The sequence below is a fragment of the Carettochelys insculpta genome, chromosome 10 (genome assembly GCF_033958435.1).
Source record: "Carettochelys insculpta isolate YL-2023 chromosome 10, ASM3395843v1, whole genome shotgun sequence".
NCBI classification, from domain to species: domain Eukaryota; kingdom Metazoa; phylum Chordata; order Testudines; family Carettochelyidae; genus Carettochelys; species Carettochelys insculpta.
The window spans coordinates 28,049,413-28,193,591 of NC_134146.1; positions in this window are offsets into that span (position 1 = coordinate 28,049,413).

Genomic DNA, 144,179 nt, shown 5'->3' on the forward strand with positions numbered 1-144,179 from the left:
TGGAGCCCCGGGTAAGTGACAGCCCCCAACATGCCTCAAGCTCTGGGGAAGCAACAGCTGCCCATGCACCTCCTGCTTCCCTGAGGCTCAGGGAAGTGGGGAGTGCTGTGACAAGTCATTGTTTAAAGACAACAGGACAGCTTCCCCCGCCTTGACCCAAAGGTCTGTGTCGCACCAGAGAGGGGCCGAGTGCCTCCCAGTCCCAAGGACCCAGTTGCAGACCGCCCCAAGCCCAATGAGCTGAGAGCATGCTTACCCCTAGGAGTACGATTAGAGCTATGACCTTCCCTGAACCCACCTGGCAGGAGGGAGCCGGCAGAGACGACTGAGACCCAAGAATGAGTTACAAACTATTTATTAAACATGTAACAGAGTTAATAAGGAAATATAACAAATATAACAAAGTAGTAACAAAAAGTACCTTTATATGATATGAAACAGTATATGTATGTTTAACTTACAGCTATGTTTGTTGCATGGTGCTTTGTCAAAAAGCTCCTCTTGAATAAATGTAGTTTTTATTTTACCGCAAGCCAAAGTTGTTGGTTAGTTAAATATGCTGGGAGAGGAAATTGAGGCAATAAAAGGAAAGAAGGGAACACCCGGTGCCCAGACCTTCCTGTCAGTGATACCGGATGGGGAGACGAGCACGACCGCCTGCGATCCTTGCGCAGGTCGGCTGCAGCGAGGAGACCTCGTATTAAAGGGCACCTCGATAATGGGGGATAAGCGAGGGGCCAATAGGGAGTCCCTCTTAATAAAGAGATAAGGGAATGAGGGATGAAGAGACTATAGGACTAGGGAGGCATTAGCCTTCACCCTGCTAAACGATGTATATTTATATGGGGCTTATAATAAGCTAATCTCAGGCCTGTTACTATAAATCATTAAACAATAGGAAACACTAACAATACTAAATACTAAAATACTACCACTATAATTAAATGTGCCTATTGCCTGGGCAAAGGCCCGGCCTTGAAGGGTCAGGCCCTCCGGTCTTGCGAGGCCTTGTCAGGCCTCTCCACAGTGTAAGGGGTGCGGCCCCCTACTCCCCCACTGGGGGCCCCAAAACTCAGACAATGGCGCTTGTGTCTGTCTGGTTTGGTAGATAGGGTTTGTTACGTATCTTGAAGTCGGAGTGTTGGTCAAGTCCGGTGGATAAAGTCGTGTTTGATTGCGTTGTCCAGTCAGGTAAGTAAGTGCAGAGGCAGCGGAGGTGTCGATGCCGCAAGATGGCAGAGGCGGCGGGAGCGTTGATGCTGCTAGGCAGGCACTGCGGCAGCAGGTGGGCGCCACCGGTGATTCCTCAGGAGTTCTTCGCAAAGGTCTTCACCCTATGGGCCAGCCTAAGGGTCCAGCGGACGCAGCCGGAGCTGCCACGCTCCCCTATGCGGTGCCACTGTTATGACAGCAAGCTCCCAGGGCCAAAGAACGCTGTGCGGGCCCTGCTTATATAGAGAAACTTCATGTATTATTCATGAGGCAAATTTAAATATTCATGATTCTATTAGCATGTTTGTACAGTTCTCAATTAGGTCCGACTGGGCGTAGAAGCTTCCAGAAGGCTGGACTTTCGCCCAATCAGGAGCCAATATGTAAATACATGATCATGAATAATTCAGGTTACCGGGGAAACCAACTGACCCAAACTGACCGTTGGTGCTGCAACTGAATGGCAGCCTATGACAATTTAGATTTCTCATGTGCCTGCACTGATTTTATGTGGCCAAAGTCTTGTATCCCCTGCCCCACGGGGACGATTATGCCCAAGGGGTGGTAAAAATCCCTGATTGGGGGCGGGGGGCAGCACAAATACAGGACAATGAGTCCCTTTTAAAAATAAGTCACTGCCCTTTTGGTGTCCCAAATACAGGCCTATCTCGCCCAATATGGGACAGATGGTCACCTTAGCATAGGAGAGTGAGCAACGGAGAAAGTGGGGTTGGAGTGCACGGGGGTAGGGGGCACAGGGAAGGGGTCATTAGTTTTATGCTATTTCAAAGCTTTCAGTCCTATTTGTAGGAAACTAGTTACACAGGAGCAGCAGGTGCAGTTGCTCAGTTTGTGTTTCAGGTAAGTCATTTGGCAGCTATGAAAAAAAATGTTTTTGAAAACCTGAATTGGAAACTTCAAGTAAAAGAACTTCCAAACATTATTTTGAAAAATTGGTCTGCTATGTGCACACTGATTCAGCTCAGGTGTATGTGATCTACATTTTTGTAAGTAATTAAAGAATTATCACTGAAGAGGGGGTATTTTTCCACTACCCACATATGAAGTGGGTAGCAGCCAATACAGATAGAGCACATTCCTAATTTTAATCTCGTGATCCCCCCACAATGCCACTTCAAGAGCTTCATTATAGCCTGTTATGCTCAGAGAGGAGAACACATTTATAAAGGCATATTTCAAATTATCCATATCACTGAACCAGCTGAAAAATATGTACATGAGACAAAGTTTTCTCATGGCAGCCTGTATATATCAAAATCAGCTGAATGCACTTCAGACCTTGGTTGCACATGCCTGAATTGTTTTGTAAATAATATTTAGGGAAAAAAAGTCTCAATGAATGGAAACGAAGTTCAGTGATTACAGTGGTGGGGGAGTAAGTTCTGTGCAGTTTTCTGATAATTAATAATAAACCAGGTTGTTATAAATAATAACCAGAAGATATTTCGAAAATCTATTTGACTGTAACCACGTTAAGGCTACATCTACCCTAACCCCCTCCTTTCAAAAAGGGCATGGTAATGAGCGAGGTTGGAAGATGCTAATGAGGTGCTATCATGAAGATGCAGCATCTCATTAGCATAATGACAGCCATTGAAAGGACCCCTTCCTCCCCCAGACTTCGATGCCCCTTCTTCCTGAAACCAAATGGGAAGAAGGGGCTTTTGAAGTCTGGGGGGTCTTTCTGAAAGGCCCCCATCTACATGGGTGGCATACGATTTGAAAGCAGCACTTTCAAATTGCCGCAGCCCATTATGCTAATGAGTCCCTGCATATTCATGGTAGCGCCTGATTAGCATCTTCCGACCTTGCTCATTCCTGTGTCCCTTTCGAAACGAAGGGGCTAGTGTAGATGCGGCTTAAATGTAATGGGCAGCGGCTGGCAACCTGCGGCTCCAGAGCTGTTCTTTAAGGAGCCACTTGCAACTTCAACCGCTGCTGCTACTGACTCCATGTGCGGCTCTGGAGGCGGCTGCCACTTAACGCCCACCATTAACACAGGTTTTAGGTTTTCTTTGTTTAAGTGGTGGCAGCCTTCAGAGCCACAAGTGGTGTCAGCAGTGGCAAGGAGCCCTGGAAGAGGAAGCCGGCAGGGCAGGGAGCTGCCCGCGTGCTTCATGCAGGAGAAGAAGAGCTGGAGGGAGGGTAAGCCAAGTCTGCCCTGCTGGAGTTGCACTAGGGAAGAGGAGGAGGCACCCAGGCATCTACCAGCTGGCAGAGGGAGGACGAGAGTGCTCTGCCACCTAGTCACACAGGAGCTGCTATCCAATGCAAAGAGCTGCTCGAACCTCCCGCCATGCTCAAACCAGCAGAAACGGGGCTGGACTGCATGGCTTGCTGCGGTTGTGTCGAGCCCAGGGGGCGCACCCAGCCCAGTGACTCTGTCTCACCTCGGGGCACTGCAGGGTGTCTGCCCCCACCCTGGGCTTTCAGCTTCTCCTAGCTGACATCAGTCACTTCCTTTCAAACAGCCCTTAAAATAAACACTCAGGCAGCGGGGGGAGCAGTGGGAGAGTAGGTCGTCTCAGGCAGGTAAATCCTGGGGAGGGAGGTTGGGGCAGTTTGGGGGTAATGGGGGTTAAGCCTGGGAATAGGAGGAGGGGGATTTGGGGGCTGAAGCGGTAAAGCCTGGGGATAGGGATAACTTAATTTTCTCAGTAGCACAAATCATTATGTGTGTACTGCTCTTAAAATAGGAGTGACAAAAAGTATGGCTTGGTGTTATTTATTGAGGAATCATATTCATGTGCATTGCCACACTTGAAATATTGATTTTTGTAACTGAATTTGAAAAAAAGGCTCTTCTCGCTATTTTGGTTGCAGACCCCTGGTGATAGGGATTAAATCAACAGGAATCTATAGAAATGGGTATTAAACTATTTTAAAAACTGACAAAATTTGAAGTGTTTCTATTAATTCTAGCTATTTTTAAAACAGCCAGTAATATTCGATAGTCAGGGTATAACTTTCTGTGTGAACAAAGAAAAGAACAGAAAGAAACCTTAGAGAGTTATCGCTTTCTGCCCAGATTGCATTGCCTTCATTTATTATCAGCTGCCCGTAGCTGTGGTGTCCTGTGTGCAGAAGTGAGAAGAACAAACTTTAGGAGCATAGCTTTAGGAAGTTACAGTCCTGACTCATTAAACTCGTATATCCCTTGCACTCTCTTGTGGCCAGCCTCTCTCCTTGCCCCGCCAGCAAGGGTTCAAACAGAAGAAAGGCTCCTTGTGTCTCATCACCTTAATTGCCTATCCTTGGCCAGATACAGTTGGCCCTATGTGTGCAAAGCTGGAATACCACAGTATGTCTAAGGCAGCCACGGAACTAAGGCTGCGTATTGGTAGACTCTTACCAGTGCATTATGTCTAATGAATAATTCCCTGGGCCTTGCTAGGGTTCCCGTGCTGCTACGAAACAATTTTCATTTTCACGTTATTCTCATTAAAAATAGACTGAGAATAATCAAGTGTGAGAAAGTCTGTTCCCTTAAGTAGCACCATTCTTGAGCTCTATTTGTACAGGAGATGGTCTGCACATAAGAATTTTTGTTTGTTTGGGGTGGGGGGATTTTACAAGGAATTTGGGCCTCCTGATCATCTGGCTGCCCTTCTACTCCAAGGAGGACTAAGTGGCAGAAACAGCATCAAAATATTAACAATAGAATGTAACATGCAAAAGATGGCTGGCTACCAAGTGCAAGGAATACACCTTTCTTGAGGACAAATGGAAGAGAAAATAAATACAAAGACAAGCACAAACAGGATTTGCACTATGCCTTAAGAAGCAGACTGGTTTCAAAGAACAGGAAAATCATGTTCAAGAAGACTTCCAAGCCACTTGCACGTTGTGAAGCCACTGCTGTCTCAATCTGTGAACAGTGGATCAGAGCAGGCAGCGCAGTGAGCCCTGCAATACAACTAACAGCATTTCCAGGCACTCACGTCTCATTTGGTAAGCATATTTGCTAAATCACCATAAAAGCTTATGTGCAAATGGTCACCAGTATCCACTGCTGAAATATTATTTCTCATTAAAACTCTTATTGTTATTTCAGTTGCAAATATACAGAAATCCCAAGTGCCAGACATGCATTTGATTACTAAGCAGAGTCTGCATTTTCCCCTAGTTCTCTCTCAACCTGCTGAAGGGTAGGATGTCTCCCTGCTGTACTGTGGCAGCCACTCAAATGTGCATATTAAAGAATTATCTTATCTTTAGTTGTGTAATGCTCCTCTTTTGTCATGGTCTAACTCTGAATACATGTTCAGTGTTAGACATGGCAAAAAGGGAGCATTACTTCAATACTGGTCACCTTTTTGGACTGAAATAAAATTAGTGTGTTCCTACTGAGAAGTATATGACATTTCCATTAGCTGAGTGCAAAATATGCCCCCATTATACAGAGCATTAATGAAAGGAGAGTATTTAAAATATACAACTGTATAGAGTATTTATAAATATCACTTTGCCTACACACTATGAATCAGATAATCTACAATGGGAGATATAAATAGGCTTTGCCATTTTCTGCAGATCTACAAAGCTTTTGTGTACCCCAGCTCCACTTTTTTCTGCTTGATTTTTACACAATGCATGATGCTTGGGGAAAGAGTAAAATTATACACTTCCAAGATTCAGAGACCAAAAACTAAGGAAGTGTGAGGAAAAAGTAGAACTGCCCCAAAGTGGACTTTTCTATGGAAAAATGTGAGATTTGGAAATTTGGATTTGTCCTAAACCAGGACAAAAGGTCAATTTCAGATTTTTTCACGTGATGAAATAGAACTTTTTATACCTCATTAAAACGTTTTGGCAAGGTCAAATGTTTCTTGTTTTGGCACTGAGATTATTGACATGAAACATTCAATAACAGAAATATCTCATCAAATATTTCATCAAAATCAATACAGTACTGCAGAACTTTCCAAATCAGCATTTTCCACAGAAAACTGTTGTCCCAGAAATTTTTTTTTAGCACCTGTAAGAAAATGTTTGTCTTTTTAGAATTCTAATAAGTTAGATGTGGTGTTCAAACCGTGCCCTCCCCACCCTTCCGCAACCCAAAAAGTGGTTACAGGGACAGTACTGATCCAAGGTGGTTTCACCCTTCCAGACCTGCTGAGAATGCTCCATCAGGAGAAATGTTTGAAAAGGGAGTAACTCGTCTCAGAAGAGGGAAGGAGGACAGACCTAGCCAGAAGGTTCCTGATAAGGATATCAGAGAAGCCTCTCTGGGGTAATAAGACTCTGTGCTGGGCCCATTTGAGGCCAGTGGTTTGGTTTCTGTTTTTTACTTTACACGAGATTGCAGGCTGCTGGAGAAAAAGCAAGCTGTAGGAAGTGACCCAGGGAAGGTAACTTGGAAGGTACCTTCTGGGGCCCAGAAACTGTTGAGCCCCCTAGGATCATGGGTCAGAGCTCAGTAGATTGGACAGGCCCTGGCTCCATACCAACTGCACCTGTGATTTAAAAGAGGGACTGGGTTGCAATATCTACCCGCAGGGAGTCAGCGCTAAGGATGCTAACCTCATCTGGCTCACGGAGGACTGTTACAAGATGCCTTCAGTGGAGGATTTTCCAGAAGCCACATTCCCTTCTGAGGCAGCTAGAATGACCTGTGTGTACCTGCTGTAGACTTCTCTATAGGTAAATCAGCATCAAACAATGAAGGTGAGGTAATGGAACTGTTGAGGTTAGTGCTACAGCAACATTCAGAGTAAGGTGGTAGGGAAACATTGACTGGTGAGGAGTGACTATTATGCAGTACACTGTGCAAGCGTGAGACTTAGATCACACAGATGCGGGAATCTGCTTGTGCATTATATGGGGGCTGAATTAGATTTTGGGTGGCATTTCTGTGGTGGTTTATTCCCAGTTGCCCATGGTAAACAAGCATCCTGTGGTTGCCCTGTAGGATTGCTCTGTCTGGTCTGGTAGCTGCTGTTTGCCCTTGGGCTCCCGTAGATTTTGTCATGTCCTTTTTGGCTTGGCTCTGCAGTTCTTTCCATTTTTTCCTTGTCCTCTGGCTTCCTGCCACTGACTAGGCCCTGAGTGCATTGACTTCATTTATTATTGGCTGCCCATGTGCTATATTTGAGCTGCAGGTGCATTGCATGACTGTGGCTGCAGCAGAAAGTCATAATGGGCAGCTACCTCCAGGAATGGGGCAACTATCCTACCCCTCTTCTGTGAAAACTCAGTTTTCACCTGGTGTCTTAATCCCATTGTACACACTGATACCTGCTCCACCTTCTGGCTATAACTAGAATCCTGTTCCAACGGTGGCAATTTCAGAACTGCCTTGCTCAGGATGTTCAGTCTGCTGCTGAAAAATTCTCTCCTGTATAAGATACCGGTACATACGCAGAGATTGTTGACACATGGGTAGGAGGGTGTTTATGGATGTGGTGGCTCATGCTAAGTGAAAACAGGGATATTTTCATATCTGGATTTGAAAACTTGACACCACATGACTGTTTCAATCCCCCTGTAAAGCCCTGTCTCCACTGAGTAATTATTAATAAATTTATTGGCTTCATTCAGCCCAGTAAATGGAGCTACTTTGTGTTAGGGAGTGAGCCGAAGAGCTACCAGTTAGTTTTTCATAAAAGTATTACTGTTCAGTTTGATCTTTGACTCTAAGAAGAGTAGATCTCTGGTACATCCAGATAGACAGGATACAGTCTATGTATTGGGTAAATTCGTCCTTTCCCACTCAGCCAGAAATCTTCCATGGGGCACCATGCATTTGAACAATAGGTGTGTCGAAGTGACTGGTAAGTTATTGAATGCGGTGCATGCTTGATTTTGGGTGGCCAGGTTGGGCTGGTGACAGTACAGGTTACTGTTTTAAGTACCTGAAAAATTAGTTGTGTCCTCAGTTACTGGCCTCTTAACAACCAGCTCCCATCCAATGAAGAGTTCACAGAATACAGCCTAGTGTGTATTGGGTGAGTCAGTCCCAGGAATAGTGTGAAGTTGGTACCAATATGCTGCTGTCAGAGCATGTTTCCTCCTGACGCTTACACTTTTACAAGAAACATGGTTTTGGTTGAAACTCGGTGGCATTGTCCCATATCAGGAGTATGTTCTGTGTCTTCATCATTTCTCCTGTAGTAGTCTTTGGCAAGTAAAGTCAAATAAAGGAGGGTGTTGACAACAATCTTTATGAACAACTTACACAACTTCTGGGTTCTTTGTGCATTCTTCCTATATAGGACCAAATACAGCTTTCTCCTTAGTTCAGGTTGTCCAGGGAAGTAGAGGAAACCAGTGGCATTGCTCAAGGAGAACAGTAATGGCTAGCTGCCATATCTTTTATATAACAGTTACCCTCTGAAAAACCTGATGACTGAGTACAGAGATGAAGCCAGAGCACCAAGATGGTCCAAAAACATACCTAGTTTTCTTCAAACATTGATACACTCCCACTCTCAGCTTTGAAAATGCCTCCAATTTAGAAAGCAATCATCAGAGTGGACATGAGCTTCCTGCCAGCCATCCAAAATGATTTCTTGATTCCCTTAGGGCTTAAAAAATTCCAGTGGTCAGTATTTCTATGTGTAAATGTGTGGCTAGACAAATGATTACAAGACTCCATGTACCTCACTGCTTAAAAATTTTAAATGTCCAGTACTAAAGAAATCCATCATTGCCCCCATACATCATTCCATCAAACTATCCAGATAACAGGGACACCAAGCGTTCATGGGTCTTGATTGAGATCTTCAGACTTTATAGTCTATGGAACAACCATTTGCTGCTGATTATTTCTGGTCACAGAGCCTGAGTCAGATTTCAGCTGCTCATTGGAGGGGAAAGTCCCCATGACACAGCAGCAGTTCCCTGAAGTATACAGCCTTCAGACAGATCTCTTTTGAAACCACAGCCTTCTGCATACTTCTTTTAAATCTGGGGTGTTAGCAGTACTGATGCCAGGGGAGGACCTTTTGTTAGGTTCTTTTCAGCAGTGGATTGGCATGAACTATTGGAATACAGGTGGGCTTTGTTTGTTTCACAGAATGTGTTTCATTAGTTGCACGGTGCTCAGGCAGACTCCTGCCATGTCTTTTGCATTCACTTTTGACAAATGCGTGCCATTCAGCAGGCATGGGGTGAAGGGCCATGATGTGGTTATCTTGGTTGTTCATCTTGTTAAAGTGGCAGTTTTCTTCCTCATTTTCACTAAAAATGTCCCTTACAGATAAGGGCATGGGCAACAAAGCTAGTACTGGAGGTGTGGGGAAGGGTTTTATGTTTGATTCCAAATGACTAGCTTACTAAATAAATATAGGGTGAATGAATATAGCACTGTAGTTAAAATATGTTTCTCCATAGAGGCAGTACAATATATGCGGTGGCAAGGAAGCTCGCTTGCACTGTCATCGGCTACTTCTAATCCCATGATCTAGCCCAGAGGTAAAGTGCTTCCATCCTTTTGCCCATCTCCTGAGTTAGCTACTGTCTCCCAAAACTATGTACAGTAAACTCTGTGTTAACTGGCATTCTATCATCCGGAATTCTCAAATAACTGGCATTTTAACCCTAAGTACATTTTAGTTACTTTTTCCATAAGTACAGTATAGTGAAAGTAAATACAAATAAATACAGCTAATGCAGTATAAGTGTACAGCGTACAATACTCCTGTTGTTGGTAAGTAAAGTACTCTGCATTTTTGTTTCTAATCTTGGTTTTTTGTTTTTGTTTTTTTTTAGTGTTATGCATTGGTAGGTACACAGTTCTATTATCCAGAATATTTGAATAACCAGCAACCTCCCTGTCCTGGGGCTCCTATATATGAAAGAGTTTTCTGTAGTTTTAATTTATGGCATTAATCACTTTTTATCCTGAGTGATACAGGTGCACAAAGAGTGTGGTGAAGGTCATATGATACCTGGATAAAGAGCCATAAGTGATTCGAGAAATATGAAATAATGGTTATTGTATTTCTTTTGACTGTAAAAGGACTTGAGAATTCCCAAAATTAAAAAAACCCACACACAATAGCAAATATCATAAACAATTGAAAGGCCAACACGCTTCTGTATATCTTAGAACTCCCAGGCTTCCAACAATGGTTTGTTAAGCATTTGGTCATAGGTGGCTGCAAGAGAGAGGGTGTAGGGAGGGCCACCCAGAGGAAGAGAGCACAAGGAGGCACCCCATTATTGAGCAATACATTTTTGGCAGGGGTTTAAGGGGGCAGTGTATCTCTGGAGTGCTACCATGCATTTTTGTATAAACTCAGTGCCCTCTGGAGGATTGACCAAAATGGCAAGACTGCCCAACGTTATGAATGCGTGTGCATTTTGCAGGAAGTGTCACCTGCTCCTTAGACAAGTTAATCTTCCAGAGAGAATAGTTTTCAAGAATGTGGGGAGGGGCAGGAATGTTGGGAAGGGGGCTTATAGAGCATCTGCTGAGGAGAAGGATTAATTACCAGTTTTCATGCTTAATGCTTTGAAGACGCAGGAACAAGAATAGCATTGTTTGCAATGCCACACTCTGAGACAGCTCCATTACATTATGGTGAAGCATCCCCCCATGCGTTTCCATTTTTAATACCAAAGTATAGTCCTATGTGCCTAGCTAATATTGATAATGTTGCTTGTTTGTTTTTGCTTTGAATTAATTAATTTTGAAAAATGACACTGTTACTGAATGAGGCTAGAATACTTGAATGCTATTATAAGGAGAAGCTACGCGTCTATTCAGATTTAAATTACCAGTATGTTTATAGTGATGGGTTTTTAGAAGAGTTTTTTTAACTAATAATAATATTTGCCCAGCAAGCCTGTTGTGGGAACCTAATGCACTGATGTATATACTGTTACCCCCTGAGAAAAATAAAAAAAAATTAAACAGCTGTAAGCAACCCCACAGCTCAGTCCGCCATTGTCCTTTCCTAGGCCTGTGCAGTTACATTCCCAACTGGGAATTACGTCAGAGGGAAAGATTTTTTTTTTTCCCTGAGGCAACAGACTTTTATTTCCTCCCTTAGGACACAGTAACAGTGAAAGTCTCTCTGAAATTACCCCACTTAGGCTTGTAAGCAAACTGATTTAGGCCTCTATTTTGATTATTTCTAAATGTATGGAACTTTTCTGACACAGAATAATTATGAGGACACATAATTGACTAAATATCTTCCTTATCTAATTGTGTGGGAGAGATATATATAATGAACAGCAAAAGTGTATTTTCTCAGCTCTCTGAATACTGAATTTCTGAGATTATGTTGATGCTACAGACATGTTTAATTACATGTACTGTTTAAACATCAGTGTTAAGATGAGCTGAGAATATCATTGCCTGAGAAGTTTGTCTTTCAAAACCTCTGTTTTTGTTTGTTCTACATCAAAGTCTGAAGAAGCATGGTTTTATTTTTCCTTAGAGGCTTTCCCCATCTCCCATGATGGATGCAATGATGAGGGAGTATTAGAATGATTGGTGAAGCATAGCTGAACTGCCTGGGTCTAATTGCAGTGCAAGAACAAGTTACTGTAAAAATTGGACCATTTTATTTTAATGAATGCAAATGTTTAATCCCATCTAATGTAACCTAGTAAATGCAAAATGGATTAAATATCTTTCCCCTGAAACTGCAATTAACTCCAACAATTAGACTAATAGCAATGGCAGCTCCAGTATAATCAATAGCATATCATCAAGCCTTGTGATTATTCTTATTGATCTCCCTATACTGTACTCCACATTCACCAGTATGTAATTCTAATCTAGTGTCACACAGAGTCACTACACTGTTTGTGGGAGTGATAAACTCATGAAACCAGGCACAATGCTTATTCTGAGAAACCACTAATTGTCAGTGTGAAGATGACTATCAGCAGCACTGACATAATGACAGTTGGCTTGTGGGCACATTCATCACCTGTGTCTTCCATGATTCTATCTAAAGAAGCAGTTATGGAGGCTTGCGATGTAACACAAATGCGTGTTCTTTATCTATAATTGGATGCATTGCATATGCTTGCTTTGCTGGTGGCAACCGTTTGTGAAGAGAATTATAAATGTTGGGTTTGGGTGTATTTTGCATGAGAAATGTTAGTTTGCTGGCAGAGACAGACAGCACACAAACATCTCCCTTGCTGGAATCATTCTAATGGAAGAAGGAACAGTTTGAATTATTTTATGTGCTAAAGTAATGGGCTAGATGTCATTTTAAAATTTGACTTTTAATTTTTTTAAATGTTGGTTCAATGTTTTCAATCAATGTAAAGTGGGTGAGTGGGGAAGGTGCAGTGAAATTCGCATCTGTGGCAGGGTCAGGCCAGAGGGCCCCTTCAGGGTGGGAGAAAGGCAGCCCAAAAAGGGGGAAAAGACCTGCTAAATAGAAGCAGAAGGCAGCAGAGCAATCAATAGCAGCTGGGAGAGAGCTGGCTCAGGCAGACCGAGACCAGCTGACCCCACTGCTGATTTAATGAAGGCCTTTAAAATACTTCCACAGATGGAAGGTAGGGAGAGGAGAGTGAAAAAGGAAGTTGGAGAGATGCAAAAGAGACAGAGCAAGAGACCTAAGTTGAGAGCAAGGTAATACCAGCTGTAGGTCATGGATGGCAAAGGAGAGAGTCCCAGGAGGAGCAGTTGGGCTCCATACCTTAGGGGTCTGTTACAAGCCCCAGTGGGAAAGGGACAAGAGACTGAACCAAGCCCGTGGCCTGGGTAAAACAGGCCCTTGCCACACATGAATATTCCTGTGAAGGGAGGACCTGGCAGTGCAGAGGTTAAACAAGGTCTTTTTGCCCAATTAGCCCTGCCCTGTTCCACCAGTAGACAATGCCAGGCTTGGAGGAAGAATAAAAAGAGGGAACCCTAGCTCAGTTCAGGGCTGACCAGTGGAGAGGCAGGAGCAGGTTCCACCATCCACAGGACCTAAGCCAGAGCTGTCTGCTGGGTCAGCTCCAGGAAGACGCAAGCCTCCAAACTATACCCCAGGCTTCAAGAGGGAGAACCTGAGGAAAACTCCACTGGGGAGAGGGCAATTAGACTCTGGGGGCCCCACACCAAACTGAAGGTGCAGACTTTGGTAAGCAGCTGAAAGTCCTGCTCCCAGGCTCTCACTTAACACTGGGACCTAACCACTAGGCCACATCACTGCCCTGGTAACCTGGTTACAATTACATTTTTAAAAATGTGGCCTCAGTATTGTTTCAACAATTGTGACTTCTCATCTATACTGAGCCACAGAAAGCTGCCCTTGTGCTATTCCCCCAACTGGATCACTACCAGTGATAGTGGTTTGAGGTGTTGAAATACAGCGTGTGCATGTATAAAATCTTTGCTTTACTATCTACAGAGGCAATGGCAATTTTTTGCTAGCCAATCAAACTAAATATCCACAGCAGCCCACCTTCAATCCCCTTCTTCTTTGCCAAGGCCAAATTGTTGCATGTTTAGCTAATGCCGTTTCTCTTGACTGACTGATTTAGGGCAATCCTGCTCCTTCCTCAGTGGCTCCCGATGACAATTCTGTTGTCTCACAAAACAAAGCAAGAACCAGTATTCATGCATTATACAGCAGAAAAGTAAATGTCTGTATATTGCATCTCTCTTCTTCTTCTTCTTCTTCTTCTTCGCCATTCATAGCGCACCATGACAAAAGGAGCTTGGAATATGTAATCTAATGCGTAAAAACACAGATTGTTTATGTAGGCCATATACCTCATTCTCCATTGTATGAAGAATATTTTACAGTAATGAGTGTTTCAGAACTTCAGGATTTTCCACCCAAAAGGCTACTGTATACACAAACACAAGAACAAACCAGAAAATATTAATGAAATGTAAAAGAACAAGTTTTATTAAGAGCATAATTTGGCTTCCCTTTTTCGTGACTAACACACAGGCCTAGAGAAATAAAATGAAATAGGCAACATACTTTTGTATGGATTCTGGAGTGACTCCGAAGTCCACCTTGTGCTCATGAGCAGACAAGACAGACCAAGTCATTGGTGAGTGGCATGGTAGCTATAGCAGTGTTATGACTCTTTTTTCCCTTGCAGCTAATGCAAGTTGAACCTCTCTAATTCAGAATTCACTCAGACAACAAACTCCATAATCTGGCATGATTTTAGTTAGCCAGACAACCACTTATCATGGGTGTGCCCAAATTTCCTGTGGTCCCGTAAAGTTTATTTACAGCTTCCAGTTCTGGCTCTCAGTGTTCTGTGCTGTTATTTAGCTGTAATTTACCCCTAAATGTCTTCTAAGAGTCCAGTAAGCAGTGGAAGTGTTGGTAATGTGCTCGACAATATTGACCTCCTGTTGTCTGGCAAATTCTGTCATCTGGCACCACTCAGGTCCTGAGGGTGCCAAATGGGAGTGGTTCAACCTGCAATCCATTATTTTTGTCCTCTTCAAAGGCATAAGTTCTGAGTGCTGTCTCTCTCCATGCTCTTCTATTTGACAGAGTCTTCTCCAGATCATCTGATTTTATTGTATCTGTATGTAAGCTGTTCTTGATGCTATCCTTGCAGAGCTTTCTGGGGAACCTTGATTTTGGTGTCCCTATCCCAATTCTCCATAGAAAATTTTTCAGTGCGGTCAACATTCAGGCATCCTAATGATACACCCAAACCAGTGGAGTTGCATTTTTAGCAGCATGGCCTCAATATTTGGGGTGTTTGATTTTTGGAAAACCTCCAGGTTGGTAATTTTGTCTTGTTGGTGGATCTTCAGAATGGTGCACAGAGACTGCATGTGGAAGTTCTGTAGCTTTTTGATGTGCCATTTGTGTAGGGTCCCGGTCTCACAGCTGTAGAGGAGATGTGAGCACAAAAGCATTGTAAACTTGTATTTTTGTTGAGGGGGATTATTGTGGGATTTCAGGTCTTTGTTATGTAGCTTTCCTAGTGACTAAGATTGCTTTCTATATCCTGTTAGTGATCCTTTTGTTAAGTGATCCATCACTCAAGATGTTGCTGCAAAAACAGATAAAACTGCCAACTTGATTTGGCTGGGTTACACTAATGGATTACTAGGGGATATGGCCTGGAGTAGTAAAGATTGGGACATCACCTCCTCTCCCCCCCCCACGTTAATTGTGATGCCAAACACTTTTGATGCTTCAGTGAAGCAATCTATAATGCGCTGCAGAGTCCCTCTGTGTGTGCCAGGAGGGTACCATCATCCACAAAGAGGGCTTCTCTTATTGGCAGTTCCGTTAGTTTTAGGTTTGCTGCAAGCCTTATAAGATTGAAGATTGAGCTGTAGAGTCTGTATCTGATGTGTGTTCCTCTGCTGAGCTCATTTGTAGCGTGGTTGAGAACTTGGATGGAAAAGAAGTTGAAAAACAAAAGGACTTTATTTGACTCCTTTTGAAATGGGAAAGTGAGATCTTCATTAAAGAGGGCCTTCCCTGCATCCCCTCATGACATTAATTAATGATCTTTACCTATTTTGGTGAGCAGCTAAGCTTTTTCTGTAACAGCAACAAAGGGTCCTGTGGCACCTTATAGACTAACAGAAAAGTTTTGAGAATGAGATTTCGTGAGCACAGACTCACTTCATCAGATGCTGGTCTCAGTTTTTTCTGAGGATCATCAAATATGCAACAGGCAAAAAGTAAAAGCATATCTTTTAGGAAAGGTAAATGTTACCATTTTACACTCTGTGAGTAAAATTAACTGCAGGGAAACTTTGGATATCCTGTACTGTGCCCACACATCATAGCCACTCAGAATTTCTGTCTACTAGGGATTTGAAACTCTTTTCCTCCCCCAAAAATCATAGGAAAGGGCTAGCTCTCAGGCTTGGTCTACGCTGGCAGGTACATTGATTTCAGATACACAATTCTATCTATAGTAATGCATACGTAGAATTGACTTATCTGCAATCAACTTACTTGGCCATCCTCACTCAGGAAGGTTGACAGGAGAGTACACGGGTCAGCTGCAAACCCCAATAGGTTGATTTTGTGCGTACATTTGAGGTATGTGAAATCAAACCCCAGAAAATCGACCCTGAGCAGTAAATCTTCCAGTTAATGTAGACATGGCCTCAGTAAGGTTAATTTAGAATTTTTCCATTAACATCTATGGATGTTGAGTCAGGACCTTGAACTTATGGCTGATCTGTTCACTTACATTCACAGGAGCCTATTGCTTTTATTTTTTTACTATTGGAATGACTGCCACAAAAACTTCCAAAGACAGCCAAGGATCTTGGCCTTTTGTGGCCTGAACTTCATCACAGATATCTCTCAGGTGTAAGAAGGTAGAAAGGGAAGGAGGGCATTTTGTCAGCAGGGGAAAAAAGGGTATGGAAGAATGGAAAATAAAGAAATCATGAAATTTAACACAATAATAAAGTTGTTTCCCAAAAGGCCGTACCAAAGGCCACTAGATAAATAGCAAGGACATAGGAACATGAATGCACCCTTTGAAGTTAGCAGCATTCACAAAGACACAAGTGTTTTTGGTGAATGGCTTATGACTGATAACATAAAATGGAGGCAGTTTATTCATTCCGTGCATATGGCACATATGTGATAATGTAGAGGAGAGGAGTAATACATAGTAGCTCATTGGTCTCTCAAGCAGTTAAGACCATTTGTGAACACGTAGTTTCCAGGTCTGAATGTGAAAATAGACTAAAAGAGATAGAATAAAGACTGCTATAATATAAATGTAGCTCTTAAGACCTCCCCTTGTTTCAGTCAGAAAGGAAGTAACCGAGCTATTTCAAGTCCTATGGCCTAGGACATACATGTGTGTATAGCATTTGTTCTGATGCAAAAGAGGACAGAAAAAATTCATATATTCTGAAGTGTGCCAGGTGTATCTCTTATGTCTTAGAGAGCACTCTTCCTGGAAAGCATCAATTCCCCTGTTACTTTTTCATGACCTAACCTCTTATTTGGGCCAATTAGACACACATGCGAGGAATATTAAACCGTGACATGTGGCTTGCAAATCCAGTCACAAAGTCATTGAAGAATTGTGAACACTAAATTCCACATATACAATGAAATGCATTTTGCTAATCTTCCATCAGCTAAAATATACTAATTTAAAATGTTTGAAGAGTTATGAATAATGGATGATTGAGGAGGATACCATGCATAATTTAATAAATAGGTTACAAAGAAAATAAAATGTCAAATTTGATTAACAAATTGTTTCTAAGATACTTTGATTAGCTTAGTCTATAATGGACAGACAAGCATGTCAGTGCCAAGCAGTTGGCTCGGTGCATATGCAGACTAAATGCATGCAGCATGGAGGAAGGGTGTACAGAAGTCATGCAGCCTGCATAGGACTTCACAAATAACAAGTGAACATGTAGCACCTTAGAAACTAAGTGGATCCAATCCTCTGAAGAAGTAAAATAAATAGAGATACACATCTCATAGAACTGGAAGGGACCTCAGGAAGTCATCAAGTCAGTCCCCTGCCCTCTTGGCAGGGCCAAGCACCATCCCTTTAAAAAAAAAAATCTATTTGCCCGAAATCCCTAAATGGCCCCCTCAACCCTGGATTTAGCACGCTGATGCTCAAACCACTGAGCTATCCCACCCCCTCTGTGTCCTTGTCTGAGCCTTACTCACAAGAGCTCATGACCTAATAAATGTATTAGTCTCCAAGGTGCTACATGAGTGCCTGTTACTTGTGAAGCAACAGACTCACAGCTACTCCTCTGAGACCATTTTGCAGAGGGCTTGTAATTGAATTTGTGTAGCTTACTCTGGTTGGTCATTGCCCACTGGCAGCTGCCAATATTTGCTACATAGAAGCTCAGTGAGTGCCCGTTGGTATTTGCTCAACACCCTGGCTAACTGGCTCCTTCCCTCTAGGTGCAGTGTTGTGTTCTTAGGATGCAGTCTGATGCTGCTTCAGCTGAAGCTGAGCGTGTTGTGAGAGTTGTCTTGTTCCAGGTCAAAAAGTGACTCAGAGTTGTTATTGGTTCTCTGGTCCATTTCTGGGGCTGTGCCTGAATGTAAAGTCACAGTCTAGCTCTGAATAATGAAAACACAAATTGTCCCTGACTTCTCTTACTTTGAAAGGGTTTCAAGACAATTTGAAGCAATCTACTGGCGACACTGAATAGCTTCCTGTCTGACATTTGTTCAAGGAATAGAAAAGAGTGAGGTGCGAGTAGAGTGGTGATTTCTTCCTTTATTCAGGAAAGCACTTAAGCACATGTCTAACTGAATTCTGAAAGGCCGTGGTTTTTACAGCATCATTTGAAACTAACCCTTTGGACTTGGCTCCCTGCTATTTAGGCCATTGAATGGAAAGCATTCATGTAAGTAATGGTAGTTAGAAAAGTGTGTGGAGTGAAAAATTATCTAAGAGAAAGCAGAATAAAAGTTTTTTTTTTCTGTCTGCTTTACAATTAGGTTCTCAAAATGCTGCTTTCTGTTGGTGCTGTATCTGCCTTGTGAAAGGATTCTGTGAGATAGTGAAGTGGTCAGTATACTGTAGCATCTTTCTTAGGAATAGTAAATATGAGCACAATCTAACAGTATCTTCACACCTCAGAATTGAAAAGAAGAAGTTGCTTAGTTCAATTATCTATGAAACTCTAAATAAATAAATCACTGTGGCTAAATGTCTGATAGTCTCAATATATTGGCATGTGATTTTGCGGGATTTAATTTGTGTATTTTCTCCTGACTCTCAAAATCTTTTTTGGCTCAAGATCTCCATCTTCAGCTGATAAGACATAATGGCCGTGTCTACGCTAGCCAAAAACTTCAAAATGGCCATGCAAATGGCTATTTTGAAGTTTACTAATGAAGCGCTGAAATACATATTCAGCGCCTCATTAGCATGCGGGTGGCCGCGGCACTTCGAAATTGATGTGGCTCGCTGCCACATGGCTCATCCAGACGGGGCTCCTTTTCGAAAGGACCCCGGCTACTTTGAAGTCCCCTTATTCCCATCTGCTCATAGGAATAAGGGGACTTTGAAGTAGGCGGGGTCCTTTCGAAAAGGAGCCCCGTCTGGATGAGCTGCGTCAATTTCGAAGTGCTGTGGCTGCCTGCATGCTAATGAGGCTCTGAATATGTATTTCAGCGCTTCATTAGTAAACTTCGAAATGGCCATTTCGAAGTTTTTGGCTAATGTAGACACGGCCAATGGGTATGCTTAAGATTCGTGATCAAATGCTCTGGCAACACCATGCCAACCTGTGTGGTACGTGAGTAACCTGTAGTCCAACAGTTCCCAAACTTTTCGAGACAGCAACCCATTTTGACAATGCAGTAAGACTTTGTGCCCCAAGGCAATTCAAAATTGGGATGGGGGAGGGTTCTCCCTGGGGGAAAAAAATATAAATCTTAATGCCTCCTCCCTAGGCTTAAACCCCTCAGCACCCTAAACTGCCCCTCCAACCCAGGCTTAACCTCCTTGCAGCCCCAAAACACCTGCCACCTACCTCACACAAGCACCTCTGCTGCCCCTCACTGCTCCTTTGCTGGGCCATCCTGACTCCACCTCCTCCACATGGCTCCCTCCAGCCCTCCTACTCTCTTCCCCCACCTGCAGCACAGGCAATTCCCTGCCCAGCCACACTGAAATGGGGCTCGGTTTAATGGCCAGGTCTGTCTTGCCAGCCATTAAATCAATTAAATTGAGCTCCATTTCAGCATGGCAAGGCAGGAACTGGGAGGTGGAGGAGTGAGTGGAGAAAGCAGCAGGAGCTGCAATGAATCCTTAAAGAGCCACATGCGTCTGAGTCACCCAGCTGGTAACCCTTAGAAAGATACATGGTGACCCATGTTTAAGTCCTGATCCATAGATTGGGAATCCCTGCTGTAGTCTTATCTACCCCAGGGAAAATTCCCCATCATTGTTAACACTGATTTAGCTCCACTGGTATCTGCTATACTGAGAGCTCTATTGCAGGCCTAAAAATAGTCTGATAATGTCAATCTCAGTAGTCTTCCCAAACCAATGAAGGTTAGGAACAGGAGGTCCAGCTAAGCTCAACACAGGCATTTGCAATATTGCGTGCTTGTTAGAACTGAAACAAAATTCTGAACTCTTGACATTCTTCCTTTCCCTCAACACTTCTTCTGTGGAGTACTAGCAAAAGTCTTAGCCAAGAAAATGAAATAGGTCATTGCATCCTGTTATAATATCTGAGCAGGCTCTATGTTGTTTCTAGGCTACCAAGTGCTGATATAGCCTTGTAGGTTCGTAAATTCCTTTTGGTTGCATGGCTAGTTTCATTTCTTCTAAACACATGTACCACTCTGTCTCTGCTGACAATCATGTGGTACAGAATACTGGGTTCACCTGAGAACAGACGAGCACACTGAGCCCCTACACTTGGTTACTCCTGGGAAGTTAAGATGATCCATCACATAATGACAGCTATAAGGTGTATATTCTGACAATCTGCAAGACCAGCCATATGAGGCCAGGGCCACACTGTTCTGCACTCTCTGAGCTTCTACTTTGTTCTGAGCTACCCAATCACCTGCTACACACATCTCCTTTGAATTAGTGTGTTTTGGTCTCTGGGCCTACAGAGATTGTGTGGGTGTTTGAAGGCCAAAAGAGAGGGGTTCAGCAAAAGTTCTTCAGGATGGGATCCCTACTAAATATGACCTGATGTTGATCGGTACCCCATATGGGTTCCAGTATAGGGTTATAGGAATAACTAGGAGTGTATGGTCAGATGAGTTTTATTTCTGTATTGAATCAGGTTCTCTCAGAATATCTGGGATGTCCTTCCGTGATGTGATCTGCTTCTTTGGTAGAGCATCCTTGTTTGGTGAAAGGTTTTTGATGTGTTAAGGGCTTTGGATGTGTCCTGGACTTTCTCCCTGAGGCATATTCTGTGGCATCTGAGAGTCTGGCTGCTGATAATAGATTTCTTTGTGTTTGGATAGTAAGCTGATCTATGATAAGGTGTGGTGATCCACGGATTTCTTTTATATAGATATCACAAGGTTCCTTCCGTTGTTGAAGCTGATCACAGAATCCACTTGCGTGTTAACAGATTTCTAATCTTTAGTGAAATCATAAATTAGCGAAGAATTTATCTCAAGATTCCTATGGGAAAACAGTGATGTACTGTGTAGAAAGGCTATTGATCAGTAATTTGGTATCCTAAGCAGAGGGTTTGATTCCTAAACTCTGGCTTGACTAATTCAGATATTCATCCAGATGCATTACTCTAGAAGTTATTCCATATTCCAGGTGAAATATAGGGGCAATAATTAGTACGTGGTACAGTTCAATTCCAAGCAACGGTAATGGAACATCAAGGCTACTTTTCCACAGCTCACCCTAGATAAGTCACCTTTTGTGGTTTTATCTGTTTGTTCTAAAAGAAGCCTCAACCTCAGAAAAGCTGGTTTGGTTGGCAGTGAAATGTCATTTGTCTTTTTGGAGATGATTTTGATTATCTTTTTCTGATTTGTCCTCCTTGCTTGCTGTTTTTGGTTCTCTGTGCCTTAAATATTGAGTCTGTTCTGGTCTGGCTATGGTCTGAAGAAGTGGGTCTGTCCCACGAAAGCTCACCTAATAAACTATTATGCTAGTCTTTAAAGTGCTACTTGACTGCTTTTTGTTTTGATAGTGTATAGACTAGCACAGCTTCCTCTCTGTTACTTTTTGGAGATGGTTATTCATGGCAGTAGAGCTGTTTGATACATGCACGAGGAAATCCCAAGTAAAGTAAAACTTGCCTTTATGGAGTTTTCTTGCAAATCTGAAACTCCAGGCTAGGTTTACCTAAAACTTTGCCCAGGTCCTCAGCCCTGTTTTCAAACTTGGAATATATCATTCCTGATACAACATCTGCATTGGTGGAGTTTCTCATTCCTACCTAAAAATAAGAAAAAGAGAATACGCTTGGTTTGCATTTTCTATTTGAAACTGAATCTTTGAAGCAAATTTAAAAGGGCAGTTAGACCACGTGAGACAAATTCTGAGTGAGAAATAATAATTAATAGTTGCACAGCTCCCTGAGCGAAGAAGCAGGACAATTTGCTTGGTGGAACTGCAAGTCCTTGTGAACCAAAACCTCTGAGATCCCTGCAATTCCACCATAGCAAGACATATGTGTTGAAAGAAGAAAAAATTCTCTGCAGACAATGTATGTGAATAGTAAAGTTTTTGCCTACTGGCTGTAAGGCATTGTTTAATACAAGTAAAATAAGATTATGGACTGTGTGGGTGAGGGCGGGGAAGGGTATCCTAGCCCCACTGAAATAAATGGCAAAACTCTCCTCTTCATTAGGTCAGAATTTATCTCAAGATTCCTATGAGAAATAATCTTATCCATGATTAAATCTTATTTCTCAAATACAAACTTCCATTGTAAAATAGTGGGCTAGACATGGAGTCTACCTCAACCAAAGTCTGTCATGTGAAGATATTTCAATGACCTTAGCCAGCTGCAATTTCATTTGTATTGGAAGGAAAGAGGTAGGTATTGTCTGGGCAAATGGGGATAGCTTGATTCATCACTTCCTCTCATTGTATCCAGATAATCAACTTAAGGTACTAATCCCTAGCAGAAACCCTGGAGGTGGTGGAAGTAACACCAATCGCCTTCTGCCAGCGGGTGCACGTCCTGGAATGCAGGGCATTTCATTATTTCAAGAAGTCATTTACTCTTTCCTATCCCAGTAATAGTGAATCTGACCCATTTTTGAGACAGCCTTTTGTTTCCTATTGATAGGTTTCTCTTTTTGACGAACAGCCTGCACTTCCTGCCTTCCACAGTATTCAGGAAGTGAATCTATTATCAGTCTTTACAGCTGTTCCTTCAACTTGCCCCTGTATGAAGCTGATCTGTTTCCTTTAAAGATGCAGTGCCCCTTTCCGCTGCCACTTATGGTGATTCAGAAGCTTCACAAGTGTGGCTGAGGTTTGCCTCAGCTGCATCTTTCTAAAATTAGGAATAAGCTTCTGCATGTGTCCTTCTGTCACTTCAGGAAAAGTAAGTCACTGTGGTTTCCTTGGTAAGAAATGTGTTTCTTTTGAAAAGAAAAATATATCCATTAAAAACACCCCACAAAAATCAAGTCAATAAGCCCAGAGGCAGCACCATTTTAATGTGGTTCTAGGATGCCAGGATGGAATTCAGCCCCACAAAGAGGATCTTCAGGATCCTATGAACCATGTACATACTACTTAAGTTTGTTTTGGAAGGGTGAAGGGGTGATGTATAATTTATCTTGCTAGATGAAACATTCCCTTATGAAAATGTTGGCATAACAGGCTAATAATACTTATCTGTCCTACAGTGTCTTTCATCATTTAATCTCAAAGCCCTTTACAAAATGGATAATTACGTAAAACAATTTTGTTGACTTTCTTGAAGACTCACCGATTTCTTGTACTACTGAAACACCATCTCATGCAAAATTAACCACACCCGGTGAATTACATTAATCATGGAGTGCGCCAAAGTTCCTGAATACTAATCTGGTGTACTATCATATAATCATAGAACTATAGAATACTAGAACTGGAAGGAACCTAGAGAGATCATCAAGTCCAGTCATCTGCCTTCATGGTAGGACAACCACCATCTAGATCATCCTGACAGGCATTTGTCTAACTTGTTCTTTAAAATCTCCAAAAATGGAGATTCCACAAACTTTCTAGGCAACTTATTCTAGTGCTTAATCACCCTGAAATTTAGCAAGTTTTTCTTAATGTCCAATCTAAATCTTCCTTGCTGCCCATAGCTTTTGTCCTATCATCAGAGGTTAAGGAGAATAATTTCTCTCACTCCTTGTAACGTTTCAGGTACTTGAAAGCTGTTATCAGATTCCCTCTCAGTCTTCACTTATCCAGACAAAACAAACCCACTTATTTCAATCTTTCCTCATGGGTCATGCTTTCTAGACCTTCTATCATTTTTGCTGCTCTGGGCCTCCTTCAATTTTCTCTGGGCAGTCTCCAATTTGTCCACATCTTTCCTGAAATGTGGCACCCACGAGTGGACACAGTACTCCAGTTGAGGCCTAATCAGCATAGGGTAGAGCAGAAGAATTACTTCTCGTGTCTTGCTTACAACACTCCTGTGAATACATCCCAGAATGATGTTTTTTATTTTGCAAGAGTGTTCTACTGTTGACTGGCATTCAGGTTCTGGTCCACTATGATCCCTAGTTCCCTTTCTTTAGTACTCCTTCCTTGGCAGTCATTTCCCATTTTACTTGCCTGAAACTGCTTGTTCCTTCCAAGTAGAGTACTTTTGCATTTGTCCTTGTTGGATTTCATCCCACTTACCTCAGACCATTTCTCCAGTTTGTCCAGATGACTCTGAATTATAATTCTATCCTCCAAAACACTGGTAAACCCTCACAGCTTATTATCTGCCAACTTTATAAGAATACTCTCTCATTATCTAAATCACTGATGAAGATATTGAACAGAAATTATCCCTGTGGAACCCCATTTGCTATGCCCTTCCAGCATAATTATGAACCATTGATAACTACTCTCCGGGAACAGTTATCCAACCACTTATGCACCCACATTTAAAATATACTTATCCAGGTAGAGTACCCTACTTCTTCTCTAGGAATGTTTGGTTAGAAATGCATGCCATTCTGAAAGAATGTTAATGTTTTGTCTATCTCAAAGCCAACTAATGTGTTAGATAGCCGTATTCATCCACTTTTTGCAGCATGTCCTTACTGTTGTGCCAAAACTCCTTGATATAATTTATTGTTCTGGCCTTAAATTAACATTTATATTGTCCAATTTAAAACAAGACAAATAGTTCTGAGGGGAATAGGAAGCAAACTCATCATAAAAAGTTGTTATGAGTGAGGCACATTGTGATTAATTTTTCAATGCTGTACATTGACGATTCTACTTTTATATCGTTGGTTTCTTCATGCTTTAATCCCAGGTCTCTGAATGGGGAGATTAGATTAAAACAATTTATTTAGCTATCTGTCAAATCTGTATGCATGAAGTATTTGGTATTGAGAACTAGAGCACTTGCTATTAATGCTTCATTGACTATGCACCAACATCAATAATATTAGCATATTGGCACAGAGGTCTGGGGGGAGGAACGCGGTGGCCACTACTGCTAGAATTACCCAGTTTGAAATATAAGAAGATTAATGTAGCCTTTTGTTCTCTAAACACTGGCCTATATCTATATAATATAAAATCTATAAAATACACACACACACGACCAGGGTGTATATCTATAGTTTCTTACCATGACATGCTAAATACAGTGATTTCTGCCTAAATATCAACATCAGAAGAGAGCAGAGATTTGCCAATCAGAAGAGCAGTCCCTGATTTTAGTTTTGCTGTTGCTGTTCTGTCTGAGGGTTAACGGCAGAGTGCAGTTTCCTGAAGAGCCAAGGGTGCCAGTCTTTCTGTATGGCCTGATTCTCCTCCCAGAATGGAATTGAGCACTGTACGAACAGCCAGTGAAGGCCTACATGCCACTAAACTTCTTTGTTGGCCCTCTGCTCAGGAACAAATTGAACCCACAGTGATTTCCGTATGGATTTTGAGTAAAATAAACAGTATGATCCTGACTTTCTTGTATTAAAGTGTAAGTGGAAAAGAATATTATCAAATAATAATAATTAGGATTAAAATCTCTGAGGATGTCTTAAAAATATCCATGTTGACTTGTTCCAGGGTTACAGGGCTGCTGGCACCGTTGCCCGTTCTACGGTCTTCGAGTGCACCCCTGAGGTGGCAGGCCTGGTGCCCTCCTGTGCCTGGATAGAATTGTGCAATTCTCCAACATTCAGGGCTTGTTTTCACTTCTGCAACGATCGATCCCCTCAGGATCGATCGTCCAGCGTTCGATTTCGTGCACCTGGGGTTGGCAATCGAACCATGAACTCCTCCCTATCACAAGGAGTAAGGGAGGTCAATGGGAGAAATGCTCCTGTTAGCCTTCCTTAATGAAGACAGTCAAGTCAGTTTCTGATATGCAATTGCTGTAGCTAGACTTATCTGAAATCAACTTATTTTCCTAGTATAGACCAAGCCAAAGATCTGTTTACAACAACTGTTATGGCAACCACTTTTGACCATGCAAGTCAGATTGGACCCTTGCATTTCTTTCCTCTGGGAGCAGGCAACTAAGGCTACATGCTGACAAACAGCTGCCTTAAAATAAGTGGGTTTATTTAGCAAATGGACCAAAGCATTAGAGAAAATTATTATAAAACAACAAACAGCCTTTCTGCAGATCTAGACTCATTGAATATTGAATAGTCATGCTTCATTCCACACTAAGGCTAAGTCTGTACTATATACAGTTGTAGAGTTGTATTGCTGCTGTTGCACCACTGTGAGCTCTCATAAACCTGCTCTGTGCTGGCGGGAAAGAATGCTCCTGTCAGCATAATTAAAGCACCCCAATAAGTGTAGGTAGCTATGTCAGCAGGAGAGCATTTCCCTCTCACCAACATAACACCATCCTTATGGGTACTTTTATGAATGAAAGAAGTGTCAGTGAGGTGGGTGTGTTTTTTCACACCCCTCACTGTCAAAAGTTGTACCAACAAAAGTACTAGAGTAGACATAGCCTAGGAGAATTAAAATTGAGTAGGAGACAGTGTGGTCTAGTAGATGGAGCACTGGACTGAGAGCTGGTTCTACCATAGGCCAGCCTCAGTTTCCCTATATGCAAAACAGAGTTAATACTGTCCACCTTTGTAAAGCAGTTTTTAAAATATATCTTTTACAGCCAGTATATATTCCTAAAGGGTTCTCCTGTTGCGATTCTTGGATGATGATGATGCTTATTATTAAAATAATAATGATATGATAATCATACTAATATTTTTGCAGTTTTAGGCATTAGACCAAATTAACCAAAATGATTGCATTAATTCCCCATACTACATATTAATATTTCAAAATGTACATTGTTTAACTGAAAGAGAAATGTGCTAACTTTTTGAGTTTTCCACTTCAGAACATTAATGTTTCTACACAGCTACACAACAAAAGCCAAACATCAAGGAAAGTTGTCATACCCACCATTCATCAGGGTTTCAGTTCACTTTTGAACAGACAAAATTTAAAATCACTATTGGAGAAGCTCAGAAACATTGCAGACATAGGACAAGATCTGGCAAACCTTCTTACATTTATAGATTGCATGAGGCTTGCTCTTGTTCAGCATCAAGGCCAGTGTAAATTATAAGCCTTTGATCAAGCCCACAGAATTGCCCAAATAAATTAGGTACTTGCAGAATAGGGTGAAAGACCCAGTGACATCAATTTGCCCCACAGTCAACAAAATTAGATTCTCCCAGGACCCCTTCCCACCAATAGTGTAGAAGATACTGTTCTTTCTGGACACAGATCAGTTAACCAACTGAGAATCCAAGGTTTCCTTAGTATAATTTTTTTTACTATTTCTTTACTTGTCACTTCTGTCTTTTAATTTGTTTTTGCTGCTGTTTTGAATTCTATTTTCCAAAGAGACTCCTGCAGCCCAAGAGAGCACAGCTGACTTCTCTGGGCTATCATTTGGGCACAGGGTGCTGCTCATGTGAATCTAGTTGCAGGATTGGGGCCTTTTATGTCACTATGCTGAATCAATGCATAGAAGGATCCACATGATAACATATCTCACTTATGAACATATTACTGACAAAAGTGCTGTTTCTTTATTGATGGGTGACAGATGATGTATCACTTGAAGATTACTTGTTTAATCAATGCCAGGTGCCACAGATGATAGGATACTGGGCTACCTGGTTTGACCCAGTATGGCTGTTACATTTAAAAATTAAAATTAAAATATTAAAGTGGAACCATGAATAAAATCACATCATTAGTTAAGATGATCACAGTTGACTAATCGCTAATTAGTAAATGTAGTTCCAGACCATAAAGTTCTCTGCTACAATATTCTGCACGTAAGGAGCTTTCAAATCCTACAGCTGTTACCACTGCTGGTACCGCCTCTGCCATTAATCCTATTTTCAGTCCTCTTTCTCATGATCATTCAAATGCTTTGGCGGTGGTTCACTTTGAAAGGAGGAAAGATGCAGCTTCCCAGACACTATGTCTAGACTCTGGGTAAATGTTGGGGAAAGTCTCACAACCTGCACGGCACAACTTGTGTCTCTTTTCCCTCTTTCCTGTCAGGAAGGGATTTTCCAAAATTTGGCATATCTACACGGAATGAGGTTTACAGGGATGGTGACAGAACATTCCCAATGTTGCAGACCTTTCCAAGAGACCTCTATACACCGGGAAAAAGTCTGCAGTATAGAGAGAGAGACCCGGACTTTATAGGAGTAGGATCTAGACCTGGATGAGCCTGAGATATTGGACTTCAAATTCATGATCAGATAGAAAAGATATTTTAAGTCATTTTAACGTTTTTTATTTTGCTCTCTTAGCCCTGTACAGTTGGTTTTATGGTAACTAAAGCACCCAGCTTTACAAAAGAAGGGACGTTTAAACATTTTATTGGGACTATTTTTAGAATTTTGTGGAACATTCCTAAAATACATTTTCTGTGACGCACAGAGAACACATGATTATGCAGTATGGCATAAAGATTTTATTCGGGCTTGTTCGAGGTTAACTGTGTAATGCCAGATGCATGCTACTAAAATCTTAATACCATACCACACTATTAGGTATTCTATATAATATATATGATACAGAATACATGGATATTGAAGACTTTATAACTCATGCTCTGTTGCATGAAATAGAAGAAAAAAGAAAGCAATGGGAAAATACTTTTAACATTGTCTTGTCATAATGTGTTCTTGTAGCAGACATGCCAAAAACAAAGTTGTATGAACAAAAAAGATGGGAATAAATCTAAAATTATTCCTTAATACTTCCCTGTTGTCTGCCTACTAGGAGTCTAAATTAAATATCCATTTCACAATTAAATTTTGAAAAAGCAGTCTCTGAATTTTTTATTTTTTATCCTCTAAGGCACTCAATAACCTGTATGCCTGAAATCAATTTTATAATAACTATAAAGTCATTGCAATATTTATAGTATCTATTATAGCCTATAATAAAATGCAGAGACATTTGTGAAGTTCCAATTAAAATGGAACTTTTGGGTATTGATGGTTCTTGTCCTTAGAGACTACAAAATGAAACATTTAGAGCTCCACTACTTTCATTGTAGAAGTTATTGGGGATAGATCAAGCCAATTGTTACTTTGCAGCCTTAACAATTTGTGTACCCCTGCCCTATATAAGCTTGATCCTGTGCTCAATTAAGTCAATGGCAAAACCCCCTTTGACTTCATTGTCTGATGTTGTAACATTGCACCCCTATATTTTTATGGAAATACATTTTTGAGCATAAGTATGCCAATTTGACTATGCTTTATGCGAAAGGTCATGTGTAACCTTCCATTGAAAAGTGCGTAATCCCTGACTGTGTATAATATGTTTATGTGCAAGTATCGTTTCTGTGTTTGAAGTTAGAAATATGAAATATAAAACTGTTTATATGTCTAGGTGTGCTTGCTAATGAAGGTCATTAGTTATACTAAGGAAACTTAATGACCTGGTACTCATGCCAATGATCTGTGAATAATCTTGTTTTCCTTGCAAGCATGGACTATGGTTGGACCTACAAAGACTGTGACTATGCCACCTGGTGCTGGAATCTATCTTTAATTTTATACTTTTGCACAGGGGTATGGGGAATTGAACAAAAATTTCCCACCCTAGAAAAATTCTAAAAAAGGAAAGGGGAAGTAGACCATGAATGTCCTTCGCTGGCTTTGGAGACTGCACTCCCCTCCCCCCCTGCTCTTCATAGAACATTTTGATCTTGCTGAGGTGTGACTTTCTTGGTAATCAAGACTGGCAAGCCTCAACCCTTAAAGGGTGAAACACCCTGTTAAACATATGCTTCCCTCAGTCTTACCAATTCCGGATAAAAATTGCAACTCAGGCTTTCACAGCATTGCCTTAAGTCATGAGATTAAAAAGAAGAACAATGAAGTGTGTGTGTTTTCCTTCTGGTGTTTGAGCTCTTAGGAGTTAAATTTTCAAATTTTTCTCTGCCATGCAAGCCAGGAATATACTTAGAGGCGGGGGAAAGCTATGATTCTCAGGTGATCAACTGTGGCTTCATCTAAACTAAAAATTTGCATTTATTATAAAAATCCATGCCCCTGAGAGATGTAACAAAGTGACCCAATCTCTGATGTACACAGTGCTAAGTTGATGGAAGAATTCTTTAGCTAACCCAGCTACTTCCTCTCTCAGAGGTAGATTAACTATCCATCACTGTAGCGAGTATCTACCTTGAAGCACTAAATTGGTGCAGCTGTGCTTCTGTAGCATTTAAATGTAGTCTCATTTAAACAAAGAAAGTTTTGCATGCAAAGCAGTGATAGGATTGGTCCTGTTGTTTTTGGTACATACTTCCTATACCAGGGTACTTTACAGCATTTTTGGGTGTATGAGGTCTTATGAAACCAGCAATGTTTACATGTGCAAAATTTATTGTTGTATAGGGATGTTAAGTACAGAGTTTAGTGTGAAAGAAGGAACACAGTCAGACCAGAAAGCTGGCTTGATGGATGGGCCCAATGGGTAGTGGCCAATGGCTCAATGTGTGGTTGGTGGTGTTTTCAAGTGGAGTGCCCCAGGGATCGGTTCTGGGGCCAGTGCGGTTCAATATCTTTATTAATGACCTGGATGAAGGGATGGATTGTGCCCTCAGCAAATGTGCAGATGATACTAAGCTAGGGGGTCAGGTAGATACATTGGAGGGTGGGGATAGGTCCAGAGTGACCTAGGCAAATTGGAGGATTGGGCCAAAAGAAATCTGATGAGGTTCAACAAGGAGAAGTGCAGAGTCCTGCGCTTGAGATGGAAGAATGCCAAGCATTGTTACAGGCTGGGGACTGACTGGCTAAGTAGCAGTGCAGCAGAAAAGGACCTAGGGATTACAGTGGATGAGATGCTGGGTATGAGTTGAGTGCCCTTGTAGCCAAGAAGGCTGATGGCATATTGGGGTGTATTAAGAGAAGCATTTCCAGCAGATCTAGAGAAGTTATTATTCCCCTCTACTCAGCACTGGTGAGGCCACATCTGGAGTATTGCATCCAGTTCTGGGTCTCCCAAGAAAGAAAGAGGATGGGAATGCATTGGAGCAGGTTCGGGGAGGGCAACAAAAATGGTTAGGGGGCTGGAGCATATGACCTGTTAGGAGAGGCTGAGAGATTTGAGCTTACTTACTTTGCAGAAGAGAAGACTGAGGGGCAATTTGGTAGCAGTCTTCAACTTCCTGAAAGAGGGCTCTAAAGAAGATGGAGAGAGACTGTTCTCAGTGGCAAGAGATGGCAGAACAAGGAGCAATGGTCTGAAGTTAGAGGGAGAGGTGTAGGTTGAATATTAGGAAAAAATATTTCACCAGAAGTGTACTAAAGAACTGTAATGCATTATCAAGAGTGGTGGTGGGAATCTGCATCCCTGGAGGTTTTTAAGTTCCATCTTGACATAGTCATGGCTGGAATGATTTAGTTGGGGGTGATCGTGCCTTAGGCAGGGGGCTGGACTAGATGATCTTCTGAGGTCCCTTCCAGGCTTAGAATTCTATGATTCTATGACCTTTAATTTAGGCAACAGATTACATGTCCCTTTGTAGGATAAGTTGGAAAAGAAGAAAGTGAAATGACGTTTTGAAATGCTAGTTCAAGCTACGAGGGCATGCAAACAAAAACCGATATTTGTATCCTGGCTAGCAAGTGAAAGCACACGTTTTTTGATGGAAGTAAGTTTCTCTTGTAAACAAGTGACATTTGAAAAACACATGGCTATAACATGTAAGGGGAGATGTTTTGTATATAACATGTAGATACCAAGTTGTTTGAAAAATGGATAAAAACATGGTCTTCTGCAGGTAGCTGCCTGCACTAAGATTGATAAAGTACCGCAGACTGGTGAAACATGAAGTAATTCTTCTAGTCATACTATAAAGAGAAGCCTTGAAATAAAAGGAAGGAAGGAATCCATAATGCAGTCTATTGCTGAAAGTCTTGTTGTTTAGTTGTATCTACATAAATCTTTATATGAGAGAGAGAGAAAATGGGGCTTAAAATAAGGCCCTCATTTTCCTGTAGATCTTCTTTTAAAGAATTAGTTTTCAGTGAGTTTTTAAAATAGTCTTGTGAATTGAATAAGTTATTGATCTTTATTGTATAGCTGGTGCTACAAAATGGCTTTCCTTCTGTTCCTGGGTTACAAAGACCATTCAGTTATGATATGGACAGAATAGTAAAAAAAAAAGCCCTGCAGAAATCTACAGTGAATTGTTTTACACCACAGACAATATGGGCCAATTTTGATCCTGAGGCTAAGCCTACACTCAGAGCTAGGAGTATGATTTCCAGCTCACGTGGACATATTTGTGCGAGCTCTCCCTGCGCTAGCATGCTCAGAGCAGTAGGGTGTTACAGACAGCAGTGAATGAGTAGGTGTGTTCTGGAGTCCTAGTGAGTTTGTGCTCAGGCTAGCTGACCTGTGCTATTGCTCGCTACCACCATGTTACCCCAGCTATGCTACCATTTTTAGTGTGCTCATTCAGTGACAGCTTGTATGAGTGTGAATATACAAACTGAGTATTCAAACCCCAGCCCTGAGCATAGACATAGCCTGAGAGACAGTGGAGCACTATGGGTGGCAGCAGCACAGTTGTTGGCAGCAGCCATAGAGTTCAGGTGGTAGACAGAGGAACCGTGTGGGCTTCACCTGTTGCCAGTCAAGTCAATGGATCAAAAATTAACATTTCAGTGCGGGATCGGTCCCTTTGCATAGGGTCCTATGCGGTGCTTGCTGAACATGTGCTACAAATGCAGGATGCACTCTCAGGACTAGTACTTTAGACTCCAACCATGAGCTGGGGGTTGGGGGTCAGGCTGCAGTCATGTAGCTGGAAGGGCCTTATCCTTGCATTCTCTAGAGCAGAGGACCTATGAAAAGCCTCTGTGTTGGGATTAACTTCACCCCAGGAACATGAGTTACATCACTGTGGCAGTGTCATGCACTGGAGTGCTGAATTAAGAGGGACTTCCAGCTCCCTCTCCCTTCCAAGCCAATAGAGGGCTGAGACAGTCAAGCTTTGACCCCATTGAAATGTCATCTGATATTCTTTTTCTACAGTTAGCATTTTTCTGACAGCCTTCTAACTCTTTAACATGCTGTTCACATACTGTATAGATAGCAATCTCTCTCTGAAGAGGCCTTTGAGTGTTTTTTCAGGCAAACATATGTGTACTGCTTCCTTTTCGTTCCCCAGCGAGCCTCTCCGTATCTTAACATTTTGCATCTCCATTGTAAACTGAGTGATTTATTCTTTCATTTTGTTTTGTCCATGTTTGTTCAGTGCCTCTGACTCCCTTACTAACAACATTATTATACTTTTGCACTTGTTGCATTCTATTAGCTGGTTCCTCAATTTTCTGACCGCCATAAAATTAATGTAGGCAAAATATTAGATTAACAAGAAAATTGCTGCTCATATGCTAAAATTAATATATAATAGTGTAATATTTATGGCGAACCAGGGGTAGATTTAATATAACATGGTTGCTAGGCAAAGGAAAGATATTAAGGTTATATGAGGTCAGAACTGGAAGTTTAATTAAATTCCTTTTTCAAATCCATCTACCACATTAAAAAATAATGAGCTTACACATAATACCTGTAAGGTGCCTTTATTTTAATGATGAATTAAAATTAAAGGTGTACAAAATATCTGTACAGATATTTGAAATGCTTGAAATGTTAGCATCTTTGTACTGGGAATTTCAAATTGGGCCTATTTTAAAATAAAATTGCACTAAATCAGAATAATTTTAATTAAATATAAGTTCATTTTTAAAAGAAACTACTGTTACTGGATATCTTGCAGGCAGATTCCTGTTGCCTGCAAATAGGAAACTTCAGGTGCATGAAAAGTGGCAACATTAAAATATTTCTCAAAAATAAATCCCCAAGTTCACATAAAACTAGTTATTGCAATTTTTTTTACAGTTTACTAGTACAGAAATGTTTACAGCCTCACTTTAACAACTGGCAGTTAAACTTGGAAATAGCCTTGCCAAGTGCACTTACATTTCAACCCTCAAACAACGGTCGACATGGACCACACCAGTTTTTCAAACTCTCTTCTGCCTCTGCTAGCTGCAGGATCACTAGAAGAGAGAACCTCAGAAAAATGTGTGCAAGTGTGGGAGTCTGGCAGTGCAATGGGTTTTTTTTCTAGAATGAAGTGGTATAAAAACTTGGATTGCCACTAGTTTAGGGGAAAAAGTGATATAGTATTTATGAGACTAATTCTTGCTTTGTTAAAGCATCTTTGTAACTAGGCATCAGGAAAATTCCTAGCACTTCTCAGGAAAAAAATTCATAGTGGATAAAGGCACTGCTTTAGAATGGTTCTGTACTCCTAAAAGTATGTCCACAAATTGAACTGGAGGTGTGAATTCCAGCTGGAGAAGACTAGTGTGGTAACTTGATCAGAGCTACAATGGGTATGTGTCCTCAGGCTGGAAATTATATCGCCATCGTGCCAATTGATACACCATGTAGAGTAGCTCTTAGCCCCCATTAAAGTCTACTAAGGTAAACTACCAGAAGCCTCTTATAGAGCATGTCTACACTGCATTATAGAGCCAGGGTCTACAGACACAGGTTCACATGATGGTGTTAAAAAACAGCTATGTAGAGGCTCAGGCTGTCTTTTAACACTGTATTGTGAGTCTGAGACTTGCTGCTATGGATTTTAAAATGTAATGTAGACACTTCTCTTCAATGCCAATGTGCAGCAGAAGTGTCCACACAGAGTTAGTTGTGCAGCATATATTTATGCTATAAATTCGCACCCTAACTTTCCATACACTAACTTTCTTCTGTAGACAAGGCCTGAGACTTTACCATTTCTACAAAATATAGTGTATCCTTTTTACTACTTTCTTGCCCCATTTTCAGGTTGCTGTCTCTGAGTGGCTTCTAAGCAGCTTGTTTGCTCCTCTGTCATCCACCCTGCCCTATTGCTTGCCTCCCTTTTTCCACCCTTGCTAATGTGAAGCTGACAATCAACACTAGCCAGAAGTACCTGCATAACCCCTTTGGGTTGCTGGGCCAGCATGGGCTATATAGTTGGAGAGTAGTTCTACTGAAGAATATGTCATAGGTATGAATGAGGATGGCTGAAAAGGTGCAATACTTTGAAGAACTGACTGGGATTTTGTCTCCTCTTCCATCAAAAGCACACAGCCCCTCCGCATCACAGTGGTGTGAAGCCTCAGGATCTTGCTGGACTCTTACTAATGAATAACCAAGCAGGATCAGTTTTAAAATGGCCTGCTTCTGCATCAACCTTGCTATCAAATTTTGTCCCTTCCTCCCAGACAGCTACAGTGATCCATCGTGTTTGTCTTCCCCAGAGTGGATTGCTGTAATTCACTGTCTCTGAAGCTGGATGCATAGATGATGCATAGGTGCCAGATGGTGCAGAATGCAGCTACCTAACTTCTCCATGGCTTAAGCTTCTATGAATACATCAAGCCCCAGTTCAAGTCCCTTCCCTTCACCCCTGTCATCTTCTGGCATGAGTTAAAGGCTTTGGTCCTAATTTTCACAGCTGTATCAAAGACCAATCTTTGACCTGTGAAGCACAGCAACAGCTGCATGCCCCTGAAACAATGTAGCCCACAGAGCCCAGGACAAAGTGTGTGAGAGCAGAGGGACAAAACATTTTCTGCTGAGGGGATTGAACAATCTGCTGGAGGAGATCATGGGAACCTAGCATTTATCTTTAGCTGCTATTGCAAGGTCCTCATTGAGGAAAGCCTCACCCCAACATCTTCTGTTGAAATCCAACCAGTTACACATGCGCCAATGTTTGCATACACGCAAAAGTCCTAACCCAAGCAGACTTTTTATCCCACCAAGGGAAAGTGAAGACAGTCTGTGAAATCCACTGGGAACTTTGCCATTGCCATCCCTGCCCCTTTTGTCTAACAGCCATTGATAGACCTATCCCCCCATGAACATATGTAGTTCTTTTTGAGCCCTATTATAATCTTGACTAGCACTCAGCTTCTGTGCTGCAGGGAATTCATATATCAGTGAGTTTGCAAATAATACAAGGGTGATGAAAAGGAAAAGTTGTGCAAACTTGTGCTCCACATGGCAAGATGCTTTGCCAAGAAGCCTGATAATGATGGGTGGTCCTTCTCTATACATATATAGATGGTCCCTGGGACACAGAGTACAGCACTTGGTCCTACAACATCTGAAAAATTAGAAGAAATTTGAGAGAATTCAAAGAGTGGCAAACAATAGCTAAAGGCGTGCAGAGATTTGTATAGGAGAAAACCTATTAAAAGATCTAAATAGAGATGCCCCAAAAAGTTTTATTTATGCAGCTGAAAATTAAGGTATTCTGATATTTACTAAGATCTCCATATTATTAACTTTTACTGAATATCAGTGTACAAACTTTACTTGGGCAACAGGGTAAGGAAGATAGTAATTCATCTCCCTTACTAGTCAATCAGGTCATTACAATTCCTTTCTGTTCTGAAAGCAGCAAAAGATCATAGTCTTAGAGAAGAGGTTGATGACAGTGTTGGGAAATCATAAAAATAACTTGGATCATCCTTGCTTATTATGTTGCAGAGTGAAAGGGAAGTTAAGAGGGAAAAACTAAAATGAATTCTTATGGAGAGGGATGTAGTCTTTTGCCCTTGCAGAGAGAGAACTTAGGAGCTTAGTCCCAGAGACGTAATTCTTTTTGAGACCACCTCAGACCTCAAGGGATCTAAGAGTGGCATAGGGCCATCTGTATGCCATGTAGCCCTTCTTCTGTGACATCCCTCTGCCTCCTTTATCCCTATCCAGTGCAATTCTTTAATTAGCAGCAGTAACTTTTACTACAATAGCAATCCATTTTCTTGGGCACTAATTTATGCCCCTCGAAAGTTGCTATGGAACACGCAAGAATAAATCATTTCACTTTGATCTTTTTTCCTTTCCTGAGTTTTAACTAATAAGAACTCCTCTAGTAGTGTATTTGTAACCCTAAACGTGAAACAGCAGAAGTGAGACTAGAGCTTATGCATATGGTTAAAGCAAAATAGGTTTTGACTTTTATATAGCACCTTTCATGCAGGCTAAAGCATGTTACCTTGTTGTTGCCTTTTGGGTGAAAAGATGATAATAAGATAGCAGTGCTACATGGGGTTTAATCACTTTGCCTCAGATTATGTCCTTTGACAGGACTTTAAAACCTCTTTGGAGCTAAAACAATGGGACTGCTTTAAAAAAAAAAATTGAGTTTCTCAGGGATCTTTACAGTTTGAAGCTGTTTGTCACTTAAAAGAAGGAAAAAAATAGGTTCAACTTAATTGGTTCTCAGCCTGTGGTCCCAATTAGCACACAGTTGCAGGCCATGTGACATTCAAGGATATATAGGTAGTACATAGATTGTGTGGATATGGCCCACATGACACAGAGAGCTGTATATAAGGTCCACAATGGTAAACAGGTTGAGAACCACTGCATCAGATGAATCAGAAATTTAGTCTTGAGTGCTTCACCTTTTTCTGGATCCATTTTCTAAAATGACTGTGCAGAAAAATGTGCAGAACACTAACAGAAATCCACCAAATGACCAAAAAATGTTTAGAGGGAAATGCAATGTTCGCCATTTGCAGCCATTTCCATCACTTCACCACAACAAACCCCAGGTCTATTAGTTACTTCCAGACTCCAATTTTACATATAACATTTTTACTTAAAAAACCATTTCACTTAGGGGCAGTTAAACATTTATTAAAATAGTCCAAGTGTATACAGTTATATTGGTGTAAAGTTATTCCCCTTCCCGTAGGGTACTAGTTGTACCTATTTAGTGATATAACTCCAGCCACACTGATGAGGTTGTATGGCTTCAATTATATCGGTGCCGTTAAAGCAGTACGGTTGTCTAATGTAGACAAGACCATAGGAACTATGTAAGTACAGTCAGATGCCTCAAATGCTGTCCATTTTACCTCTTCTCTGCAAAAGCACATGTGCAGGATCATAACTCCATACCACAGCTAGAAAAAGTATTAGCTTTTTGGCAACAGATTTTTAACTCAGCACTACAATGGAAACACATCTCCTTGAACTACAAAGACTTCCTTCTTTGCTTTTGGAAGTAGAAGGTTCTTATCCACTTTTGTGAACTAGCTTTGAAAAGGGGAAGCAACATACACTGGGCCAGTGTGTTACACTTGTTTGCTTGGGCCTTTTCAATCCAACTTTTTCTAGAGGCATACAATTTATTTTTCCTAGGGTACATCTATACTATAGAGCTATTCCAGAATAGTTTATTCTGGAGTTGTTTATTCCAAAATAAGATATTGCATAATAATGCATCAACACTACAGAGAAGCCCCAAAATAAGCAAACCTTATTCCAAAATAGCATGCCCACACACAATAGAGCCTATTTTGAATTGGATCTGAAATGCTATGCCTACATAGCAGCTTCATTTCAAAATGAACTATTCTGGAATAGCTTATTTTAAAGTAACTGCTGTTCCCTGTCTACTCAGCCCCTATTTTGAAATACCTGTTTTGGAATAGGTGCTATTCCTCATGGAATGAGGTTTACCAAATTCAAAATAACGCACCTGCTATTTTAAAATTATTTCAAAGTAGCAGATGCATTGCATGGACGCTCACAAAGTTATTTTGAAACAGTGGCTGTTATTTTGAATAACTTTGCTGTGTACATGACCCTTCAGCTAATGTCTACATGTCAGGTGCTATTTCAGGATACAGAAACAATGCACCCATTGTCTCAAAACAGTTTTTGAGATAACGGGTACACTGTTCCAGCATCCCTGTACACCTCATCACAAGAGGCCTACAGGGCCACATGCCAGAATAGCCTACTTGGAAATCTACTTGAAATAAGCTATGCAATTTGTATAGTGCAGATTATGTAGCTTATTTCAAGTTTAGGTTGTTGTGTAGACACAGCCTGAGAGTGCATTTTAAAAAAGTGAGAGAGAATACGCTGAAGCGGAGAGACGAGGCCTGATTCAGACCTTGCTCAACTCTTACCATGAAGCTACTGTAAACAGCTGTCATTTCTCAAAACTCCTAGAACAATAATTATGAATCACTTATTCCTATGGGTGTGGGGAGGAAGGGAAAAGAATCCCCAGATTTTCCCAATGGAAATACACTTTTACTGGTGCTGACTTGGTTGCAGAGAAGATGTCATCTCTGTCAAACAATTGCCACTGGTTCTGTTTCAGTTCATTAAGTAGGTGCAAATATTTCTTTTAATTTGCTTAATTAAAAATATTAAAATCACGAAGAAGAAAACCAGATTTCCATACTCCTCTTCTTTTCTATTTTTAACCTCGTCTACCATAAAATGTTTATTTTCCATAATATTTGGTAGGCAAAATGATATTACTTAACATGTACCACATTTGTGAGCTAGCTGTTTAGCTCTAGGTATTCTTTGGATATTCTTTTGACAGTAAAGAATATTTTGACATTTCCCCAGAACCTTTTAGGCTGAAGATACTGATAATTAATGACATATCCAAAGGATGAGCTTTTTCCCTGCAGTATAGGAATGGAATGATTTTGTGTGTTTCTCTCTGTTTCTTTTCATTTAGTACTTGGGCATATTAAACTGCACCACTTGAAACAATAATAATTAGTTCAAACAAGCCCAAGAAGATTTTTCTAGGGATATATTTTTTTCCAGAGAATAATAAGTGTTAAAAGTTGACACCAGTCAAATTAATTGCTTGGATGTTTTGCTGAATTACTGCTGTAATAAACTAATATAAAACTATAAATGGTATCACATTTCAATGTAAGCCTCCTGAAATTGCTTTTTATGCTATATTTTGAAAGGTGGCCTCTAAGTGCTGAGTATGAATAAGTTTGTTACTTCTAATGTTTTCTGTGGTGGCAATAAAACAGTGATTTCAGATTATGCTTTCAGTGCTGCTCATTTTGAAACCAAGGGAGTGGGAGTTGGTGCCTTGGGCATCTGTAAAAATCCCAGCTGCCTGTAATTGCTTGAGTTAATTTAATACAAGATATGTTCCTGTGTGGGCATAATATGATTCACACATGCACAGTGATTTTGATACTTAATACTAATCTATTTATTAAATCAGAGGTCAGCAAACTTTACAAGGTGGAGTACCAAACTTTGACCTTTTGACCTCTATGTATGGTCCAAGTGCTGGTGAAACTTTTTAAATTCACTAATAGTCCTACTTACAAAAGCTTCATTAATAAATTAAGATGTAGGTGGTGGCTGGCTTTGAGTAAGCTCCTGGCTGCATGGGGGAGGAGGGACAGGGCTGAGCGACCACCTTGCATGCCAATGAAAATCAGCTGGCATGCCATTCTTGGCACCCATGCCAGAGACTGCTGACCCCTGTGTTAAATGCAGGTATTTTTGACTTGGCTGAGTAAAGAAAGTTTAAAACTCAACTTGATGACAGTTCTTTGTTCGTAACACAACTGGGGAAATGGGTTGGGAGAGGGAGGAAGGCAGGCAAATGAAGGAATGAGGAAGCAGGGGCCCAGAGAGGGCAGGTGGTGGGGGGAGAGGAAGCAGGGACCCCAAATGGGGTAATTGTGGACATATGTTGAATCAGGAAGTGGGAGAAGTGAAGATGGACAGAACAGGGACAGGGGTTGTGATCCAGGAGGGAAACAGTGAAGCATACAGATGCCCAGTCTAGAAAGGACAGCAAACATGGTGGGCGTACAAAGTCCCTGCCAAGGTGAGGAAGCAAGGGTGTTCAGATCCTTCTGACCATGGAAGGCATGCTTTGCTTAAGAAAGAGAAGCTGAGGATGCTAGAAGCTCATTTGAGTTTTTTAGGCTGTCATATAAAACTATCATGTGACATGTTATAGAGAGAATGTTCCTTTTATGTCATTAGTACAAACCACCAACCCCTTTGGGTTCACACATCGACTTGCATGTCAGGCTTCTAGAGGAACTCAGAAACCTTCTGTGCTTTTATAGTGCAGGCTAAGGAGGATCAGGTAAGGAAATGAATTATCCAAATACTTTTAAGTCTGCCCTTCTTTACACTGAAAAACCCCTTTTACACCTGAAAGGATGATTATTTTGATAAGATAGTTATGTGATGTTCTCGTGTTGAAACTTGAAACCAGCTGAAATGTTCCCCATTTTTTTTCTTTTTTTCTGTAACAAATCTATAACTTGGGGCAGGCTGACTGAATGTTTGACAAGATACGTGGACATTTTGATGAACTTGCTCTGAATATTGAGACACGACATACTGTCTTGTAGTTTCCAGGTGAAGAAATAAAAAACTTGGAAGCTTTATTTGTTTCAACTCAAAGCCAAACAAAATTTAGCAATTTGGCTCAGTTTCTCTTCTCCAAGCAACTCTTGGAGCACAACTAAGGAAATTGAAATTGAAAACAGTTTCCTTGAAGCTTCTCTGAACGCAACCACCAACGTTGCACAGGTCTAAACCTAAGGCTGATGGGCATTTGCACCTAGTGCCTTTCCTGTGAGAAAGTCCTTTAAGTAAAGACCTTTAGGTAAGATGATTATCCCCTTTTTGCAGCTGAAGAAGCTGAAGCACAGAAAGACTCAAGGCCTGATCCAATGCCCCTCAAGACAGTAAAACTCAGTTCGCTGGACTTTGGAGCAGGCTCTATGGAGAAAATGGTTGTGATTTTTTGGAGGAAACACTTCTGAGGGAAGATGCCAATTTGTTAAAAATGAAATTGTTCTGGTGATAGGATCAGTTTAGATTAATCTACCAACTGGAAGAAAGTTTCAACATTATTCTGGTGGTCCTTTCTGGCATATTTGGAAAAAAAGTCCTTTTGTTTGTTTGTTTGTTTGAAATGACTTTGAAAATTTTAGTTATTTTTTGGTTAGAGTAAAAACTGAAGTCAGGTGTGTGAGGTTTTATTGGACCAACTTGCTGCTATCATTCCTTCTAGTTATGAGCTTTATTCCTCAGTACCTGCTCAGCTTCCCTAGTGCTGATATCTTGCCAAAAAAGTACTGCTTCCAAACTCTGGAGTCTGTGGACAAGATAAATGTTGTAGCACTCCTCCTCGGCCAGTGTTATAGAATAGATTTGTTATCTGTTGCTGGGATAAACTGTTGCTTCAGAAAGCACAGCTGGCATGTGTATGGGGCAGTCAAGCCAACAGACTCACTGGGCCCCTGGGAATGCGGGGCTGACTCTGCTCTTGGAAGGGGCAGGGCCTCATGTAGCCAGCCCTAGGTGCCACCTGGACTGTACCTCTCCCACCAGCACTGTATGGAGCTTGCCCTCCAGCACTCTGCAGCACACCATGAGGCACTCTGATGATGATTTAAATGGCCGCTGCAGTAGCGGCGGCAGTGGCCCCAGGCTCTTTCGAATGATTGAGCCCTGGAGCAGATGTCCCTTTTGCCCCGTGCCCCCTCATCCCTGTTGGCAGGCCTGGTGTGGGGTTAACAAGCCCCACAGTGTACCAGAGCAGAGAATAAAACAACACCAGGCTAGGGAGGCCCCACTCCCAGTGGGCGCATGACATGTTTCTAGTGGACAAACAGTTGTAAATAGACAAGAGCCCAGAAGAAAAGCAGTGTGAACTGCATGTGGCACAAGGAAACAAAGCCCATGTGGAGAGCCATACCTGGAGGGGCAGCAGCTTTGTGAAGGCTGCTCTAGAATCCAGGACTTGCTTTCTCCCTCTTGCCCTTCTTTGGGAGTTGAAAGCCCTAAGATAGTGACTGACTGACCAGCACTGCTGAGAGGCTGAGCAAAGCCTGCTAAATAATCAACCAAGCCCCAAACTGAGGAGCTGCACGCTGGTGGGATGTGACCTGGAGAAAACTGGGGTAGACCTGGACTGAATGTTTTAGTAAATCTCTAGGGCCCTGAGTTGGGACCTGGCATAGTGAATGGACTTGGTCACCCGAACTTGACATGCCCCATGCTTCTCCTCCTACCTTTGTAGTGACTGAGCTCTGAGGGGATAATTTGAGCAGGAGGGGGTGATTAGTGATCCAATATAGGAGCCTCAGCAGTACACTCAGGATATGTCCAGAAGATTGACCTGGTCAAGATTGATCTTCTGGGGTTTGATTTCACTTGCCTCGTAGGAACATATGAAATCGAACTATCGGGGTCAACAGTCAACCCCAGTACTCCTCAATATTGCAAAGAGTAAAGGGGGTCAGTGGGAGAGTTTCTCTCACTGCCTACCCTCTGTGAGGATAACCAGGTAAGTTGATTGTAGATAAGTCTATTCTAACTGCACAATGGCCATAGCTGGAATTGCATATCTACAATTGACTTTAAGGGCTAGCGTAGACCTGTCCTCAGACTGGCAGAAAATGTCAGTCTGACCACTAGGGCAGCTGGTCATCAGACCTTCTTGCGGCAGCATCTCAACAGGCAGTTTAGAAGAACTCCATACAAAAAATCTACAATTGACAAATGCACACAAGATTTATTTCCCTCAAATACCATTCACCACATAAAATGAAGGGAGTGTTTCCCCGTTCTCCTTTACCTTGTACTAAATAATTAAGTAAAGTGTTTATGCAAGAGCATCTAACACCCATGTACCTTATAGAACAGCCAAAACTTTACCATATGGGCAAGGAGAAAATTGGTCATTTCCAGTTTGCAAATTAAATCTACAACAGCCAAATATATTTTTGTGCTCCTTTTGTCAAGGCATATGAGTTTTGTTATTTGCCTCATGCTCCATTACATTGGAATTATCCAAGTCTTTAACATAATGGAGCTAACCTAAATAAATAGCTGTTAACAGAAAAATTCCGATTACATATGTGCTATAAATTTTAGCCAGTTTCTACCATCTCTGTGTTGGCTTAATGGGCCAATCTAATTGCCAGTAGTGTTTTGAGAAATGGTGGTAAAATTGGCAAAAGGAAAACTAAGAAAAAATTGACAATATGTTTGAAGCTTGGAAAGCAGATTAGTGACAATTGCACAAAGAGAAGGATTGAAGAGTACCGAGACAAATAGTTTACTAGCCTCAAGGTGTGGGGAGGGGAGAAAGGAAGGGATAGAGAGACTGACAAACCGCTTAGTGTTCCCATGTGAAAAACTCAAATTGGTGATGCCTTTGCAGAATGTCCCATTCTTTATCCTCTTTTCATGTGTTATCCTACCAAACAAGGGGCAAATGGGAAGCAAAAATCAAACATGGAGGACAGAACTGGGAAGGAACACCGTAAAATAGCTTGACTTTGAAAATGGGAATCTGCATTGCAAAATGGACTTTGTTCTTTTATTGTATTTAGTGAATTAGAGTCAATGATGTTCTTGTGGCTAGCGCTAAGGACTAGGGACCAGATTTTTGAAGGTATTTAGCTGTCTAATGAAACAGATAGGTATTTAGTGACATTTTCAGTAAGGTCTAGATTGCAGGAGACTGGAGGTGTCTCGACAGAAGTCTGACACATCAGTAGCATTCTGCCAACATCCCTGTTAGGCTCATGTCATCCATGTCTCGGCAGAGGGGGTTTTCCCAACATTTGGCCCCATGTGGATGGGCCAAAATGTCAGAAAAGCCTCTCCTGATAGAACCATTGGCAAAAGCTATGCAAATGAAGTGCATAATTTGCATATTTTCTGGCAGCAGATCCCAGCAATCTAGACACTGCATCAGTGCCTAACTGCCTCTTTAGGTGACCACAAATATTTTAAAAAACTGCCCTTTGATGGCAGTTGATGGGGGTAGGTCTGCCATGGGATTATATGACCTTTGACTTAGCATGAGCTTAACTTTCCAACCTCTTAATATGCCATCTGAAAAATGAAGGGGATTGCAATATTCACCCACCTTAGTTAAAAATATGCTCACCCCCTTGGACAAAAAGTATTTGAGTATATAAATAAAAATTATTGTTGGGTCTGGTTTCTGGAGTCTTCACTCATCCTGGCAGAACACTTACTCAGGAAAGTAAGGATTTCAGTGGGACTACTTTGTGTGAAAGCTAGGAAGTCTTTCCAGGGTCAGGGTTTACACAGCTAAATGCTCAGCAGGATACTAAGGACTCCAAAACATGGTCCTGTGTTGTTAATTACATATAAAAATCAGTTTAAAAAACACTGAGGTTGCAGAAGGGTGTTAGGAAATGTCCTAATAAAAGTTGTCTGTGGAGTCTTAGTTTGGACGCTTTACATAAATATAAGTGTGTGTGTGTGTGTGTGTGTATTATGATACTGCCATTCATTATATGATCAAATGTGACTTTTCCCATAGAAACATACTGAACACAGAAAACGTAGGGGAAAAAAAAGTACAGAAGTGTAGCATGGAAAGGGTCATGAGATTGAAGAAGTCTGTATGTAGTTTTTTTGCTACAACTCAAAGCACTAATAACATTTCTTCCCTCTGCACAAATCTTGCCAGCTTTTAAAGTTAGTCAAAAGTATAACTCTTCTCTAAAACAGAAAGTTCCCGACTGTGGAAGAAGGAAAACCAAAATACAGATTGGGTGATGGTTTACTTCTTCCATCGTGCTGAGTAGTACATTAACAAGAAGCTTTGACACCTATAAAGATGCATGTATTTTAAAAAAGGTAACATTAGGAAACAATTAACCTTGAACAAATAACCACCCTAAGAAAAACTCAAATAGGCACAGATCATGCCCTTGTTACAGAAAATTGTAGACCTAATATTATTTCCGTAAATCACACTAATTATTTTGCAGAAATAAGTCAATGTAGTTATTGTTGTATTTATGAACAATTTACCATATGCAGAAAGAGCATCTAATTCCCCCACAATCTGTGCACTTGATGGAATTTAATTTTATTTATCTTATGCTGTTTCTAAATCCCAATCCCTAATAGCAATGACTGTGGATGTTATTGTGCCTCTGGGTAATAGAATAAAGCATGGGAAGTCCGTGATGGCTGCGGAACTAAAAACTGTTTTTTCTCTCTGTTTATAACTGTTATCTACAGTGCAATCTAATGAAAAACTTGAGACCAACAATGACATCTACATTACAGCATGGTGCAACGTGGACAACTTTAGATGCTATTATGCAATTGCTGAGATAATTTTAAGAAATGAAAATATTTTTCTCCAAACAAGATATTGATTTCTCGTTTCTACTGGCTAGTGCCCCAAATATTACACAAGATAATTTTCTGGTTCTTTAAAGGATTACAAGTATGCTTTGACAAGATCTTTACTCATGAAATTACTAATGGTATGCTAATTACGTTAGAGGCTGACAGTGTACAACTGATAAAGCTATGCATGATAACCCATTTTCCTATTCAAAATGATAACCAGCCTTCAAAATAATATCATGATGTTTGTTTAGAAACACTGTTAATCTGATTGGTGTTGAGTCTGTTTAACAATGAGACTAGTTCAAAATTCCCGAGGGCAGATCTTAAGTTATTTACTGTTTTTGGAAAACAACTTTTGATTAATTTGCATTCTTCAACAATGATTTTGGCTTCAGTGACTGAATTTCCCCAGTATAGAGTGTATTTTGTCTTATTTGATTTTTTTCAGTGTGCTGGCATTCTGTTTGTTATCTGAGATGGCAGCACATCAAGATTTTCAACTCCTATTAACAACTCTAAAATGTAATGAAGCCTAATTCATGGAAATTCCATTTCTGTTTGATAGCTATAGAGCTTCTTTGGCATTGTGTGATTTGACATTGCTGATTCACTGTCAGGCTTCAGTTAAACAGATAAAAATACCTCTTTTTTTCTTGACCTTATCATCTTGTTTTGGCTCCGGTGCTCCTCTACAAGAAAAACATTGAGCTACCCTATGTCATACAATGTGATTGACTATGGCAGTACTATGTAATATAAATTGAATGTATGCTAAGAAGAATATTTGCATTACTGAGCAAAGCAGCAGGGGGGAAACATGTTTATGAGGAATCCATGAAAAGTGAAGAATTTGGCCCTCTTACTCCCTAGCTCTTTCACATGGCAACATGCTTTTCAGCCACTGATTCCTTTTTGAGGGCTGGGGAAAACTACCTAGGAATGGCTTCATCAGATTCTAGAATTTGCAAAGTAAAAGTCATTCCTCAAGATTGGTGGTCAAACAACTGCAGCTTTTCATTCTAGAGAGCTACTTATACTGGATTTTGTTGGTTGAATATCTTTGTCCACCAATATCTTGATTGAAAGGTGGCATAGGATGGTTTCTGTGAAAGCAGTTTTAATTGGAATTAACTCCCCATATCATTCCTGAGTTAATGTCTCGTAATGGGCATTAATGTGTGTCCGTTTGTTTGTTTTTTCCTAAATTCTCAGAAAGCTTACTTTAACTCCAAACACAGTATTCTGCTATCAAAACAGACTTTCCTGTCAACTAGAGATAGATAAGCTGGCTTTGTCTACGGTATTGCCTGCTACAGCCAAGCACATGTCATTTTTCATTCAGCTGACAATTTTTCCATGGGAAATTTTGCCCAGCTCTATTTATTAATCATCAAGGAAGCAAATTTCCACTCATTAGATGGGTTTCACATCCCACGTAATGTTCAGAATCTGAAACCTTGCCACGTGTGTACTGCCTTATGTCCTCCTTATAAAAGACATGAGGAAAATAACTCTGAATCACAGCAGGCCAGTTTTATTCTAGAACTTTCCATGTGATGCAGTTTCCCCACTCACTCATTGGCTAGGATGCTTTCTTCAATGTTCATTAGCCAAGAACATTGAGCATGTTCCAGCTATAGTTATGGCTCTCTCCAGTTCCTGAGCAGTCTGTTGACAAAAGTCATGGGAAATCTGAAAATTTGGCCTGTCATTAAGTGTTGCATATGTCACAGATATTTCTCTCTTACCTGATAAAGAACTTCAGAAACCTTAACAAGAAAGAACCAAGACTTCAGGTCTATGTCTACACTACAGCAGTCTGTAGACAGAAGTCACTGTCGGAGAAGATCTACCGGCAAAGCTTCTGTTGAGAGATTGTGTCTACACATAAAAGCAGATTGAAAGAGCAATCTGCTCTGTCAGCAGAGAGCAGCCAGACTGTCTGGCTCATCTCTTGACTGAATGGCTGATCAGAAGCTCTGTAAACTGGACTCCCCAGTGAACCGGAAGCCCTTTCCGTTGAGAAAATGGCCCTGGAGTGTCTACACTGCGCTTTTGTCAACAGAAGTGTTATTCCTCAATGCAGAGGGGGATAACACTGTTGGGGAAAGTGCTCTGTTTTGTTGAGACTGTGTTGGTGTGTAAATGCTCCCTGAGCTCTGTTGACAAAGCTCTGTCGTGTAGACATGGACCAAGAGGAAAGAATACAGCAGAAACGTCATAAGGGATGGGCAACTGTTCTGGGTAGAATGAGTGTTCCTGCCACTCTGAGCCTTCGCGTTTGTGTTTAACCAAACAAGCTGAAACAGTGTGATTTTTCTGAAATGTTTGGATAATAGTTCTTAAATTATAGATTGCAGTCAGACCAAGTAGCACTAAAACTCTCACATGCTGAAATTCTTCCATTAATATCCTTATCCACTGGGTTGGATCCATCCCCCTACAGAGCAGAGTATGGTTAGACAGTGCAAGGGAAGTCAGTGCATGTGACTTAAGTGAATGTTTAAAGTTAAACACCTGCTGCAATGCACTACAGAACCAGAGTCTGTTTAAAAAATTAATTCAGCACTTGGTAAAGGGGAATTAAAAAAGTCTAAGCCAATCAAAATACCCTTTAAGGATTTTCCAGAACAAAACCTGAAGTATTTGAAATTTAAATTATTTCCCATCTTCTTCAAGGATTTATATGCAGTTTTAAATAATATGCCCCTTAAATTATGTTTATCCTGAAAATGCAGTGAGGTTACTTACAACAGAGGCTACAGGGGTTAACATTACAACAAAGAAATAACATATTAAAAAATGGATTCAAACTTGAATAAGGTGAAACAACCAGTTCTGCTATTTTTGTAAAAAAGGAACAGATACTCAGTCAGCTCCCTGCCTCCCCGCTCCCGCATGACCCTCCCAAATGGGGATCCCACAGCTGGTTCTGCTGAGGTGCTGGTACTCAGTACTGACACCAAAAAGTCACTGGAAACAACATTTATCAAAGCACATAAAATTCCTTAATTTCTTTGGATGGGATTTATGGGCTGGCACTTATATTCAGTATTGTGTTTTAACTATATTGGCTTTTACTAAAAGACTGTAAGTAAATTCAGTAGCTGCAAAACAATTTGGCAATATTAACAAGCTGTGAAAAGGAGTAAAGTAGGTCTGGGTCCATTAGTCTCATTCTAAAGCTTTTTTTAAGATTAACCTTGATGACTTACACGTTGTATACAGTGGTGACTGTAATGCAAAGCAAAGACTGAAGATAACTTTGTGAAGGTTCTGCCATCACCCCTCAGTTTGTGTAATCCACCTATGAGCTCTGTGCTGGTTGCCAGTGAAAAGCTGCTGTTAGCTGTCAGTTGCCAGTGAGCACAAGGCAGGTTTATGGGGCTGCAGCCAGGAAAGGAAGTGCTGGGATGTGCCTGGCTTCAGCTGTGCAAACCTGCAGCAGCATGGAGGAGCTCCGCAGCCTGGATGCAGAGTGCTGATGGCTTGCAAAGCTGTATGTTGTGGGCTGGGCACAGAGGCTGTGAGCAGGGGAGAATGTGGGTGCTGGGGCCCCATAGAGCTGCATGGTAGCTGTCCTGGGAGAGGCTATGGGCAGGGCACCAACAGGGAGAGATACCAGACAACTGTGCAGACCTTCTCCCAATGGAAAGCCTGGCATCTGGGCTGCAGGTCCATCCTGTGATACTGCCTGCCCCACAGTGCTGGGACCTCCCTTTTCAGCAGAAATGCAGCTGCCCCAATCTTTCTTCTGTGATGCTCTCTCAGGAGACTGACAAGTTGGGTGTGTGGAGCTACAGCCAGAGAAAGCATGTCCTAGTGGTTCCTGCCCAAGCTGTTGCCATGCAAACCTGACAGCATCCAGCGTCTTTCTTCCCCAGAGAAGTGCTCAAAGAACTGAGCACTGTTGCCACTATCTGGATCCCATGAGTGCTAAAGTCAATGGGACTGGACTGGTAACTGGAAATAATTAGTGTTTTGGTTTCTGTTGGGCAGCATCCATAGTAATGTCTAATTTGCTCTTTTAAAATCAGGGTTAAAATTCCTGTATGTGTGGCTGTGGGAGGTGGGTGGAGGCAGGAGAGAAACCTCCAAGGCTGTATGCTGGAGAGGTAGAATGTGTGTACATATGCAAGTAGCCTATTTTACATTATTATTACACACACACACACACACACACACACACACACACACACACAGAGCCCCCGGATTAAGGAACGTTTTTTCTATGTGTAATGCTTATCAGTGTAATAAACGCAGGAGCCAGAACTTGTAGCCAGGTTCAGAATCTGTTTTATTGTTCGCACTTGCTCAAGTTACAATTCATAACTGCCAAAAACTGCCAGGCAGGAAACCACACTGTGACTCAAGATGTTCAGCAGTCATCTGTTCACATTTTTAATTTGTGAAGTTGATATGCAAATAGTTCCTTTGCCTCTGGTGCTGAGGTAATTGAATGGTGCACACTCCACTGACGCATTAATGATCAATTCTGTGGGGAGGATTTTTCAGTCTGAAATAAGCTTTTGATTTTATTTCTAATCCAGAATTTTGGTAGAAGATTTAAAAGCACAGTATGGCAAAGATGTAGCATTTTGCATCCATACATTTTATTGCATTGTTGTTACTGTAACTCAGAAGAGTCAAGAAATAGTACTTATAAAATTGTATGCTAATAAAATTCAGTCATTATATAGGTTTGTGCTGCATACAATTCCCTGAGGCTAAGTACATTTAGAGAATCTCCTGTTCTCCTTGTGTGAAGTGTTTCCAAAATCGGAGACTTTGCTTGAAAATCCATGAAAAGTATGTATCCTATTAGCTAAGCTTTTTTGTGACCAAATTAGTAATCACTTGATTTTGCTCTTTAAGCACACTGAAGGGCTTTAAAATATGGAGAAGATCCATGCCCTTCTGGCACGTTTAATCCCTAGAGAAATACAGTGATTGGCTGTGCATTCAGTCAGACTACTCAGGGAGGTCAGCCTCTTGCACGAAGGGAGAAAAGAGCCCTCTTTCCAGCAAGGGGTAGCAGAGCTGGCCTGAGGGCAGGTAGTACACATACTTGAACGTTCTGCCCACAGAAGCAGGCTGTTCCCCTCCTATGCCCCCTCAATGAATGCCATTGAGAAGCAGCGTTCCCTGTGATTTTTTCCATCCAGGGCAGAATACATTTTGTTGTGTGCAAAGCCTGTGCAGCTGTGTACCACCCATAGAAACGCATACTATGCGTGCTGGCCAAGCACTCAGCAGGGAACACAGTTGAGGAAGTGGGGAGGCCCTTGCAAAGGATAAGACTATGAAGACTTGACTCTTGCCTTGAATAGGAGTCAAGTATAGTAGCCAGTGTTCTCAGTAAGCTGAGTGCTTGGGTGCTCACTCAGGAGAGATTCAGGTGCCATCCAGCTGATAGGCAGGGCACTCACAGCCACCTACACCCAGCAGCATTTGTGTCGAGTGGGGGTGCACAACCACACATGCCTCAGCACCCATAAAAAATGTATTCTGCTCATGGATAGGAGAAATAGAGGGAACACTGGTCCTAACCACTAAAAATTTCTCTTCTGTTGTGGGTGGGCTTGTATAGACCCTGTCAGTCCCAGGCCACCTAGAATTTGCAGGCTAAGGCTTGGTCAACAATTTGTCATCTTATGTCATTATCACTATGTTGCTCTGGTCTGGAAAATCCACACCCCTGAGTGATACAGTTGTAGTGACCGATCTCCCCATGTGCCAATGAGCAGGCTTCTCTCATCAATGTGGCTACCACCTCTTGGGGAGAATGGAGTACTTGCACTCACTGGAAAAGCTCTCGCCACCCTTTTCCCTTACTGAGCTGGCATTTGGGCTGAACTGGGCACTTGAAATAATTTCCCTTGGCTGTTGGGCTACTAAGGAAGAGACCTGATTCTTGCTCTAGGGCAGCAGAGGGTTGTTCTGAGGGTGGTCCATTCAGGCCTTAATATCACGCTCATGTATGGCAGTTGGGCTGGGTGTAATTATTGGGAAAGTTGTCTAAGCAGCCAAATAAGGCCAAGGACTGCATTATATGGATGCACCCAAAGAGGATGCCATCTGTGGACTACCTTCACAGGTCCCACAGCCACAATGACAACTGGGGGTAGCATTGTAAATTTGTGCCTGGGAGGGAGCGTGATCTCAGGGGTAGCACACAGGGCTGGAAGTTAACAGACAGGAGCTTGTTAGCCGGTGGCCAGGTAATGTGCGGTGAGGTACTCCCGTGGGTCCTAAACAACCCAGTTTTTTACTGTTACAGCAGGCAGCTCCTAGCACACTCACCCACGGCCAGGCTGTAGTAACCAAACGGTTAAAGTTCTTTTGTTGTGCCGGCTGTGTTGCAGTGACAAAAGGGTTAACAAAATGGTTAGGCTCAGAGCTTAACTAGTTACAAGTTTATTTAAGCTACAGTTATAAGCGTGTGGTTACAAAAGGCTATTGTTTACTTCTTATATGCTAGCAAAGTACAGGTGTTAACAAGTTACGTTACAATCCAATACAAAGATATCTGTTACCATCTAACACAATGATATCTTGACACTAGTTACAGAGCTCTAATTCTTTAGCTGTGCACAAAAAAGTCGGAGACCTAGCATGGGTGTATCTTACCCTCTCTGCGTCTCTCGATACCAGCGTAGCCAAGCTGGATCGGTCACTCAATTCCGCGGAAAGACGAATACGAGGTTGGGCGTCCCCAGCTGTGGACCTCGGGAGGCAATCACCTGACCCGACCAGCAGGTAGTTGGTGGAATGCACTCAAAGTTAGAGTTCTGCTGGACCCATCTTTTATACCCCTTTTGGGTTACGTATTCTCTTTCTTATCTATGGTGCCAGATCATACTGGTCTGTCTTTGTGACGCCAGTTTGTTACAAGGGCATTTCTTACTTAGTTTGCACTTGTAAGACAAGAGATAAGCAATTTAGGAGTACAGGACATTCTTTTTGTGCGGGCGGGGCACTTCCCCTTCTGGGGTGATTGTGTGTGTGTGCATCATATCGATCAATGCCAGCTGGGGTGATTTCTTGAGGGTCCCCCCCCTCTCATGCTGACAGTCTGGCCTGTTAGCCTTCCATCTGTACTTTCTGCTTCTCAGGGTCACGATAAGCCAGCATATCTGGGCCTCAATGAGGGCATCAAAGACTGTGCTGTCAGCAGCCATTTCCGTGCCCTGTGTGCTCCTCGGTGAGGGGGGGGGGGCAGCGAGCAAGCTGGCTTGTAAGGGGGAGACTTTGTCTGGCTACAGAGTTCTATTTCCAGTTCTGCTACAGATTCCCATATGGCCGAGGGCAAGCTGCTTCTCCTTTCTGTGGCTGTATTTCACTCCCTATAATACTGGAATCAGAATAGGTATCCTGAGTAGTACTGTATAAACATGCACAAGAGTAAATGAGTCCCGAGACAAGCGTCTATCAAAGCAAGAAATACTGTTCTGTGTCAGTATGTTAAATAAGCATTGCATCAGAATGTGGGGACTAAACCAAAAGGAATGCACTGTGGTCACGATATCCTACGGGCTGGAGTCACAGAAGCTATCATTCCCAAATGCTGGGCTGAGGGCACAGCTAACGTGGGCAGACTTTTGTCAGTAAAGAGTAGCTTGGGCTGGTATAATTACACCGAGCACAGGAAGGTGCAAGCAGCCATATTTGCAGGTCTCTGGGCTACACTGATTTATTCTGGTCTCTGGGGGGTGGGGAAGCATAACTTTGGCACCTGTGAGGGGAAGCTAGTACAACTATGTGGGTATCTGTGTGAGAGAGAGAGAGAGTATAACTGGAGCCAGCTGGGATCTTAAAAAGAGAAGAAATTGAACTGTGGGACCTATGATGCAGAAGCAGAACAGGTGAGAGCTGAGCTAAGGCATGAGTGTATTTGTATGGTCAGAGAAGGATACTGAATAAAATTATTAGAAAAGTGAAGTCATGGTATGATGAAGGGAGTTGGAAAAGGGCAAAAGGAAGGAGAGGAGCTGGACCACTGTGTATGAGAAGACAGAAGAAAAAGGAGAAGGTTTAAGGCATTCATGGAAGGTAGAGTAACAAGGGTCTTGGAGACAAAGGAGAAAAGAATAAGGTATATGGGAGAAGGAGAAAGAAGTGCAGTGAATGAAAGAGCAAAGGGAGAGAATGAAACACAGAAGGAAGAGAGACATAAGTTATTTTAAAATATATATTCAACAGAAATTACAAACAAATATTCACATAAAAACACTTGCTTTTATAATGACTAATTTACGACAAATTGCAGGTATCTGAAAAACAACAACATAAATTCAAAGTCCAGCAGGGGCTGTTGTAGTCCTCTAGTCTGATGTGTGTAACACAGGCCATAGAACTTCCTGAAATTAATTCTTGCTTGAACCAGAGTGCATCTCTTAGAAGAAACATCATCTGGATTTTAAAAATTCCAGTGAAGGAAAATCAGTGACAACCCTTGACAACATGTCCCAGTGGTTCATTGTCATCACTGTTTTAAAAAAAAAAAAAAATTCCTTGTTTCTAGGGTGAACCTGTCCAGTCTGTGTAAACAATTATAGACTGTGATCAAATTACCCCTTAAACTTATGTTCAGTAAGCTTATGATGGAGGCAGCTGTCCCACACCGGTCTGTAAGGCATTAATGAAGCTCTAGGGAGGCTGCACCAAAAGAAGCCAAAATGAGAGGGACTGCAAGGAACAGCCACTCAGAGCCTGGCAGGCGCATATAGGAAGAGCTGCAGGGGAGATCAGGTTCAGTTGTTTCCTACAGCTCAAGGAGAAAGGACAGGTGGAGGGAGTGCTAACACTCAAGACAGAGCCATGGTACTAGCAGGCACCAGAGAGAGAGCTAACTGGTTACTAGTACTGGCATCCTCAGGCCTGGAAGTAAGAGTGTTGAGAGTGCTGAGGTCATGGGGAAGTGGCCTAAGAAAACATACTGAGAGGTTGAAAGGATGCAGCATCTGCAGTAGTGGGCAGGCCTGGGTGTCTCCCTCACCTCTACTTGCCATTGGGATATTGGCTGGAGAGTTGGATTGTGGTGCTTGCCCCTGGGAGGGGGAGAACAGAGCATTGAACAGCTGTGTCATGAACAGGATTCTGTAGTTCTTGGAGTGATGGCAGGCCAGGCACCATTAGGAGTGGGCATACTCTCTTACAATGCTCATCCCCAAGATGACCAGCAGGAAATTCCAGCATGGTGAGTGGAGTCCTGCCACAAAGCTAAATGACATTTGCTTCTTGAGTCACTCACTAAAGGGAATGTTCTCCAGATATTCTCTGAGGTCTTCTCTGAACCTTCTCCATTTTTAACACCATCCTTCCTGAATTGTGGACACCAATGCATCTGATGAAGCGGGTCTTTGCCTGTGAAAGCTTATGCTCCAAAAAATCTGTTAGACTATAAGGTGCAACAGGACTTCTTGTTGGTTTTGAGGCCTAACACAGATCTGTGAGGCTAGACCTGAAAACAGCCTAATCGGAGCCTGAGTACTTGGCAGCAGAACCATTATGACTAAAGAGGGGCATGGTGAATTCATTTTGATTAAAGTTAGGTTCATTTATTTGGGAATACATGTTGTGAGAGGAAGGAAGAAAGATCTTTGTGTTCCAAAAGTTTGTAAAGTACTGCCCTCAAATATTTATTCTCCTGTCCATAGTACAAGCAAATGTCTATATCCTCCTGACCACACACCCACTGTTAGTAGTGTACTACCAGCTGAACGTATCTTTGCTTTTACTAATGGTGATTGGCCCCTTCATTTTAAATTGAGGTAGTGAACATGATAAGGGTAGTAATAGCAACCATACTGCAGAATAACTGATTGTTCAGCTGATGTGTCTGCCATTAATTGGCTTGGAATCGCTGAGGGGGGAAAGCCACGATTCCCTAAGACTTACACGCTTTGCTATTTGGAAGAAAAAATGTCTGTAGATAGTAGGTGGTATGATTCACAGATGAACTGGAAGAAGGAGGAAATATTGCCATTACTTCAGCATCTTTCTAAAGACATGTTATTGCATAAGAGTCAGCAGCTGACTTGGGAAAAAAGACAGAAAAATGGGCAACATCTCCTAGATGAACTACACTTTTATTGAATTTCTGAGAACATGGATTAAAAATTCCTCTCATGAAGTACATAAACATTCAAGCAGTTTGGCATTGCTTATTGTTTCACTGAAAATGAAAAATAAGCTGCAAAAACAGTCCAATTTTTCTTCTTAGCCAAATGCTGTTCATCATATGATGTGTCCAGTGGAATCACTGTTGGTTGTAGAATTAAATAATTGGATTTTAAACTGTATATCAGTTTTTGTTCCGTAATGTAGATAGTAGCTGAAATGTGAAAAATAGAAACACAAGACACTGTCGCTTATATTTACTAGTTCAATAACATGTGGTGAGTGTATTTGAGGGCTGATTTAAACAGCAAGTACACTCAGCGAGTACAGTTAGCATTTTAATGCAAGCTTTGGGGATATTTGTTGGGGGAGGGTTACAAATTGATGACAGCAGATAAAGAGTTCACATAGATAGCTTTTTATAGTTTTAAATAGCAGGCCCCCGAGATTTCAACCACTAGTTTTCTCATAGAATTCTTGTGGAGAAGTAGGACACACATAGGTATTGTAAAGTTCTCCATTAGCTCAAGAGTTCATGTAGCTGTTATAAAACATGCAGGATTTATTCAGTTCATTTAGGCCAAGAACATATATTTTGTTATAAGTGGGGTGAAACTTTATTATTATGAATTGAGTTAAAACTCCATTGAGGTTCATAAGTGTGAAGTCAGTCTTCAATTAACGTAACTACATGCATACACCCTCACCTAAAAGAATTGTTGTGTGCAAACATCTGTATTGTTTTTGTAGACATGTATGTGGGAAGAGGAGTCGCACAGAAAATGGAAACAGCCCAAAACAGAGGGAGAGGCAGAGGCAAAAAGTGAGGAAAGCAAGCAGCAGCCTGTAACCCCACAGTGTGGTGCTAGAAAAAGCAGCTAGAGAGAGCGTTTGGCTCTTGTGCTGGCATCTCTAAATTAAGCTGTTTCTTTTGTTTTTGTGTTTTTTCTGCATTCAAAGGAGTAAGACTTTGTACATTCATGGTAAAAAAGCAAGATAACATCAGGAAAAATACTGGACTCCACCTATTTCTAGTTGAAAGGAATCATCATCACAGGCCCAAAATTTGCTTGGCCACTCTGGTCATAAATAGGCCACAGTATTAAATGATCCAGGACTGGATCTCATGAGGATCTGAGGAGCCTCCTAGAACAGTAGTCACCAGCCTGTCAATTGCAGTAGATTGATAGACGCAGAAGCCTCTGTCAGCAGATAGCAAACCTCAGGTAGGCTGTTTCTGCCTACCTGGCCCCGTGCTGCTCCTGGAAGCAGCCAACTGGCTGAGTGAAGGTATGTCTCTGCAGCACCTGGGATGGTGGGGAGGAAGCAGCTGTATATTGCATCCTCCCTAGGTGGGAACTGGCCAATGGGGATAGCAGACGAGGGCATGGGCAGCAGCGCAGCACATGGAGATACCCCCTTTCTCCCCACCCCAGGGGCCACAGGCAGAGACCTACCTACACTGACAGCCATTTCCAGGAGTGGCATGGGGCAGGCAGGCAAAGGCAGTTTACCTGAGCCCCGCTGACTGGGAGCTGCCTGTGGTAAGTGCCTCCTGGCCATTGCCCACACACCTACCCCTCTGTACCAGCCCTGAGCCTGCACCCAAACTTCTTCCCGGAGTTCACATCCCTCGTGCACCCAGACATTAGAGCTCTGGGAAGGAATTTAGGTTCAGGAAGGGGCTTCAGGGTGGGACAAACTGCCACCCAGAGTTTGAACTCCTCACTCCTGCATCCCAACCCTCTGCCCCAGCCAGATGTGAGTGAGGGAGAGCAAGTGGGGGTAGGGTGGAGTGGGTGGGGCTTTTGGGAAGAAGTGTGGCCTCAAGGAAGGCACAGGGTAGAGCCTGGGTTGCCTTTACATTCAGAATTGTTCTTGTGCATAATAGGTTTTGATACCACTGCCCTATACTGTCAGCTCCTATTGATCTATTCTTGTTGCTTTTAGAGGCCCCAGCTGAGTTCCCCTTTGTCTAGGTCCTGGGTAAACATGTGAAAAGAGAGAGTGCTGCCCAGAAGAGGATATTCTGCACTTTACAGGGGTTTGCCAAAACCTTGCTGGGCAAGGCCCTTATTGCCTACTTGGTTTTCAGCCCAGCTGGCCAAGATTTTCTAAGACAGTCAGTCTTAGTTCTCAAGTGCCCAAATGGAGACAACCGGTAAAGGGTCCGATTGTCCTAGAGTGGGTGAGCCACTGTACATCTGGTCTTTTTAAAGCTGCTCCAACTGGGCATCCAGAAATTCAGCCTCCCTCCCCAATCAGTTTGCGAGCTCTTTGCATTTGTCCCCTTTGTACCTATATTGTGACAATTTGCAGGCAACTGACCCACATCTGGCCAATTAGAAAAGCCTCTTATTTATAATATAAAGAATATGTGCACATGGTAGGGGAAATGATCTCATTTTCTAGCAGTGAGAGAGATGCCTTTTTTCCAGGATGACCTTTAGTTTCTAAGCTCATTATTTTGAAAAACTTCTTCTATTTACAGCCTTTTGGTTCCTATCCATAATACCGCAGAAACTGTTACTCCTGGATGACATTCAGTTATTGCTAGCAAAGCTGTGGCATGGTTCCTGTTCAGTGTGGATGGGATTTTTTTTTTAAATTCTGTGAACCAGTCTAGATAAACCCTAGTTGGTGCCTTTAGGCATTAACTTATGTAAATAACAACCATAACAATTTTTTACAGCTCCCCTAGTTGCTCACTGTATACCACATTTGCCAGACCTTGAATCGTTCTCGTAGTTCTCTTCTGAACCTTCCAATTTTTCTACCTCCTTCTTAAAGTGTAGACTCCAGAACTGGACAGGATATTTCTATGGAGTGCGGGGGAAGGGTCAGGGGAGGAGTGTCTCACCAGTGTTGTATGCTGAGGTAATATTGTCCCTATTCCTACTTGATATTCTCCTGATAATACATGTTTATGTCATTGCATTGCAACCTCATATTCAACTGGCTGTCACCAATGAGCTCTGAGTTCTTTCCAAGGTCATTGCTTTCTGGAATACAGACCTCCCATTCTGCAGCTGAATGATCTGACATTTTGCTTCACTAGTCTCGTTGATGGGAGTTGGAGATGGGAGGACAAAGAGGGCAGTTGCCCCAGAGTCCAGCATTATTTCAGCAGCAGCAGGCAGCCGGAGCTACAGGCCCCTTCAAAATGTCACAGCACCGCTGCTGTGATGCTTCACACAGCTCTAAAGCAGGGAGGGAGCCCAGCACCGCTGACTGTCCTAGGCCCTGTCCTAGCTACCCTTCCCCTCGCCCCTTCTGGGAGATATGGAGCTGGGCTCTTACTTTGCCCTGGGGCCCATGATGGCTATCAGCCCCTCTGAGCTTCACTAAACCATGTTTGATTTCAATGTAGGGTCTCAATAATCCACAGTTTTGTTTTCTTTCAAAACACATTTTTATCAGTGGTGACACTCCCATGAAATATTTCACTTTTGACAAATTTGCATTTTCCGAAAGAAAAAGTTCTCTCCAAAAATTTCCAAACGATGTTAGTTGCAGCATTTGATAATGGTTTTAGATGAATAAGTGTCTGCGAGAAAAGGGCTAGATGTTAAATTTTATTGTTTGCAATGGGGTGCAAAATAAATGACTAGTTCAAATCCTTTAAGTGTAAAACAGAGGTGTGACCTTGTCAGTGGTGCCGAAGAAAGGAGGATTAATGAGTCATTCTGATAACATGATTGCAATTTGCTGTTTGGGGATATTACAGATATTCAAGATGCATTTGAACCACCTGAAGTTAATGTTCAAACTTACCTTTCTGCTAGTCTAAAACAACTACAAAGAGTATTGATCATAGGGGCCTTATTAGGTGTATTTTGGCCCAAAAATAGATGTAGTGCAGCACTATGTTGAGGATGATGTATAATGAGCTTATTGCCATCCAAAGAATGCTTTCTTTGGATTTTAGTTCTAATTGTTGGATGATAGTTTGTCTTACTTTTTTTCGCATCTGCTCAGCAAAAGTTGTTTAGCTCTCTGGACAAATGAGCACAAAATTGATGGAAGCTGATATTAATGTTCATGGGGATGACAGTATATTTAACTAGTGAAAAAAACATGAGGCTCCTGAAAGATATTCCACGTTATGTGTCCAAACCAGGAGCAATGCATATTGGATAATTATTCTTTGCATGATTTAATAATAAGAAAACTGTTTGAGAGAGATTTGGATTGAAACAATCACATTCCTTTATAAATAAGAGAGATTAAAAAAAGAAAGGGCATATTATTGTATGAAAAGTAATGAGAAGACCCAAAGTCAAATTTATTCTTAGCTAATTGTATGCAAACAAATGAAATCATAGATTAGCATAGCATACATATTTTGATAATAGACTAAAGATCAAACAAATTTAAACTGTCAGACTGGAGTGTCTCCATCCAGATGCTGTCTTCATTCTTTGCTAAGGAAACTGAACCAAAAATATTACTCCTTTGTTTTTACAAGAGTTTGTATCTCTGTGATCCAATAGTTATTGTTCCACCCCTTTTCTCAAAACACTGTGCCAAATAATTCCAAATGCTTTGGGTCAAATATTGAGTGCAACAAATGAAAATTTCTAGTGCTTGAAAAAGGACGAAACAAGTCTTTTTAGTTCTTTAATTTTTAATGTCATTTTGAAATTATATGCTAGAAATATACGGTGAAGCTAGTCGCGCAATGGAAATGCTTTGGATGCTGAACAAGTTCTGTATGAGTGACTGCTTTCAGAACTGAGTAGCAACTAGAGTAGGGCACTAAGGTTATAATCTACACCTGGAGTTAGAGGTGTGATTTCCTAGCTCATAGACATTTTATTTGTAGACAGCTCATTCTAGCACATTAAAAATATTAGCATAGCTGGCATAGCACAGGCTGCAGCAGGGTGTGGCACAGTCTAGCCATGCTAAGTACTTACCCACAAAGTTCAGGCAGGTTTGTTCTCAGCATGGCTACTTCTTGCTACACTGCTTTCCTTAGCCTGCTGACAGCTAGCATATATATGTCTATAGAAGCCAGGAATCTCATCCCTAGCTCCAAATGTAGATGTAGCCTTAAAGTCAGGATTCTTGTGGGGTTTTTTTTCTCTTTTTCCCTGACTGTGCCATTGTCTTGCTGTATGTCTGCTCTCACAATCTCTGTTTACCCATCTGTAAAATGGATACAAAATTTACCTCAGAAAGGGATTATGAGACTCTATTTGTAAAGCAGTTGCTTGAATAAAAGGCCAAGCAGTAAATGCAACGTGGTGTTGTTTATTGGTTGAGATCCTCAAAGCAAGTTTAGTGGTTTCAGATCGTTCTGTTGGACAGTTGTTTAAGTTCTGTGGACTGCCTTGTAACATCTACATCTTTGTCTTTTCGTTCTGCATAAAACTCTTATGGCTATTTATATTAGTTAGTACCTACACGCACCAACTAGAGCAAGGCCCTGTTGAGCTAAGCAATGTGCAAACAAGGAGTAAGAAACATTCTTAAAGAGCTTACATGCTAAATAGACAAGACAGTCAAAGAGTAGAACTTCAAACAAACTCATGAAGAGGTAAAATGACTTGACCAAGGTGTGACAGTGAGTCAGTGGCAAACTGACACACATCTTACTTTTCGTGGCTCCAGGATGTCTCTGTGGGCTGGCCTGGCAGTACACATCGCGCCTGCATCTTCCGGAACTCACACCACCGTGCTCCTCTGCCTCGTGGCGGAAGTGGCCTGCCCCCTCCAGCCCTGGCTCATGCACCTGTACACCAGCCACCTCACCGCCAGCCAGGAGCGGTTCAACGCCCACCTGAACCATGCCCGCCATGTGGTGGAGAGGATCTTCAGCTGCCTGAAGGGCTGCTGGCAGTGCCTCCTTGCCCACCTGGATGTTCACCTCCAAAATATCCCCCAGGTTGTGAGGGTGTGCTGCACGCTCCACAACATTGTTGAGAGCAAGGGGGAGGCCTATGTCCAGGGGTGGGCAGTCGACGCTGGCATGGGCTTCCCAGTCACCAGGCCCACCACGAGGGAGTATGGGTCTGCAAGGCCCTGCGGGCCAATTTTGATCAAGGAGACCCCTGAGCACCTCCCTGGCCTTCCCCAGAGAGCCTCCTACACACCACCCCCACCGCCCGCACGCCATCCCCCCAACAAGCACATATCTCAGGTTCTTTGGAAAATAAAACTGTGGATTATTGAAAACTAGTAAACTGTCTTATGTGCAGAACAAAAACTGGAACCAATATACAAAAGAGGACAACTATATACAAATAGGGGGCCAGGGGATGGCTCGGCTGTTGGTCCATCAGTCTGGGGTGGGTGTAGAGGGGTGTGACCCCCCGTGGGTATGGGTTGTGGTCCCCCCTTGTCCATGGTCTCTAGCACACTGCCTCCACCGGCCGGTCTTCAGCCCCAGTGGGCTCCAGTCCTGGGGGCTGGCAGGCGGTGCAACAGGTGGGATAGCGGGGGGGCATTGGGTGGAGCAGTGGGGAGGGCAGCGGGGGGGTAGCAGGGGGCGGGAGCCGGGTAACAGCCTCCCGGAGTGACCCAGCTATGTCCCGGAAGATGCCCATGAATTCCTGCCACACCACCCAACACTGGCTGGACTCCTCCTGATCAAAGTGGAGCCTCTCCTCAGCCACCTCCACCTGCAGCTGGAGAACTGCCAGGAACTGGGGTCCACAGGGGCCATCCCCTGGGTCTGGTCATGGTGTGCCTGTCCTGCTGGCCTTGGAGGTGTCCCTGGGCGCTGGCGGTACTTGACCTCCGGCAAGCTTTCAGGGACCACAGAGGGTGCCTGGCTGCCTGGGTCCTTGGATGGTGCAGCTGCAGGGAGGGAGAGAAGGAGGGGAAAGCTGTTAGTACTGTGCCTTGGCCCATGGCCCATTCCCCCCATCCTCCCTTGGGTGCTGGGTCTCTGTCCCCATTGGTGGGTGTGGTGTCCCCTTTGGGTGTCCCCGTTGCATGGTCCCCCTGCCCCCGGGGTTAGGACACAGTGCTGTCTATGGGTGTGGGTGCTGACAGGTGCTCATGGCCATGCCACCACCCTGGACCGTGCTGTGGTTGGGTCTGCAGGGGGTGTGTGGGATTCCCATTCGTGTCTGGTGTCCCTGCCCCGTGGCCCAGGGGTGTGTGCCCTGTGGGGTACGTACCTGACCATCCACTGCCGCAGTCGGGGGAATCCTGGTGGGCGAATGCCTGGCTGGTGTTCCGGGAGGGGAGGTCTATGAGGAGCTGCTCTGCTGCCATCCCAAGGGGTGGCTCCTCGGGTGGGCCCCAAGGTGTGGGGCTGGCATCCGGGCCAGACTCTGGCTCTGAGGCCTGCTGGGACTCCTCAGCTGCGGTGTCCAATGTGGCCTGTGGGGAGGAGGTGTCCTGGGGGCCCAGGATGGCCCTGAGCTCCCTGTAATAGGGGCTAGCAGTGGGGACGGCACCAGACCAGCTGGCCAAGTCCTGGGCCCAGGCATAACCCTGCTGCAACTCCTTCACCTTGCTATGGACATGATCTGGAGTGCAGGCAGGGTGATCCTGAGTGGCCAGGCCCTCAGCCATTTGGGCGAACGCTTCCATGTTCTGCCACTAGCTCCCCATCATGTGGAGCATCTCCTCCTCACCCCAGAGCCCCAGCAGGTCTCGGAGCTCAGCTTCTGACCAGGAGGGACCCTGCCGCTTTTTGGCCCCCTGTTTGGCTGTGCCTGCGTTGATTTCAATGTCGAAATAGCACACGGCGTGCGTAAACGCGACTCATGCTATTTCGATGTTGCGCCGGCTACTTCGAAGTAGCCGTCTAGTGTAGACGCAACCTGAGTAAGACATTTAGGGGGTAAATTACAGGTAAATAACACAAAACTGGATCCTGTACTGGTGGCTGTAAACAAACTTTATGGTCCCACAGGAAACTTGACCACACCCAGAATAAGTGGTCATCTGGCTAACTAAAATCATGCTGGATTTATGGATGTTGCTGGGTGAGAAAAGGCCAGACTGGAGAGGTGCAACCTGTATTGGCCTCCAGAGTGTTCTGTTATGAAGGCTCTGGTGCGCACTTTGCAACTGGTGTGTTCTTCAGCCAGGTGAGCAAAAAAAAAGCCCCAGGAAATGTGGTTGTTCACTTCCATCGGAGCAAGGTGGGGAGCTCACCAGCACAGCTGAGCATGCATGCCCAGGTCTCAAACACCTCCAGCATGGAGTGGTCAGGACACCAAATCTGATTGCTGGGGTTGGCGGTAGAGAGTTTTTCCATGCAAAGCTCTGAACTAGAAAAAGAAAAATGGATATATCTGTAAAAATATGCACAAGGCATGGAGGAAAAGGCCTACACCAGGGATGCACAGCAATGTCCTGTGAAAAAAAGGTGCTTTGATGCGCTTACCACAGAAAAAGCTGGTTCTGAGCCCCAGAAATGGGATGCTGATGATATACACCCACAGCCACCTGCAACAGTGTTTTCATCTCATGAGGCATGGGAACCCTAACCCAGAATTTCAACCTTCTCCAGGGACTGTAGCATAACTACCACTGCTTGAGTCGCTGCAACTCCTGGCAGCCAGGATGTGCTCCTTTGACCACAGCCACCTAGTGGGGACATGCAAAATTGTATTTATTAAATCCAATGCTCAAATTCAAATGAAATAAAATCAACCTAACTCTGCAGCCTATGAATAAAGAAAAGACTGTTTCAGGAAACAGAGAGGGGGAGGCACTCTGTATCCTTTCACTGAGGAAGAAGACATTTGGGGGAGGGAACATTCTTATGAGAATTTGAATCCTGTTTCCTGTGAAGCCAGTCAGCTCTGCCACAGACTGAACTTGTGGGTGGCCTACTTCATTAGACAGGAGCGATAACTGTTAAACCATAGACCCAGGTTCACATATTTTGTATTGTAAGCATTTGTTTCCACTACTTTCTTGTTTCCAGTTAACTCTTCATTCTTAAATAAGCTTGAGTTTTACTGCACATGCTTGCAGCAGGAGTAGCACCAGGTTACTGTGATTTGCTGCTCCTTGAGAGGCAGAAGATCTGGGATGTGTTTGGGTAGCTAGTGTTATGCTGGAGATCACAAGGGGAAACATACAAAAGAGCTCAGAGACTGGGAGAGGGAAACAACAGGGACTGTTGTTAATTTGCAAGGTCAAGACACTGCTGCCATGGCTGAAAGGAGATTGTTTGATTGGCTAACAGGCTAATGGTATTGGGGAGTTCATACCCAGCCACCTCAGGTAAGATTGCCTCTTGCTAAAGGCAGAGACTCAGAAGGTGACTTTCAGGCCTGGGTACCCACAGAACAATCACAGTAGCCCATTCAGACTTCAGCCATTTGGTGCCAGATGTGTGGTTTGTGATTCAGACTTGCACCCTTTCAGATCATTTCCTCCTTTCAGGTGGGCTGTTAAACAGACATCAGATTGTAGTAACTTTGGTCATGTGTTGAACTGTAGGAGGAAGGCTCCAATTGTCACCACCAATCCCCTGACTCATCCGGTTCCTCTCCCACCTTCTCGGTAATGATACTACACTATTGACTCTAAAATGAACATTGCTACTGGTGGGGTATTCCATTACGGCAAGGGCATCTGTCCTTTGACGTAACAAGGTTTATATCATCCAGGAGGAATGATAGCACTGCCAAAGAAAATTAAAATAACTGATATGCAATATATGGGAGGTTCTGATTATGGCCCATGAGGTCGCTCCAGTTACGAGATCAGAAAATAGTTTGTTTCATTTTCCATTTTTCACTGTTGTTGCTAATGGGATAGACTTCCATTATCTTCTGTTCTTGAGACATACAATGTGGCTGTATTGTGTTTGTAAAAATAATGTACATATTTGTTATATTTTGCACTCATAGAAAAGCTTCCAAGCCTTGATGGATCTTTCTGTTTTCCCCATTGTATCTGGTGTGGTCACAGTATTTGATTACCTTGTTTACATTAATTTGGTTCAATGTTGTTTTTAACTTTAGATAGCTTCCCAGATGCATGTGGTGATGCTATGAAAAGCTGGTATAATAGCAAATTGTGTTCAATAAGTGCTGTGAATAAAGGTATCAGGAAAAGAGGTCCAAGCAGTTTTTGAGAAATTGATCACATTGGGACCATGTACTTTGTATGCAGGCTACTTACCAATAAGAGATTTCTATTTGTTTACATGGATTATTTTCCTCTGTCTACCATAAGGTACTTAGGTTTCCGGCAGGGGAAACAGTTTCAGTGAAAGGTTACTGACAATGTAATAGCTAAAACAGATCTCTGGTTTGATGGCTCAGAAGATGAAATTATTGTATGTAGTTGCTGTTGCACATGGATATATTGTCTTTGGTTGATAGTAAAGAAGGAAAAATATGTGGCTTGGACAGCCAGTATTTGTTTTTTTTCTATAGTAAAAGTGCTAGCATTGGCTTTAATACTTTTTAAATAATTAATAAAATCCAAATGGTATGATGCTTGGACCCCAAAACATTTAGGGGAAGATTTTTAAAGATATTCAGCTATTTCAGAAAAATGGCCTACCGCTCCCAATCCCTTATTCTTCCCGCCTAGAAATTGTGTGCCTCCTTTCTTGTGCTCTAGGATAATTTGTAAGTTAGGTGCCATTCTTATCAAAAGTGCAAAAACTGCCCTGCAGTAAATTTTTTTAAAGATATTTTTAAATGCTAAATGTTCCTTTTTGTCTTGTGCTACAGGTAGTAAAATACAGAATGGTTGACAGAGAGAAAGCTGTCAACATGGATAATGCTTTCATATTACATAATGCTTACCTATTGCTGTAAATATATAGGAGAATGCATTATGGTTTGGGGGATTTCTTTTGTTTTTCAAATCCATGTTATTTGTATCCTGATTATCACATAAGCTAAGCGCGCAACACTTCTATTGACTCAGAGGGCAGCTGTGTTAGTCTGTGACTTCACACACACACACACACAAGCAGTCCTGTAGCACCTTAAGATTAACGATTTTGTTTATTAGATAATGAGCTTTTATGGGTAAGACCCATTTCATCAGAGTTTGTGCTTCTATTGGATTCAGGTGACAAACTTCAGGTACCCACATTTGAAAATTTTCCCCCAAATGTAAAGTGGTGAGCGAGTAACCCTGCATAGCTCTGTATAACGGCAAAAGATCTATTGTGTTTCTACATTTCTCTGTCACATAATGCTATTGGTCAATGCTTTTCTCTGACCTAGAGTTCTCAGTTCTTTGATAAAAGATGGCTCTCCACATAATATTTCTTTTTATCTCACTGATTGTCATTGGCAATTTCATTTACAGAGCTCCAGTCATATAAAGAAGAAGAGAGGTTAACTTTCCAAAAAGAAAAATTCCCTTGATTTTTGAGTAGCACTCTGACTCGTGTCTAAAATGTCATCTTGTGAGCTACCCATTTGGTTTTAAAGATACCCAAGCTGGTGAGGCATACCTTAGGCTTGAAAGGTTAGTGCAGTAGACCAGCATGATTGCTTTGAGTTTTTTACACATCTTTTATTATGTTTAAGTGGTTTTTATACAGCTGGCAGCTCAGTACTGCAGGAAGTGGTCAGTCATTATGTTCGTAGATGGGGAGGAAAATGCAGTGTGAAAGTTTTCTCTGAAGTTCAGTGTGTTTTTTCCTATTATGAACCCTTGATTAACAAAATTGCTGGTATGACTTAGCACCTGCTGTCTCCAAAGTTCCTGCTTTGTTTGTTGTTCTTCTGACTGCATATATGACTAAATTTCCTGAAAGATCATGCTGCTGTTTGTGCCAGATAAGGTATCTGAAACCCATAAGGACTTGATTCAAGGCATGAAAGCATCATAGGAATGAAGTGCCTGTGACGGATTATTCAGTTTAACTTAATGTTGCTCTGCAACATGTCTGTTGTTCTTTGAATAAGATTTCTGCCATGTCCATATATTGCTTCTGAATCATTTGCACTTAAGTGACGTAAAGCTTTTTTTTTAAGACCCAGGTGACGTATTCTATTATATAGACCGACCGTGTACCTGAAAGACGTATGTCTGGTTGAAGTTTCAAGGGTACGGTAGCATATCTGATGTTTTGTTTAAAAATGGGGTGCTAATTAGTACTTTCTAGGGAATCTTCTGGGACAGACATTCAGGAGAATATTTCTGCATGTAAAGAGCCATCTTTCCTTCCTGTTGCTATTACTTTAGAAGCAGATTGAACATTATTCACAGAAAAATCAAGCAGTCTTAGGCTGAAGAATTGCTGTCTATACTTTTTGCTTCAAAATCATTCTGCATTCTCTTTCTCTCATTCGCTTTACAGAAACCTATTCACAAAATGGGCAAAACAGGCCATATCTTTAAACCAACAATACCTGAATGATTTTAAAATGTTAGCACATCACTAGTCAGTTTTATGTTCAGTCAAAGTGAAACTGTTATTTGGGGTCTTAAATCCCAAAGCTGTGGTAACTTAACCATTTTGCTCCAAGCTGTGTCAGGAATAAATCAATGGGAACACAACACTTCCAGCTGGTAACAGGTCAATACAAATAAGCATGCTCTTATCTAAAACTGCACTTTATTAGATTTAAACACATACACAAACATAAGCAATAGGTGTAGGACATCCCAAATAACCACCTAAATCTAAGATGGTATTGAATAATTAGCAGCAGGTCAATGATGGCCAGTCACTTCCCTGTTGGAGAGCAAGGTATCAGGAAAAAGCCTCTGAGGAAAACTTCAGAGAACTGCTCCGATGTACCCTTTATTATTTAGTCTTTTTTATAGCTAGTTTTTACATACCATAAAGCTCATACTAGCCCTTACTGGGTCATGATGTCTCCTAACTTCAAATAAACTACTTCTCAATGAAACATTCCCAACCCTCTTAGCCATAATAAGCTTCTTTATCAGAGGCACCCAAATTCAAGGTCTCCTTCCCCTTACTTCTTTTGGTGTTATAATTTGTTGACTCTTTTCTTCCCATTCTGATTAACAGGAACTGCAAGCCTGCTGCTAGTATTTGACCTTGCTTCCAGAAGCTCTGATGGTCTGATTTAGCTATGTAGTTGTCAATATTTTTTTAACTCATGGACAGCTGAATGCATGTAATATAACTGCAATTAACTTGGTCATGTTCTGGGGTAATGTTCTTCTCGATTCCAGGAAACAATCTCATCATTCTGACTCGCTCTCTCTGAATTGTTAAAACAGACTGAATGACCAAACTCTCAAAAAACTGCAGGTGTTGACAGCTTGTGCTGTATTCACTGGTGGCACCTTGTTCTCTGTACATTAAACTAAAGTTTATTATAAAGAGAACATATGTCTGTGGTTAAATACAAAGTTGACCAATTCTATCTTGTACGTAGAGCCCAGGTACACAGATTTTATGTAGCACTTTGGTTTTGTAAAGAAAAGGAATACTGACACAGGCCTCAAAACAGCATTGGAGGTACTCTGAGAGTGTGGGGTGGGGGGGGACAGACATGCCAGGCCCCAGGGTATCTAGAAAAATGTTTCTTAAACTATGTTCCATGGAACACTGGTGTTCTGTGAACAACTCGCAGGTGTGCTGCAAGTGTTTGGAAAAATAATTCAAATTATCTATTTTCTGTTATTAAAAGCAGAGGCCATGTTACTACTTCATTGCTATAACACCTGATTAAATTTACTTTTTGTTTTTGCTGCATATGTTGCTGTTTGATCTGGGGGCTTTCTTCGGTCTGACAACAATTTTTAAAGAAAATTTTCATAGCTGTTCTGCATAAAAAATATTATTGTTTGGTGTTCTGAGTGTAATGCCAGAGGCACTGAGACCACGTACTAAGGAGAGTGAAGAGACTGCTCTGCAGTCATAGCTGAGAGGCAGCTGGTCTTTAAGTAATGTAGGAGAGAACAGGGCTTTAGCTCCTGTGGTGGCAGGTTCTGTCCTTACTACCAACAACCTGGGTCTATTGGTGTTACGCAGAGTTTCAAAAAGTTTAGGAAACACTGATCTAGAGCCCCTGTATAGACTCCAGGATTCCTTGCCCTACTTTAGCAGAACTGCAGTGGTTTCTGAACCCATGGGGAAAAGAGGATTCCCTCTCCCCAGTGGGGTAGGGGAGTAGTGTGCATTAGAAGCCAGGGGCTGGACTAGATGATGTCTTAAGGTCCCTTCCAGCCCTGTGATTCTATGATTCTAGGTTGACGCCTGTGATGAAGAATCAGGAACCCTGTTTTGGTACTGGCTCACTGCGTGATATGAGCAGGATACTTTACCTTGTTTTGCTCAAGTTTCTCCATCTACAAAATGAAAAATGATACTTGCTCATCTTCTATAATGCATGTTGAGACATAGACCATAAGGTAATAAGAGCAGTGCCAACTACAATTGTTGCTTGAATGGGCTATTGTATTATCACCCTGCGTATTTGTCTGCTCCGAAACCAGCATCTTGCATGATTGAAAGCAGAATGGTCATGGCTCTCACTGAAGTAATTTTTTTAAAGAGAGAATGCAGGACTGAGTGTTGAGATTTCTGTTGAAGAGAAGAGGGGGAGGATTCTTGAGTAATCTTACTGCTACTATTATTATTGAGGTTGTACCTTTTCCAGAAGAGACAAGACTGTGGTTCTTGTCAGCAAACTCTGTGGAAGAACTCTGTGCATGAAAGACGTGGCAGCAGTAACATTACTACCAGCTTCTGGGATATCTTGTTCATCTGCAATGCCAGGGGAAATTACATTATCAACCAACAAACTAGCTGTTAAATTCAGCTGTAGAATTTATATGGACACCCCAGACCAATTGCTCAGGTGTGTCCTCCCTTCACTGTGGGACTGAGCAGGCTGGCTCCACAGCACTTCCAACCACAGAGGATTTTAGTGCATTCAGTGTAATCAATTCCTCCAACACGTTCTTCTGCAAGTGAATCATTTGAGTGGGTGCGCTGACCATGTTTTAGTTATGTGATAACCTAATTAGCTAAGTAACAGTGTATGCTGTATTTTCTGTTCATATAAGTGCTAGCCCTCTCAGAGAATTTGGTGCTTTTTTGTGCAGGAGAAGAAATTAAAATTGGTTGACCCAGAAGGTGAAAGAGAGAGACTACAATCCAGAAGTATTGTTCGGCCACCTTGCCCTCTGCTACATGCAGAGAAGCAGTTGTGTCTGACTGACATCTTTGCTGCGGCTATTTAAAATCTTTTAGGTGCTGACCTAATAAAGAAGTTGAAACAATTTTTTGGGTCAGAGTAGTTTTGACAGTTACATTCTTGTTCCTTTATAGAGCCTTGAGAGGGTTGCCTGCCAGTCTCCCTTTTGCATGTTGACAGAAATCCTCTTTGTTAGAGCGTGGTCTAGCTCCCTGCCTTTAATTTATTTTAATTTATTTATTCATTAATTTAGTGCTGAGGAGGAAACTTAAAGTGCATGTTTCCTTGGTGAAACATGGAAGACTTATTTGCTATATGAACAGTCCTAAAAATTAACTTTTGATTTGTTATCCAAAACAAAGCAAGATGAATACTAAGGAACAGAAGTAGAAGAGGAGACCAGAAAAGGATAGACCAAACTACTGAAACCTTTTGATAAGGCCTAACTTGCCACGGTTGGGTCTCTCCACAAGTGTTGTCACATTATAGGCACACTCATGTTCCATAGCACTCGTTGACAGAGGGTATGTCTACGCAGCAGCCTTATGTTGAAATTAGCCATTACAGAAGAGCCTACTTTGAAATAATGCTGCTACACACAAAATGCATTTTGAAATAGTACTTAGCTATTTCAAAAAACATCATCTACACACAGAGGGTCTTTTTCAAAATAGAGCCATTGGGCCCCACTATGGGTTATTTTGAAATGAGCACTATTCTCTGTCTTAACAGCACCTATTTTGAAATATGAACTATTCCTCGTAGAATAAGGTTTACCAATTTCAAAATAACCCAACTGCTATTTTGAAATAATTTCAAAATTGTGGTTGCGTTGTGTAGATGCTAGGATAGTTATTTCAAAATAATGGCTGTTATTTTGAAATAATTTTGCTGTGTAGACCTACCCATAGAGCCCTTGATTGATGGCTGTAGAGACACTGGAGCAGAGGGCAGCAAAACCATGCCAAATCAGAGACTGTCTCTCTCAAATTTTAAACTGGAGACAAATTTCAAGACAATGGAAGGGTATTTCATAGCAGTGGGCTATAAGCTCCACCTACGTGGCTAAAGAAAACACCGTTTGGAAGTATAAAACTAAGACCTCATAGAGAATAAATATTTTAGGACAGTTGGGGTCCCACAGGGACTCTGAGATGATAGTTGAGATTCAGCATATGACAGAGTTATTTCTTGAGCCTAAATTCATTTACTGTTCAAGATGGATGGGGAAGAAATCTTTAATAAGGGGATTTTCAGTATAGTCGAGAAAGCAATAACATGAATCAATGTCAGGAAGTTAAAACTCGACTAGATATAAAGAGAAAATTTTTAACAGTGGCTGTGTCTACACTAGCCAAAAACTTCAAAATGGCCATGCAAATGGCCATTTCGAAGTTTACTAATGAAGCGCTGAAATACATATTCAGCACCTCATTAGCATGCGGGCAGCCACGGCACTTTGAAATTGGCGCGGCTCGTCCAGACAGGGCTCCTTTTCGAAAGGACCCCGCCTATTTCGAAGTCCCCTTATTCCCATCTGCTCATAGGAATAAGGGGACTTCAAAGTAGGCGGGGGCCTTTCCAAAAGGAGCCCTGTCTGGACGAGCCGCGTGGCGGTGAGCCGTGTCAATTTCAAAGTGCCACGGCCACCCACGTGCTAATGAAGCGCTGAATATGTATTTCAGCACTTCATTAGTAAACTTCAAAATGGCCATTTGCATGGTCACTTCGAAGTTTTTGACTAGTGTAGACATGCCCAGTGAGAGCAGTCAGCCATTGGAACAAATTGCCAAAAGTGGTGCATTTGCCATCACAGAAAATTAGAAATCAAGATAGGATGTTTATCTAAAGATCTCTTGGAATTTTTTGGGGAAGTTCTATGTCCTGTGTTATACAGGGCGGTCAGATTAGATGATTACAATGGTCCTGTCTGGCCTTAGAATCTATGATTCATGTGCCCTTAGCATTCTAGAATCATAGAATACTAGAACTGGAAGGGACTTCAAGAGGTCATCAAGTCCAATTCCCTGCCCTTGCCACAGGACCAAGTACCATCTATAGCATCCCTGTTAGATGTTTATTTTAACTGCTCTTTTAAAATCTCCAGTTTCCCTAGGCAGTTTATTCCAGTACTTGACCACTCTGACAGTAGGGAATTTGTTACTAATGTCCAACCTAAACCTCCCTTGCTGCAATTTAAGCCCATTGCTTCTTGTCCCACCATCAAAGGCTAAGGAGAATAATTTTTCTCCATCTTTTCCTCTCCTTTCTCCCTTCTAGCCTTGTGAAGGCTAATACTGAAATCCTCAAATTTAGCCAGAGGATAATGACTGTTTATCCTTTTGTGAATGAAACTGCTGGCATTTTCCTTATGATTCTATTCTTTACCTAAATGAACCAGTTAAACTGATCACCTGGAAATATCAGAATTCACAAACATCTTCAGTATTTTTATAATTTCATTGATAGGTATATTAGTGGCTTTTGGAGGGTGATGACACGTGCACACACAGAAAAACACAAACTGTATTGAAAGAATGCTATGGTGGCAAAATAAAAAAAATTAGAAATACTAGACTTGAGATTGCCTAAGATTTTTTTTGCGAAGGTTTGCCATCTCAATGAAAATTTGCCCCAAACTGCCAATTTTCAAAAGACACATCCATGAAACCAGAGTGACCATCTATAAAATATCAAGTCTACAGCTCAAAACAAGGAGGAACTAGAACTCAAAAAACAATTTTAACATTTTTTTAAAAACACCAGCAAAACAATCTTTTTTTTTCTAATCTTGTTCGCAGGAACAACTGTACTATTTTTTAAAACTTTAAGAAAAATTAATCTTGAGGCAGACATGCAGCATGGAGAATTTGGCAAAGTTATCAGCAGTTGAAAATAGGGCCTTACAGGAAGGTGCTGGGCAAAGTTAACTAAAACTGGGTCCACTGATAATACATACCTTTTTGTCCAGGACTCTGTGAATTTATATGCCATACTGATGTTGCTTTCTCATCCCATTACTGTGAATTTATGTGCATGAGACCAGTTCCTTTCTTCTGTAACTTCATTGAATTTGCATTGAGGGTAAATCCAATGGAGTCCCATGAATGAGAAGTGCAGGCCATAAATATTATAATTTCATTATCTGTGTGATTTATGGCTTAGTTTCCCGTTCCCCTTTTCTGATTTTTTAATACCAAGACATTACGTGAGAAGTTGTGTTTTTAGAAAACTTGGTTAAAAATGTTTATAAATTAAAATTCTTTGCACTTAGTGAACATAAATCTTGTACAGCAACATAAAGTACCCTTCTGCCATCCAGTCTGTCAGTATGGGGGACTAGGGAGGGATCCAAAAATGTCTGAGCCCCCCAACCATAAATTGTATCTACATAATAAGGTAACATTTCCAGCCTGTGGGTACTTTGTAAGCAAATCTGGTATTTAAATTCTTCCCCAAGCACACAGCCTAATCAGTCATTCTGTGCAGTATGCTGAAGAGTTCTCCAAGGCAGAGAGGCAGGGAGAAAGAGTAAGAGCTGCTAGAGCAGCAACAGCAGAGCACCAGAACTGGTGTAGTCTCTGGGGCTTGCACCTCCCTCACAACATATGGAGAGAGCTGGCCCAGCATGTGTGTGGTAGATTTATCGCCTACCTCTGTTCATCCCCAAGTCTTTGATGTACAGGAATCCTCAGGACTCTGAGATTCTTGTCAAGGCTTACAAGTTGGCCAAATTTGGATGAATGTTTGCAGAAACGTGGCTTTGTGACATGGACGTCAGGCCTGTCTGCAGGAATGTCTGTTGGGGCGGGGGTGGTTTGTTTTTTTTTGTAAAGGCAGACCATAATTTTTTTTAAATATAAAGGAGTACAAAATAGTCATGCAATGAGTGTGCACAAGAGAGGTAAATGAAACATTTGAGTGGAAATAGCGATTGGTAAAATGATTTTGTCATAACATACTAAAAATGTATATGCTAGTAAAGGTCTGATAGAAATTACCTTCTGGGATCTTGTTGTAATACCACAAGTGAAAAACAATATTCCAACCTTCTGAGGGTGAGATCTGGGCCAAAGCTACCTACTCCCTGTGCGCCCATGTTCTCCACTCAGTGCCAACTCCTTGCAGCAGACATCTCCAGGCACAGCAAGTGCTGTTTGTGGGGTATCACCACTTCCCCCTTTTTCCCCCTCCCTTTCCTGTTGCTAGTGGTCAACGGCATCCTGGAAAATGTAGTCCCTTCCCTGCTCCAGGGCCAGCTCTCTAGGCAAGGAGCTTGCAAAGAAACTGCAGCTCCCTGGATGCCATTGGTTCCCCCATTATCTCACACAGGCTCCCCTTGCACACCACAGCAGGCAGAGAAACCAGACATAGGGAGCTGTTCACACTCTTCGTGCCCTCCCTCCCCCACATATGATCTGGGAAGCAAGGAGTTCTCTTGTAGAAGCTTTCTATATGCTACCTTCTCTTCTAATATGTAGAATGGCTTTTACTAGAGCTCAGCCAAATGTCTCATATGAAACTTTTTTTTTTTTTTGGTTGCAGATTTGATGATGTGGTCCTTCAGATGCTCCTTTTCACAGATGACCTGAGATTGGCCTGACCATCCACTCTGGAAAAACAAAGTGGATGAGAAACACATATTGTTTGGAGTACATCACGCAGCTGGATGGACAGTACGTGAAGCTGGTGGATCAATGTAAATATCTTGAACAAGTGTTGAAGATAGACAATGAGTTGAGCAGGAAGAGAAAGTTGAATTGACTTGCCTTTGGGAATCTGTGCAGTCTCTTTGGTGATTCCACACATTCTGCCACTGTGACAGCCAGTCTCTTTAACACCAGTATCCTTTTGATAATGCTATCTGGCTGGGATGCAATGCTTGCAGAAGAATCAGTGCTGCAAACCAACCAAAGAGCAATGAAAAGACTCATGGTAGATGTAAGTAGGTTACACCTTGTTACTATTATTTGTATGCAAAAAGCAGTGTCAGCAATATCATCCAAGCTACATCTCACCAGAAAAGGAGATGGGATGGTCATGTTGCAAGACTGAGAGACCACAGATGGAGAGAGAGTATATTCCATTGGTATCCATGAGATGGGAAAAGAACAAAAGGAAGGACTCCAACACATTGAGTGGATCTTTAAAGGAGGATGCGTGGAAGGGCATGGATGAGAGTTGTCCAAAACAGGATGGTGTGGAAAAACCGGGAATCTGCATCAATGGGAAGACTAGTCACATCAATGAAATCACAGATCTTTCCAAGGATTCCAAGTAAGCAGGTTTCAGTAAACTAACATATTTCATGAATTTGTGTAATTTGTTTCAATCCAAAAGCACCAATTCAGAAAAATATTAAATCTTAAAACAGTGAAATTTCTCAATCTGAAATGACTTTTCATTTCGCAGTTTACTTTAATGTATTTTAAAAAATTGAAGTTTTAGAATGTTCTAAAACTAAATGAAATGAGATAACTGTTAGTGAAATATAACAAAAGTCCAAAAAAAAAAAAACCCAAGACTTTAAGGTCAAACAAAACATTTTGTTCCATGTGAAATTAATCATTTTTTCTATTTCTTGATTCACCAAATAGTTCACATTATTTTAATTTCAGGCTAACCCTGAACTGAAATTAATTTTCTTTCTAGCTTTTCCAGTAAAGTCAATGGACAGAAAAATCAGTAACTCTAATTGTGATTGTACTCTGTTTCATTTTTATTGTCTCTCTATGATGTAGGAAACGTTATGACTACATTAAAAATTATGCTTCAGCTCAAGATGGATACGAAAATTATTCTAAGCATGGTTTAACCAAGGCTTTATGATCATTATACAGCAGTTAAGAGTGAGTCTGCATTTGAAAGTCTGTCTTTGAAAACAGGTTAAGGATTAAGAGATGGGTGTTGTAACTAGGCAATCTCTAAAATAAACAGGTCCTTGGTCCTTGTCTGAATTGTTGCTGCCACCAATGGAGCTGGGCCAGTGATGAAACACCCACCAGTGTTTTCCCTTGGATACACAAGGCCTTCTGTCACTCTCCTAATGGTCTTTTTTAAAGGGCAAGTTGGAATGAATTCCTAGAGTAAGTGCTCCAGTTTGTGAAAGGTTTTGAGTAACTTTTTTGGGGGGGGCAGGGGTTAAAGTGTTTTCTGGGTTAGACTAGAGGATGGGGTCACAACAGATGACCAAGAGGTCTCTTCTGGCTCAAGTGTCACGGAGTCTTTTCTTTAATATTTACTTACATCTGAAAAAAGATTATAAGGCTTAGAGAGAGCATCAACACGTAAAGCTTGAAATGACAGCATTTTTGTTTGAGAAGAGTACTATGGGTGTGTTTTTTCATTATAAAACTCATTTAATATCTATCTTATGGAACAGGGGGTGGGAAATCAGCTAATTTAATTGTTTTGTGTTAGATGACATACATTGATGATACAAAAAAGCTCCCAAAATATTGTTTTTCCTTCTAATTTAAAATATAAAGTTTTGAACGCTTTTTTTAATTTAAAAGTATTAATTGTTGTTAATTAGTCTTTTAGCTTCTAATGACACACAAGTTCAGTTCTTGAATTAGTTACTCAAGTGAAAATGAGTCTGTATTGGGCATTCATGGTCAACTATTCAGTTGGCAGAAGCTGAGATCAAGGTGCACTGCTATGTGGCAGCTGGGGGACCCCAGCTCCAGGCAGCCGCAGGGCAGCTGGGAAACCCCAGCCCCAAACCTTGCACCATCCCAGTGTAGTCAGGGAAACCCGGCCACAGCCTGATGCTGCTGTGGGGCAGCAGGAAACCCAGCACCAGCCCTGTGCTGCCACTGGACAGCAGGGGGAATCCTAGCTCTGGCCACCACTCTGCCATGGGGCTTCCAGGGGACTCTGCCCTTGGTCTTCTGCGAAGGGACTCTACCCCAGCTTCCTCTCTGCTCTCAACCAGGCTGCCAAGACTGCTGCCCCTCCTGCTGTTAGGCTCCCATGCTCTCCAGTCTACGAGCATCTCTGGTCCTGCTGGACCACAGATGTTGCTGGACCTGAGGTATTTCCCAATGCCAGTCTGAGCTAAACTTAGCTGTCATCATCTCATCTCTATCCCATAACCCCTTTTGAGGGTCATTGAGGCACCGCAGATGACTTCCTGATCAACTCACTCCACCTCATCCTGTCCTGTGCAGCTCTCTGTAACTCTCTCACATTCAGGTTTGTCCGCTTTGATGTTATCTTCCCATCTCTTCTTTCGGCTGCCTTTCCTTCTACCACCAGGTACTGTGCCTTGCAAGATGGTCTTTGAAAGGCCTGATGACGTGGCCGTACCATCTGAGCTTGCGCTTCTGCACCACAGTGAGCAGGTCATCATGTGGGCCTATGACATGCCTGATCCTGTGTCGTACTTCTTCGTTCGTGACATGCTCAATATAAGAGATGCCCAAAAGCCTCCTATAGCATCTCATCTCCATGCTTTGGATCTTTTTCTGCAATTCTGCTGTAAGGGTCCATGTTTCGCAAGCGTACAAGAACACTGAGATGACCAGTGAGCGCATCAATCTTACTTTCGATCTCAGACTGATGTTCTTGTCCCTCCAGATGGGTCTAAGTTTTGTAAGCACTGCTGCTGTTTGCACTATTCTGGAGACGATCTACTTAGCTGTAGATGTTGATATTAGCAGCTCGCTTTTGTGTATGGAAAAATAAAAGAATGTATAAATTGCAAATTAAAATAACCAAGATATTAACAAGGGACCCATAATCTAAAACGCTCTCAATTCCAGCTGTCAAGGGGGTTAGAATACCCTGATTTAGGTATGTATGTTCAGCAAAGAATGAAGTAGTCTCTGCCCCACTGATTGTGACTATCACTGTAAAATGTAGAATAGTAACAGAGAGATAAAATGTATATACTTCTACTTTGTAAGGAGTTATGTATATTTACCTGGCATCTATTCTTAGTTTTATTAAAATGGTAATTTTCAGTAGAGGTGAAAAACTGGTTTCCTGGCAGACCAGAGATATTTATCAATCTACATGTGCAATGCTAAAAGAGTATTGTCTCATTCTTAATCACCAGTCTGAACTAATTAAATGCAGATGGAACATTGTGAGATTTACCAGGAAGAGAAGAAGGTCAGGGAGACACAGCCTTATCTAGGGATGTGCTTCAAAAATTTAATGGACTACAACTGAGGGACAAGGAAAGTGTTACCATTCATTTAAGTAAACAGATAGCATGTTAACATTTATGAAAATAGGCTCACAATCAGCCATGGTTGGAAATGCTGCAAAAGACTTTGGGTTGGATAAGACTGCTCTGAACAGGTGGCTAGTCTATTAAGCTTAGGCTCTAGAAAATTTGTACTGATTTTGTTTTATGTGCAATTCTTCTGCTTCCACTCTGTTTCACTGTCTCTTATATCTTGGTATTTGATCATAGCTGTATGATTTTTCACTGTAAGTATCTCTTTGTATTACACAAGGAGCTGGTCCTGAATTGCATCAAACAAGCTGGTGTGTATGCAAGTCACATGGGGATAGCAAACTTCATGCTTCTATGAGTGTTCAGTGGATAAGTGTCTCAGCATGACGGGGGCTCAGGGACTGTGGTACACCTATTGTTCCCCTACAAGGCAAAATGAGGGCTGGCCTAGCTCAGACAAGAATGCTTGGGTGACTAACAGACTGGAGGTGTCCAGGTGCTGGCACACAAATAAGCACAACCAACTCTCTCTCTCACTGGTGGCAGAGGTTGTAACAAGGTGACTCTCAATCCTGGGTGCCCTGAGAACTGTCAGAAGGCCCGAGTGTGCCACTCTTATTTATGTCACGCTCCCCATTGGAATAAAAATCACAACAGCACAATATGGGTCAAACGTAGATTGGGAACATCAGCTGAAAATGAACAGTCATGCTGCTATATTGGGTGTGCATGAAACACGCATACAGTATAGTGTCCACATCTATCATAGAGGAAACATTATTTAAAAATTTTGCATATGTTTTTGTATTAAGAAAATGATAGAATAGAATGTTCAAATCCCAGCTGAAGACATCTGGAGCATGCCAAAAAATGATAGGTTTGTACTTTGTCCCTAAGAACAAGCCTGTCAAACTTCACATTCTAATTGAAAGAGAACACCCTCATGGGTAACCCCTACTATGTACGACTTTGGCCACACCAACAATACTTTACAGCTGCATGAATCCTCTGCTTTGGAACAAGTCTGCCCAGTCCTCAATTTCATACATAGGTTACAAAAAATAGATTTTTTTTTTAAATTAATGCTTGCTTTTACAGCTGTTAGTTCCCGTGGAGAAAACAAAAATGACAAATGTGATAGTTGCTAGTGTGACATTCTCCAGGGTAAAATCTGGACTGTTGAACAGCTGTGTCTTCCCCCACCACCCCCATTTCTCCAACCTGGGGTGCCGTTACATTGCTTGCTGTGAAATCAACCTTGCCCTGCTCTCACACAGCCTCCAGTGTGTAAATTATACCCAGCTGTACTGCAAGAGTGCAATGGCCCACCACTCTTGAATTATAGTGCAGAGCAACACCTGCAAATTCCCCATGCCAGACTTTTCCCTGATGCCAGAATATGCATTTTGGACCAGGCTGCCCAGGCTGCTTCTCAGCAAAATAAGCTCATTTGTGTGTATCATTTTCAATTTACAATGATGGACTTGACATCCTGTTCCCGAACACGTCAATGCAAGCACGCTGGCTCATATAAAACAATGAAATAAATTTATTAACTATAGAAGTTTAGATGTTAAGTGATTACAAGTAATGAGGCATTAAAATCAGAATTGGCTGGTTTGAAATAAAAGGTAAAACACAACTAATACCTAGCTCAATAAGCTATGTAAATTCAAAGTAAAAAGGTCCCTCTTACCACACATGCTGGCAGTCTTAATTGCTGAATCTTTGAGCCGAGAAGCCTCCCCAGCGACTTCTGTTATCCTTTTAAGTGTTGTTGATGTCACCAGTGGAGATGAGAGAGATGATTTGGAGCATTTGCTCCCCATTTTTTATACTTCTTCCTCCTCTTTGAAAATCATTTCTACCTGAGGTTCAGGAGAAGGCAAATCTGTGGGACTGGATTAACTTCCAGCTATTTCTTTGCCAAAATGTAGATTTCTCACTCACACCCTTTTTCTTGCCAAAGAATGGCGATTTTGCTCAAGAAGTTCATGGTCTATTTGATTTTTGTTGACTCCTTTCTGTGGCATCAGTTTGCCTTTTGTTTCTAAGGAAGAGGTTTGTGCCTGCTGCTCTAAACTCAGAGCATGTCTCAGCAATTCCACGTAGTAGAATTTTATAACTTTGCCTACAGTATTGCCACATATATTTTACGAGGCAAATAACAGTCAGCAAATTACATTTTCAAATGATCCTTCAGAAGGCACACTTTGTACAAAATGTATTAAGTCTTGCAAAAAGGATGAACATGGGGACACAGATGATCACAATTCTAACTTAGGTCAAATACAGAGCTCTTCCCACTTCATTTGATATGAGGATAAACTGGCCATGATGCCAGACAGATCATGGTGCTCTTGTGTGAGAAACAGAAAGAGACCTGAGCTGTAGAATTTACATCCAGAGCTGGATTTATAAGCCCAATCTCTATTTGGTCCATTATAGTGATTAAGCAATTTAAAAAATTCAGAATATAGACCCATCTAAACTTCGATTCTGGGTTAAGGTTAGGTAAGGGTTGTAAGAGTTCAGATTTTGGGTTTATGCCCATCTCTGCTTGTTCCTGTAAACTGATGTATGACCAAATGCCTGAGGTATTTTCAGTTGTTCTGAAATGGTCTCTATGCAAGACAAATGAAGTTCTAGTTGTTCATAGGGCCCACACAGTGCCCAGACGCCTCCACTAGATCACTCCATTCATTTTTTGGTACTGGAAGTACAGAGGATAGACATTTAATTTTTATTAATTATGACTGCAGTAAATCAAGAAGATGTAATTGTTTGAGTCCAAAAATGAGGAAAAATTGAAATGGCTTTATTCTGTTATGTTTGAAATTAAATTTATTTTGTTGTGACCCTAAGATGCAGTATAAACCGCAATTATCATTAACATACATTAAAACTAAAGCTTTCTAGCTGTGGTAATAGCTGTATTCATGAGCAGTAATAGGGATGTCAGAATAACCTCCTTGGGGACTGTTCTTACAAAAGCTATTTTATTTAAGCAACAACTTCTAGGCACGTTAAAAATATGAGGTAGCGACCGAGTGCTGCCTGCTGAATACATGCAGAGGGCATACACTAAGATGTTTCTTCAAGGCACTGCAGGGCCTGTTCCTGCTGAGTTTGGAGTGTGGCTAGAAAGAGCTTTTTAGTCAAAGCTGAATTTTTACTGAGAGCAAATGTGGTAGGTAGAGAGGGATTCAGCACATCTTTTAAAATGCTGCCACATATACACAGCAAACATCACAAAAAGGGAAGCTTTTGCCTATACTGTACATGAATTAATGCATTTAGTGACTGATCTTACGGGACTGCTTAATTTTTTATGGTTGTCGGTTCTTATATTTTGGGGAGAACAAGATATACTGGCATCAGGATTTCACCTGTTTTCAGATGCTCAATGAAATAAATGTTTGATTTTCTTTTTCTTGAGAATATTTGAAATCATCTGAGTGTGCCAATGGACTGTATCAAAGGCCTACACTACACTGGGATAATGTAGCCGTATGTCTTCACCACTAACTCCTTTAATGTCTGCCAGCATGACACTCAACTGCAACTCATGAACTGCAAGTGGCTCTTTTAATGTGTCTCCTGCGGTAATTTGCAGAAAAACACTGTGTGATTTAATTTATGACCAGCTTAAGTTATTAACCAGTCAGGATGTTTCTTCTATGTTTTATTAGCTGATAAAAATAATACTTGTTCAGTCATTTTGCTGTGAAAAGCTAAATATGTATTTTAGAGTGTATTTATCCATGAGTGTGCCCATCTGTGCATCTGCCCCCCGTCCCTGGCCCCCCGAGCGGCGAGTGCAAGGAACAGCTATACTACACTGGGGGTAGCTGCAGCAGGAAAACAGTGGTCAACTGGGGACAGGGCTTTCCACCTTGCTGACCACTGGATATGGTATGTGCCTCCCTGCCCCCTTAGCCACGGTGCCAGATGGGGGTTCCCCACCAGCCGTGGCTCCTCTGCCCCAGGCAGAAGCAACTTCCCTCAGATACATAGTACAGCCCTGTCCACCTTTAGAATGGATCCCCACCCCCATCTCTCATATAGCTCAGGATGGGTCCAGGAAGTGTGGTCTGTCCCCTCTCCCACCAGAAGTTGATGCCAAGAACTGTGGCCTGGTCCTACCCCCAAGAAATCTCCAAGGCCAAGAGGAAGGCTCAGATCCCTCCCAAGGAGATCTCAGGGCTGGGCAGCACAGCCCTGAGCCCTCCTATCTGACCAATGCAACCTTCACCACTGTGGTTGGCCCCAGTGAGCCTTCCAAAACCTCTCTGCCCCCCACTCTCAGTCCTGAGCTTCCACCCAAACAGCCCACTCCCCCTTCCATGTATCCCCACTCCCAGCCCTGATTGCCTGAGCCACCCACCCCATCCTTACTTCAGTATCCTCAAACCTTTGTCCCGAGCTCCCCCAACCCTCCCATCCCCTGCATTCACTCCTCTACCTCCCCACCCTGGGCACAGCCCCCCACACATGCAGTTACCTACCTTGAACCCTCCCCCACCACAGAACCCTGTGACCTCCACCCTTGCCCCCACTCCCTCCATTCTGGCCCTGAGCTCCCTCACACCAAAAACCCTACTGTGTTGTTTACACTGATACCCCTTGTCCTGACCCCCCACACACACTGAACCCCCTGTCCTGAGCCCTCACTGCACCACACTTCAGCTTCATCCTGAGCCACCCCCCTCCCCGAAGGACCCAAACAATGCTTGGTATATCTGGCAGTAACCCTACAGAATAAATGAAATAATGAATTCATGCTGCAGTGGTTCTTTCAGGTAATGTAGATTGCTAATTTAACTCTTGAACCCCTGAGGTCTTGAGAGTCACTGGACTATCAGGTGACTTCCGTGACTTGGATCAGTATTACTATTAAATGTGGAAGGGGGTGGCAGGAGGCTTAGTGTGTGTCTCCAAGCCTAGCCGAGAGTCAAAGTGGGTGAGGTAATATCTTTTCTTGGATGAATTTCTATTGGTGAGAGAGACAAGCTTTCATACTACACCAAGCTTTTGACTTCAGGTCTAAGAAAAGTACTCAGAGCATCACAGCTAAAGACTCAGTAGATGAGATTGTTTAACATAAACAGTTAGTATGTATTGTAAGAGACCAGTTACACTTTATGCTTACAAATGTGGACAAAGCTTACAAGGTGGGAACCTGTTTCAGCCATGAATTAGTAACTATGTACCCTTCCTTTTCAGGTCTCTCTATTAGAAATATCCCATTTTTAAGATCTTTCTACATTTGATTTTCAAAAACAAGATTTTTATTCTTTTCAAACACCCAGTGTATGCAGGGGCCTGGAGAAGATGTAGGTAAAGGCCAGATTATCTCACGCACACACCATCACACTAAATCAAATAGTATTTCAAAGAGTGAATAGTCCCAATTAAGTCAATTCTAGTAAATGTTAATCGTGTAGAATGGGGCAATAAAAATAGCAGCAGTCCCCAGGGTCAGTCCTTGACACTATATTCAGTTGTGCCTCCACAAGTGTCAGGTGACTGCAGTTCTCATTGACCATGAATCACCATTCACAGCAAATGGGAGCATCAGTAAGCAGTACAGACTAGGGCACCCACTCCTGCCACTCCCATTGGCCATGAATGGTGATCTGTAGCCAACGAGATCTGAGATTTGCCCAATACTTGCAGAGGTGCAGGTGTGTGTGGGGGGGTGTGTGTGTGTGTATCTATATTTATATATAGATATATCCCTACCTATCTAGATATATGGGGGCCTGTCAGGAACTAACCCTAACAGACCAGATCCAACCCATGTTCTAGTATTTGCCCACTTCTGATGTAGGGTGAGGGAGCTAGCGTCTTGCCTTTAACATAGACGTGTTCTTGTCTGAACACATTTTCTCGAGACCAATGCAATATTCATGCCCTCTAAGAGGTCCAGACTTCCCCAGGCCACTTCTAGCTTTCAAGGCCACTAGCCATAGTAAAAATAAAAAAATGACAACACACAAAAGCAAAATAAGCACCGAAAAAACGGAGTGAGACATAATTTGTTTTTTTTAATTTAACAAATGCTTTTCTAGCTGTTTTCTGTGCAAATACACTAAGGTGAGTGCATAAGAACAAATTGCAGTACTTATCATATGCCAAAAAAATAACAAGCATCTACATTTGGGGCCTCCTTTGATCTTGAAGCTAAGGCCAAATGACTCCCTCTGTGGCCCCCCGCTTCCCCGATTGGCCCTGGCAGTAGTCGGTGGTGGGTCTATATTTATGATGTAAAATTTCCATTTTTACATCTTGTTCTTTTTTTAAATGGAAATTTCACCTACTTTGATTAGCTCATTTAATAAATGACTTTATGCAAGGGTACAGGAAGGTCTTGCATGTAAAATAGTCAAAACTGCTAAAACTACTTTTGTACACCATAAAAGGCAATGCAATGCAACAAGAATCAGAGTTACTTTTATAATTTTCATAAGATATTTGGCAAGCAATGTTCTAAAGGAGCCATTTCAATGTAAATATCTTTCCCCAGAACTGATTTTTAGCATTAACTCCTTACAAATGAATGAGGTCAAAAGTTTAGTCTGGGTGGAGTTTAAAATGCTCAGCCACAGATTTCTCTGTTTTTCTTTGCAGAAAAACTTATTTAATCAGTTCTCCTGCATGCACACACCCCTTCTCTCGTCAGCTGAAAATAGTCTTCTGTATAGTTTGTCTATGAACCTCAGTATGAATACTGTTTACTGAAATGTCATGTTTAATTGTAAATTATAACACTGCATGCATGGAAAATGGAAACTATAAAGTAGTTCTTTTGACCTTTATCATGTCAGATGCCCAGATCAGTTTAAGTTGCAGTTGGAAATATTTGCATTTTCTGGGTCTGGACCATTAATAAAGGACTGAATTTGCATGCTTAGAGAGACACTATATCCTTTGATTCCCACTGACTGTGATGGGAGCTAAAGGTAGAGTACTTACTCGCATGTAGATACCAATTCTCAGGCTGGGAGCAAGTTGCTGGTGCCAATAAGAGAAGGATTAATCTGTAGCTGGTGTTTTAAAATACCATACAAATCTTGAGTCTCCCACTCTTGTACTTAATACAATTGGGTTCAACTGGCTCTGTTGAAGGCAGCAGGAAGGAGTTTTGCTATTGATTAATAGGGCTGATATCTTGCCCATGGAATTTGTTTAATCTCCATGCATTTAAAATACTCTGTGAAGCCAGCTTCCTGGGTTTTCATACATTTTTAAAGTCACACTGTTGGAGTGTGACAGAGCAGTTGTTCCCTTACAGGCACTAGTGTGTAATGGTCTGTCCATCCTGCGCTCTGGTCTGGCTCTTTAAGAACTGAAATGTCTGATTATAGAGGCAAGGCCCTGGAAGACATTAGGAGAGAGGAAGCAGTCGCAGCTGTGAGAAGTGTTTTGGAGAAAATCACATTACTCTTTAAGAGCCAATGACTTGAAGGCTGGCAAAGAGAAGGCAAGTCCCCCTCACAGCCAGCCAACCAGGGATGAACTTGGAGAAGGGGACCAACATAAGTGCTTTCTTCTTCCTAATAACAAGGTAGATACCAGGAGAAGAAGGTTGTTCAACCCTGTGAGCCTGAACGTTGAGTAGGAGCCGCTGAGACAAAAGCTGGATGAAGTAGTGAAATGGGCCAACTTGCAGCCTAGCTCTGGGAGGAGAGCTGCGGACTTGGGGAGAAGAGATCAAAGTTTCTTGAATTATTCACCTTCAGTAGTGTGACTGGGACTCCTGCCATGAGGGGAGAGACAGACACATAACACTGAGGGGCCTGGGAACAGAGCTTAGGGGACAGGTTTCAGGGGACCTATAAAAGTTAGATGCACCTTTTCCTTATTTGGAAGTTTTTGTTGTGCGTCCTTTTGTACAAGGCTTAGTAACAAGCCAGACCCAAGAAGGTGTCAAGGAGGCCTGGAGTGAAGTTTTAGACTACCTGAGAAAAGAAGCTGAGTCAAGGAATATCTGCAGTGCCATACTAACTCCAGAGGGATGCAACGCAGCAGGCATGCTCCATGACACCAAAAGAGTAGTGGTAAAGATGAACTGGTAGTTATTCACAACAAAAATATTTGATTTCTAGTAAAATCACTTATTTTAAAAGATTCAGAAATGTGATCTTAATGGTGTTTGTAGAATGGGAAAATCCAAAACTAGTTTTGCCAAATCTTTGAAGTTTGCTTTTTATATTATTATTTGAAATGGAAACATTCAAATTTATTTTCAAAAATGCTTTTCCCCATAAGCATTAGTGAAACAATTGGCAATATTAGTTCTTTGAGAGCTGGGGAGAGGGGAGGGTTTGCTTCATAATAGGATTTTTTTTAAACTAGATATCCTGGTTGCTGATGAAGAAAACACTTCAATAAATGTTTGATAATTTTACAACTTCTTTAATAATGCAGTAAGTCTCTCAAGCCTTTATTGCCCTCATAAATAAAATTGACAGCATCTCAATATTTGTGTAAAACTTCATTTTGGGCAAATCAAAACATTGTTTAAATGAAAAGCATTAGTGTGAATTTTGATCAGCTTTAAATATTAAGATTTCTAATATAAATCTCTCACTACTTAAGTGGTTGTGAAATGAGGCACTTCTCTTAAAATGAAATGTGTTGTAGTTGGCTGTGAATGATCTCAAAACTCTGAAAAGTCTCACCAGATTGGTGGGGGATGTTGCAGCGGAGAGGCTTTATTTCACAGGGATCATGATTGATTATTATTAGCATTGTAGTTTTATACTGATAGCTGCAGCAGTGTATTAGTTGCTTTAAAAAGATGCAGTGCAGAATGCAACACTCACAATTGCCTTGCTTTTAGACTATTGATAGCCCTGGCATGGCGCTGCAGCCAGAATGGACACTGTTACATGCTCTGGTAGCAGTAGGGTGACTTACGCCTTTTTGCAAACTGTTGAGTGGGAGGAGAAAATATATGGCAAACTCAGCTCACACGTTTCTCCAGAAGAGCCTTGGTGGAATAACCGAGGTCGTTTGTGCTGTGTGAGGTGTGGGGTGGGAGTTTGGATTTAAGCAGCTGTGTAGGATGTGCACAACTTCCTTCTGGGAGTTCCTTGTACAGTATAGCAAAGCACAGGTGTTAAGTGGCTAGAGGGTCAAAATATCTGCTAGAGTGGGTGGAGCCTTCGGTCCTGTGCCTGCCTCTCATCCCCACTAAGGCAGAAGCATATTGCAGCTAATGTAATAAAAGCAAAATACATCTGTCTTTTCTTCTGTGCAGCTGGAGGAGTCTTTTACTCAGCTTCACTCACTGGAGCTATCCTGTGCCCAGCACAAGAGCTGAGTTGGGAGTCATCCTTGATTTTGATCCTGGATATTTGGGAAATATAGCTGGAGACACGTGGGTGGATTTAAAAAACTGACCCTGTCAATCTTGCTTTGATAGCTCATTTCCTGCTTTGCAGAGGGAAATTCCAGAAAGGACATCTAGTGGAGTTAGGGGGGAGAGGCCTTTAAGGCACAAGAAAATATGTTTTGGAAAATTCTTAAGTCTTTTGTTTCCCCATCATTGTGTGTGTGTGAGTTTATAGTTTCTGGTGGTGTATAGAGGCAAATTCATGTCTTTTTTTCTATTTTTTGCTTCTTTTACCACTATCTTCAATTCATAACAATTCTTTGGGGAGAAAAATATAGTATCCCCACTACCTAGTCCACAGTGGAAAACATGAAGAATACTTTGTACAAAACAAATGCTAGACTGGGCAAAGGAGAGGGTGGCGATGGTATTTGTATTTCTGAAGAATGTGTATCTTTCCTTTCTCAGCAAAACCAAAAGCTTAGACCTCTGAAGGCTATTTCACCAGAGCAGTTAGCTTAATTCAGGGTATCACAGGTTTTGCCATTGAGGAGGAAAAACGGATCATAGTCATGTATTTCTTTAACATATTTTTTTATTTACAAAGAATATATGAGATACTATTTCCCAGAAGATAGGAGAAACCACACTGGAGATGGGCCCAAAAAACCTCTTTTACCAAAACCAGACCCAGAAGTCTCCTCTTTAGCTTCTCTCAATGTTGCATATAATGTTCATGTAGGCTTTCTTCTTTTTATGTGCTCACGCACATAGTATGTCCGCACTACATGGACTACAGCGGTGCAGCTGTTGGAAGGGGCTTTGCTACAGGTGTAGGAACACCACCTCCCAGAGCGATGGAATCATTTTTCGGTCTGAAGGTTGGGTGGTGCTGCTTGTCTGGTCTACACGGGGTTTTAGGCTGGCATAGTTCTCCCACTTCTGACTGATGTAGCTATGCAACCTGAATTTTCAGAATAGACTAAGCCAGTGTGAACAAACGTTTTTACGTCAGGCCCCGCTTTTGTTCCTGCAATTAGCAGGGCCTCCCCAACCTGTCTAATGTAATCTAAATCAATGGAAATTTCAGTTAAGTCCATATGAAAAGATAAAAGCTTTCAGCACATGTAAGAAAATAAGTAGGCAGCATGTAAAAACTTTGTTAATCAATATGTAAATATGAACACACACACATGAAAATATTAACATATGTCAACATTTTAATGAGCTCGATGAGCCTGAGGCCCAGCAGCTGATTCTGCCATTACGAAATTATGAAATTTTACATGCCCCTCCAAGGGGGCTCACACCCCACTTTACTCACCCCTGGACTAAGTTAGCTGTATCCCCCACTGTTGCTGGAAACTGTTTGATCAGAAACCCCTCTGCCTAAGTCACTCCACCTCTACTTCCTGAGCGGCCCTGCATCTGCTTTTATTTCTTTTTCCTTTTTTTCTATTTTAAAGAAGATGTATGTGCTTGTGGTTCAAGTTTGGGTTTGGAGACTGCTCTTATCTCAGTTGCTTCTTTCATTCACCCTCAATGAAAGACAGCAGTTTTGCCCAAACCTTAACAAGAAGGTTTAATTTACCACACAACATGAGCAATGATAAAATGGTAGTTATTGAGTGTCTCTGACTCCTCCTTACTAGGAGTGAGGGAAGAGAAATTACTATAGCAATATATAGAATTAGAAGCATACAGCGGTGTTTCAATATTTTTAGTATAACTTAAGCTATTCCATCCCTTTTTCATTCCTTCTTTAAGTCAGTTAGCGTACACTTTTAGGGAAAATGGATTATATATGAATCAGTGCATGAGAAAGTACTCTTGTTTAACTAGGCTAGGCCAATCTGCTGTGGTTGGCTGGTTAATTTTCATTACTTTTTAAATTTGCTAAGTTTTTATTAAGTGCTGATTTACTTAAAAGTAGTTTAGCAGAGTTAGTGCTGGTCGCATTAACTGATTGGTGGGAAGCTTCACTGCTTGTATTCCCATTGATTCCTGATATTTTTAATTTAAAGTCAACAAGAAGTCCTGTGGCACCTCATAGACAAGCAGATTTTTTGGAGCATAAGCTTTTGTGGGCAAAGACCCATGTTATCAGATGCATGTAGTGGACATTAATTTAAAGGGTTTCATTGTAACTTCTTGGCAAGTGCCAAGCCTGATTCAATTATTATTGAAACTTTACGCCTCTCAAATGATCAGAGAAGGGAACTTCTGTGGTGGGATTTCTCTGAAGTGGCTGTCCCCAGTCTCTGTTACATCCTCCTCATCCCTATTCCTGCACCCAAGAGGAACTCTCCTGTAGGATCTGAGGGAGGGGCTAGAGACAGGAGTGGGCAAGTTAGGGACATGGAAGTAGAGAACATGTGTACACCTGAAATTGGAAATGTTCTCCTGACATATTGCAGTAGAGAGAGAAGTACTAATACCATTGTACAAGGCACTGGCAAGTCTTATTTGAAATAGTGCAATTCTAGTCACCCATGTTCAAGAATGATGAATTTGAAATTAAATAGGCCACAGAACAGCTATGTCTAGGGCCCATTCAAGTCAGTGGAAGGTTTGTTGTTTTCCTACCTCAGTGATAAATTAGTTTCAGCAGGGCTAGGATTTCTCCCTGTGGGAGTCAATAAGCTTTCTGAGTTCACCTAAAGTACAAAGGACTCTTGGTTGTATCTGCTCTGTTTCAGCACTGTTGTCAAGAATTGTACAACACTTTGAGTATTCGGACATTTGTTGGGAGACCAATACATCAGCACGCAGACAATCCAGGAAGTTTTTGGAAAATGTTGGGGATAACTTCTTGGTACAAGTGCTGAAGGAACCAACCAGGGGCCATGCGCATCTTGACCGGCTGCTCACAAACAGGGAAGAACTAGTAGAAGAAATAGAAGTGGGAGGGAACCTGGGCTGCAGAAATCATGAGATCGTAGATTTCAGGATCCGGACAAAAGGAAGAAGGGTGAGCAGTAACATACAGACCCTTGATTTCAGAAGAGCAGACTTTGACTCCCTAAGAGACCGTATGAGCAGGATCGCTTGGGAAACGAAGATGAAGGGGAAAATAGTTGAAGAGAACTGGAAGTATTTTAAAGAAGTCTTACTGAAGGCTCAGGAACACACAATCCCGCTGCATAGTAAGAAATGCAAACATGGTAGGCAACCAGCTTGGCTTAACAGGGAAATCCTTAGTCAGCTTAAATTCAAAAAGGATGCATACAAGAAATGGAAATGTGGACAGTTGACTGAGGAGTATAAACATACAGCTGGAGAATGCTGGGCAGTAATCAGGAAAGCAAGAGCACAATCGAAACTGCAGCTGGCAAGGGATGTGAAGAGTAACAAGAAGGGTTTCTACAGGCATGTGAACAATAAGCAAGTTATCAGAGAAGGTGTGGGGCCATTCCTAGATGAGGGAGGTAACCTAGTGACAGATGATTCAGGAAAAGCTGAAGTACTCAATGCTTTTTTTTGCCTCAGTCTTTACGGACAAAGTCAACTTCCCCGTGATGGTCCTAGACGATGCAGTATGGGAAGGTGGAGGGCAGCCATCTGTGGGGAAGGAACAAGTTCTGAGCTATCTAGAAAAACTAGATATGCACAAGTCCATGGGTCTGGATTTAATGCACCCCAGGTTACTGAGGGAATTGGCAGAGGTCATTGTCGAACCTTTGGCCATTATCCTTGAAGACTCTTGGAGATCGGGGGAGATACCAGATGACTGGAAAAAGGCAAATGTAGGGCCCATCTTTAAAAAAGGAAAGAAGGACAATCCAGGGATATATAGACCCATCAGCGTTACCTCAATCCCTGGGAAAATAAAGGAGGGAATCCTCAAGGAATCCATTTTGGAGCACTTGGAAGAGGGGAAAGTGATCAAAAGTAGCCAACATGGATTCACCAGGGGCAAGTCCTGCCTCACCAATCTGATCAGCTTCTATGATAATGTAACAAGCTCTGTGGACATGGGGAAGTCAGTGGATATGATATACCTTCACTTCAGCAAGGCTTTTGATATGGTCTCCCACAACATTCTTGTCCATAAGTTAAGGAAATATGGATTGGATCCTTGCACTATAAGATGGGTAGGAAGCTGGCTTGATGGTCGGGCCCAACGGGTAGTGGTCAATGGCTCAATATCTGGATGGCGGTCTGTTTCAAGTGGAGTGCGGCAAGGCTTGGTTGTGGGGCCAGTGTTATTCAACATCTTTATTAATGACCTGGATGAGGGACTGGATTGCACCCTCAGCAAGTTTGCAGATGACACAAAACTAGGGGGAGAGGTAGATACGTTGGAGGGTAGAGAGAATCCAGAGGGACCTGGATAAATTGGAGGACTGGGACAAAAGAAATCTGATGTGGTTCAATAAGGGGAAGTGTAGAATCCTGCACCTGGGGCGGAAGAATCCCAGACATTGTTACAGGCTGGGGACCGACTGGCTCAGCAGTAGTACGATGGAAAGGGACCTAGGGGTTATGGTAGATGAAAGGCTGGATATGAGTAAACAGTGTGCCCTTGTAGCCAAGAAGGCTAACAGCATACTAGGGTGCATTAGGAGGAGCATTTTGAGCAGCTCTAGAGAAGTAGTTATTCTTCTTTATTCAGCACTGGTGAGGCCATATCTGGAATATTGTGTCCAGTTTTAGGCCTCACAGTATAAAAAGGATGTGGATTTGCTGGAGCAGGTTCAATGAAGGGCAACAAAGTGATTAAGGGTCTGGAGCACAAGACCCATGAGGATAGGCTGAGGGATTTGGGCTTGTTCAGTTTACATAAGAGAAGACTTAGGGGTGATTTAATAGCAGCTTTCAACTTCCGGAAGGGGAGCTCTAAAGAGGAGGGTGAGAAACTGTTCTCAGTGGTGTCAGATGGCAGAACAAGGAGTAATGGTCAGAAGTTGAAGAGGGAAAGGCGTAGGTTAGATATGAGGAAAAGCTACTTCACCAGGTAGGTGGTGAAGCATTGGAATGTGTTGCCTAGAGATGTGGTGGATTCTCCATCCCTTGAGGTTTTTAAGTCCCGGCTGGACAAGGTCCTGGCTGGGATGACTTAGTAGGGGTTGATCCCGCTTGAAGCAGGGGGCTAGACTAGATGACCTCCTGAGGTCCCTTCCAGCTCTGTGATTCTGTGTGATTCTGTGAGTATGTTTGTTTGTTTGTTTTTAATGTCAGACCACAACAAAAATCAAAGTCAAAGTGCCATTTCTAGGTGCACTTAAAATATCTGTACCAATCACAGCTGTAACTGTGGTTTTTAAGTACATTTATAATTATGTCCCCTTTTGGAGGGAGTTGGGAAGGCTGTTTGTTTGTTTCCAGTGGATTTTTTTATTATAACTGCAGCACTCTGCTCAGGGTACCTTGAGTCATGTGCTGCTGTGAGGGTAAAACATGAAGGGTGGAACAAAAGTGTGTGGATGGCTTTGGAAGTGGATAGTTGCAACAACTTTATGAACACTAAAAACCATCACTGATACTCTTCACAACATTTCACGCCACCCCAATATACCTTCCAGAAATGCATTCTGTCCTTTGTGGATTGTGAAGATTCATAACAAATGCTCCTGTAAAATCCAGACATGGCTTAGGCAATGCTAAGAACACTTTTTTACTCTTTTTTGTTAGATACGTCTAAAAAAACCTTGTGCTTTAGTTGCAAGTCTGATTCAATAATTATTGAAAGTTGACCCATCTCAAATGGCAGGAAAGGAAAGGAGAGAATTGCTTCAAGAAAATAGGCTCATAGGCATTCACTGTCCTGTTCACTATGGTCATTGTACAGGTCAATAAAACACTTCTCCAGTGGTTGACATATATGTGCTTGGGCAACCATTAAAAATAAATAATATAAAAATAGAGCTTCTGGTTCCACCACCAAAAGGAATAAACACAAATGAACAATGTGCCCACCAATAGCAATTGTACCAAAAATAACTTTCTATGAATCTGTCTCCAAGGTAACACATTTTCCTTCCGAGTCCTATTGAATTTAAAAAAAAAAATCTGCAGTGTTTTTCACTCTTTCGGTGCTAGGCTGCTTGCTTAGATCCATAGGCTTTGTTTTTAACTATCACAGAGCTGGACACTGTGATTTATAAATAATTAAAAGAGAAGTTGAGTTTGCTTTCTTCTTTGTGCATATGCAATCTTTTTTCTACAGAGTTCTAAAAACAAACAGATAATGGGCTGTACTGCGCGGTCAGGCTGCGTCTATACTACAAAGTTCTTTTGAAATACTTTTGGAAAGAAGGGGCTCTTTCAAAATACCTAGCAGAGCATCTACATACACAAAGAATTCATTCTAAATTAAACTGAAAGAATGTGGCGCTCCTTTGGAAAGTGCTCTTCCACTCCCATTTGAAAAACGTGTGTAGATGCTCCACAGGTCCTTTTTTTGTTTTGAAAGAGCAGTCCTCATGGCACTTGATTTTTCTATCCCTGGCCCATTCTTTCAAAAGAGTGGGGGTTGTGTGGACTCTCTTTCGAAAGTGGAGCTCACTCTTTTGAAATGTTTTTTTTGTGTGTGGATGCACCCTTTTGAAGGAAGTTATTTTGGAAGAAATCTTCCAGAAGGACTTCTTTTGAAAGATTGCTGTAGCGTGTGTTGAAAGCTCCAAAGGTAACTAGATGAGATTGTGTTAAAGTCATGGGAAGAACATTGTTACTTTCTGAATTAGTGTAAATTACAGCTGTTTAACATAATTCACATGCTACAGTTAGACATAAGTGCTATAACTGGCTGTTGAGGTTGATAAGGGTATATCTACACAGCAGTCTTATTCTGAGACAAGTTATTCTGCAATAGCTTATTTCAAAATAACACTGCTATGCACAAAAACATATTTCAAAATAGCACTTAGCTATTTTGAAACACATCATCTAAACATATTGGGTGCTGTATGGCTTATTTTGAAATAAGCTCTATTCCTATCTTAACAGCATCTATTTAAAATATGTATTTCAAACTAGGCACTATTCTTGAGCTGTCTATACATGCCCCCTTCTTTGAGAGGGGGCATGTTAGTGAGGCACTTCGGAAGATACTAATGAGGCACTGACATGAATATGCGGCACCTCATTAGCAGATTGGCAGCTACACACGATTCAAAAGTGCCACTTTTGGAATGCATGCTGCCCGTGTAGATGGGGGCCTTTCAAAAGGACCGCGGACTTCAAAAGCCTCTTCTTCCTAAAACCACTCCATTTTGCCACTGCCACCATATTTTTGGAGCTAAGTTAAGCATGATTCTGCTTGGAAGGAATTCCAAACCCACATAAAGCCTGAATAAACAGACTGAGGCTGTTGTACAGCCTCTTTCATGTTGGTATTCCAGCTCTTGATTTGGACTTGGGACAGTGTGAGTCCCGATACATCTCTTTCCAGAGGCATGTGATTACTGGATGAAGAGGACTGTGGACTTGGCCTGCCATAAACCTGCCTTCCTCTATGATTTATGTGATTAATTTGATAGGTATAAAAGTCAATATATTCTGCAGGTTGAAGCTTTCTAGTCTGGAACTCTTGGGTCCAGCAACATCTGTGATCTGGCACAATTTTAGTTAACTGGATGTCCACTTATGGTTATGGCCAAGTTTCCCACAGTCCCATAAAGTTTGTTTCTAGCCACCAGTCCTGGCTCTCAGTATTCTGTGCTGTTATTTAGCTCTAATTTACCATGCATGTCTTCTAAGATCCCAGTAGTCAGTGCAAGTGTTGGTAATGCTGCTAGACAATATTGATCTCCTGTGGTTCAGCAACTTCTCTGGTTCAGCACCAGTCAGGTTTATTGGACCACTATGCACACAGTAGGTGCAAAGCAAATACAAGCTCTTCTGTCTGAGTTCCTGGTTTCCTAATGCATTTAAAGCCTAATACTGGCTTTGTCAAGTAACAGAATAATGTGAATCCCTGAAGAATAAAATATGTGGAAGTCAAAGGGGAGCTGTATGCAAAAGGGACCTCATTTTGTACTGAAAAGGCTTTTTGTGTGTTCTTTCACAATAGAAAGGATTGAGTGTATTTACTGAGTGGCAGGTGAAAATCTGACAGTTGAAAGTTATCTTCTTCAGATGAACACTCTGCCTTGCTGATTTGGCATGTTTCCATTTTCTCAGTAACTCCCATACATTGTGCAATGATTTGGAGACTTTCATAACAAATAATGCTGGTGATCAAAATCATTAGTGATTTGGAGGGTAGAGCTATAATTCAAAATGATGTGAACAAACTAGAGAAATGGCCTGAGGTAAATAGTATGAAATTCAGTAATGAGAAATGCAAAGTACTCCACTTATGAAGGAATGATCAGTTGCACACGTACAAAATTGGAAATGACTGCCTAGCAAGGAGTACAGGACTGGGAAAGGGATCTGGGGTCATAGTGGATGACAAGCTTAATATGAGGTAACAGTGTAACAATGTTGCAAACCCCATCATTATGGAATGCATTGACAGGAGTGTAAGCAAGACGTGGGACTAATTCTTCCTATATTTCTGTACTGATTAGGTCTCAACTGCAGTACTGTGTCCCGTTCTCAGTGCCACATTTCAGGAAAGATGTGGACAAATTGGAGAAGCTCCAGAGAAGAGCAACAAAATGATTAAAGGAAATGGGACCTATGGTGGAAGACTGAAAGAACTGGGTTTGTTTAGTCAGGAAAGGAGAAGACTGAGAGAGGACATATCTTTCAAGTCCCTAAAAGGATGCTACAAAGAGGAGAGAGAAAAATTTTTCCCCTGAACTTGTGAGGATAGGAGAAGATGCAGTGAGCTTCATTTGAAGCAGGGAGGTTTAGGTTGGACATTAGCAAAAACTTCCTGTCATGACGGAGAAGCACTGGAATAAATTGCCTGGGGAGACTGGAGATTTTGATGAGTAGATTAAACAAACACTTGTCAGGGACGCTCTAGACCACAGGTGCTCAGAGTCACTCCTGGGAGCTGGATCTCACCTGCCAAGTGTTTTTCTCCAGCCCACCCAGCTGATTAGCAGAGCATGCATACTTACAGCCAGCAGCATGTGTTCAGGTGCCCCTCCCCCACCTTGTTCTGTCTGCAGCTGAGCTGCCTTTGGATTCTCCTGCCAGCTGTGCAGTGGGTGGGGTGGGGAATGGAAGGGAGAGGAAGGTAGTGCTGAAGTCAGGTTGTTTCCCTGCCCCTGTTCTCCATCTCTGCACAGCAGGGGTCTGGGAGAAGGAGAGGCATGGCAGAGATGCTCCAATCTGAAGAAGGGATGTAAGTTACTCACTCAGAAGTGAAGAGCAGAACAGTTTTCCTCTAAAGAGACAGGGGTCATGTCTCTCAGAAACTTACCCCCAGCCACCAGGGTGCACACTCTGTCACTGTCACACGTACCCTGTCTGTGCCACACATACATAGTCACTGTCACATATACACTACTGCACATAATCTGTGTCACAGTCTTACACACAGTGTTTCTCTCATACACCCTCTTTGTCTCCCTCAGTAGCCCCCAGCCCCACCCCTTCCAAGGGGGCTCAGAGCCAGCCCGCAAGCAGAACCAAAATTCATGTTGTAGCCATTCTATGAAAATTATTGCCTACCTCTTGTCTAGATGGTGCTTGGTCCTGCCAGGAGTTCAGGGGATTGGATTTACTGACTCCTTAAGAGCCCTTCCAGTTCTATGATTCTATGGCCGTATTGCAAGCAATACCAGTTATCAGCTGAAGTTACTGAAGGAATCCTGCACCCCCCCAAAGCCAATGTAGAAAGTGTAAAAAAGTCAAAATAGACTGCAGCTTTCACATGAAGGTTGTACTGCAAGTTTGGACTGATAGGCAAGAAAAAGCTAATTGAATTTAAAGTAGCCAATGGGGGAAATAGGAAAGTTGATAAGAGCCAAATTTAAAATGTAATAAAATATATCTGAAGTGAGAACACAAAAAGACTGAAAGCACTGATATCTGGAGGAAACCAAAAGTTAAAAATAAATCAGCAATGACCCGAGTAAATACAGCAATGGTATCAAAGCATGGATCATGCATGTCTGGTCACACATCGTGTACCCCACAGCATACATTTTTATTGCCTTGAGGCAAGAGTTTTTACTGTGTATAAGCATGTTCTCTTTATTCTTGATCAGTCTTTTGTTAATAGAGATTAGAGCATCAATATAATAGCATAGCTATCTTGGGAGATGAGATAGTAGGAATGTAGTGGGCCTGGAGCAACTAATCAGTCTGTCTGCACATGCATTTGAGTTTGCCAGTTTTCAGCCAGTACACTGTACATGTCAAACTCGAAGCTTACTGAGGGCCATACACATGAAAACTGATAGCTTTCAGGGCCACCAAAAAAAATGTACTTTTATTGGAAAGTCATCATTATTAATTATTCTAGATTATGTTTTAGGTATATTTTATTTTTTCAGGTTTTGTCTGAATATCACAGAATAGTTTAAATCAAGGATTTAGACCTTAACATGAATTTCATTGTTTTAAAATTGGATCGAGCCGGGCAGCCGCATGTTTCACATGCTTGAATAACTCCAAGATCTCTTTATTCAACAGTAACAGAGAGGGAGCCATGCTAGTCTATATACTATCAAAACAAAAGTAATAGTTAATTTAGACCCCATCATTTTGTACATATCTTTGGGATTACATTATCCAGCGTGCATTATTTTGGTATTACCTACAGTGAATTTCATTGTCCATGTTCTTGCCACATCACCTAGTTTTGTGATCAGTAGCCAAATATGTTAATGCTGTATTTCTTGTTAAAAGTTTGAGTTTTGCTGAACTTGATGTGGAAGGTGCACAATATGATCAGTCTCCTTAAAGCTGCATTAATGAATTATTACCTCAACAAATGACTGAATATGGATTTATGAACCTATCTTTAGGAACAGAATTAAAAAAAATATAACTGGAGGTTGATACCTTGTCACACTTTTAGGAGAGCAGGTAAGCAGAATGCTTAGTCCTCTCAGGTCAGGAGATCATCAAGATGATAAGCAGCAGGTTGATACTGGGAATTAATATGTGTGTATATAAAAAGATTAGCAGTAGGATAATGACAACAATGAATGAAAACTAAAAGGCAAAAAAAACAATAAAAATGTGGAAAGGTATAACAGGGCACCTGCCTGCACTGCCCCCTTGCAAGAGTTAGGAAGCCCCAGGGAGACCGTGCTGCAGACACAGCCAATGGGGGGGCATACTGAAGAACAGCCAATAAGAGCTCAGCAAACCCTGTATAAAAGAAGCTGAGGGGGAGAGGAGTTAATTTCCCTCAAGAGAGTCCAGGAAGAAACAGCTGGGTCCCTGTAGATGAGGGAACTGTCAGCACCAGAGATTGCATGGCACTGAGCAGCTAGCGAACTGCTCACCAGGGCTTTGAGGCAGAGCAGAGAAGGTAGTAGAGGCTAAGTTAGGGAAGTGGTCTAGTGAACCTGAAAGGGGTGAAAGGTTGGAGGAGGGCAGAAAGAGGTGGCATCTAGAGGGTCTGTGGACTGGGCCTTTCTCCCTGCTGCTTCTCCCCACACTTCCAAGGATGTGAACTGCCAACTGAAACTGCAGCTTGCCTCAGGAGCAAGGGCTAAGCTAAGGAGTACAGTGTGGTCACTGAGGTGAGGGAAGGGATAGTGAACTGTTATAGCATGTAGCACAGCCAGAGGACAGTACCCAGAAAAGAGAGGTCATGGTCCAAGGAACAATGTGGTCCCAGCAATGAAGTGACGATGGTGGCACGCTGCCAGAGGATGGAGTAGTGGGAAGCACCACAGGGATGAGTCCATTTTGTCACCAAAGAATAGCAGCTATGCTGGTGTTAACAGCTTGAATCTTTAAAAACAAATTAAGTTCACCAGAGTTTAGTAGGCATCCTTCAGTCTGCATAGACTATAGATTGCGCCCTTTATAGTTTCAATTGAGGACTTCATTTACAGCGTCTACTGTGACTATGAAGACCCACACGAGAGTGACAGTCCTTACTGCATCTCTTGCAGATGTGGTGGGTGTCTGCCAAGTCCTTAGTGTGATTTCTGTGCACTTGCTTCTCCTCTGCTAGCTGTCTGATCCTCATCTCGCCCTTCTGAAGGCCCTTGTGTAACCCCTGCCTCCATCTGTTGCGGTCGTCTGCTAGTTCTTCCCAGTTGTCCAGCTCGATGTCTACCTCTCTGAGCTCTCTCTTGCAGACATCTTTGTAGCGCAGCTGGGGGCGTCCGGGAGGTCTTTTGCCAGAGGCTAGCTCACCATACAGGATGTCTTTTGGAATCCTTCCATCATTCATCCTGTGGACGTGGCCAAGCCAGTGGAGCCGACGCTGCCTGAGGACGGTGTGCATGGTTGGGATTCCAGCTTGCTTGAGGATGGCAGTATTGGGCACTCTGTCCTTCCATGATATTCCAAGGATGCGCCTTAGGCAGTGCAAGTGGAAGACGTTCAGCCTCTTTTCCTGGTGGGCATACAGGGTCCAAGTCTCGCTGCCATAAAGGAGGGTGCTGAGGATGCAGGCTCTGTAGACTTGCATTTTGGTGTGAGTGTACAGCTTGTTGTTGTTCCACGCTTTCTTGCTGAGTCTGGACAGAATTGTGGCCGCTTTTCCGATCCTCCTGTTTAGCTCAGTGTCCAACGACAGGGTGTCAGTGATGGTGGACCCCAAGGTAAACGAACTCGTGGACGACCTCTAACGTATAGTTGTCAATGCTGATTGATGGGGATTCAGCAACATACAAGTAATTGATCAAATATGCATTTTCTAAGATAGATATCTGCAATGTGATTTGTTTCTCCTCATCAGAATATGTTTGAACATTTAATACTGTAATGAAGTAATGGAATTTCTAGGTTATTATTTTGAATAATGTATATTTGAATTTTAAATATATATTTTGAATTTTATAAAACCAGAAAATGATAGAGCTGCACATACACCAAATAGAATATTCAGAACAATTAAAACATCTTTGAGACCTCTGATTCAAAACAACACAGAAACATGGTATCTCTGAACAGCTTTGTAAAAGAGTATTTCTAGATAGGGAGTCCTAGACAAAGTGCAACACAACATTCATAGGGTATGTCTATACAACAGTGTTATTTTGAACTAACTATCCTAGTGTCTACACAGCGCAACCGCTATTTCAAAATAAGTATTAAAAGTGTTTGTTTTATTTCAAAATAGGTAAACCTCATTGCAGGAGGAATAGCACCTGTTTTGAAATAAGGGTTTTTAGATAGGGAATAGAGCCTATATCGAAATAGTGTGCACTGTGGCTGTATTTCAAAATAGTCCCTACTGTGCATAGATGTTGTGTTTTGAAACAGCTAAGTGCTATTTTGAAATGCATTTTGTGTGTAGCAGCATTATTTCAAAATAAGCTGCTCTGGAATTTCTCTTCCAGAATAATTTATTCTGAAATAATACTGCTGTGTAGACCGTAGGGCTACCGATAGATTCCACCCAGTTGGCCCTTTTGATACCATTATACAAACCATAACTGCATAGTCCTAGTGTTGCCTCCTATATTTTGAGAAATTTTGAATTTTGAGAAATTCAAGTAAATATGTAGGGATGTCTTCAATTATTCTGGACAGAATAGCTGTATTTGAAGATTCCTAAAAACCTACAAAAGATCATGAATTTCTAAACACTAATCATAGAATCATAGAATACTAGGACTGGAAGGGACCTCGAGAGGCCATCGAGTCCAACCCCCTGCCCCAGTGGAAACATACCATCTGCTAATGTCTACTAAGGTTGCATCTGCCATGACATAAGATTTCATAGAATGTGTATTGCTTGTGTTTTCTCCAAATACTTCATGTGACATAATTTCTGTATTTCATTTGTACATACAGGGGTTCTTTTCACACAAGCCTCCACAATCAGATAAGAATTAAGAAGAAAATCTGTTTAATATCTAAAAAAGACTAGAATTTTCCTCTGAAAATGGATTTTAATTACCCAATCAGTTCATGGAGGACAGGTCCATCAATGGGCATTAGCCCGGATGGGTATGAAGGGTGTCCCTAGTCTCTGTTTTCCAGAAGTTGGGAACAGCCAACAAGGGACAGATCACATGATTACTTGTTCAGTTCATTCCCTCACCTGGCATTGATTAACATCACAAGACAGGATACTGGGCTAGGTAGAACTTTGCTCTGATTCCATATGGACATTCTTAGTTTATTTTATAAAAGGATTTTTATTAAACCTTAAAGTAAAAACCCTTTAGGTCACCTTTAAAAGGATGGAGGTCACTGGTAAAAGGTAGAAATGTTATGAAAGAAGAAATCTTGAATTCTGTTCTCCACCGCACAACCATATAAAATGGCAACAAGTTTATAGAACTGTTACATACTAGCCCCACATTTAAAGTGACCTGGTCTGCCAACATGGGAGCCACTTGAATAATTTTTGTACAGATATTGCTAAAGAATGCCAGTAGATCTGATTATTGAAATAAAGTAATCTGTAATAGCAGAGCTAATACTAAATTAGGCCTCTAAAACTCGTACGTAAGCAGGAATCAAAGAGACTAGATATGATGAAGTAGGCCAGAGGTTTTCAGACTTCATGTTGTGTGTCGTCAGGGTAAGCTGCTGGCAGGTGACAAGAAGCTTTGTTTACCTGAGTGTTTGCAGGCCTGGACACTTGTAACTCTTAATGGCCGTAGTTTGCTTTTCCCAGTCAATGGGAGCTGCAAGAAGCAGCGTAAGCCAGGCTACCACTTCCCACAGCTTTCGTTGGCCAGGAACGGCAACCCCCACCCCCCCCACCCCGCCTGCCTTTGTCCTTATTGAATTTTATCCTATTTACCTCAAGCCATTTCCCCAGTTTGTCCAAACCATTTTGAATTATAACTCTATCCTCCAAAGCACTGATGTTCTTGACCAAAGCACCTGAATTACTGAGCGTCAACTGAAATGAAGGACTGCACCTTAGTAATATGGACTTTAGGTTCAGAAGTGCAAGTGAGAGTCTGCCTCCTTAGAAAACAGAAAAAGCAGTCCTGTAGCCCTTGAAAATTAACAATCATAGCATTAGCCACATGGGAAAGTCCTAAAACAATTAATAAAATTGAAACCAGTAGAGTTCTAATTGAAATTTGCTTTCCTATAATCTGTGTGTATAAGATAACATTAGAATAGGAAAATATATCCCTGCTATGTTGATTTGCCAATTCAATAGAAAAATTCTGTTAAATTCAATAGGACTTACCCATTTTGGATAAGGGGATATTTCTGAAAGTGTCACATTTGAAATAAAAGTGGTACTCACTTTCAAACAATTATTTTAATTAACATAGATTTTGTATGAAGTTAAGATTTTAAATCAAAGCCTAAAAATCCCCACTCCAATTCTCTTGCAGTGGGAAAGAAATCTTAAGGAGAAAAAGGGAGGGTGGCATGAATTTAGACTATAAAGCCATTCTGGATTTTCTACTCTGAGTTTTCCTCACACAAATATCTATGATTAATTTTTAATGTAGGTTAGTTACTTTTTATTTTTGTAATATTAAAAGGGAAAAGTGATATCCTCTGTTATCGACTATTGTAGAAATACTTTGGGCTGAAATAAGACACTGTTCAAGTGTTTAATAGTCTCCAGGTTAGGTAAATTCGGAATGAGAGATTTATTAAAGCACAGTTAGGCCGTGTCTACACTAGCCCCAAACTTCGAAATGGCCATCTAAATGGCATTTTGAAGTTTACTAATGAAGTGCTGAAATACATATTCAGTGCCTCATTAGCATGCGGGCAGCCGCGGCACTTCAAAATCCCTGTGAGCAGATGGGAATAAGGGGACTTCGAAGTAGGCGGGGTCCTTTCGAAAAGGAGCCCCGTCGGGATGAGCCGCGCTGACTGTGCTCCTTAATCAAAAGATGCAATGAAAACAGGAGAGTCTAAAGTTTGAAAAAAATTGGGATTTAATTATTTTGATATGCATGGGCTTTTTCTAGAACCTCTGTCTCTTGACTACTTATTATTTAGTAGTTAGATTGCACCAAGGTTGTGTTGTAAAATTAGATCCAAATGAGTGCTACACATTGTAGATAACCGTGGGTTTCAGTGACTGTCACACAGTGTGAATAATTGTTCCATCAGACTGAAATTAGAGAATGTTGGTGAGATGGGTCAGATGTCATTTGCTAGGGGTGACCTAGTATAACTGGAAAAAAAACTGTACTTCCTTAAAAGATTTATAGATTTGCGTAGGAAGAAGAGGTCTTGACACACGCAGCTTATTCTGACTTGCAGAAGGCATGGATGCTCATAGAGCTCCCCGGAATGGTGATAAATAATAAATGTTTTTGGAATACAATCAGCTGTGTTTTAGTGGAGTTCCTATATGTAAAGGAACTTAAACTGCGCCCCTTTTCCATTAGCTCTTCATTGCCAACAGAGAGTTAAGAACAGATTAATATCTCTTGAGAATTCTGTCATCAGTGCTGGTGAGAGAGGGTTCTGAAAAGAATAGAGTTTGCCCTTTTTTCTTTTGACAGAACTTGTGATTTTCTTTCCTAAAATGTTTTGGTGCCAATAAGGCTTTTGAGATTTCTGCTCGTCACTGTCCATTTGTTTGGCAGTGCTGTTTCAGGACTGAAACTCTCAGGCTTCTTCTCAGAAAACACAGTTTTACAAGAATTCATTTTCATTCCAGGCTGAAACTGAAGTTCAGAATTCTTCATCCCCCTTCCCTGTAGACAATTGTATTCCAGATGTAGTGAATAATGTCACCCCTCCACCAACAGCCTGGCACGCTGAAATGGGGTAGGACAAGATTTCAACCTTCATCCCGACTCTCCGGGTAACAGGCATACAGTTCAGATCAATGCTGCTGTTTTAATATGTTTTTGCATGTGAATAAATATTATTTCAATATACTTCCTAAGTTGTGCAACAGGGCTCTTTGTCATTTTGAATAACTGCTAATTGAAAAAAAATCCCCATCTGTCTATAGCAAAAACATCTGCTTAACATCTGCTAAATATAAAAACAGGCTTTGGGTGGAGGAAAATATGTGGATTATAGAAATTGCTTGTATACAGTAGCCAGAAATCATCTAGCAAATCTGCATAATATTTTCATATTTTTAAGAGTGCATTTTTAGCCATACCTAGTTAGCTAATATAAACTAAGTCCTGCTGTCTTGTTTACTCCAACAAAGACACACAGTATCTGTAAAGTCACAGAGAGGTAGTCCTGTGCTTCTGTATCTTCAGAAAACAAAATAGCAGTCCTGTAGCATTTGAAAGACTAACAAAGTAATTTATTAGGTGATGAGCTTTTGTGAGGCAGACCACTTCTTTAGTTCTGGAAGTAGTGTTGAAAGTGAACTGGCACAACAATCTCAAGAAGTGGGTCTGCCCTACGAAAGCTCACCACCTAATAAATTATTTTGTTGGTCTTTAAAGTGCTACGTAGTATCTGTAAAGGTGTAAATTCTTCATGTCCTTACTCAGGTCATGGCAAACCCTACATTAACTGAGTCGTGTTAGAAAGTGATGCACACTCACCTGTTCTCTCCTTTTCCAAGATGGGGTCTTCTGTGTTCCCCAGAATTTTACATCCTGCCCTAATAATTAATATATAGCTCTTCTATAGACTTGTTATTAGTAGATCCCAAAGTGTTTTATAAAGGAGGACAGTATTGTTATCACAGATGAGGAAAATTGGGTAGAAGGACTAATTGGGACTATTCTAAGATCACCCAGCACACCAATGGTAGAACCTGGACTTGCATTGTCAGCTAGGTCTCCAGAAGCCCACTCCATTAGGACAGCTGCCTCTCATAGGAATTTGAGGTTTTGTTTGTTTGTTTTGTTTTTTTGACAACTCATCCTTAGAAGCTTCCATTTTTTGTTGCCAGCCTTTTTTGGTCATGATAGTAATGGAGCAGAAGTGGGTTTTTTTCCCCTCCCCGCAAAGTTCAGGTTTTGTCTGCCTGAAAGCTTCCAGTGTAGCACAGGAACTAGTGAAAGACTGTCATCGCAAGAATCAAGGACTTAGTTATGAGAGGGGAGTCCAGTCTGTGATTCTGGGTGGAGAGGTTTAGCATTTATTTAATTCTATTGTTCAGTATGTGTTTTAGTGGTTCCCAAACTTTTCAGCATCACACCTCCCCTTTTGATTTTTGACAGACCCTCACACCACCACGCCTCTTCTTTGGCATCATCCAGCCCCCTTTTAACAAAAAATTCAATTTGTAATTTGAAATAAACCCAAAAGCTTGATATAAAAATGTTGTTTAAAAATAAAAATAAGCACAAATAATTTTTCTTGGCCCTTGCCAGCTGCCCACCCACCTGAGATCTGCGCTGCCAAAGCCACCTGCCCAAGCCCCACACCACCAGGGCCAGCCAGCTGCTCACCCACCATCCATCCACCTGCCTACTGGCTGCCCGAGCCCCGCACTGCCAGGACCAGCCACCCACCCCAGCTTCAGGCCAGCTGCCTGAGCCACCCACCTGAGCCCCATGCTGCCAGGGCCAGCTGCCCACCTGCCATCCCAAGCTGCCTGAGCCCCACGCTGCTGGGACCAGCAACCCACCCACCAGCCCGAGCCCCTCAAGCCCTGCTCTGCCGGTGCCAGCTGCCTGAGCCCCATGAGCTCTGCAAGCCTTGTGAGCCATCCACCCGAACCCCTTCCCTGCCCTCCCACGAAGCCGGGCACCCCCAGCCTCTCATCTAACCCCACCCTCATCCTCCTCCTCCCCCCACAACCCACACTCACTCACTCATTTGCAGAAGGCAGCCAGCTCCAAGTGGGTCTGTTGGCTGCCGACTTTTTGAAGCAGCTGTGCCAGGTCACCCGTGTAAAATGGCAGGGGCTGAGAGCCGGAAGCAAAGGTTGGATCTTTCTTCAGGTGAGGAGGGAATGATGTGGGGGGTGCTAGGTCACTTTGCACCCCCCCTGGAATTTCTTCATGCCCCCCAAGGGAGGCACACCACCCAGTTTGGGAAACCATGCTTTAGAGGTGTATCTTGATTAAAATTTCCAAATCTTGCCCTACCACTTGTGATCTGACAGTCCACAATAAACTGACATGTGCCAGAGCATTCCCTTCATCTGTCTCTCAGGTTGCATCTACATGACAGCCTAAACTCAAAATAAGCTACACAATTTACGCTATGCAAATTACATAGGTTATTTCAAAATAAAGTATTATTTTGAGGCACTCCTTACTCCTCTGGCAATGAGGTGTACAGAGATGTTGAAATAGCGTGCCTGTTATTTCAGAAAAATATTTTGAAATAGCAGGTGCATTTCAAAGAACTGAAGTAGATCTGCCTTGTAGACAACCTCACAGAACAGGGGAAGTCTGGCTTATCATTCCTGCTATTTGTAAAGAAAAAAAGTAAGCAGAAACAAATTGCTGTTATGTTTGATTTCTTTTTGGTTTCAAAAAGGAAGAGGCTTACACCCAAATTTAAATATTCTTTGCAGGTCACCTATAAAATCTACTCTTAGCATTTGTAAAGAGGAAACAAAGTGCAGGCTTTGTGACCTAACAGATCAAACCTAGCGATAAATGCTAAAATCTTGAAGAAGCTTTATGATGCTTACTTTGCTGCTTGATGTTACACAGAAATTACTGTATGCTGCTTTACCTTTGTCAGGGTTAGTAGAAAAGCAACAACGAACAACACATAAGTCACCTCAGCAAATAATCCTTTGTTTCAGTGTAGAAGATCTGTGAAGCGGTTTGCTTTCATTGAAATGAAAGCATTAAAATTCATTGCTAGAACTTTCCTTGGTTGCAATGCTAATATTAGATTGAAATGGATTCTTAATTAAGCAGCAGAGCCTCTTATAAGACAGCAGCACCAGGCAACATTTTTCAGTACAGGTGTTCCAAATACTGTATTTACAAATTAAGGAATTTTCAGTGGTATAACGGTTTTTGACAGTATACTTCTGTTTCCTGGTAAAAATCAAGATAAAAAGGATCTTGTCCATTAATGATATGAAATGTTCTATTTCCTTTTCCTCTAGTTCCCATATGTGAAAGACTGTAGGGACTAAATAAATCATTATACATTCCATGACATGCTAGTCCTCTGACAGCTTTTCAAAAAAGAATTAGGAAGCTTGCATATTAAATGCCAGCAATGCATGACGCTGATAAGGTCAGCCTCAAGGATAAAGATATGTTTGTGACTAAGTAGTTTGTAGCATACAACACTTATTCAAAAAAAATCCAATTTCAACAACAAAGATCTTTAATGTATTTAGAAACAAAGCATTTTCATTAAGGCAACATCATCAAAAGAGACTAGCTATCTCTCATCTTTTTTGTACCACGTTTGTAGCAGATGTATTGAATTTTTTTAAATGGCTCTTTAAATCGCAGTACAATATTTTTTCCCCCTCTGCAAAGTAAAGAGAACCTGGTTTGATTATTCTATTTTTTCCCTGTTTCAAATTATTTTTGCTTTTTAAAAGTAATGTATTGTACATCTGTATGTGAATGCCTGTATTAAACCATGCCAGAGAAGGAAATATGAGTGAAAGTTGCCAGAGAAACAAGACAAATGTTCTCTGATGCAACTGGAATACTAAATCGAAATCTTAGAGAGAAGATCTTTTAAAGTAACTTGTTCAGCTCTTACTATTGCTATCTACACATGCTCTAGCTGAAAGAGGTTCTGGTATCTTGGACCTGGGATGTTGGTCTCCTGGCCAACTCAGTTTTTCATTAAGAAACCTGTCAGGGCTGTTGAAACCATTTTTGCAGTACTTTAGAGATGATTCCAGAACCTGCTAGTTAGTACTAAAGGAGGGAGTTTTTATAAATATATGTTACACTGAAGTGCAAAAATGCAGATTTAAAATTACATGCTTATTTTAGATCTCAGTTAATGGAATGCATTCAGAGACATCTTATCAATAGCCGTGTGCTTGGTATGTTCCCTGATGTCCACCATACTGCTCATCTTCCTTCTGTGGGGACAAGAGGCTTCATGGTAAGAATATCTGGGAGCTTATGCTTATAATGAAGCTTAGTCTCAAAGTTTAAGAACACTCGTGCAGACCACAGAACACCAAACAATATTATTTATGTGGAACACCTATTAAAATTTTCTTTAAAATAAATTGTCAGAGGAAAAAACATATACAGCAAAATCAAAATGAAGTAATTTAATCTGGTATCATAGCAACGAAATAATCACATTGTATCTGGTTTTAATAACAGAAAATATCAGTGTATGGTATCTAAAAAGTGTCAGAAGCTTGTGGTACACCTACAAGTTGTTCACAGAACGACATCAGAACATAGTTTAAGAAACACTGATCTACACTAGGAATTTCCCTCTGTTTAACTTATGAGCCAGCAGCCACCGGCATAGTTATACTAATGTAACACCAGGGCTATGTCTACGCTAGCACCCCTTTCAAAAAGGGGATGCTAATGAGACACATTGGGATATGTGAATGAGATGCTGCAATGAATATGCAGAACCTTATTAGCATAATAGTGTCCTCAGCACTTCTAAAGTGCCACTTTCAATCGTGCGTGGCTCATCTACACAGGGTACTTTTCAAAAGGACCCTGCAGATGTCGAAATCCCCTTATTCCAATAACCAAATAGAAATAAGAGGATTTTGACATCTGCAGGGTCCTTTCGAAAAGGACCCCGTGTAGGCAAGCCACGCGCGATTGAAAGCCGCACTTTTGAAGTGCTGTGGCTGCCGTTATGCTAATGAGGAGCTGCATATTCATTGCACCACCTCATTAGCATATCCCAATATGTCTCATTAGCATCGCCCTTTCAAAAGGGGAGTGACAGTGTAGACATGGTCCAAATGTAGAAAAGCAAACCCACTGGTTTCACTTGGTTAGCATGATCTTGCTTGAACCAAGGGTACGCTGCATTAGTTTAAACTACAAATTTCAGTAGCTTTGCCAGTGTCTGCCAGGGATTTGCAGTGGTTCTACCATAAGCTGTAAACTCAGGCAAAAGCCCAGTGTTGATAAGGTATAAGAATTCCCTTTGGGCTAATGTAGTGGGACTTCACTTTCTTGAATCAGGATTAAATGTTGTGGTACTGAGCCATGTTGACCAGAAAAGTTGCTGCAAAATAAATCCATAAAACCCCCATTTTGAAAAATGAAGCCCAAGATGAAGACAAGATGTTCACTACACACCTATGTTATCCTCCAATGAAAATGACTTTAAGAAGGATTCACAACCAAAGAGCTCTTTAGCACAGCTGATCTTAATATAGAATTTTAAAATTTTCCATTCTGATTTAGAAAAATGAACAACAAAAATGGAAATTCCTTGCAAAACAAAATTTGAGACATTTTAAATTTAAATAACATTGAAACATTTTGTTCATATTTGGATTTTTATATTATTTGTAGTATAACAAAACAATTTAAAATGAGAATTTCTTACAACAAAACATTTTCTAATGTTGTTCCAATAAAATTGGACCTTGAAACATTTCATTGATTTTTCTAGGGAAAGTTTTTGATTTTGATGAAATGGCTTTTCTCAATGTAAAAATGTTCCATCAATTTTTTAAACAATCTCTAGTATCCAGTAATTAGTTTATTTTGCTATATAGAACTATTAGAATACTGAAAAATGCAGGCTAACGGTAGAAAAGTTATGCAAAATACAGTGATTCATGTTAAAATGAACCATCGTATTTAGGTGAGCCCGCAACCACACTAAGTCATTGGTGCAGAAAACTTTGAAAGAGCTATTGCGCATTCCTGAGCGAACCATATTAAAGATGGTTAATGTGACAAAACTGTACCCTAGGGCCAGTTTCTGAAAGATGCTGAGGAACTAAAAACTCCTGTAAGTGTCCGTCAATTGGTGTCAGGACTGGTTCTGAGGACAGTTGCAGATGAGCAGGGCAGGTGCTGTGGGCCACAACTTTCTGGCTTGCCTAAGTCCTGTGCTGTTAGAGGGTTTTTTTCCCTCCCACTCTAATGTGGTTGACTGGTGTGTTTGTTTTTATTTTGCTCAGCTCCTAGGAAGAGTTTTGAGAAATGTTTTTCTGGCCTTGAAAGTTCTAGAGGGGTGGTGTGGATGCTCAGCCTCTGTAGGGAGTTAACCTGGCAAGTAAAGAGCATGTCTGAGAGCATCAGTTGAGGGGAAAGTTGTCTGAGCTGTTGCCCCAGATTTCCCTTTCATTGGATTACTCCTGCAGTTGGATTCCTTTTATTTGGACTTGCTTATTAACAAATCTGGAACCTATATTATCAGCTCTCTCAGAAAATGAATTGTGGCCAGCTGGGCTTCTACAAATAATTTTCATATTCCTAGCTCCCCTCTTCTTCATGGACTCACTTCTGTATCTTTGAGTTTCTGCAGCCAACTAGGGTGCCACATCAGCTACTACGTTCTTACGGAGAGTCTCTCTGGCTTTCTACCTTTCCTTGTCTCAGCTTCTCTGCTATAGCTGTGGAGATTTAAGCACCAGCTTGTTTCCTCTGTAGCGGCCTCTTTTCTGCTACTGTACTTGCTGGTAACAGAGAGGGAGCCGTGCTAGTCTATATACTATCAAAACAAAAAAGCAGTCAAGTAGCACTTTAAATTTATTGGGTGAGGTTTCATGGGACAGACCCACTTCTTTAGACCACGAAAGCTCACCTAATAAATTATTTTGTTAGTCTTTAAAGTGCTACTTGTACTTCCTGGTGTTTGGTTTAAAAAAAGAGAGAGAGAGAGAGGAGACTCATCAGAACAAAAATCAGAACATTTTGGTTCCACAACAAACATGTTTCTGCCATTGCTTTTTTTGCCTGAGTTTAAATGTACATTCAGTGGGAAAGTTGATGGTCACCTTTTGCAACACACAAGGAACGAATGACCCTTTGATTTCTGTCTCTCTTTTGAGGGGTTGTAAAGGAGTGTGACTCACTGCCATGGCACCTCCTGCTAGTTGCTCAGGGAATTAGCTCTTCAGCCTCTGGAACACCCTCTTCTGGACAGTGTCTTGCCTGCTGTTACTTGCTTGTTCGTCACCAGCTATGTCAGCACCTGCATCCCTCCCAGACCACAGTGCCCTTCCTTCAGGCTACTGACCTGGTGCATTGTCCCACACTCTCTCTGAGGTCCTTCCTTCCCAGGGAACCTTGATCCCCAGTACCCACCTGGCCTCAGTGACCTGCTGCCCTTCATCATCTAGCCCTCTACCTCAGGGGCAAACTGCAGTCTGAAATGGCCACTCATTGGCAAGAGGTTGGACCTTCCTGCCTTCTGCTGCCCTGGCTGCCTCCCTGCAGCCCTACTACCCTCAGGCCTTGTCTCAGGCCCTGGGGCTTGCCCGGCTAGAGGTCCCCTGGCTCTGTTCTGTGTTAGGAGGTCCCTGTAACTTCACTATAAGTTAGTTGCTTCCTTCTCCACAACTAAAGCAACAGTCCTTTCTCCTTCTCCCCTCAAGGGGCCCTGTATTTATAAAGCCCCAGCCTTTGGCAGTAATTAGCTGAAGCCCTAATTGGCAGCTAATTTTCCAAGCTGCTGGGTCTCCCAGGCTCAGGCCTCTCCCAGGGCTGAGTTTAACCCTTTTGCTCCTGGACCAGGGTAGTGACCCTGCTACGGAGGTGCAGCTTCTTTTTCCCCCACATTTGTATGAGTAATCTCCTCCCCAGTTGATGAGCTATTGGTAGACCAGAGAGCCTGTAGGTTTTAGCAAAGAAGGCAGAGAAGAGCAATGTCAGGATGGTCCTCCAAAGTTGGGATGCCAAGTAAATCGTTTCATACCATAATTAGTGTCATCTTAGGATACAGCATCTTCCATCATCTTAATTTTTCTTTCACAGTTCACACATGGATTTTTAGCATTTCACTCTTCCAGGCACTTTGAGTGGTCACTATCCACTTGTAAACAAGGAAGGAAAATGTTAAGTAACTAAAAGGAAAAAGATCCTTTTGGCCACATTTGGCAACACTGCTCAGGTACAGACCATCACACCATCTTGGTACCACTTCACACTACTGGAAATCTTGACTCCAAAGGCTCCCAGGGTGACTACAACAGGCATTCACAAGCCCTTGCTCAAGGTGAACTGTGTGAGGAAGGTCACAGTGTGGCTGCCTCAAGTCTGCGCATTATTTGCTTTTAACAGCACCTGCAAGGGAAGACCAGGATTTCTTACGTCCACAAGAAAGGTTCTGCATTTTACTCAAGTAGTTTATGTGTAGTGGTAGCTGTATTGGTGCAAAAGCATCTCCCACTGACAACGCTATTCAGACTGGTGCTTCTGTTGGTGTAACTAATGTTGGCTGGGCGAATGTATTTTCACACTGTGGAGCTACATAAGTATTATCAACACAAGTGCCAGTGCAGACATAACCATACTGTCTGTATAAGATAGTGCTTTTTTTCTCTACCAATCAATATGCTACAAGTAATCTTGTAAGTGTTGCCCACATATGTGTACTTCACTTTTGTTTTAGCACAGAGTAATCATTTAAATTTCCTCAATTGGTGGAAAGAAAGCATTTGTCCTGTCAGCTCTTGTATACTGGCTGATTGCAAAACTGCTACCATTATTATTCTTGCCAGTTCCCATGACTGCTTGGCAATTTTTATCTATTTGCATTTTGCAATGATTTTCCAACAGTATGATTTGAGAGCATTAAAACTACCCATAAAATGGTGGAAGATAAGTAGAATCATAACCATCAAAATATGAATGCTGTCTACATTATCTTGAATTATTTTGCTACAGCCTCATTATTTCTGAATAGCCATAAATTCAGATATAATCAGAGCTATTTGTTAAATATGAAGAATAGCCCTCGCAGTATTTTGATAGGCTTGGCACCATCCCAGGGGACAAAAAGATTCTTGCACCTTTTCTCAAGCAAATACTGTTGAGGGAACGTTTTCAGAGCTAATACCATTCTGCTGTTCTGGAGAACATTTTTCTCATATTCATTACAAAAACAGCATGTATTTTATCTTTTTTGCAGCCTATAGTGTGCAAATGGGAGGATTTTCTATTGTCTTATGGACAAATAGAAATAACACAAATCTCCTATTGATTGGTATTAAAATTAGTAATGGGAGAATCTCAAACTCCAGGGATTTGGATGAACTCTGAAAAGCATTCTCTCTCTCTCTCTCTCTCTCTCTCTCTCGTAATTTTGGCTTTTAGTCCCAGGCACAGAACAGAAAAGGTAAAAGAAAAAGAGCACTCATTCTTTCTTCAGATTTTTAATAAGGCTCTATTCTTAATTAATCCAAGTACCTAGCAGAGGCCTATTTAAAATTCATAACTGGTGGAAAATTTAGTGGGGGCTGGAAAAAAATTAAAAATGTCATGAAAAGGCAGATTAAAAATTGTTGCACATTTTAATTGAAATTTTTAACATTTCAATCAGATTGAACAGAAATATTGTCAAAAATGGAGGCTGCAGGTAACTTCTGAATATGACTGCCTGTCACCAAAGGAAGCTGCAGGAAACATTCTTAATGGCATTATAAGTTCACTTTTCAAAACACGGAAGGAAAGAGAGTGTCACCCACTATTAGTGCACACTGATGAGCTGCCAGGAAGGGAACATTTCCCAACTGTGGAGTATTCACAAGGGAAAACCTCTTCAGCAATATGAAACAATTGGCAGGTGTATCAACCAGAGTGGGGCTGACAGTCTCATTTCATAGGAAATCGTAAATTCAAATACCCTCTCCCCCACTCCAATTATGAAAGATTTGAAGAATCCCAGCCCTATCTGCATGCCAGTTTAGCAAACCAAGTTTTAAACACTTGGTGTTCTCTGTCCATACAAAAAAATCCCATGTAAAAGGATTTCCCTGCACAATTTAAGTAATGGACTTTTATAGCAAGAGATGAGCTGAGGGTGCACAGAAGCACAGGGCATTGCAATAGCAATTTAGGATACCTGACAAAGTCTGCCCGAAGGCACAAAGCAGTTATCAGGCTGACACAGGCCCATCAGTTTCCATAGCCAAAGGTACAAAAGGCAGCGAGGTGACTAGCATTACATCTGACTACCACAGACATCCCAAACCCTGTGGATCAGGTACCCATTTTACACTTGGGTGAGCTGGAAGCAGCCTTTCAGTGTGAAACCAAACAAAACTGACACCCACATCTTTTGGGACTCAAATAGCCTAACCACTCTGCCATCACACCTCAGAATGTCGGCTTTCGCACATTCTAAAATGCTTTAACCAATAAATACAGCTTTTCTATCATGTTTGTATTACTCTATACTTAATATTTCCCAATAGAGCTGTGTAATATACCAGGTGTGTTTGTGGAGCCATGTGTCAGTTTGAAATAGATGAAGCACAGAGTTATGTCTAATTTGCATCTGTATGATTATTGCTCCTCTTCTTTCCTTCCCCACAATTGTGAAATATTAGCTTAATCATAGTTAGTTACTTCCAAATTACTGTGGTTTAAATAAGGTTGATTGCATAAATGCATCAAACTAAGCTTGTGAAACTATTTTGAATAATGGTCTATTTTGTTTTTTAAAAACAGTTTTTACATTATTTATGAGTCAGGGATATTTATGCCAAGAATCTTAATGTTTAAGGGTAGTATTTGTTTTTACTCCTGCAGAAGAAGACATCAAAACAACCATACCTGAAAAACTGACTGGTTCACTCCATCTTTGTCTATTTTTGTTTTTGCCATAGGGAGAAATATCTTTTAAAATTTTTCTTATAGCACTTCATCTTACCAGTTTGGTTGTAATTCTGCATTTTTTTCCTTTTAAACATCTACAGAATGTTACTAAACAGCATATGTATTGGCTCAGAATGGCAAATGGTACATGAGTTTAGCAGCACCAGTGGTCTATACAATATATGAGGCTACCAAATTTTGAAAAACTACATGGGAGTTCTCTGCCATGGAAAATACAACATCAAGAAAGGAAGGGCTGTTTTGTAATTGAGGCAGTGCTTGAGAATGAAGGGGTCTGACACTACTGAAGTGATGGGAAAACCCCTTGTATGGCCAGGGTTTCACCGCCATTTTCATTTCTGGTTTTGTCACATACTTCCTGTTTGACTGTAGGCAAGTACCTTCAAAGGGTGGGATTTTTCACAAGCACTGAGAGACCACAGCTCCATGTGAATAAGAGTGTTAGGTGCTTACTTTCTCTGGAAAATCAAAGTTATTTAACTTGTTAGGTGTCTAAGTCCTATTCTTTTGAATGGGAGTTAGGCACTAGTTATTTTTGAGGATCTAAGCCATCATCTTGCCATGCTTCAGCTGAGTTGTGCAGCTGTAAGATGAAGATATTCCCTTTTTCATGAAGGTTGTGTGGAGGTACTTTAAAGTTTGTGAGGTTCTTAGATCCTGGGTAGAGGGAGGCACATAAGCACCCAAATTATTATTCATCACTGAGCTGTGATGCTTTATTCATTAGGGGCTGGGAAAGATATGCAGTGATCTTGTGCCAAAGCTGAAAAAGTGGTAAAAGAATACTTACTTGTCAACAAAAAGCTCAGAGCCTATTTTGGAATATTGGAAGCATATGTTAGAACTGAATCCAGGCAGATCCAAGTTAAAAACTAGCACAAGTACATATCCAGGCCATACTCTGTGCATTCCATTAAGTTACTCTAGCAGAGAAGTTCTCAAAATAATTCTTTGGGGTTTTCATACAGAAAGGAAAAAATACAGATTTTATGTATTGTCTTTTGTTAAAATATGTTTTGTGTACAAACAATTTCTGGCAGTAGCAAACATTGCTGTCTTCATCTACTACTTATATGCAAACTGTTATTTTGGAAAATACGTAGAGAATTTCTTAATGAACATTTTAAGGCATCAGATATGCCCATCATAAAACTGCTGAATTATGTTACTGTCACAAAATAGCTTCCGTGTTCCACCCCAAGAGAAGTTATTGGATTCAGTCTTTCATTCTGGTTATCTCACTTTTTAAAAATTATTTTAAATGTTTTTTGTTGTCAGTAATGATTAATCATCTGGGGTGGGGGGAGCAGCCTCCATCTATCACATTAATATGCTGCCCTGAATCTTCACAAATAGCAGTCACTTGTTATGAAACTATGTCAGATAATCTAGAGGCTCATTTGGTACCTACTTTGATTTAGGCTTTTCTCTTCGAAGCTATCTTGCACTTAAAAGTTGTGGGGAAGGTGATCCACGTCCATTCAGAATGTCACTGGAAAGACCATTTTCCTGATGCATTGGCCTGTTGCTTTGCCCTTGTCTTCCATCTCTTTGATTCCCTCCCTTAGCTGTCCTTCTTTGTCTCAAGCATAAGCTGCTTGTCTTCAGTTTCAGCACCCCTCATGCGGGCCCTAGGGCAAAGTGAGAAGAGAGCCCAGCTCCACAATGCCAAAAGGGGCATGGCCTAGGGCATTCGGCCTCAGGGCTGCCCAGATGGCAGAGCCTGGCCGCCCACTTCCTCCACAGCTGCGCAGAGTGGTGCTGCAGCAGCAGTTCAAAGAGCTTCATTGGCAATTCTGCCCTCATGGGCTCATTCCCACCCATACCAAAACGTTTAATTTCCTTCCCCACAGAAACAAACTTTTACTGGCAGAAGTATGCCTGTGCCATGATAGTCCACACTATGGGAATTGTTGTGAAGTACGCTATCGGGATAAAATGTTGTGCATAGGCCACCCTTTACAGGTAAACGGCCTTGCTTCCATTGGCAGCTCCCTGTGCCATCTATTTCCCCAGTAAAATTTGTGATGGATGCTTATCCTCTTTGAGACATTGCTAAAAGATGTGTATTATGTTTCTCTTCCTTTCGTTTATATGCACATGAGTGCTTTTGCCAAAACTGCATTCAAGTGTAAAAGATGACACCAATGTGTACACCAAACCTCTTCTACTCACTTTTTCTTCTGAGTTACTTTTCAGCTAAAAATGTTCATCTCCAGGATGTAGAGTATCCTATGTTAGCCTAGCTAATTTACAGAATAGTGCCGAATAGTCTGTTAATTGCTGTCAAAAGCAAGCAAGCAGAGACATTATCCAAGTAAAAGTTTGATAGTGGAATATGTTAGGATGCTACCTTGCAGAATCAGAGAAACTAAAATGTCATGTGTGATAAGTCATTACACTACTAGCAAGCAAGTTCAAAGAGAGTCAAGGGAAAACCAAGTATTTAAAATACACATGTGCCTATTATACACAAGCGATGGAAAGTATGACATGATGGGCTCAAGAGTTTTTAACTGGGCTTGGTATATTAGCTGCCTTTTTAGACATTCATCTAAATATATGTACATAAAACTCCGCAAATAACACTGGAAAGTAATTATCCAGAAATTAGAGGAGATATCTAAACTTCCTCTCAAATTTTACTCCGTTTTCTGTGACCCTAGCCTGTCACATAATAAAATAATCCATAATTAGGTTTCACTGCAGTTTAAATGATAGTGAAATGTCCTGTGTAAGTCAGTCAATGTTAAGATACATGAGTCAAATCTAATTCTTTTTTCTAATGAACTACTTCATGTGCAGGTAACTCATATATGCAGCTGTATAGGTCATGCTGAGAAATGTGTTGCTAGCTAAGGGAGCAGTTTTGATACCACTTTCCCTATAGCTTCTGCACTGCAAGGTGATGTGGAACATCAGTGCTGAAGCAAGAAAACATGAGTCAAAGTCGGCATTCTACAATGGTGTATTTAGTTGTGTTTTTAAAACCTGAAAGACACAGATCACACAATACCACAGATCAGGTAGGGTCAGGTCCTCAATTCCAAACTCCTCCCTCACCTTCCATGGAAACTGCAGGTGCTGAGCCTCTCTTGAGATCAAATTCCAAATGTGACAATACAGTTGAAAATTTAGTTAAAAAGGTTAAGTAAAGATGTAAAACTAGACAGAATAATCTACTGTGATAGATTTCAATTAATGTTAGTGAGATCTCTCATCTATTAATGCTGTAAAATTATATGGCTTTGCTGTGCTAATTATTTAAATTTCAATAGTATAATTGAGTAATATGTCCACAGTTCCTTTTTTGTTTTGGAAAAAAAAAAGAAACAGTGCTGGTACTCAGCCAGCTCTGCACACATGCGCACACACACACCCACCAGCCAGTCCCATGGCTGGGTTGCCTGAGATGCTGCTATTCAGTACGAGCACCAGCAGGTACTGGCACAAAAAAGCATTGTATGTTGGTGGTGGGTTGTAGTGGCTCATAGCATATTGATCCCAGGATATTAGAGAGAAAAGGTGGGTGAGGCAATATTTTTTTTTTTGTTGAACCATCTTCTGTTGGTGAGAGAGGAAAGCATTCAAGGACCAGAACTGGCATATCATGACTGAGTTAGATGCAGAGATTGTATTACAAAGTATAGCACATGGACCATACAACATGAGTTTTACATACGGTTGCACAGGGCATTCTGGTTCTCATTGTACAATTTGATAGAAGAGAATTTAAGGCATAGCTGTGATCTGTTTCTATTGAGTGCTCAGCGTCAGCTCCACTTTCCCTGAAATTCCTTATTTTTTAACAAGAAATTCAATATTGACTCTGATTTGGGCTTTAAAGATCTGTGTGGTCTTCCATCATCCCACAGGAAACCCAGTGCCTTAGTACCTGAGCACCTTGCGAGAGCACAAGTGTTTATGCAACATGTAAGCATTCAGAGTTGTAGGTAGTATTCATCATCAAAAACAGTGCACAGGGACTGGTTACTTTCCCTTTGCCTTCCACAGTCTGAAATGCCAGTTTACATAGCAGCCCTGATGCACACAGTTCAGAGACAGCAGGCAGCAGAGATGCTGGCATGCCCTCAGTTGGTCCCTTTGTTACACCACTGTTGCTCCTGTATCCATCTCTCCAGGTTCATACTCCTTGCAGGACTCTCTTCACCAACAGGCTCCTACTTCCTTCTCTTCCATAGCTTTCCTGCCAGTCCCATTGCATTCCTTGTTCACCCTTCTTCCTTCATTCCTGCTGCTTCTGCTTGACGTTCCAGCCCCCTCCAACATCCCACCCTATATTAGTCTTCCTGCTGTGCAGGACTCAGCCTGTACAACCTCTATGCACCGGTTCTCCACTCTGTGAGCTTTCACTCAGACCTGGAAATTTGAAACAAAAATCAGGCATGCTAGAGACTAGCCTGTTCTCTATACTCATTGGTCCCAATCCCAGACAAGTGCCTGTCAGTTTTTCAAGAATCCCATCTTTCTCATGTACAATAAAGTGTAGCAAAACCACAGTTTTTGTTACATCTCTGAAGGGATGCTGTGCACTCCAACACACACATACAGCTTTTATATTCTTTATATCTTCAGAAAAACTTTTGACCTTAAAGTTACCTAGAGTGACAGAGATGGGTAGTTAGCAAACTGATTTGCCTTTGAACAATCACGTGAGTAGAGTTACAGTGGATCAGCATGAAGTAGAGGCATTCACATGTCATGTGCACATGAGTAAAGGGAGGAGTAAAACCTTTGCCATCTGCTCTGGTCCCCTTTATGCCAGACAAAAGGACCAGAGCATAATAGTCCCCTAAAAATCCTGTATCTGTCCAGGGGAAGGTTTACCCAGCACTGGCCCTGCAGGATACAGCCATAAGGCTGCCTCCTGAGGACCCCATCTTGAGATCCTGTGTGGGGCATGGGGCAGAAGGGGCATGTTAGAGCAGACACACAGCTCTTTGTGTATTCTGAGCAGTGTTGCAGCGTGTGGACAGTGCTGGAGAGGCTGCCTTACCTTAGGCCAGATCTGTACTACCAGAGAAAGTAAACCTAAGATACGCAACTCCACCTACAAAAATAGTATAGCTGGAGTCAACCTTGGTGTTCTCCCTAATTTTTTCCATCCTGGGATGGAATAATTTTTGTTATGTGCACTGAGTCATGTGCAGATGTGCATCACCAATAAAGACACAGTTGCAGGCCCCCATGGGTGCTCTGCTAATCAACTGCATGGCACCTGAATTTCTCCTGAACAGCCACCCCCATGTTCAGTTTACAGGGAACACGGATCACCATACTTTAGGATGAATTTGGGAAGCTTCCCCACTATAGAAAGTTGATGGGAGAAACTCTCCTGTCAACTTCCCTTATTCCTTGTGACCCGGTATTGTACCAGGACTGATGGGGGTACCATCAGCAGTTGATTTAGGAGGTCCTTACTAGACCTGTTAAATCAAACCCCAGGAGATTGATCTCCAGGGCATCCGTTTCTGGCTAAGTGAAGACAAGTCCTTAGGCAGGCTCTCAGAGCTGTCTAAATTATGTTGAGGTCATCTTTACCCCCAGCAGAGACAGGACCAGGAGAGCATAAAGGTGACTTAAAGCCACTGCAGAATCCTTTCCCTGGGCTGCAATTTTAAAGGCACAGCATGGAATCTCAGCCAAAGTTTGCATGCATTATTATGATGATTTTGTAATATGTACATGAAAGTAATGTCTGGAGGTCTCAGTAAAGATCTGGACTTCTTCAATCCAAGCAAAGTACAAACATGTACACAGTCCCTGCATACAGTAAAAAAGATGAGTGACATACAATGGGTGGGAGAGAGAGATACAAACAAGTGAATAAAATTCACATATACATTGATAACACGGTGAGAAGGAGACAGACAAGACTAAATACAGGCAAAGTTTCATCTCTCCCCAGATACTATTGAGCTATCCCAAATTGGCCAGTTTTTTGTACATGGCATGGCACAGATGAACCTTAAGGAGAAACATAAAGGAATAGTGGGCACTAGTTTTACGGATCATTTTAGGGGATCCATGCTGTATGGATATGATATGCAAATATCCGATTTTGATGCAGTCAGGGTATTAGCATGCAGAAGCTGAACACATGCAATCATATTCATGTCCTCAGCAAGTTTTGTATTCATGTGATTTGTTTCATTTGCTCTTTTCCTTCAAGAAAAATTTCAGTGAAACTGATGGCTTCTCCTTTTAGATGGAAAACATTCATCCCTTCCTCTTTACTTATATCCTGCTTTGGTTATAATTAAGTCATTTTACATTTAAATGTATTTATCACTTCTATCTGAAATTTAAAGTTCTACTTAAAAATAATTGAGTAGTGCAAGCCAAGGCCTAACCCTACAAAACCATCAGTATGTGAATAGCTCATGGAGTTCCAAAAGACTATTTGGATGTATAAAGTTGCATAAGTGTTTGCAGGAAGAGGGAGTAAGTAAATATCGTTCTACCTTTATGCTGAAAAAGAACAAATGGAAAGTAAAACTTCAGTTCAAATTTTCAGCGTTGTTATCATGCAAAATTTCATGAATACCTTGATTATTCAGCAATACATATATATATAATATAAGGCCTGCTTGTTCATATTTTTAAACTAGAAGTCTACTGGGTAATGTAAATCTGATCTAGAAAATCAGCTTGACTACGTAAATAACATTTTCGTACATTAAAATAAATGCTTTGTAATTTACAGTCTGTCACATCAGCACAACATATTGAGCTTTCTTGGTGACATCAATAGCAATTTTAAAGTGTCTTTTAAATGATCAACAAACCCTCCTGAATTTTTCAATTTTCATTCTTTTTCTAAAATATAAGCAATTCATGACCAAGTTCCCCATAATTCCTTGCTATACTCCATGGTGAGTCTCCCAGCCATCACTGGATTACAGTGGGTAAATATTTCTCTGTTTGTGAGATGCTTATTCTAGACATTGAAATTAAGCTTGAGAGAAACAAACTTATGGCTTCCTTACCATGACTTCCTGTATGTGTCAGCAAGGGGATATAGAAAAGGATGTTAGTTTATCTTTATTGCTTTTTTCCAACCTTTGAAAATGAACTAGAAAAATAGATGAAAGATGAACAGTATCAAATTTCTTTTAAAGTGCTCTGTTTATGGAGGTTCCCTTTTGTAGCCTTTGTTTCCAAAAGATACATTTCTTCCTGTGTTGAAATGCAACACAATATTTTTCTAACAAAATCTTTACTGATTATCCATTGAGTATAATGTTATGTGTAGATTTAGTGAACATTGATGTAAACAACAAAATTCCCATTTTCTTAAATAGGGGCCTCAGAACATGACCTTAAGTCCAGTGAAATGTTTTGGTTGGATTTGGTAGTCTTTGGAGCAGGCCTTTATGTCACTAACTTCAATGGGACTATGAGCAAAAATTTAAAGAAAAAAGTGTAAAATATTGTTTGATCATTCTTCTAAATGAGAATTAGCCACTTTCAGTAATTTTATATTCCAAATAAGTGCATTGTGTTACAGACGAAATACTAAAAATCTCATAGCTATCCTTCTGACGACACTGTTACAGCGTCAATCACAGAGATCCCTTTAAGACTGTCACCTGACGGGCTGATGATACCATTGATCCCCCTTACCTCTCCTGTGGGACACCCCACCAGCCTGTCCTGCTGAACCAGAACCTTAGGTCTCCCCAGTGATGGGACAAAGTCAGGGTCACAGCCCACATTAGAGAAACACCAACACTGAGAGCAGCTCACCTCTGGGAATGTTCAGTCAAAGGGTCTTGATACAGCACCCAGGTGCACAGTCCCAATGGGTCCAGAACCCTAGATGAATTTGTATTTCTCTGCATAAAAGTTCTATGTAGAGCAAGCTCAGAAGTTATTTGCCCCCTTTATCAACAAAAGCGAGATATGCACATGCTATAGAGGCACTGGCTTTAGCCCCTAATGTTGCAGGTTCTTTCTCCTTTGTTATTGACCCAGGCCCATCATCCTTACACTTACCAGACCCAAATGTTTGTTACATATCATAATTTCTCACCCTAGCTCTTATTTCAGATGAAGCCCTTCTTAGGCCAGAGATTTCCTTTCTGACTTGGGCCCAGCCGCTCTGCTCTGCAATTCTTTTGCTTCCCAGTGTTTTTATGCACCTTTTGGGGGTGAGGAAGCAAAATTATCTAAAGACAATCAATGTTTACTTTCCTTGTCTTATTTAGAATTTCCATAGGGTGGGAAGCCTTTTTTTCAATTCTTTACCCCCTTACACAAAAGTACAAAATTCAAGATGGATTCCTGAACCAGGTAATATGATTGCATGTCTTTGTAGGACCAGCCATACACCAGACTCACAGGAAGAGCAAGACTATTCATGCATCATTGTCCCAAACACTAGGTCATTAATCTCTTCACATACTACTAATGGCCCTCACTTAACATGTTTGGATTGGTAAGCAGGCATACGTGTCATATTTTTTAAAATTTCAAATACAGGAATGATACACACAAATAAAACATACACATTCAGCAGATTATAACTTCTATTACTATATGTTATATGAATTATAACCAGTCTTGTGGAACCTTAGATACTAACAAATTTATTAGGTCACGAGATTTCATGGGTAAAACCATTTCTTCAGATGGAAATGAACTGGAAAAACAAAACCCAGGGTTTATATGGTGGGGAGAAAGTTACCGGCACTAATAGGACCAGTAAATGAAGCAAATTAAGTTGGATGTACCTCTTCCATGCAAATATCAGTTGTGTGGAAATTGCCCTTGTAATGAATGAGCCACTTAAGATCTCTGTTCAGCTTAAGGTCAAAGGTATTCAACTTGTAACTGAATTCCAATTCAGATGTCTCCCTCTGTAATCTCAAGGTCAAATGCATTCAGTGTTTTGCATAAAGCATATTCAAGTTATATCAATATTCATAGCCATATTTCCATAAGAATATGGGGTGCAACCTCACAAACACTTCTGGTTTTCATTACAGTTTTGTTCGGAGGTTCTTATAGAACCAATATGACAACAATCAATGTGCAGTACACCATTGTAGTGCTAAAATAAAACCTCCTATTTCAACCTTAGCAGGTTGAAAACATGAAAATATAACCAGAGGTGCTATCCAAACTATTAACAGAAAGTTAGGTTTGCTTGGTCTGCATTTCAAGTTAGTTTAAGTATCTTCCGAAGAATTCTTTCACACTAAATGACACATCAGACAGGTCTGGGCCAGTTTGTGTTTGGTTATTTCCCGCCTTCCCTGCAGTCACTAACTTTTCAGATACATGGCTGAACAGCTGTCGGATCACTTGGAATCAGAACACCTAACTTTGTGGTCTCTCAATCCCATTGCTTATCCCCTCAGCTATTTAGTTCACAGTGAGGAGTTGTTTCCAAAAATTTTACTGGCAGTTTGTGTTTAGGGATTAATGTTAATTCAGTGACAAACATTGTTTCCCCTTATGTCGTTCTCAGAGAACCATTTCCTTATATTTTTCCACCCTACAGCTGTTGAAAACTTTTTAGTAACATTATAGCTTCAAATTGTCAACCGCCTTGTTCATGCTGAATCTATGTAATCAGGGTAACAGATATAGATAGTAACATATACAGACACACTATATATAAAAACAGTGTTTTTTTAAATCATTATTAATGGCTGATTGAAATAATAAAGAGTTTAGCTGAAGTTTGACTACTGAGCTCTTTCATTACACTGCACTTTGTGTGCATGTGTAATTTTTAGTGGTATTTATGTGATCTCTTCATTAGTCTCATGGGGGAAACAATGCCATTTATAAGAACTCACATGATCTTTTCTCCCAGCAGAGAGGAAATACATTTTAATATTTCATGTCAGAGATTCTTGAGAAACGAACGAGCCAAACAGTCGTAATTTTAAATTGTTTGGCCCATTTTCTCTTTACTATATTTCAATATTAAGGTAGTTCAAGGGATTCTTAAGGTGGATAACACATTGCTGCATTGAAGGTCACACAAAGGGCACTAAGTTTTACATTATAATTCCTCTTTAATTGTGTTTTATTATACAGATAATATTAGATGCTGTGTAATCTAAAGATTTATGTCATGCATAGTTCCACAGCTAGCAGTATTCAAGGGCAGGTGACTTTAAGGTGATCTCTTGTGTTATGTTTTCCCCAAGGACAAAATACTTTTTATTGTTTAACAGCGGTGCACTTGCTCTGTAATTGAATGAAAGAAAGTATTCAAAATCTCCAGAAAGTGAAAAATGAGGTGAGAAATCAAATGGATTTTGAACATACATAGTTAATAAAGGCAAAGCTAGCAAAAAGTTTGAGATTGTTTTGAAACCAAGGAAGCTATATCAGAATGTCTGAGACAGAGTTGCATTAAAAAAATACAAAACCATATGATATTCATTCATTCATACTTGCATAACACGCGATCCAATAAAAGCTGGGTACGATTAAATCACAGCCCCAGTACATAGGGAGCATCACTGGAAAGGAATGTTCCACCATAAGTTTCTATAGCTACTTCTGTTTCCTCCAAGCTTCAGTAACTTCTACAACTGAGGCAGTAATCTGCTTCAAAAAGTGAGCATAGGTGGTCATTTGACTGATAGATCTGCATTCTAGGGTGGAAAGCATTCCCATATCTAGGTACAGTCACACAGCTGAAGTTAAACCTTCAAAAAAGTATTATCTTATACAGCACAGGAACAAATTTTAGATGAAGTCTTTCCCTGTTTTTAACAAGTATTGTTCCCTCTCTTTAAAGGGATATTGTCACGGTTGATTAATCTAGAGTCTATTATGTTCCTAGGAACTCCAATATGCTTTTGAAAACCTCCCACACGTATTTCTATGCACAAGGAACATGCCAACTTGCTTTCTTCTAAGTAACTCTCCTCCCTCCATTTCTACAGCAACAAGCACTTAAGGAATCCTTTCTCCTAAAAGCTATATTTGCAGTGAATATGAATCATTGTGAGAAAAGCAGCGATAGGAGAGACCCTGTAGCTGGCCAGGGATGATCAGGCAGAATTTATGGAGTATGGAAAGCTGGTAGAGTGGTGGCAGGTAGGAGATAGGATCACATGGAAACTACTGTGTTTGGGGGCAGGATTGGGAACTGCAGCATGCTTTGGAGCAAGCACTGCATGATGCAGCTGGAGAGAAAACAAATTGCCTTTAAGAACGCATTCCAATGAATACAGCTGAAGCAACATGTACTTTGGTGAGTCAGACTTAATGCTTCCTAATAGAACAAAACAGCAGAAATGTAGCAAAAACCGTATTGGAAATGAGACTGATCTGAAGAAGTGGGTCTGTCCCATGAAAGCTCCTCACCAAATAAATGTTAGTCTTTAAAGAGCTACATTTCCGCTGTTTTGTTTTGTTGGAGTACAGACTAACACAGTTACCTCTCTGTTACTACTTGCTAATAGGTGATCTCTCAGTTGTCCTCCAGGTGTGCTTTTAATGCTCTTCATCACCTAGCCCATCACAGATCTAACAGCCTATTGAACTATCAGCCCCTGCCTTCACTCTGCCAACGATGCCAGCCTTTGTTGCCTGCCTATCCATTTCTCTCTAAAGCATTTGATGCTTTCTCCTCTCTTCACCTCCATGCCACTGCTGTCCATTGGTGAATGGATCTGTGGCACCTGTCCTTTGCACTCTTCCCCCTCCTCATTTGTGCTTGACACTGGGCTATTTTTCTTAGAAATTAGGTTACTCTCTTCATTTTGCTTTCCAAGTCCCTGAAGCTATTCATGATTATATCTAATTTTCTTTCACTAATGTAATTTCTTCCCATGTGAACTACAGTTGCTGGGAATTCCCCAGCATTCCTCAGGATGTCCGGCACCCGTCTTCCATCCTTCACCATGACACACAGGAAAGCATGGCATCCTGTTTCCTTTATCTGGCCCCGGGTGCTTTGAAGCACATTGCTCACTATGTAGTCACCAGTCACACTTCATACAATAACAGTTTGGTAAGGGCAATGTGAAAATGGGTAGGGTTTTATAAATTTTAGTGATGTGAATGATATAATATTGTCCCAGTCCCCCAACAATGGAGTTTGTAGATCAATTTTGAAGTGAGAAAACAGAACCCTACATTCCTGAATTGCTTAACAGGGAGTGTGATGAAAGGCATGATCTTTCCCAGGAGCATCTTCCTTTTTACCTGAACTTCACTAGCCCACTGACTATATGTTTGCCCTTTTATCAGAGTGTTTTCCCAGCAGACTTCTCTGGGAGCTGTCTCTTTAAACTTAGCAGAGTGGAGCTGTAAACTTACACCATTTTGCAAATGGCTGCTGTTGGATGCATCTCTCTCCCTCCCAGACAGTAAGTATTCTTAATTCCAGTTAGCATTTTTCTTGCTTGTTCCTGAAGAGATGGCACATTGCAACAGAACGGTTTTTAGCACTTGGACCATGGAATTAGGAGTCATCATTTCTTGATTCTGTTCTTGGCTTGTGCCGAGGTGTACCGTGTGACCTTAGCAAATTCATTTAACTTCTCTTGCTGTCTCCTTTTCCCAATTTTGAAAATGTCAGTAATGTGTATCTGCAACATGGTGTTGTGAGGTTTAAATATTGTGTGTAAAATACACTGAGACTCTTGGGTGGGAATTGCATGTAAGTGCAAAGTGCTACTGAACCGGCATAGTTTTATTCATACTTGGTAGGCTGATAGTAACAGTCAAGATCAGCCTGGCTGTCATGCAGAAAGGCTTAAAAAAATCCAAACTAGAAAGGGGCATGAAAAACCTGTGAAATCCAGCACTGCCATTCAGCAGTTCTATATACATCATACAAACAAGGTGGATCATGTTACTACCAATTAAGTAAGAATTAAAAAGTAGAAACACTTGTGTGTTGTCGTTACCAACTAATTAGACAGGGTACATGGGTAAGTGTAGAAATGGATTGTAGTAAAGTACTGGGATTTTTGTTTTGTTTTGTTTTGGTTTTTTTTACACTAGGGATTTATATTGATTTAGTTTCAAGAAGAGTTAAAAAGCAATACAGCTCTGTGGTGGCTGGGTTTGTTTATGCCTCAAAGTCCCAGGCTTGTGCATCATTATGAAATGAGATACGTTTCACTAGGAACCACTGCTTGCTGCTCTTTTGCCATGGAATGGTGTATGTACAGTGCAACTGTTGTAGGGTTAAATGTTTTGGATGGCCGGTTTAGCAGTCTTTAATCTACACAGGGGTGTGCAAAGTGGGGGGGAGGGCAGGTGTGTGAAATTTTAGGTGTGTGAAATTTCTTAAGGAAGTGCAGCACATTTGGCTGCTGGAACTCAGTCTCATCCATCTAATTTAAAATGTTGAAATATGTTGCTGGTTTAATACAAGTGCATTCACATTTATATACCGATTAATAACGTTTTTACATTCTACAGATTCATTTTCTTACATATGCCAAAAGGTTGGTTTTGTTTTTGTGTTTTTTCCATATGAACACAACCAAAATTTCTGGTGGTGTGGATTACATTAGACAGGTTGCCCCCCTGGCTTATTACAGAGACAAAAAGTGGGGCCTTTTGTAAAATGTTTACGCCTAGTCTCGTAATTAACCATTTTTATGGAAACTGGCAAAATGTGTGGCTCTGGTTCATATAAGCTGCGTCTACACGAGCCGGCTACTTGGAAATAGCCGTGCCAACTTCGAAATAGTGCCCACCACGTCTACAAGTGGTGAGCGCTATTTCGAAGTTGAAATCGACGTAACGTGGCGAGACGTCAAAGTTGCTATCCCCAACAGGAAATGGGAATAGCGCCCTACTTCGACGTTGAACGTCGAAATAGGGCACGTGTAGAGGATCTGCGTCCCGCAACATCGAAGTAGCGGGGTCCGCCATGGCGGCCATCAGCTGAGGGGTTGAGACACTCTCTCTCCAGCCCCTGCGGGGCTCTATGGTCACCGTGTGCAGCAGCTCTTAGCCCAGGGCTTCTGGCTGCTGCTGCTGCAGCTGGGGATCCATGCTGCATGCACAGGGTCTGCAACCAGTTGTGGGCTCTGTGGATCTTGTGCTGTTTAGTGCAAGTGTGTCTGGGAGGGGCCCTTTAAGGGAGCGGCTGGCTGGTGCCCGGGAAGTGCTAGTCCTCCCTGTGACCCTGTCTGCAGCTGTTCCTGGCACCCTTATTTCGATGTGGGCCGCTTTGGCGTGTAGACGCTCCCCTGCAGCGCCTACTTCAATGTAGCGCTGCCCAACGTCGACATTGAACGTCGACGGCACCAGCCCAGAAGGACGTGTAGACGCTATTCATCGAAATATCTTATTTCGATTTTGCTACATCGAAATAAGCTATTTCGATGTAGCATCCACGTGTAGACATAGCTATAATCATGTCTAGTAATATGTGCAGCACTCTTTCCATATTCAAGTGGAAAGTTAGGCCACTGTTTTAAAACTGAGGAATACTGAACTTAAGAAGCTAAAAATTGGGATCCCAGTTCTGCCTATCCATTGGAATGGCTCACATCAGTCAGAGGAGGATCCCAGTCCTGCAGCACTGAACTGAATTAGGGTCTGAGCAGTAGTATTTTCTTAGTGCTTCATATGTGTAACTTTTCTATTGGGTGTATGTGCTTAGTGAAGATTAGTAGCTCTGTCTTTTGTAATATAATGAATTACTGTGTACAGCTGTATAAGAAACTTACTCTGATGGATATAAAGTAATGGGCACTTTGTCACATATTATAGTTCTCTTAATTATTTAGGCTAATTATATCCTACAACGATTTAATCCTTGTAGGACCAAGAACACTTCAATAATGTTTATAATTGAGACAAATGAACACTGCCTGTATAAGGAGCTGGACAAGTTAATGACATACTGGCAGCATCTTTCAGCAAAATGTTGAAAGAGGTTTTTTACTGGCAAAGACGTGTGCAATCAATATATATAATAAGGCGCTACATTTTTTCAAGCTGGAGATGAATACAGGTATTATCTGGTTTGTCTGGAAGAAGGTGGTGGTGGTAGTTGTTATTATTATTGTTGACTTGTACTACATTAGTGTCTAGACATTAGAGGCCGAAATTGAGAACAGGGCCCCATTGTACATACACATAGTGACAGACAACTGAAGAGTTTACACTCCAAACTGATTTGTGTGTGTGTGCGTGCGTGCGCATGCGCACACAAGATGCACAAGCCAGAATACAATGCACGGCCTTTCATAGGTCACACCAGCAAGTAGCTTACTGTGAGGTGGGCCAAAAGATTACTTGCATCCTAACAAGCTATAGCACTACCTTCCACTGTACAGCAGAAAAATAAAGCAAAGTAATGCTGGTCTTAGCTGGCTGCTCTGATACACAAAGGTTAGCATCCTTTCTTTAAAAGAATGAGGTGTGCTAGAGTGATTAGTTCTGCACTGGCAACAGAGAATACTTTAATCGATAGAACAAGAGGCTGGAATAAATCTGTAAGTCACATAAAAATTCAACACTTAAAAATAATATTGATGCGTAGTGAGTGGAAGGGCAGAACAAGCTTGCCTGTAGCCTATGGTAAGTAGAAATTAGACTTTGGTCTTAGTGTAGAGAAGTACGGTAAATTGAGGTTCCTAGTGTGAGAAAGTTGGAGATAAGATGGGAACAGTAAGATGAGAAAATTGAAGTTAGTAAAATAGGTTATATTTTGGTTATAATTTTTAAAGAGTGTTTTTAACAATTGTGGAAGTGTTATCAAAGTGCTATCTATACAAGTCAATAATAATTATAACTAACTTCTTTTGGACAAACCAGATAAGGAGGTGGTGGGAAATGGTAGATTTAATGTTCGTTAGCATTGTAATTGGATTACAAAAGGTGTAGTTCCATGAATTTTGGGAGAACTGTAATTAACATTAAAGGGGTACCATTGTTGTGACAGAGCATTCCATATTCTTTGTGAGAATCTGCTTAAGAATGAAAATGACATAACTGGGCTATTCTTTTTGTGAGGTAGTGTATGAGTGTCTTTTTAAAATCTGTGCAGAGTAGATTATACTTAAAATAAAATGAAACCAAAATGAATCCTAAAAGCATGTGATTTTCTCTTAGGTTCCTTACTTAGATTTTTAATGCATTTAAATTGTTTCCTCTTATTCTGATTGTGCACTGATTTACCATATTTACTTATAATTCTTATAACTAGAATGCCTGATGTGGCATAATCTTCTTTCTGGCGGTGTTTCAGAAGAACTCTAAAGCATGTGCTCAGGTCCAAGTCATACATTTTTCAGGCTAGAGAGGACTGTTGCATCTGATCACTGCATAGTACAGGACGCCATGCTGAATCAGAGCCTCAGCAAGATGCAAAATGAGCATTCAACTCTGCATTCTTAGTTAACCTTCTGAAACACAACCTGGCAATTACGAAGACTATGGAATCAGGTGCAGAAAGTAGCACTTATTTCTAGATTCCAGGTGTAATACGCTATTTCCAACTTACACTTGTACTTTGAGAGAGGTCAAGTATCCAGTAAAAATCCCACCAATTTAAAATTAATCAAAGGGATTAAATTAATTTGGAGCCACTGTATTTCCTGTGTGGTGTCCAGGGAGCCTCTGACTATTGCAGGATTTGCAGGATGCCAGTCTGTATCTGGCACTTAAGTCTTGGAGTCAGCCCACTTCTTATTGTCTTCATTGTCAGCAGCAACAGCAGGCAATATATGGCATGACCTAAAGCAGCTGCTCTCTAAGATGTTAACTCCGTCAGTATTCAACTACAGTGCTTTGTGTGCGGAAGTGTGTAATTAGGGTTTGGGTTCAAACCTCTCTTTGTTTCTATATTTAATTGTTAATGTGCTTATGTAAGGTATGAAGATGGAGATACCGACAAATGATTTTCTTAAAAGTTCTATTGTCTGAGTTCATCTTGGGGTGTGGATATTGGCTTCATTTTCTCTGGAGTACAATTTTGAAGAGAGATCTGTCGTCAGCTGAAATTAACCTACACATGGCTCAGATGAAGACTAAGAGCATGTAAATAAGCCAGCTGGAAAGCATTTGCTGTTTCTTTATTTCCTCTAGCACTGAAAGTCCTCGTAATGCGCATCTGTGTAAGTCTCATAATGATCCCAGTAATGTGTCATTTGTGTGGCATTAGGGGATACTAAGCCATTTAGACAGCTCTGATGTGTCAATAATCAGTGCCATGAATTAAAGCTGGGAAGCTGCTCCTTCCCAGGAAACCCAGCAATCCTGCCCGCTACCTTTTGATTTGCTTACCTTCATGAAAGATCAATCAAAGCAGGAGAAAAATTCTGCAAATGAAACATGCACTCTTGCACAAAGCTAGTGTGGGGAAGTCCAGTGTCATATGGAACTCTCAAATAGCCCTACGTTAATTGAGTTATGAAAACAACAGGAAGTCTTGTGGCACCTTATAAACTAACAGATATTTTGGAGCATAAGATTTTGTGGGCAAAGACCTGCTTCATCAGATGCATGAGTGCGGGGGGGCTGGCTTGTCAGAGACTAATGGGGAGTGTTCCCCCACAGGCTTCTGTGCATTATCGTTCCTGATGTCTGAGTTATGCCCATTTTTTCTTTTCTTGTGGGGGAACACTTCAATCTCCCTGGACAGTCAGTGACAGATTTAAGGGTGACAGTCCTGAAAGAAAAAAATTTCAAAAATCAAAGGGGGAGGGAAATCTCTGAGCTGCAATTTATTTGCAAATTTGACTCCATTAACCATGGATTAAACAGAGACTGGGAGTGGCTCACAGCTTACAAAGGCAGTTTCTCTGCTCTGCGTGTAGATAGCTCCCCATTAGATGCTGACGTCTCACATCTCCCCGTCTGATCTGACTTGTTTTTTCCTCTTTTGATAAGTACTGTTGATACTGGGCCATTTCCACCTTGCTGAATAGACCTTGTCAGTTCTGGCCCTCCCTCTTACTGGGACCCCACTCTTTAAATACCCCTCTGAAACCACCCCCCGCATACATCTGATGAAGCGGGTCTTTGCCCACTAAAGCTTATGCTCCAAAATATCTGTTAGTCTATAAGGTGTCACAAGATTTCTTGTTGTTCTCAAAGCTACAGACTAACACGGCTACCTCTCTGATACTTAATTTAGTTATGTTTTCTGTAAGTACAGTTTAGTGAAAATACAAATAAATACAGCAAATACAGTATAAGTTTACAGTGCACAATACTCCTGTTGGTAAATAAAGTACTCTGCATACATTTTTGTTTATTTCTTAATACAGTAAACTGCCAATTTAATGGACTAATGGGGGGAAGGGGTGTCTGTTAATGCTGAAAGTCTGTTATACCTGAATGGTTATACTGTATGATGATGCACTGACCTTCCCAGCCCATCACTCGCCAGCCCATTACTCATTACCGCTGCCTCCACTTTTCCCTTCCCTCTTCCTACCCCATTCTTCCCCTCACACCTCCATCTCCCTCACCCAGTTTCCAGGAGAGGAACTGAACGCCAGCCTGTCTCCTTCCACGTCCTGCAGCGCTCAGCGCTGTAGCTCCTCCAGCCCCAGGCTCAGAGCCACCCACATGAAGGTAGAGCCTGGCCGCCCCTCAGCCTGCCAGCAGGCTGCAGCCTCTGACACCATGGCTGCTGCTCAGCACCATTGCAGGCAGCGGTGGACAGACAGCAACGTGCTCTGCACAAACGGGGCTGGGGAGGAGAGCTCCTGCGCACCACTGCAGCTCCCCCGGCTCCTCTGACCCAGATGCTGTGGTGGCTCCTCCTGCCCCTGTGGCAGCTCTGGTGAGTCTCCGGCATTTATTGGGCAGGGGAGGGAGGGCTGGCAGACAGCATCTGTTATTTCTGAAGTGCGTTATGTCAGGGTCTGTTAAATCGAGGGTTTACTCCACCTTGTTTTTCTTTGGCGTTAGGCATTGGTAAGTATACCTCTCTGTTATCCAGAATATTCAAATATCCGGCAACCTCCCGGTGCCGGGGCTGCTGGCTGTGAAAGAGTTTATTGTACTTAAGAGGTTGTTTGGGACGGAATGCACAGTTTCCAGCCTGTGGATAGCTCTGCAGTCTACCCCGGCTGCTCCTTTTGAAGAAGGGCTGGATGGGATAGGAGGCGCGCTATTTTGTGCACAGCTTTCCACATACCAATGCACACAGCGGGTACAGTTACTATATCCTTACTTTCCTAAGCACCTTCTCGTCTCCTCCCCTTCCCCCCTCCCATTCTAAATTAAGGAGCCATGCTACACTGTATCTGGAGCTGCATTCTTTAGGCACTGCACACTTGACCAACTGTCTCAGCGTTCTGATTCTGCAGGCCTGAAGGCAATATATGCTAATACAGTTTTGCTGACAGAGCAACGCTGGCCCCCTCACTGTTCAGCTGCAGATGTCAGGCGCATGTTTGTTGTGCCCGTTACACCAGACAATCTTTGCTTACTACTTCGTCTCTGAGGACCCCTGCCGCCTTCACGTGCAAGACAGCTGCTCAGCTACCCGTGAAGTTGGAGCTGTAACTCTGGTTTGACAGGGGTAAGCTTTTTGTTCTCTTCAGAAAGTTCACAGAACTGAGTGTTTAATCACTGATGGCAAAAAGATGACACAAAATCGTTCCCATTTTTAATGGTTATAAATCATAATCTCGCTACACAAAATGAGGAGAAAGGCGAAGGCATAGCGGGCACTGAACAGCTGCAACTTGAGCTATGGATCTGCACCTTCATTAACTGAATGAACGGTAAATGAGTTTAAACACCCTGGGCATTATTCATTTTTGCACACCAAGCTTTGGGAATCCATCTTGCTGTGTAACGTTACAGGGAAAATAAATGGACCAAAAAATGCTCATTTACTGAAACATACCACGAGTGGTAGTAAAATTTATATTTAGCCCCAACTGAAAATCAGACTATCACAATACAATACCTGTGTCGTCATCAAGAACAGAGGAGGGAGATCATATGGATGCACCAAAAGAAAGAGCTTATACAGAGAGCCCTTCACTTTGATTTCATTTGGTTTATGGGTATATGTTCAAAAGTGACGATAAAAGGACACACAGGATGATCAAGCTCTGGTTACGCTACAGAGGTGTTTTGAAATAGCAGGCCTGGACCCACAGTGCTATTTCAAAATACTACAATCGGGCACCATTATGGCTTATTTTGAAATAGTGGTATTCAATGTCTTAATAGCATCTCTTTTCAAATATCTGTTTCAAAATAGGTGTTATTCTCCCTGCATTGAGGGTACCATTTTCGAAATAATGCACCCACTATTTCGCATTTATTTTGAAATAGTTTGTGCAGAATGTAGACCAGTGGCTCTTAACCTGGGGTGCATACACCCCCTGGGGGTGCAGGATGCCCTTTCTGGGGGTGCAAGCTATGCCAGATCTTTTTAGAAGGTAAATCCTCAAAAACACAAATTAAGCAAAGGCATGTAAGTACAACTCCTTTGTACTACATCAGTACCGGGCAAATTAGTTGAAACAATAGTAAAGAATAAAATCATCAGACACACAGAAGAACATAATTTGCTGGGCAAAAGTCAACATGGTTTCTGTAAAGGGAAATGACGCCTTACCAACCTATTAGGTGTATGTATGGGTAAAAAGAGCTAAGAAAATCCCAAGCTGGCCAAGGGAGCCATATCACACTATCTCCTAGGAACCACCGAGGCTTGAACAAAATATTTGTGTGGAACTGAGGCACATGTAAAAATTATTTAAAACATTTTTAAAATATGAAAAACTTGTTTATGTTTTATTTACAGTGTCAGTAGTCATACCAGTCTTGCTAGTCCCTCGCTCCCATCCCCAGGCAGACAGGTACAGATGTGCCCCCCACCCGCCCACCCAAAAAAAAAAAAGACCAGCCCTCCAAACTGAACTGTACCCGCATCCCTCCCCAGACCCAATTGGAGCCACCTACCTCCCCAGACCACAGTCACTGGTGATGGTGGGGGTGTGGGTCAGATTGAACTAGGGGAATGTCTGGTCGCTCCAATGGGTGTTGGTGAGGTGGAATGGGTCAGGGGAAACTGTGGGCCTTCCCACAGGAGTGCTGTTGATAGGGGGGCAATGGGTAGAAGGGAGAACCTCCCCCAGGGTGTGTGGCTGAGATGAGAGGGATGGGGTGGCAAGTGAACTGGGGGTCTTCCCCAGGGTGTGCAGCTGAAGGGGAAGGGATGGAGCAGAAGAGAAACCTGACCTGGGAGAGAGAAAATGGCAGGTGGAAAGGGCAGCAGGGGGAACTAGGAGTTTCCCCTAGGAGTGTTGCTGTGGCACAGCAGAGGAACAAGGGGTCTTCCTCCAGGGATGCTGCTGGTGGGGAAGGGAGGGGACTGGGGAAATGGGGGTCTCCCCAGGTGTACTGATGGGGAATGACAGGTCTTCCCCCATGCATGCTGCTGAGGGGGGAGTGTTCGGACAGCAAATGTGGGGTCTCCCTCCATGGGTGCTACTGATGGGGAAGGGATGGGTCAGAAAGAACTCATCTCTAGATGCTCCAGCTGAGGGGGCTTCCCCGAAGCAGGGTCAGACACAGGGTAGGGTTTCCATCCACAGGATTTCTCGTGGTGCTGGGGTCCATGTTCAGCCAGCTTGATTAGAGCCTATCTTGACTAACTTAAATAACTTGTGCCTTCTGCAACTCTTACTGACTGCTGAGTCCCTTTACTAGGGCATTAGTCAAAATACTAAGCAGTATCAGTCTTACTGTGGAACATCTGGACACTCCTCCTTTCAACTTTCGCCAGGATGAAAATTGGCCATTTATTCTTTGTTTTCTGCCTTGTAGGTCCTGGGCCTTCTCAGCTGGAATCTTTCCATGAACTTTGTTGGGTTTAACCCATTTCCAATCCATGACGGTGAATAATTCTGGGTTGGAAGCAATTCAGTTTGCTCTATAGACCCTTGAGAGTTTGTCAGAGGCTTTTTGAAAGCCCAAATAAATTGGGGCAATCAATTATCCTTTCCCTACTAACTCAATGTCACAGTCAGAGAATTCTAGGAGATGCATGAGGCGTCATTTTCCTTTGAAGAAGCTGTTAGTCTCTCTCATGGGCTCACTTAGGATGCGGGGCAGAGGGCTCTGTGTACAGCCCCTGCCCAGAGTGATGATTCTGCAGCTTCCATTCACTGGGAACTGTAGTCGATAGGTACTATGGGGTGGTGCCTGTGGGCAGGGACAACGTGCAGAGCCCCCTGTACCTCCTTCCCACCTAGAGTCACAGAGATGTGCGGGCTGTTTCTGGGAGCAGTCTGGGGACAGGGTAGGCAGGGGCCCTGCTTTAGCCCTGCTGTGCTGCCAATCGTGCCTCAGAGCTACCCGATGTAAGCTCAGCCCAGCCAGAGCCAGCACTCCACCCCCTGCCCTGAATTCCCTGCTGCACTCAAACTCCCTCCCAGATCCCACACCCCCTTCTACACCCTGACCACCTGTCCCAGGCTTAGCTCAGAGAGTCCTTCCACATGCCAAACCCCTGGCTTGACAAGGTCCTGGCTGGGATGACTTAGTGCAGGTTGATCCTGCTTGAAGCAGGGGGCTGGATTAGATGATGACCTGACGTCCTTTCCAGATTTATGATTCTCTGCTCCACCCCAGTGAAAGAGAGTGAGCAAGAGGGAGGAGGGGTATTGAATGAGCAAAGATGGGGCCTCAGGGCAGGGTTGGGACCAAGAGTATTTTAGTTTGTGTAATTAGACTGTGATCACAAATTACCTTTAAAAATAGATGTGTGCTACCCTCCAACCCTTTGTGGTGCTCATGAGAGATTTCTTACCTTTCTTAGCAGCCCAGCTACTCCTGTCTCAGATGTCTTCAGATATTTTGGCTGTGTAGCATCTGGGCCTGGTGGCCTGTTGCACCTTAATTTATCCAGTTGTTACAGCTCCTTGTTTAACACTTCCGTCTCTGGTAATATTATCCTTTTATTACCAGAAGACAGAAGAATCTGTCCACAGATCTGAGAGTTGGAGACTAGGAACTTTTAATCACACTTTTGCCAAGTTTCACAAAGGAATGGGCCTTGTAACCCTGCCCTCCATCAGGGGATGTTTACCTAGTTGTGAGTCTGAGCTAGCTGTGAAGGTGCCCCTTTCATTTCCACAGGGGAAACAGCTTGATCTGGCTGAAATTTAGGACTTCGTATATTTTCTCTTAAGCTGATCACCCTATTGATTGTGAGCAACTCAGCACACACATCTTCGTCAGTTAGAGAAGAAGAAAACTCAATAATTACAGCTAAAATGTAAATGGATGGGAAATCAATCCTTTCCCTGGGCTGCTGATTCCAAATAATAAAATCTGCATGCCAGCTCCCTTGACAGAGATGCAGATGACAATCTGTGATGAATGAGCTGTGTAACTGTTTTCACAATCACTGGTATTTTTCTAGATAGATGCCCTCTGGAGCTTCACATCATTGAACAAACTGCACATCATACTGTCTTAATAACATGTCCTGTATTCCCCAGGAACTGTGATATTAATGGCTGTCTGATCTCCCTAATTGGCCTAACAGACTGAGTGGTTAGAACCCCATTAGGTTAGTTGCAGTGTGACACTTCCATTGTTTTGTTTACCATGTACTAGTTATTGCTAACTGCTGTATCAGATGCACTGTGCTTCAAGAAAACTGAAAATAGGTTTAGGCTGGAGATAAACAAGATTTTTCATTCTACTAAATGTCTTTGTATTATGTAACTCAGGTTACTTGTTTTCAGGCATGGTGGCACATACACCTGCCTGTGTGCAAATTATTGAAAAAAATTGAACCACACATTCATGCTGAGAAATGCTAAATCCGGCTGATAGGGACACAGAGGGAAATAAGAACAGAACTGTAAAAATAGCACATCAATACAAGCAAAGTTTAGCATAGCAGTTAAGAAATGAACCACTGAATATAGAGTGTGGGCTAAAAGGAATCTGATATAATCTTATGGGATAATATCTTGAATTTTTTAGATCCAAGGTACTTTGCCTTTGTAACTGCCCTAAGGCAGACTCAGACCTGGCACCTCAGTGCACGTGCCTCTACAGCTTGAGCTAAAGGGCAGCTGGCTTTCAGCTTAGGCTGTAGAGGACACTTATTCTTTCTCCTTGAGGTGGTGTAGGTCACCTACATGGCACAGTTAACCACACCTAGGTGTGTGGGTTGCACTGTAGTGAAAGAAAAATCAAATCCTGCATACAATACAAATACATTTTAATATTTTACCTGGCAGCATTTACAAGTAACTGCACTATAAAAAAGCTGTCGTAGGCAGTCAACTGGCTTTGTGCCAAATTTTCCTTTTGGCTGCAAATAATCAGCTTTGCAGTGGATTTCTGTAGAAATAATTCTTTAAAAAATGAGTGCCTGTTCTCTGAACAAAGAGTGCACCCCTGTGATTCTGGAACCCCTTCCCACTCTTCTAAGGAAAGTGAAGAGAGAAGACATAAAAGATGTAGATCTGAGGAAATCTGAGGTCTGCTCAGCCTTAAAGAGCAAATCTTTGTATTTCATGGAGCGGGGTGGGGGTCGCAGCATTTGCAGAAAGCCTATGGAGGAACAGATCTAGCAGGCATAGAGAGTAGCTCTTTCAGCTACTTGGGTTTTGCTACAGTAATTACTATTCAATTCCAAATAATTATCCTAACAAGGCCACAATTACATGACACATTCACACCCTTACTGTATCTAAAATGGCAAAAGTCTAAAAATAACATTCAGCGTCTGGAACCCGCACAAGCAAGTAACAGGCCTGGTGATGGGGGAGGGAGTTGCGGGGGCAAAGGGGCAGTTGCCTTGGGGCCTGGCATTTCAAAGGGATCCAAGGCTCCAGCCACTACATCTGCTATTTTGGCAGTAGTGGTGGCATGAGCTCCAGGGCCCTTTGAAATGCCGTGGCTGCGCTGCTCCGTGTGGCTCTGAAGGAATGGAGGGAGCCGGCACTGAGGTCTGAGCAGCACTGACTGCTCTTGGCCCCGCCCCTCCCTCTCCCCGTTTGCCTCATGGTCTGTGGTGCTTCTCTGCCCCACTGGCAAGTATGCTCAGAGTTAAGGTTGTTCTTCCCCTAAGTCTGGTTACTGCAGTGAAAACCATTGCTGTGAGCACAGTCTCTCAAAATTTTCTACCAGACGATGCTGCATGTTACTCCAAAGCATGCTTATTTACAGTGCTAGGGTGTTCTGTGCTTCTGACATGGAGAGACAGAATCTGATTGTGGTTACACCCACGAGAAGTTGGGATAGGTCTTTAAAAGTCAGAAGAAGTTGCAAGTGCTGAGAAACTGACCCAATGGATCATAGAATTCTATGGGCTGGAAGGGACCTCAGGAGGACATCTAGTCCAGCCTCCTTACCAAAGCAGGATCAACCCCAACAAAATCATCCCAGCCAGGACCATGTCAAGCTGGGACTTAAAAACTTCTAGGGATGGAGATTCTACCACTTCTCTCAGTAACGCATTCCAGTGTATCACTACCCTCCTGGTGAAATAGTTTTTCCTAATATCCAACCTACATCCCTCCCTCTGTAACTTCAGACCATTGCTCTTTGTTCTGACATCTGTCACTACCATGAACAGTCTCTCTCCACCCTCTTTAGAGCCCCCTTTCAGGAAGTTGAAGGCTGCTATCAAATTGCCCATCAGTCTTCTCTTCTGCAAACTAAGCCCAGATCCCTTAGCCTCTCCTTATAGGTCATGTGCTCCAGCCCCTTAGTCATTTTTGTTGCCCTCCCCTGAACCTGCTCCAATGTGTCCACATCCTTTCTATACTGGGGAGGGGAGGGTGGGCAGAACCAGACCCAATACTCTAGATGTGGCCTTACCAGTGCCAAGTAGAGGGGAATAATAACTTCTCTACATCTGATGGAAATGCTTCTCCTAATACACCAAAATATGCCATTAGCCTTCTTAGCTATAAGGGCACACTGTTGACTCATATCCAGCCTCTCATCCACCATATTCTCCCAGTCCTTTTCTGCTGCACTGCTACTTAGCCAGTCAGTACCCAGACTGTAACAATGCTTGGGATTCTGCCATCCCAAGTGCAGGACTCTGCACTTCTCCTGGTTGATCGATACCAGTGTAACTGAAAGTAGCATTTCTCTGTCTGTCCATAACCACCGTTACTGCGAATTTTTTTGTTCCTCCCAAAGGCTCTTTCAGAAAGAACTACTCTACTCAGCAAGGTTTGCTACTCACTGTTAGAGCTAATGAATCCTTCAGTGGCTGCAGGATTGTGTGGATTACAGAAAGCAAGACTGGAGAGGTCCATTTACAAGCATGGCTAATGACCCAACCCTTACTAGCTTGCTGGGAGGCTTGGTTCCTACACACCCTTAATTACCTGTAGTGAAATTCCCATCCTTCCCCACTTAACTGCATAGGCAACTCTATCTTTTGGGCCACCACATGGGATTCCATTCCCAACTCTACATTAAATATTACATGGGAGCTAAATCAAAGAAGGTGCCTTTTGCAGAGTCTAGCAGCATGTGCAGCTGGAAAGTGAATGAGAGATGTCAGTTTGGGACAGTGAAAGAGAGAGATGACAGGCTGGGATGAGGGATGGGATAGTATGAAACTTTATGCTGTATGAACTTAATCAGATCATCCTGACTCTGGGAATGTTTGTGGACCTGGACTGCTGGTTATGGAATTTGGCTAGAACTGTGATTTGAGATGAGTGTAGGATTCTAGCCAAACTCTTCCCAGGGCTTAGACAGCGACCATTTTGATATAGTTCTGATAACACCTGAACTAGCAAAGAGAGAACTATTTCTGATGGAAACTGAGGCTCATATCTATTCCACGTTATTGTCAAAAGCAAATGAAAGAGACCAAGAAAAATTACTGTAAATATGATACCAGATGGGGTTTATTACACAACTATAAGGGTTCAGTATGAGGCTGACAAATGATAAACTCATGTAAATGCTCATGTGTAAGTTTTCAGTGTTATACACCTAAGTCATTTGAAATGGTGCTATCCAAAACTCAGCAGTTTCTACTTTCAGTTATTCATATCAACTCTTTAAAACCTTGTTCCATCAGGGTTTGTAGCCTCTGCTATCCAAAAATGGCAGGCCATAGCTCAGGCTGGGTTATTGCAATTATCAAACGTCTGGTACCCTTTGCACCAGGAGCCTGTGTATATCACCAGGACTGCTGTGCAGAAGGAGCTTTCAACAGCCAGCTGTCTTCCTGTTTTTTGGAATGTCTGCTTCAGGAGTTCTATGCTTGTGTTTGATCTGCAGAAAACCCTTCACCGCTGCTGATTTTATTATCCCTACACAGCATGTGAGGTAACTGCCATTTGTTAAGTACAGTCTTCATGGCAGATCTGAATGAAATAATCTCCATGGATTTGTCTCCTGCATTGTTTAACAAAGCACTGGGTAAAAAATGTCATAATTTTATTATATAAATCTGTCTCTCCTAAGGGTAAATTTTTAGAGGTGGTCATCTCAGTTCGGATGGCATCTACATTTGGCCTCTCCATATGTGCCCAAAATTTATTTTAAATGTGTGTTGGCAC